The sequence below is a fragment of the Vitis riparia genome, chromosome 2, assembly GCF_004353265.1.
Source record: "Vitis riparia cultivar Riparia Gloire de Montpellier isolate 1030 chromosome 2, EGFV_Vit.rip_1.0, whole genome shotgun sequence".
Lineage (NCBI taxonomy): Eukaryota > Viridiplantae > Streptophyta > Magnoliopsida > Vitales > Vitaceae > Vitis > Vitis riparia.
The window spans coordinates 16,515,707-16,649,383 of NC_048432.1; the positions used below are offsets into that span (position 1 = coordinate 16,515,707).

The following is a 133,677-nucleotide window of genomic DNA, read 5'->3' on the forward strand; positions in this document are numbered from 1 at the left end:
TTAGAACTACAATCAAATTAACCATTCTAACTACAATCAAATTAACCATGATCATTGATTTTGATTTTCACATGAAAATTTAAAATATAAATAATAAAATAATATGATAATGATATTTTTATTTAATTTATATGATAAGATTTATTTTATTTAGCATGAATATATAAAATCTTACGTCCTAAACATTTAAATTTGTTCATTATATATTTATTTTTATATTAATTATATTATTATTGCTTTGTATTTAAAGTATCCATAAATAATTAAAATCAATAAATATGAAAAAATAAAAGAGTGAAAAAAATGAAATTAAAAAAAAAAATCTTGAGAGGATGTATAACTAGCATATTTTAAAAAAAAAATCCAAACGTGGCATGACATTAATTTATTGATATATTATTTTTAAAATAAGTATGTACAAATAATATCATTAAAATTTAAAATAAGTATGTAAATACCATATATTAAAATTTATTATTTAGTAATTAATACTTTAATTTACGTAAAATTAAAGCTTATTATAAAAATATTTAAATTTAAAGATTTGGTATTACTTCAATAAAAATAAATTACTATTTTATTTATCAACATCACACTTTTACATGTTTCATTATTATCTTTCTTTTTTTCTATTTTGAGGATGTCAAATAAAAATCCTTTAAAATTATTATATTATTATTAATGTGGTTTTTAAATTAATTACATTTGATTCAATTTCCGGTTATAGCTTTAGGGAGAGATTTTATTAGCAAGAGACATTATTCTTTTCACTCATGCCCCTTTGTTTTTTGCCCCCGACAATTTTACAAATCAATTGACAAATATGTGGGGCCGAATTCAATTTCCTTTCTAAAATATATGCATACTTTCTCGAGCCGGAGTATAAAAGAAATTATATGTAAGAGATATTCAAGAGAAATGACAAACAAATCAATTATGTACATTGTACACATGAACTTTAAATTTGGAAATAATTGTTTGACGGATTTATTATTCTTATTTTTATTTTTTTTAAATTTAATAATATTTTTAGAATATGAGAGTAGAAAGATAATTGTTTTTTTTTTTTTAGATCTTTTGCATTTAAGGTAGAAAGTAAAACCATATAAAAAATCTTTTATAAAATGTAATTTTACTAGCTTCATCAAAATCACAAAAAATAATATCCAATGCACTCTCTCTCTCTTTGATCGCACCTCTCTAATTATAATAATTATCAAATTGACAAGTGCCATGTGATGAACACCCATCTTTGATGGAGCCTGAAGTAAATCTAAGTCGACATGATGTTTGGGGGTAAATCCGATCGAGTAGATGTGACAATCCGTATTATAACAAATATAAATGACTTTGGTGGAAGTAGAGTGGATGGTTTAGACATCTGTACTAAGGGTACTATTAATGTCCCAAACTCGATTCTTAATGGTGTAACTAAGGAAGCATCAACGTGTAGTGAAAATGAGTCGACATATGGGATGAGGGTATTAAAGGTGAGTTTGAAGATATTGTAGGTACTAACAATGGATCTAAAGAGATAGGGAACTGTATTAGTACTTATATTGGGTATCAATAAGTGGTGACTATACTAATAGTGGATTTATAGAGGTAGGCCAAGAATTATTTTCTTTTTTCTTAGAGAAAGATAGGCCCATAAATAATGTAAGATCCAATAATTGATAATCAACCCACTATAAAAAAATAAAAAATAAAAACACTAAAATGCCTCTTTGGCAAACTATTCCCATTGTCATGGAAGCTAAACTAAAAAGTATGCTCATGGAAGGTATTTTCTCTACGATTTGAAAATTTTCATTCAAAAACCAAAAGAATAATAACATAAAATTTGAATTAGAAATAAATTTAATGTATTTCTTTAAAGTACAAACCCTTACAATACAATAAAACTAGAATGAATCTGTTCATCCAAATGAAATTTCTCCTATTAAAGCTCCTAAACATAATTTATACTCATCTAAATATTGATTAGAATCTATCATCGTAATCGACTATTGAAACATATAAGTTAGGATTTGATTTCCTAATTTCTCATATTAAAAATATCAAAATTAATGAATAAATTTCAACAATTTAATACACGTAGCAACCTAACATAATTAAAAATCCTAATTACTATCTAATTATCAATTTCCTAATTGATTGCATAATATTCATTATAAACCTTTTTTTATAATCTTTTTAGTTTTTTTCCATATACAAAAGATATTATTTTATTATTATGATTTCCAAAAATATCTATCTTAATCATATATAGTATTTTTTTTTTAAAATATATTAAATAACTTTTTTTAAATTATTAGTTTCCAAATATATTTATCCCAATTATATAAAATAAAATAAAAAGAAATGATTTTTTTTTTAAAAGAATCTATTATTAAATAAAATTTCTCCTACTAAAGCTCCTAAACATAATTTATACTCATCTAAATATTGATCAGAATCTATTAATCGACTATTGAAATATACAAGTTAGGATTTGATTTCCTAATTTCCCATATTAAAAATATCAAAATTAATGAATAAATTTCAATAATTTAATACACATAGCAACCTAACATAATTAAAAATCCTAGTTACTATCTAATTATCAATTTCCTAATTATTGCATAATATTCATTATAAACCTTTTTTTTTATAATCTTTTTGGTTTTTTGCCATATACAAAAGATATTATTTTATTGTTATTATTTTCAAATATCTATCTTAATCATATATAGTATTTTTTAAAAAAATATATGAAATTACAATTTTTTTAATTATTAGTTTCCAAATATATTTATCTTAATTATATATAAAAAAATGATTTTGTTTTAAAGACAAAAAAAAAAGATTATATAACATAACAACAATAATATATTAATAAAAAAATACCTTTAATCACCGATAGCATTCAAACACTGATAAAAGCAAATACCACAAATCACTTGATATTTAATGAAATTAAGTTATACTTTGGATTAAAAAAAAAATTAAAAGGATAAAATGTAGAATAGTATTATGATTTAGTAAGAAATTATTTTTTCTAAATAATAATAATAATAATTTGGGAATTTAAGATTGGAAAAAAAAATCCGCAAACATCTATAAGTGGTATAGAAATAAATTACATACAAATTTGTAATCATTGAAAATCACATTCCTTCCAAAAATTTTATGAGCATGTATGAGAATTTCTGCCATAATAAACGATAAAGATTATGTGCATAATTAATTGTTAATTATATCATTATATTCTTAATTAGAACAGTTGAAAATCTAGGTTTATAACCATATATATAACATAAAAAATGCTTTTTTTTAATAAAATTTTATATCCATATATAAGATATTTTTTTTATAATAATTGAGATGTTTTTCAACTATATATACAAGTTTTATGGTGAATATCTTACAAATTTTAGTGGTTTCTTCATATCTGAAGATTTTTTTCTCTAAAGACTTTTGAACAAAGTAAGAATTTTTTTTCTTCTTTTATCTATTACTTGAATTCCTTTTTGCCATCTCTTGATTTTTTTTATTTTTTTATTTTTTATTTTTTATTGTTTTGACAAACATGAACTTACCCATGCTTTTTTGTAAGGTAAAAAGTTGTTGAGAATAAACTGAATTTATCTTTTTGATACAAAAATTAAGTTTGAAGTTCGATTTCATAAAGTATAAATAGTCAACTCATCCTTTTAAAGGATAGTCTAGTGTGAAAAAAAATTTCATTTTTTTTAAAAGATAACTTCAAATTTAAAAATTGAACATATATGAGAGAAGTATCTAATTTTGCAAAAATTGTTACAAATATTTTTATAAATAAGGAGTTACTATTTAAACATAAATAAAAATATTTACAATTTTTAAGTTTTTTTTCATAACTTTTTTCAAACATTAATTGTGTAAGTAACACATCTTCTAGCATCAAATTTTAGACTATCGTATTTGTTTACTTTGTTCAATACAATTTGTCTACATTTTGTTTAATTATTTTATGTACATGTGGATTTATATCATTTCATGGAAATATAAAAACAAAATCAAAATCTTAATTTTATTTACCAAATTATATTTCATACCAAATTCATGAGAATGAATAATACCAAATCTTTTGATTCACCTTCAAGTCATCCCACTATGGGACAATATTATTCCTTAAATCAAGATATTATTAAATTTGTAGATATATTAAAAATCATTTAAATAATATTGATTTTCATTTGGGAGTGATTTTGGGAGGTGTAGTAGTCCTCTTTCATTGGTTTAGTAGGTCATTGTTGCAAAAATAATTATTCTCATGCATTCCTAATCTACCTTTTTTTTTTTTTTTTTTTGCTACAGGTCAAATCCATGGGTTCCATGGGTTTGAGAGTTGTTCTACCTTGTTTGTTGGTTTCTTATCTCTTTCTATATTACAATGGGGTTGAAGGATATAAGAAATTATCGAAAGAAGAAGATTTGGAATTAGAGAAAGAACTTAAGCGCTTGAATAAGCCAGCAGTGAAGACTATTAAGGTAAAAACAAAACTACAACTAAATATTACTAAATTTTGAATAAAATAAGAAAATAAATTCATGAAATTATTTTACTACATGCAGACAAAATATGGAGATATATATGATTGTGTGGACTTCTACAAGCAACCTGCATTTGATCATCCTTTATTGAAGAATCATAATTTTCATCCCCAGGTATGTTTTAGAATTTGATTTCTATTATAAATACATCATTTTGTGTGTCCATTAGTGAAAATTATTTTCATTTTTTTTCCTATATCATATAATATTATTAACATGTTGAGAAATAAATATAGAAATTAGGCAAGTAAATACAACACCCATTTTGCAAAATTAGAAGAAAAATATGCTTAAGGAAACTATATTTATTATTGGGATATTGACTCCTCATCAGATTAATTTATCCTAAGAGCTACATTTTAATGTAGTATGTTTAAAACTTGTGAGTTTAATATAGTAGAAAAAAAAAGGAAAAAAAATGCAAAAGGAATTCCTTTATGATCCAAATTTTTTTAATTATAAATCAGAAATAAAATGTTATTGAGATAATTTTGATGCAGATGAGGCCAACATCACCTCCTAGAAGAGTGAGCCCAGAGAAAGAGGTGCCAAAACCTGATTATAAACCCGTGAAATTGGGGTTGGAGGGTGGAGGATGTCCGATGGGAACAGTTCCCATAAGGAGAACTACTAAAGATGATCTCATTAGAGCCAAATTGTATTTAGAAATGCATGCTTCGAAAATTAATCCTCTTACTGACAAGCAACCCGGCAAACATTAAGTTATAATTTCGTTATAACAACATAATTGATTAATGTTTAGTGTATTTGCAATTATTTTTAAAAAAAATTACGATTATTTTCTTTTGTTTGTGAGAAAGGTTGATTTATGTTGAAAATCTTAGGATTGATGGAAGTACGAAAAAAGAGAAGAAGAAAAACAATTCAATTGACATTTACTTTGTATTGCACAGTTTGTTGTGGCTCAAACTACCGCAAATATCGATTATGATGGTGTTGGAGTGATGCTTAGCGTATGGAATCTTCTGGCTCAAGCTCCTCAATACAATTCAAAGATTAAAAATGGTGCTGAAAGCTTAGAAGCTGGGTGGACGGTGAGTGGACAAAAGATTTATCTTGTGAAGAAAAATTAATTATTTTAGTTCACACATTCACACCTCATTGCTTTGGTATATATATCCTTAAGATCTTCGGTTCAGTTAGCAAATGTGTACTCATTTATTTGTTCATTTTGTGTTTCAGGTGAACCCGTTTATATGGTGGTGATAATAGAACCAGAATGTATATTTATACCATGTAATAAGTTTAATTTAATTTAAACGATTACAATTAAACCTTTGGAAGAATGCATGTTGACATTGTTTGTTCCACCATGAACAGGCTGGTCAAGCACATTGTTTCAACACACAATGTGGATATATACAAGCTTCAATAGATATACCTGTGTACATGGTTCTCGAACCGGTTTCAACATATGGTGAACTACCATACGTAATAACCTTATCAATTTACCAGGTTTGCACGACATTTTTCTTCTCTTTTACTTGTTGGAATTAGCGATAAAATTAAGTTATCACCTCTATTTTCCCCATTAATGTAGGACACGATTAATCTGGGCTGGTATCTTTATTACGATGACAATCGTACCGAGGTAGGGTGGTGGCCAAGTCAAATATTCACCAATTTAGGAAGCACGGCTACGGGAGCAGAATGGGGAGGAGAGGTATTCAGCCCACCGAATGTCCCAAGTCCAGGAATGGGTTCCGGTCATCGGATAAAGTTGGACACCAATTATGATGCATTTTGCGCACAAGCCAATATTGTAGTAAATAATACGATTATAAAACCTCCTAGGGACCTAGAGCAGTTTGCTGATAATTTTAATTTCGATATAACCAATAAAGGAGATGTTGGAGGTGAACCTGGTTATCTGATCCTTTATGGGGGTGTTTCTGGTGCAATTGGAAATTGATATTTAGTTTACTTTCTGGATCAAATGTACTTTCTCTACTCATTTTATGAATAAATCTATGCTCCTATAATCCTACTTGGGCTGATATCTTGATTCCATAATTATGTACATAATTACAAACATGTGTATTTGTAAAAAAAAAATACAATAATAAGAACAACATTAGTTTTTAGAAAAAAAAAAGTTTTTAAAAATAATAAAAAATAATATAAATTGTGTGAACGCAAGAATAAAAATATTAAAATTTTTCAACATATCGGATGAAAATATTGCTTCTGAACCACTTTTGCAATTTTGCATTATTAATAATGCACATGCTATGCACGTGTAGTAGTTTTACTAAATGGAACAAATTATTAGAATGTTTTATAGATAATGCACATGTTATGCACGTGTAGTAATTTTATTAAATTGAACAAATTATTGGAATGTTTTTCCTCTGCCACTCTCAATCCTCGCAAATACTTATCTAATCATGTTTTTTTTTTTTTTTTTTGCAACAACCCTCATTTGATTCCCGAGAAAATCCATCCCCCATTTGATTTCCGAGAAAATCCATGCAAAACCCCCAAGGAAAACAAAAAAAATTGCTTTTTTTTTTTCTCCCTGTGTTTTCTGGATCTGTTTTAGGGGTCTTTTTCCTTTTATGCCACTGGATTTAAATTTCACGAACCCTAAATCCGGGATTTTTGAGCTAGGCTGAAGAAAGCTACCTTTGCCCGCAAATCATGATCAGATTACCAAATACCATCTTATTTGTTTTTTTAAAAAAAAAAAAAAAAATTGGTCAGATTTTGTATCATGTGCTTGGGCTGGACTGGTAGGAAATATCGGGAAATTTCCCAAAATATCGGTGATATTTTAGAAAAATTACCAAAAATTTCCATCGACCGGTAATCGACGAATATCGTGTCGAAGCCGGCCGATATGCGAAATTCCCAAAAAAAATTTATATTTCAAACATTGTTTACAACATACCCAAGACCCAAGAAACAAAAACGACTAAACACCAGACTCTAAACAAAACTGCAAAGTCCGAGACTCAACAAGAGAAAGACACTTGACACCCACGAAGCAGAATAAGAGCAATAAGTTGCAGAGCTTACCGACCGACCCATGTGCAACAAAGCAGTAAAGAGAAGATAAACAGAAACCATACTTGGGTAATCTCCACTCAAGCAATGTGTGAAAATCTCTCATTTCCCTTAGCTTCCAAGATCAACGACCTCCTTTCTCCGATTCCTTTCTCTTTCTTCCCCTCTCTTCTCCTTCCTTCTCTAATAGGAGACCCCCACAAAAAATTAATGGACGGGCATTCAAAAATGGAATAAAAAGTCCTCATCATCTAACAGAAATCTCTATTACTAGAAACAGCCTCCATTTTCCTCTGATTCTTTTAGTTTTCTTCAGTTCTGCTTCTCCCTTCTTCTTTAACAAGAGAATATTCTTCTACTCTTGATTTAGATAAAACCTTATACATATAGTGAATATTAATTTATTCAAAATAGATGTTAATAGATGGTTTTTTTTTTTTTTATATATTATCTTGGATAGAAAGTGTTTGGCAGCTACTGTCAGCCCCTTAGCCCCTTAACTTAACCATGGAGGAATAGGCCTCATGAGTAGGCCTTGCACCCATGAGAGCCTAGGATGAAAGCAGGGAAATCCTGGAGGTTTGGTGGTTCAAACTCTAGGAGCCATGTAAGGAGGCCGTAGACAAGCCAGACACGCACCACGTGCGCACCGTGGGCGAGCCAGACGTGCACCGCGCGTGCACCACGGGCAAGCCAGATGCGCACCGCACGTGCACCACGGGCGAGCCAAATGCGCACCACGAGTGGGCCAGACGCGCACCGCGAGCGCACTATGGGTGAGCTAGACATGCACCGCGTGCGCACCAGATGGGCATCGAGCCCGCACCTGACTTAGGTGGTGTAGATGAAAGCTGAGGAACTTGAAATTTTAATTTATAATTAAAATTATTATTCCATTATGTCTCCTCAGACATATTGATGTCTCCTCAGACATATTGATGTCTCCTCAGACATATTGATGTCTTCTCAAGAAACAATGAAAACGACTCATATTGCTCTTTAAGGAGGGAGCCACCAAGGAAAGCCTTGACCCCACCAAGGGGGCTCCATGGCGTAGCCTTAGGCGTGCCTAGGACACACGACGCGACTCGAGCACACACACATGGGCTCCACGACATGTGTGGTGTGCACCCCGTGGCCGCAACGGCACGGGGCCTAGTGCGGCCTACCCCCTCCCCGTGCAGGCACAAGGACGCCTAAGCCTTGTGCGGTGAGCCAACTGATGAAACCATGGGCGCAATGCCATGGTCTGATGGCTCCAAGCAATAGCTGACTCGCACCAAGATGCCTACGCACAACACAGAGGCGCAATGCCCTGTGCACCAAGAGGAATCAGCCATGGGCGCAATGCCATGGCTCGTTGCTGGGAAGTTGGAAGCAAGCAACAAGCCCAAGCCATGGGCACCTAGACATGGCACGGGCTCACACATCAGTGTGGGGAAGACACACTGATGCACCAGATGCTTGGTCAGATGGTTGGTGCACGCTGCCTGGCTCAGAGGGCCTTGATCAAAGACATGCTGATGGGCACTCGGTCATAAGAGGCACCTTGCAAGAGAGGGGTTGACTTGTTAGGGGGACTCTCCAGCAGCTTGGTGAGCAAGACCTGAGGAGATGGCAGTGCAGCTAGCTGATGGCAGTGCAGCTAGCTAGTGGCAGCTAGCTCAGTGACCAAGTCAAGCCATCATTTGACCTGTAGTTGGCTGAGGGATGATGGCTGGTGCAAGTGGGTGGCATGTGCAGGCCACTATCTGGGTGGTGGGTGGTTATGCAAGGCAGTTGAGGGCGGTTCTGGCCAGTTGCACAACCACCTAGTTGGCTCCAAGATTTGAATTGAGAAATTCAAATTTGTAACTGCAGCTTAAGTCTTTTAAAAGGGCTCCTGCAGCCTTGAAACAGAGGGAGAGAGTTTGGGGAAAGGGTTCCTTCTCGTATGCTTGGGTGAGAGCATTGTACTTTGGTTCAGGAAACAATTTTGTCTTGTAAGAGTGATTTAATACAAGTTGGGAAAGAATTCTCGTAACCTCGTGTGTGTCCCTATTGCTTTGTTCTTTCTGTGTTTTACTCTGTTTTTCTAAACGCTGGGAAGAAAGGTTGGCTAAGGAAGGGTCCTTAGCACCGTGCACTCGTGAAAAATTCAGTGAGATATTCAGGGGTGTGACAACTACCATTATCCATACTACATGGGGTGTCATCGCGCCAATTTTGGTTTCGTTTTAAATACAGTTGTATGGGTTGAGGGTTGACTTGTATAGTAATAGTAATAATAATAATAAATTTTAATAGAATTTTAAAAAAATTAATAATAAATTATAATAGAAAATTAATTTTGTATTCAAAATGAAATAATAATGTGAAATTGCACGGAGTTGGCAGCCCACCTCTATGTATTAAAACTTGAAAGTGACCTTGAATAGTGAACAAAAGTTTGGAAGCGTTATAAGGGTCAAGTTACTTAACCCATATTATAAGTATGTTTACATATTTACTCTTGTTTATGATAAAATTTAAAATTTGAGAAGCAGTCGATGTGTCCAAAACTATGTTTTTGAAATGTTTTGAAGTAATTTAGGGTCTATTTGGTTGTTATTTTTGAAAATTGTTCTAGAAAATAGTTTTTAAGAACAGTTTTTTGTGTTTTCAGAAAATATATATATATATATATATGTTTGGAGCTTAATTTTGGAAAACAGTTTTTGTTCTAAAAAAAAAAAACATGTTTAGCTGAGTTAATAAAAAAGTTTTTTAGAACAAGTAAAACAAAAAACATGTTAAAAAGATGTTTTTTTTTTCCAATTAATAAAGTGTTATCTTCAAGTAACTTTATATTATAAATTTATAAATAATTTTTATATACACAATTCATTTAAATTGAAAAAGTTATTTCATTTTAAAATTTTAAAAATAGATTTGATATTAATTAGATTTTAAATACCTTTTTTTTTTAGTTTTTATAAAATTTGAACAAAAATTGGGGAAAAATGAAAGAAAAGTAAATAAAAATGATAATAGTTTGATTAATTTTGAAATAATTTTTTTTATATTTTTTTAAAATAAATCAAACATGATAAAATCATTTTTATTAACATTTTTTATTTAATCTTTAATTTTATTAAAAATTATAGTATATTCTATTAAGATGAGATAAAAAGTTTTAAAAATAATTAATTTAATTTTTACAGCTAATTTTCATCTAACAAGTTTGTAAATAAAATAAATTGGACATGAAAATAAATGTAAGTAAGGTGAAGTTTGAAGATGGTCACTTTCCAAGGGATTCCCACGGCTAAAAATGGTGTTATATTTGTGTTGACCAATATATTTTACCAACCAATATGCTTTGACTAATAGATTTTCACTTTATATATGAGATTTTTTTTACCAACCATTTTATCCATACAAATGACCCTCATATCCCTTAAAAATATCTCTGACCATTCCAATCTTGAGAAAAGTATTTACCCAATATTACTACCTTATTTACATATTACTACCCTCATTCTCTGTCGTCTCTCATCTTCTTCAAAACTAAGAAAAAAATCATCTGCAAAACCCTCTCAATAAGCAACTCATTTTCTTTCTATTCCATGTCTTTAAACAGGAATTTTTTTTTTTGTTTTTCTTGAACAAAACAACTCAAGAAAAATCAAAACTGAAAAACGGGAAAAATCATTTTTTTTTTCTTTCTCATTCCCCACTTTTCTCAGCATCCAAACGGGAAAAAAAAAAACTAACAATACATGATAAACAAAAAACTCAGATCTCATTCGAATAATAGAACTGAGAAACGGGAAGAAAAAAACACGGAGAACAATTGTTCTCTTATGGTTTTTTTTTGTTCTATAAACAGTAAAAAAAAAAGGAAAACAACATTTTTTTTATTCTCTAAAAAGTGTCATTTTGAGAACACAGAGAACGAGAAAAACAAAAACAACTTTCTCAACCAAACAAGTTTTTAGTGTTTTTTGTTTTCAAGAACATAAAACAGTTCTTAAAAACACCAACCAAACAGGCCTTAGGTTTCCAAAAATTATTTTATTCTAAAAGAGAACACCCTCCAAAGGCTGCCATGTGGCCATGTGGCCATGTGAGTTGTCCACATCATTCCTTTTACTATTTTACTTCTCGAAAATGTTTTCTAGTTTTGAAGGCTAATTTAAACTGTATTCATAAAACAACCCAAACGCGCCCTTGTTTACCTAGGTCAAATACCTTCGGAGCTAGAGAGACAGGCCTAGGCAAAATCATCAATTTTCAAGCTTTATTTATTATTATTTTTTAATTTTTGTTTTTAGAAATTAAAGTTTTGGGATCAGATTCAAACCCTAGTTTTTAATTATTTTTTTTTGATGAATTCACAAGGTCATTATTCAGAAAAGGTCGGGGTAGAAATCTTCACACAAACCCTAAATTTCAAAACCGAAATCCTAATTACCAACAACAACAGTATGTATTAAGATTCTCTTAACTGTGAAAAATAAAGTTCTGTTAGTTAATTAAACAATTGTTTTTGTATTTTTCTAAGAGAATGAGCTGGAATTAGTTACAGATTAGCTATAGATTAGTTACAGTACTCATTGTTTCTAACCTCCTATATCTAGAACCTTCCTACTCATATTTATAAGAATGATGAACGAGAACGAAACAGAGCACTATGTTTCTTATATTCGTCTCTGCTCTATTTTTTTTTTCATAATATGGTATCAGAGCAACTACTATTGCTCATCATACTTTGTTTTGTCTCATTTCATCACTGATGACTCGAGGAAGCATAGTCACTCTTGCTATCACCAGTGTTCCTAACTCATTGTCATCTATGGAAGATTCAACTAGTCCTTATTTCTTTCACAATTCAGATCATTCTAGTATTGTTCTCGTATCCCATCATCTCACTAATGCTAACTATAATACTTGGAATGGAAACATCAACATATTGTGAATGTTGCTCGGACTTAGCACTTTCAATCAAATTTATCTTTGCCTTATTGGAGTAATTGCATTCTCACAATTGTATATCTTATTAATTGCACTCTTTCACCGTTGTTGATCAACAAAACCCCATTTGAGTTGTTGTTTAAGAAGAAACCTTCATATTCTCATTTTAAAGCCTCTGGTTGTTTGTGCTATGCTTCCACTTTGAACCATTCTTGTATAAAATTTTCACCTTGTGTTATTAAAGTTGTATTCTTTGGTTACACATCTGGTTATAAAGCCTATAAACTACTTGACTTGTCCACCAACACCATTTTCATCTCCCGTGAGGTCATTTTTCATGAGTCAATGTTTCCTTTCCAAAATGATGACTCACAACCCTATCATTTTGATTTTTTCTCTAATCTTGTTATTCCACTTCATATTTCCATTTCTTCCAATAATTCAACAAATCCTTCTTCTAGTCCAATTTCATCATATTTTGATTGTCCCACCTAGTCTAGGAGAGCACCTTCTTACCTTCAAGATTATCATTGTTGCTTAGTTTCCCTTGCTTCGCAATCTACTTGCCACCCTTTATCTCAAGTACTTGATTACAATAAATTATCTACCCCTCACACATCTCTTATCAATGCCATTTCTTCCAATTTTGAGCCTACTACTTATTCTGAGGTGGCAGTTATTCCAGAATGGCAAGCAGCAATGTCTAGGAAATTGAGAGCTCTTAAGGAAAATGAGACTTGGTCATTGACCACAGTACCTATTGGTAAACACATTGTTGGATGCAAGTGGGTCTACTGAATCAAGTATCGAGCTGATAGAACCATTGAACGATATAAAGCCCGTTTGGTAGCCAAAGGCTACACTCATCAGGAAGGTGTTGATTACCTTGACACTTTTTCTCTCATTGCAAAATTGGTAACTATTAAGGTTCTTCTTTCTCTAACTATTGTTCATGGTTGGAGTCTCACTCAATTTGACGTCAATAATTCATTTTTGCATGGTGCATGAGGAAGTCTACATGTCTTTACCACTTGGTCTTCACCATGAGGGGGAGTCCTTATCTATAAACACTATTTGCAAACTTCACAAGTCCCTTTATGGGCTATAACAAGCATCTCGCCAATGGTTCTCTAAGTTCTCTAGTGTTCTTATCAGCACAGGTTTTAAACAATCAGCTTTTGACAATTCTTTATTCATTAAGATCAATGGTAATTCTTTCATTGCATTACTAGTTTATATTGATGACATTGTCATAGCAAGTAATAATCAAGAAAATGTGGATGAGTTGAAGAAGTTTCCCAATGGTTGTTTTAAACTTAAAGATTTAGGAAATCTGAAATATTTCCTTGGTCTTGAAGTTGATAGATCCTCTAAAGGAATTTTTGTTATTCAGCGGCACTATGCTTTGCAACTCTTGTCTGACACGAGATATCTTGGCTGCAAAACTAGAAAGACTCCTATAGATCCAAATGTTAAACTCTCACAAGATGAAGGAGATTTATTTGATGATCATTCTATGTATAGAAGAATGATTGGTAAATTGCTTTACCTTACAATAACAAGACTAGATTTATCATTTTCTATCAATCGGTTGAGTCAGTTTCTTGCCAAGCCTCGAACTCCTCATCTACAAGCAACATATCATGTTTTACAGTTTGTTAAATCTATAGTTGGTCAAGGTCTCTTCTATTCTTCTTCATCTGCCATTGAATTGAAAGCTTTTGTAGATTCTGATTGGGTTGCTTGTCCAGATACCAGGAGATCAATTAGTGGATTTTATTTTTTCATTGGTGATTCTTTAGTCTCTTGGAAGTCAAAGAAACAACACATTGTGTCTAGATCATCTGCTGAAGTTGAATACCGTTCCATGGCAAATGCCACTTGTGAATTAATGTGGTTGTGGTTGCTTTCCTTATTCAAAGATCTTTACATAAGTCATCTGCAACCAACATTGTTGTTTTGTGATAATCAAGCTGCCTTGCACATAGCAACAAATCCTGTTTTCCATGAGATAACAAAATATATTGAAATTGATTGTCACTTAGTAAGGGAAAAGATCCAAGATGACAGATTGAAAACACTTCATGTTTATTTTCAACATCAGGTAGCAGACCTATTAACAAAGGTTTTTCATCCAACATAGTTCACATTTCTACTTGGCAAGATGAGAACTCACAATATTCATTCTCCATATTGAGGGGGAGTATTAAGATTCTCTTAACTGTGAAGAATAAAGTTATGTTAGTTAGTTAAACAGTTGCTTTTTTATTTTTCTAAGAGAATGAGCTAGAATTAGTTACAAATTAGCTACATATTAGTTTCAGATTAGTTACAACATTTTTTGTTTCCAACCTCTTATATCTAGAACTTTCCTACTCATATATCTAAGGATGATGAATGAGAACAAAACAGAGCACTCTGTTTTTTTTTTTTTTGCTATGTTTCTTTTTCATAATAGTATGTTAGAGATCTCATAAAAATCTGAACAAAAAAAAATAATAATAAAAAATATGAACAAAAATTATCAATGGAATGAAGAGCTCATAAAAATATTCCAAAAAAATTCTAAAAAATTAATAAAAAGAAGTAATAATATACTTAATAACTAGTTTTGTCGAGGAAAATGATATTGTTACATATCAATTGTGATATTCAATAATAATATCATATAAGTTGATAAAAAATTAAAACATGATTTTTTAAAGGATAGACTCCATGCTAATCTAGACTGACATCTTATACAAATTATATTGTAATTAATTTTTTTAATACCAAAATAAAGACCCGTTTGGTCCATGACCATTTAGATATCATGATGTAAAATTTGCATAATATTGATTATAAATAAAATCATGTTAATTAAAAATAGTGATATTTGGTCAATAATAGAAATTATATTAATTTTTTTTTTATCTTTTATCTTCTATAATAATTTTTAAAAAATATTTATAAGTATATTTACAAAGTTTACATCTTACTTGGACATTATTATGATAATTTTATATTTATAATATCTAATTTGATAAAATTTAAATATGAAGGCTATGTTTGGTTCCCATCAAATTTGGAGAAAAATGTAAGGGAAAGAAAATATAAAGGAAAAGTAGAAAGAAATAAAAAGTAAATAAATAAAAAAAAGATTAAAAGTTGATGAATTATTTTTTTTGTTACTTCAAATTCATTTTATTTATTTTAACTTATTAATATAAAGATTAAATAATTTAAAAACACATAAATTTTTATTAGTTTTAATTATATTTGATTTTTTTTATATTTTTCATAGGACAATCAAATATGAAAAAATTATTTTTTTATATATTTTTTTCTTTTCTTAATATTTTTGGAAACCAAACATAACAGAAAAAATAATATATATATTAATTTTTTTTTCTTTGGATTTTAGTATTTAAATTTGAGATGCAGCCGACGTGTCCAAAATTAGGTTTTCGAAATGTTTTTAAGTAATTCAGGTTTCCAAAAATTATTTTGTTGTAAAAGAGAACACCTTCCGAAGGCTGCCACGTGGTTTATCCAATCATTGCTTTTAGAATTTTATGCTTTTCGAAAACATTTTCCAGTTTTGAAGGCTAATTTAAACCGCTTTCATAAAACAACCCAAACGCGCCCTTAGTCACCTAGGTCAAATACCCTCAAAGCTAGAGAAACAGGCCTGAGGCAAAATTTTCAAAACCCTAGTGAATTTGTTCGCACACGCTTGAAATCATCGATTTTCAAGTTTGATTTGTTTTTTATTTCTGTTTTTTGAAATTAGAGTTTTGGGATCAGATTCAAACCCTGGTTTTTTAAGCTGTTCTGATGAACCCACGGGGTCGGTATCCGCCGGGGATCGGCGACGGCCGGGGCGGAAATTTTCACTCAAACCCTAATTTTCAAAACCGAAACCCTAATTACCAACAACAACAGTATTTTCAGAGACCACCGATGCAGAATCAGCAGCAACAGCAGTGGCTGAGACGGATTCCAATTGCTACTGATTCGCCTGCGAATGAAGTTGAGAAGACAGTACAGTCCGAAGTCGTTGATTCGAGGTACATTTTTTACTCTTTTTAGGGGTTTCCCATGGTTTATAGGGTATTTTTGTGTACATTCACGGGAATGTGGGTTTTGGAATAAACGAGTCCGGAATTATTTTACAATGGAGCAGAAGTTCTGGCTTTTGGTGACTAATTAAGCGAAAGGAAGCAAAATCCTAAGATTAATCGGGTGGGTTTTAGTAGATTGGTTTGGGTCTTTAGCTTTCTTGGACTGGCGAATTGATTCGAGGGAAGCACTGCAGGGTTTTGTTCTTGTATCTGGGAAAGAGATAAGTGAATAATCTCCCACTACCAAGTTCATCAGTTGGTATTATCTGAAGTTCGTGTAGAAAGAAACTTTGAACAGAATGGCTGGTAGATCAAATTTGCTCCCTTAGAGATGAATTTGTAGGATTTCCAAGTCGCTGGTCCTCTTATGGGCTATCTCAAATCACAAGAGCTTTAATAGAGGATTCTGAGGTTGGGAAGCCATGTCATCTCTTTGGGACCCCAACACCTGGAATAAGTGCCCATTGGTGCGGATGGGGAGAGATGGTTACTAGAGATGAATGATGTGCTTATGTTTTGGTGATATTCCTCCATATTTTGCACAATCAATAATCTATTTTGATTGGTTTATATTTTAAATAATTCATTTTGATATTTACATGCAGAGAAACTTAATGTACTGAGACTTCTTGGACACCTTTTGAACTCTGAATTCTGGTTCAAAATTCCAACTTTTATTGTATATCATTTTTGTATTTTGGATCACGGTCTATCACATATTCTACATCATTTTAGTGTTTGCATTTTTATTCTTTATTTTCTGGTATTTTATGCTGTTAAGCGCACAGAAACATGTTGATGTAGTGTAAAAGATAATTATTTTGAAAGCATTTTTTTTACATATTTTATTAGACCTAAGATTGTTTGCTCTACTTGTGAACCAACCATTGATCATTTTTTGGTACTCAGTTCCCAAGATTGGAAGGCACAGCTAAGGGTTCCTCCACCTGATACTCGCTACAAGACAGAGGTGCCGTTTTTTTTTTATATAATATGCATTTTAAAGGATTTTTTTTTTTTTTTTGTTAAGAATCAAGCAATCATTCATCCAACTAAGATTTGATATTCAGAATGTGTCAGAATTCAAATGGTTTTACTGCATGCCCATGTTAATTATTGACTTTAACCTTTCTTATGAATCTTACATGGGTATTAGCATCTTATATCAAAGAGAGGTTGATTTTGTAAGATATTGTAGTTGCTTACTCTCATCGGTTGAAATATTTACCCTTTCACGTTTGAGGTAATCCCAGGTAACTGTGTGAAAAATAAAGTTTCTATTCAATGTGATTCACCAATCTTCTTCTGCAACAACTCCAAACCCTCCATGACAACTCAAGATGGAGCAATTATCTTATCAATAATCTTATTGACTTTATGGCTATCAATTTGATCCAGTGTATACAACTTCTGCAATCAATGGACTAAGTTCCCAATGGCTTCTTTCTCATCTTAGCAGCCACTCTTTTGTTCTCTCCTCTGGTTATCATTCCATACCTTTAAACACCCATCATTTTTCTATACAATTGGAGAGAAATGCATGGCAACCATTATGCCTGTGTTTGTTCATGCTAAAGATTGAATGCTTTCTTAAAAGACTTGACCCTATGAGGTTGGCTGGTTAAAAAGTGGGGTTAGGGCATTAGAAGCCTCTCTCTTCTGAATCGGGCCCTCCTTGGTTAGTGGAGCTGGAGAGAAGCTTCTAATGGAGATGTTTTTTGGAGGTAGATTATAGAGGGGAAAGGAAGGAGTGGGTTGACACCTTTGTGAAGTTAGAGGTGGTTATGGGGTTGGTGTTTGGAAAACTATTTGGAAGGGGTGAATTTTTTTTTTCGTTGACCTCCTTTGAAGTGGGTAATGCCGTAATGGCAGAAGGGTTAAGTTTTGGACAAATAGATGGCGTGCGGAGGAGCCCTTGTGTAATTTCTTTCCTTCTTTGTATGCATTGGCTTTGTCAAAGGAGGCATGGATTGCAGATTTGGGGGATGACACTAGAGGGTTGGGACATTAGATTTTGTGCTCACTAGGCACTTTAATGATTGGGAGTTGGACATTGTTGAGATTTTTTTTCTCCATGTTTGAGAAGGAAGTTAGTTAGAAGGGACGATAACGATAAGGTGGTGTGTAAAGATGTTGAAAAAGGATCGTTTTCAGTCAAATCTTTCTATGCGGCTTTAAAAGTGGGGAGGGAGGGTCCTTTTTCCATTGAACATTATCCAGAATTTGTGGGTCTCGTCTAAAGTGAGTTTTTTTGCATGGGAAGCTAGTTGGGGAAAAGTTTTGACTTCCAATAATCTCTAGAAGAGAGGGAGACCACCGATGAATAAATGTTATCTTTGCAAATTGGATGGGGAATCTATTGATCACTCACTTCTTCTATGCTCCAAAGCAAGGATTCTATGGTACTTATTGTTTTCCTTATTCAATGTAGATTAGGTGATATATTCTTCAGTGAAAGATACATTTTTAAGTTGACATAGTTCATTTGTGGGGAAGAAAAGGAAAAATGTGTGAAAAGTTATCCTCCTTTGCACCCATTAAGGTAACATAGTTGGTCAAGGTGAACACTGGGAAGTGTGGCCCTAGTAAGTGACATATAGTCCTGGGTTCGAATCTTGCCACTGATGATACCATGAATTTACTTGGTGCTGGTTGTTGCAGGGTGGTCAGCACCGCGAGGTTTGAGTCCCCATAGAGAGTCCTAAGGGCTTGACCATAAAAGATTCCTTGGTCATAAAAAAAAAACAAAGGTTATCCTCATTTTTTAGACAATTTGGCGAGAACACAATCAAAAAGATCTTTTGAAGATAAGGAACAAAATGACCAAATGATTTTTTTTTTTTTGATAAGTTCAAAATGACCAAATGATAAAACTCTCATGTAATCTTTTAGCTTGGGTTAGCATGTACTTAAAGTGAAGGCTCAATGCCTTTGTTTGATTTTGTAGAGTGCATGGGGTCTTGTTGAGTGTCAGAGTGTTTTTTGTGCTTTTTCTTTTGAGGCTTTGCTTTAGGTGCTCCTATACATCCTGAGTACTATGGTGTAGCTTTTCTTTTACTAGTTTATACATACCTTTATTTACCTTTCAAAATTTGAGCTGCCTACCTTACACCTTAATTTAGAAATATTGACTTTTTTCTTGTTCTTTTATCCCTCCATTTTATTTATTTCTAAGGACTATTAGTAAAACTGGTGGAGTATATTCCATCTTGATCATTGTATTTTTAGTACAGACATAATTCAATATAAAACCAATTTCACCTCTCTCATTGGTGCTATGCGACTCTAGACCACTCAAAAATTCAGGAAATAATTTGCCTATTTGCAGTGTTTACCATCATTATGCTAGGGAATTCAGTGGCTTGATCCTTATCAAAGCATCTCTATATAAGTTGTCCTGTTACCTGGGATTGTGGGGTGCTATTGTACTTGAATAGTATTTGGTTGGAAACTGAATTCCTTTTATATTAGTTTTAATTATTTTTTCCCCTCCTTTTGCATTACAGGATGTAACTGCTACAAAAGGAAATGAGTTTGAAGACTATTTTCTGAAACGGGAACTACTCATGGGGATATATGAAAAGGGATTTGAAAGACCTTCTCCCATCCAGGAAGAAAGTATTCCGATTGCTTTAACTGGAAGTGATATTCTTGCTAGAGCTAAAAATGGAACTGGGAAAACAGCTGCCTTTTGCATTCCTGCATTGGAAAAAATTGATCCAGATAATAATGTAATTCAAGGTATTGACCTCTGACATTTGATTGGTGTTATGCCAGTATATCTTATCTAATAGAAAGAAATATGATAGTTTCAATTCAGCAGTTGTATTAATCATGTGATGTTTGGAATGCTTTTTATACTTTTAAATGGAATGACAAGTATTATAGTCTCTGATATCTAAAATGTATGTATGGTATGTTTTGTGTGTGAGCAAGAGATCCATTATGCGGTACATAGATGTTAACATATTCTAATATATTGACACATATATATTTATAAAATTCTTTATATTTATATTCTCTTCATGCCTTTCAAGAATATATGCACTGTAATATGGAACGTTGGCGAAGCCATGATTTGGCATTAAAGGTAAATGATATTCTTCAGTTACTTTAATTGGTTTTTTGTTTTCAAAGTATACTAGGAAAGTTGCTTTCTTTCCCCCCACCCTGCTCTCTCTCTATCTCTCGACATCATGGGAAGATGAATTATAAGCTCAATCCTGTTCAAACTTCTAGTCTCCATCTGTACTAATAAGTAATATGTTGCATTTATTTTTGAGAGTTTGTGTACCTAAAAATTTTGAATGGATGAATGCAGAGGATGTTTGTACACAAGAATAAAGCGAAGTTAAAACATAAAAGAGACCTTGAGGTTTTTATGAGGCTTTTTTTTGGATGGTATGAAAGCTCAGCAGTTTTGATATTTGTATAACTGTGGCTATTTTAGGTCAGCATCATGAATCCTACTTCTATCTTTTTATGCAAGACATAAATGTTAACCAGTGTTAATATGATTATGGGTAAACTTGAATTCTTATTATCAAGGTTTTGCTTATGACTAATTTTTTTTTTTTTTTTTTTTGAGACATAGGGAAAGTCAACTTACTTTGATTTATGAATGTTTGTTCGTAATCTTACCTTTTTTTTTTTTTTATGTTTCATTGTAATTATTTTAAACATTCAAATATATATTTTTATTTAACATCAATATCATGTGTCCATTGGCATATCAATTTTGGGTATCTTTAAGTTGACATAAAAAATGTTGCTTGTTGCTGGTCTGATATATCAGTGCATTCTTTCCTAGCAACTCTATGCTGTGTAGCATAACCTTTCTTACAGCCTCATACGTACTTTTGTTTGAGTTTTGATTATTGGTTTAAAGCCAGGATGCATATCTCTGCTTCCTTTATGTATTTGTATTCATATCCAAGATGTGGATGATTACTTGTGAATTTCACATCATTGTTGAACATGTGTGGTTTTATTCTGTATCAAATATTTATTACACCTCTGTTATTTGATGGTTCATGGGCCTATGATTTATGCTTTTAACGCAGTTGTTATACTTGTTCCAACAAGAGAGCTTGCTCTTCAGACATCACAAGTGTGCAAGGAACTTGGGAAGCATTTGAAGATTGAAGTCATGGTCACCACAGGAGGAACTAGTTTGAAGGATGACATCATGCGTTTGTATCAGCCTGTACATTTGTTGGTTGGAACTCCTGGAAGAATTCTGGATCTCTCTAAAAAAGGAATATGCATTTTGAAGGATTGTTCCGTGCTTGTTATGGATGAGGTAGAGTATTTCTGATACATTCTAAACTCCATAACTTGGTAAGCATATTAAAAAAAAGAAAAAAAAGCCTCCATAACTAGGTAAACTTATCCAATGGTGTTTCGTGTAACTTTTTCTCCTTTTTTTTTTTTTTTTTCCCTTTTACCCATTTTTGTTGCCTCCATAAGTCTACAAGACCACCTCACATCAGTGCAAATAACCCTTAGTTAACAGTAGTTGAATAATTTATGATTTGATATCCGTGATTTAACAGTAATAACCCTTGGACCACCCCAGTACAATTGCTTTTACTAATCAGAAAAATATATCTGTGATTTAATATTTGTTGTAATCTGCTTGGCTTTGACAAGAAAAATTTGTGTATCTTATACTGTACATGCCTCTGTCGTCATCCAGGCTGATAAGCTGTTGTCTCCAGAGTTTCAACCTTCAGTGGAGCAACTGATTCGTTTTCTTCCTCAGAATCGGCAAATTTTAATGTTTTCAGCGACATTTCCTGTGACTGTCAAGGATTTTAAAGATAGATATCTGAAAAAGCCTTACGTTATTAATCTCATGGATGAGCTTACTCTCAAGGGTATCACTCAATATTATGCTTTTGTGGAAGAAAGACAGAAGGTTCACTGCCTAAACACTCTTTTCTCTAAGGTTTGACCTGAACTAAAGAATATAACATTCATGACAACTCCTTTCCCCTCCTCTTTATGAAATTGATACATTTAGTAGTTTATTTTCAGCTTCAAATCAATCAGTCGATAATTTTCTGCAACTCTGTCAATCGGGTTGAACTGTTGGCTAAAAAAATTACAGAGCTTGGTTATTCGTGCTTCTATATTCATGCTAAGATGCTGCAAGATCATCGAAACAGAGTATTTCATGACTTCCGTAATGGTGCATGCAGGAATCTGGTCTGCACTGGTATGTTTTTGATGCCTTAAGATTTCTATTTGCTTAAAAACTTTGCTTGTTAATGTTCATTAATATTGATCTGATGTTGGATGTCAGATAGTTGGTTTCTCTTTGTTCAAACATTTAAATGGTGAAATACTTGACATTAATCATCAATGTTTGGGCAACCTAAATTGTAGGAACATGTCACACAATCTGCATATAAGGGGTGCTACAGTGGCCCTCAAATCCCTTCTTTGGGTTCTGAAAGTGGATGTCCATACCATCAACAAACTGAAATTTTACAATCTGTCTTCTGAAATTATCAAATAAACATTCTTCTTATTCATCTTCCCAATCCTCTGTTGGTTTTTTATTTTGGAATTTCTAAGCTGTTATTGGTTCCAATGTTCCAAGTCCCAGGTTTTTTAAAATTTTCATTGAATAAAGTTCAATGAATTATAGTTGAACTAGTGGTTCTTAACAGCTTGAGAAACTGATCCATATCTTGGCTTATTTGAGGTTCTAAACATGTCAAAGCTTTTTGGCTGTTTTCATTTGAGTTAGGTTCTGACCCAGACAATTTTGGTATGTACCTGAAAGCATGGTTTTGAACTTAATAGAAATCAATGATTTTTTTTTTTACTTGCATAGTGAGAAAAGTTCAACCAAATACAGAATCAAATTGATTCTTGGTTTCAAATTCAAATGAAGTTCCACTAACTTCTGGTTCTTGCCTCTTATTTTACTGTTGCATTGAAATATTGATTTATTCCCCTTTCTTATGTCTCTTTGTATATAAAAATAGAAATCCTAATTTTAATACAAATAGAAATGCTTCTTATCCTCTATTTCTACACCTAGAATAAACTTGAAATGAATAGTCCTGATCCTCATTATTTTTCTTCCTCGTTCCTATTCCTCTTGTGTGGAGCTATATTGCATGGGTTCAGATGTGGGTGCTAGGCATGGATGTGTCTAGGAGTTTGAACCTTCACATCTCCTAAGTTTTAGGTGTGAGACTCAACTAGAAAGGATCTCAATAATGTATATAGATACTTGTATATGACAAAATGAAAGGGGGGAAAAAGGAAAATGGGTTAGAAGTTAATCATATGCAAAGATATCCTTAATAAAAGCTCCTTCGTTTTCTCTCTTATTGCTAAATATTCTCATAATTCCAACAAACTCTTTTCTTTCTTAGATGTGACTATTAGTAAGGACATTGAAAGGAAAACAATCAATTAAGAATCAAACAGAAGGGGATGAGCCCTCAATCCAAAGTGTAAAAGTTCTTTTGTTTGTCTTCTTTGGCCGGAATCGAAGTTGTTTATAAATGATGCTCATTCAACTCTTTTCAGTTTTTTCGATTGGTTGTGATCTTGTTGAGGGTGGTGTTGCTTAAGCCTTCCTTCTTTTGTAGCTTTGGCTTTTGGTGGTGGGTGTAAATGTTCTGTATACCGTGGGTTGCTCTTTTGGCGACCCTTTTTAATATATTTTTCTTCTAATCTATCAAAAAAAAAAGGATCAAATAGATTAGTGGTAGCTAAACAGGTGTATCCTGCAAGGATCTCATATCCACATCCGTATCATGCCATGTTGTCACGGATCACTAAGTTGAAGAGTCAAAGTTCCACGAATGTGGGGATGCCCTTCTTTTCCCTTTTGTATCTCCCTTTTCTTTTAATAAAATTGTTTCTTTGAGAAAATTAGTGACATGCTACTTGCTTGTCATAGTTTTTACCAGTTGAAAAAATTCATATAGTTGGCAACAATGTGATGCATTGGTAAAAGCTAATTCTTTTGAAATTCCGAGTTGTGCAGATTGGCTAATTCTTTTGAAATTCTGAGTGTCCACAGATTTGTTTACAAGGGGGATAGACATTCAGGCAGTCAACGTTGTCATCAATTTTGATTTTCCTAAGAACTCTGAAACATATCTGCACAGGGTATGTTGACTTCATTCTTAAAATTTGGATGGTGTCTTTTGTTTTGTCCTAATGGTTGTCGGGTTTCTCATATTCAGGTGGTCGTTCTGGAAGGTTTGGACACCTTGGCCTGGCAGTTAATTTAATAACTTATGAAGACCGTTTCAACTTGTATGTATCTGGTTGCTCTACCTGTCAAAAAGTAGTGCCTCCTAGCTGATTATTGGAATGTCATGTTTGCTTTGTCCATATATCAGAAATATTCTTGTTTGTTCTTCCAGGTATAGGATCGAGCAGGAACTTGGGGCTGAAATAAAACAAATTCCTCCACACATAGATCAGGCTATTTACTGCAGGTGACTTGAGATGAAGTCCTGCCAGCTGCCAATGTGAGTAAAACAAACATTTGACTATATTTACTTGCCATCATCTGATTTATGCGCTGAATATCTAAGATCTTTACATATTCTGATGGAGAGGTTTCAGATTTGATCCCATATACCAAAAACAAGTTGTCAAAGATATGTTTATTTATAAATGTGTAATTATGTGCTTTCATCGGTAAGTTTTGTTTTACTATATATTTATGGTGATTTTCATTTAAGTTCCTTGTTTTAAGTAGTCTTTTACCTGGTTCAGATTTTGTGACAATTGCATTTGTCTTGTGCACATGGATGCACAAATTGAGATGGGATTGTCAAATAAGTGGAAATGGCACATCTGTTATATCACTTGACTAACCAAGAAAAATTGAATAATAAAAGTGAAGAAACAATTTCTGAAACCTGTATGACTCATATGTTGATGAGACCAGATTCGTATTGAAACTATTGGGAGGCTTCATGGGGAAAAGATCCTAACTATTGATGTTATTATGAGAAGATGGTTGGTGGCCAATACATCAAGTCTTTATAAAGCCAGGGAGGAATTAGCAAACCACATTCTTATCTATTGTGATAGAATCAGAAAGATGCGGGACATGTTATTAGCAATCTTTGGGCTATAGTGGGTATTTCCAGATTCTTTGAAACAGCTCCTTTTCATTTGGAAGGTGAAGGGCTTGGACAAAAGACACAGGTGTGGATTACGGCTTCTCTTTGTTTGTTTTGGTGTGTGTGGTGGGAAAGAAACAAAAGGATCTTTGATGGGGAAGAGCTCAACATCTACAAACTGGCAAAAAACCCTTATGAGGTCTCTTTTGAAATCGTCTGAAGCCTGTTGGAGAGGGAATGTGTTTCTCTGTTGGATTTTTATTGATAATTTGAACTACAGATAGTGGTTTTTTCTGTTCTTGTCTTTGGTGCTGATTTTATTTTTATTTTTGGGTTGTTGTTGTCATCATCTAGGTGGCTTAGCTTGTATACTCCTTGCCTACATAGATGATTGATGCTTTTTAATATATCTTTTTGTTTACCAACAAAAAAAAAGTATAAAAATTTATTTTTATTTTTGGGTTGTTGTTGTCATCATCTAGGTGGCTTAGCTTGTATACTCCTTGCCTACATAGATGATTGATGCTTTTTAATATATCTTTTTGTTTGCCAACAAAAAAAAAGTATAAAAATTAATTGAATGCTGATTTTGGTGAGATTTCATTTTACTTATTTTAAAAATTAGAAGTTGTAAGAAGAGGGGTTTTCCCCTTGGCTAGAGCATGATGTGTTTGCTGATCTGATACCTTAAAATATATAGATGGTATGGAGAAAAAATAATGATGGGTGTGAAAGTTGTAGATGGGCTGTGGAATCCGCATCTTTTCATTGACTTGTAGTGAGTGATGATACAACTATAAGGGAGAGAGTCAAGAAGTAGGTACAGGAGATAATTACACAGGTTGTTATGATTGAAATAATTCAATTTCAAAGAGTAGACTTAAGCTTGATTCCTTTACATGCCCTTGCAAGAGATTTCTGTTGTGAATGCTGATCTTGGAATGTAAAACTTTGAAAAAGCTGGTGAGATAATCCTTTTGTGAGCAAATCAACCAGTTGATTAAAGGTTGAAATATGATGAAGTATAAGATTCTTCTGTGCTACCTTGTTGCAGGAAAAATGTAAATTAATTTCAATGCAGTGTGATACTAAAATAAAAAAACGAGATCTGATGTTATGTAAGTGTCATCCACTTCATTATACAAATCAAAGAAAGTTTGAGAAAAAATAGACAGTATATAACTTCTATTGATGTTGAAGCTACAACTGACTTTTAGCTTCAGCAGAAACCAGACCATGTTCCTTGTAGTACAGACTATATCCACATAATTTCAGTGAATGTGAAGCTACAGCTTGATATGTAGTTTCAGCAGAAAAAGTGGCAACTGAAGCATTTGTGGACTCATGATCATCCGGACATCTAGCCTGTTGGCATTAGAAAAGGTGACAAATGGCAGTGAGAATGAGCTTTGAAAGCCTAGGCCAAAACTCAAAAGTTTCTTGCAATTGATGCTCAATAAGCTTTGTATCCTATCAAAGGAGATTGGACAAGGCATAACGGGCAACTTTGTTTATAACGAAGGCAATCTTTGGCCTTGTTGGAGTAAGGATATTCCCTGGCATCATGCCACCAACAGTACTCCAATATTCAGTGCCATCCATAATGAGATATTGAGATCAACCAATAGTGAAACATTGTGCTGTTGTTTTTCATGGGTGACTATCAAAAGAAGTCTTTCATGGTCGCATAGGAGTGTTGGGTGGTTGTGCCAAATTTTTTATATTTTAGGTGTGCTACTTTTATTGGGTTCCTTGCTTAGCCAATCAAGTGGTAGACCTTTTAGCCAAAAAAGAGCCAAATATTTGGTGTCTTCCGTTGGCCTCTTTGAGTTGTAATTAGTATTGTTTTGGTTCACTCTTAGATTTTTGTACTTTCTTAGTTGTCCAACTTGTATCACTTCTGTTCTGGGAGTTTCTCCTTTTGTTTGATTTGCTTTGTATATTGTGGAAGGATGTCTTGTCCTTAAGGTGGAAAATTGATAAGTGAAAAATGGTCTTGGTATCAATCTTTGTGATAAATAAATAATAACACCACAACCTTGATATATAAGAAGTGTCAAGAGTTTTGAGCTTTTGACACCATAGTTGATCAGAAGGCAAGCAGCTGAAGTAGTGATATGTAGCTTCTGATCCTTTTTTGGGGTTATGAAAGTCTCTTTGATTCTCGGTATTTGGTTTGCTAATATCCTTTTAGGGAAGGGATAACATCTGTCCTTGATTTTATGGAATAGTTGGGGTGGGCTGTTGAATCCTCCTTCCCCCCCCCCCCCCCTTTATGGTCTTTCCATTTCTCTTCTTCCTAAACCTTTTTGAGGTTGTCACTGCATACTTTCATGATACTGTTTTTGGCCTCTTTTGAGCACTTTAATATACTCAATTTTTTCCTTGCATGGCTTCTTGAGATGCAAGTTGTTGTATAGCTGAAGATAAACATGTGGGTCCTATCATACTTAACTAAAGGGACAACTTTGGGTAGTAGTGGTGCTAAGGGATCAGAAAGGTAGGCTGGTATAGATATGTGCCGAAGATGAGAGGTTTCTTGTTAAATCTTTCAATTGCGAGCCGGATATGAATGTTCTTCCTCTGCAGATGGTGAAATTTTTTTCTGACAATGGAGCAGATCAGGAGAAAAGTTAGTCTCTAGCTAGTTGTTGGTGTTTATGTAGGAAAGATGAGGAGTGGACTAACTATTTGTTAATATGTTGTGGTAGTTATTCTTTTCCTCCCCCGCCCTCTTTTTGTGTGGGCATTTCCTGGGTGCTTTTAGGTTGGTGAGTGAGGTTTTACAAAGGTAGAATGGGAGCTTTGTAGGTAGAAGTGTAAGAAGGTTTTTTTTTTTTTTCCTTTTTGTGTGGCCATTTCCTGGCTGTTTTTAGGTTGGTGAATGAGGTTTTACAAAGGTAGAATGGGACCTTTGTAGGTAGAAGTGTAAGAAGGTTCAGTTAACAACCCTATTGTGATGTGGTTGGAGTGAAATTGCAAAAATTCAAAGGCTTGAAGCATTTGGTTCACTAGCTAAAGAAGTCTTTATTTGGTCTCTCTTGCTTTGGTTTAGAAAGGTTGTGCAGGGAACTTTCATTTCTGCTTGATTTTATTGGTTGGATGGGATCCTCTTAAGGGGGATGTTGGTCTAGTCTTTCCTCGTGTAGAATATTAGAAGTTGTGATGCGGATGCTTTTATCATAACCCCTTGTTGGGTGCTTGCCTGTAGCCAGGTGGAGCTATGCTTTTGCATCTTTAATCTTTTTTTTCTTCTTTTTTTAACCCAAGCCAAAATGATGTTGTTTGACCCTCAAATTTTGTTTTTTGTGTTTTTTGTTATCTTAAAAGAAGAGTAAAAATGACGTCATTTTGCTTTGCTTAAAAGCTAAGTTAAAGGTTAGAACAGTGCCTCTTGGTTAACCCACCTCAATTTCTATTTTTGTGTTTTATTTTTTAAAAAAGAAGAGCAAAACGACATTGTATTGCTTAACATTAAGGTAGAACAATGTCATTTGGTTAACCCTTATTAAAGAAGAAATCCTTGGTCTTGGACTTACGCCTAGGTGAAGAAGAAGAAGACGCATGAAGAAGAAAAAGAATAAGTCTTGTAAATTGGGTTAGGGTGTTTATAGAGGATCATACTTTGTCTATGATTGATTTTTATAGAATGGCTATATGTCTAGTTAGGGGAAAGGCTTTTTGTCTTCTTTGCCTAGTTTCTTGGGCGTTCTAATTGTATACTTCATGTGTACTGTTTTCGCCGCTTCTAGGCGCCTCTAATACAAACTCTATTTACCTATCACAAAAAGACAAAAGAAGGAAAAAGAATAAGAAGATACATGGAGAAGAACATGACGAAGAAGAAACACATGAAAAAGAAGAAGAGTAAACACATTGAGTATATTGAAAGCTTGGTCTATGACTTGTGACTTGTGCCTAAGGCCCAAGAAGGTCTTTGTGCTACAAGTGTGTTGCTTCTTGTGTATTTCTTTGTACTTGGGTTGCACCCTTTTTTGTAGTTGCTATTTTAATAAATTTTTTGTTACTCAATGAAAAAGTTAATAAAAGAGAAAGGTGCAGTGGTATCTCAAAGCATAAATGGTAGGAGCAACATAATGTATCCAATGCTCAATATGACAAGTAATAAAGCCTTGACCTATGACTTGTGACTTGTGCCTTTGCCCTCAAAAGGCCTTTGTGCTTTAAGTGTGTTGCTTCTTGTACACTATAATTGTACTTAGGTTGTACCTATTTTTCTAGCTGTTATTTTAATAAAATTTTCTTTACCCAATAAAAAGAAGTTATAAAAGGGGAAAGGTGTAATGGTCTCTTGATGCATAAATGGAAGGCACAATCTATCACATCCAATACTCTCTATGACAAGTAATACTGCAGCTTTGCAATGATGCAATGGTCAATCTTATAGAACTAGATATGTCGTTGGCACAAGTGATGTGTTCAGGAAAAATATTTAAATTCATGTTGAATAATGTATGATATATTAAAATTCCAAGAGCCAAAAAATTTGGAAGTGAAAAGAAACAAAATAAAGTGAGTATTGGTTATAAGCCTATAAACATGGAATAATTCTTCAAAAGCAATTATAAAATAGTTCCATAGGTAGTGATTGTACTGTTGAGCAATGACCCATACCATGTGGGAAACTTTGGTTTGAATTTTCAAGATAAAAAATAACTGGAGAGAACTTCATCTTGCTAATTAGAATAAAAGAAGCTACCTCATGTAGCACAGAGGGGAGAGGAGCTTTGTCTCCCAAAGAATCTTAGTTTTTAAGGGATTGTAACCTTGGATGGAGAGAATTGAATAAAACAAGGGTACCTGGAGTTTTTATAGCACTCGTAAGAAATTGATATCAAGATGGAGAGGTGTTGTAACCTTTCAATAATTTGAGATTAAGATTGAGAGTACCTATAAGCCTCTTAACTATGGAATAATCCTTGAAATGAAATTGTGCAATAGCAATTGTACATGTGTGCATGGGTTGGGGAAGTATGAGTTTGAATTTTGGGCATAAAAAATGAAAGGAGAAAGAGCTTTGTCTTGCAAAATAGAGCATAGGAAAGCTTCTTCCTGAAGATAGTCAAGAATCTTGGTCTCACAAAAATCTTTAGAGAAAAGTAGGCTTTGTTAGGGTGGTCTTCGATGAAAAGAGAAAAAAATTAGTGCTCCTTGAATTGTCATCACCCTTTAAGGAATTGGGATCAAGAGTTGTCATGTTACAAGTTAAGAGAGATCTCAAGAGAAAAATCACCGTGACTTTGTAACCATCAAGATTGAGATTGATCGAGATCCATCCAAACAGATTAAGAGAGATCCATATAAATTTTGTGTCTATGTCCATATGTAGGGAAGGGGATGGGGGAATCACCTTGAGTCAAGATCAAGATTGATTATGAGCCATTTAGAGAGTGGTTGAGAGAGATTTTATTGGGAAATCAAGATCTAGATTAATGCAAAGGTTGTGAGATAGAAAGGGGAAGATTGATAGGGAGGGGAGAGAGTGAACTGCCTTGAATTTTCATATTGCATCAAGATCAAGTGCCATCTAGGGAGAATCGAGAGCCATCTGATGGAGCCCTGAGGAGAGATATGAACATCATTTCTAGTTGTAGCAAAGATTTTACATGTTAGAGGTGCAGTAGAAGACATCAAGGGATGGAGGGAACTGCCTTGGATTTTCATATGCATAAAGATCAAGATTGACCAAGAAAGGTTGAGAGATATGTAGTTGGGAAACCAATATCTAGATAAACGGAGAGCCATCAAGATAGTGGAAAAATGGATAGGGATAGGGAGTTTAGTGGTGATGAGATTTAACTTGTTAGAGGTTAGGAGAAATTGAGAGGAGGATGCCAAAAGAGGTCAAGACAGATTTCTCATTGAGAAATCAGGATATAGATTCATTGTGAGCCATCAAAAGAGAGGGATGAACAAGGTGTGTGGTGGTAGTGAGATTGAACTTGTTAGAGTTTGAGAGTAATCTTAAGAGGAAATCACATTGGATTTTCATAAGGTTTGGGTGATCCAGATTGGGATTTGATTGAGAGTACTTGAGAGAGAGCCCATCAAGAATTGAGATCGAGAGCCATCCTTCAACCATTAGGAGGGAGAGCTTATTGAGAAATTGAGATTGAGATCGATCAAGAGTCATCTTTCAAGAAATTCAGATCAGTCTTTGCAACTCTTCAAGAAATCGAGATCAAGATCGATTGGGAGCTATCAAAAAGAGAAATTGAAAAAACCCTGATTGAGAGCCACCCTTTAACAAAATCAATATCAATATTTTTAATCTTCCAAGAAATCAAGATTCAAGAAGAGCCATTGAGATAGGCAGCTAATTGAGAAATTGAGGTCAAGATTGATTGAGAGCCATCCTTTCTAGAAATCAAGATTGAAATTGATTGAGAGCCATCTAAAGAGATGTGTAGGGAGGGAGGGAGGGGAAGAGAGAGAGAGCTTAATGGTCTGTTTGATTACCTTTGAGTAATTTTATGTCTTAGATAATCAAGTGTTCTTTTCATTTTTTTTTTAATTTCTATTTTATTTTCATTTTTGTGAGCATGTGTTTCAGGGTTGGTATCTTTGATGAATCTTCCATTTACTGTCTTGACTCCTGATACATTTGGCATATTTTTTTATCCCATTTGCATTCTTTTCAAGCTTGAAATGTATTTTACTCAAGAATCTGAAATACACATCTTCCAAATCAGTGCAATTCATCTCACCAGTTCACCATTAACATATATTTACATTTTTGTTATGGCAAAATGTTAAGTAAGTTTCTTGTGTTCTCAGGGTAATGGAAGCTGCTTGATGATGACAGGGCGCTTTTACGAATGTGTTGCGCTGCATGTAACATTACAGGCTTCTGGCTCCCTTTGGTCCGAATACTTTCTGCCACAATTGGCTTTAAGAATGCTAAGGAGAAAAAAGGGAGAAGGAAAAACAATATTTATGGATCAAGGAATGAGCCACTGGTTTGGTTTGTGGATTCAGACTTGGTGAAATCATCTCCTCAGTGTTATTTGCACTTAGGGCCGATGTTATTTACTTTTAGTTTTGATTATTTGGAAAAAGAAAAAAAAAAGGAAAAAAAAAAGAAAAAAAAAAAAAGAAAAGGAAAAAAAAAGGCCTTTGAACAAGACATTTTGAGCATTTATTTAGTGTAGTGGGATTTTAGAATTACCTTCCACCTAGTTTCACTCATACCTGTGATTCGTCCAATTATTGAAGTATTTACCACTAAGGTTTTCAGTTCTTTTTCCACCCCACCCCCCTTTTTTAGCAGGGCAATATTCCAGTTTCTAGTTTCTGTTATCTTGTGATTCTTCAATTATTGAAGCTTTTTTTATGTTAATTTTGTGGTCATGGTAGGTTTTTGTGTTGAGGAGATGAAGTTTTGGCCTTTAACAGGAACTAAATTATCGATAAGAAGACCATCTGCGCCATCTGGTTCTCGGTAGAAGATCTGAGGGCATGTTTGGTAATGCTTTTGACAATGATTTTCAAAAACTAGTTTTCTGAATCCTGACCAAACTACCTCTTCTCCTATGGATGCCTTGATATCTAGACGATAAATGGATAACCATAAAGCCTCGGATCCGAAACTGAAACAGTGGAAGAGAAAGGCCCAACCCTAATTCCGAAGAACCTAATAAGCATTGTTTAAAGGAAAGGAGAAGAAAAGCTACAACTAGGCTTATCAGTTATCAACTTATCACAATCCAGCAATGCAAACACGGTTATATGCACAACATAGAAACGAATTCATACATATAAGGAAATCAACAAGCCAAATATACAAAGTAGGCAAACTCATTGCCCCATTCTCATTCTCTGGGTCCTTCAAATTTTAGCCTAAAAATCGAAGCTGCCGAGACATCCATGAAGCTTCTTTGGTGCAGTTCCTGACGCACGGTATTTGGCAGCTGCCTCCTCTATCTTGAGAAGATTTTCCCTGCGCTTGGCTTCAATCATTGCCCTCTTTTCTTCGGTTGCCTTGTGGATTTCAGCGATCTTGTTCTTCATTCTCTCTCCATATTCTGCCTTCTTCTTCTCCAATTTTTCCTGTTCTTGTCAGAGTTTTATCATGACAATGTTCATCCCAATGACAATAATTAACAGGGAAGAAGAAGGAACCCAACAAAGTTGTTTTACCTCCATCTTCTTCAGTTGAGCCTCTGCAGATGCTTTCATGCTATTCTCCCATGTTCCAGTCGCCGACTGCATTTTATGTGCCCTGCTCATCAAGCTGTTATTAAAACACACATAGACTCAATTCTATAGCTACCAACTTGGAAGTTCTCTTACCTGTTCTCTGCTTTGGACTTTTCGCTTTCTTCCCATGCTTTGATCAAGGCCAACCTCTTCTCGGTTTCGATTGCAGCAAGCACAGCATCTCAAGAACCAAAATTTAAGTTAGTCGTTTTTTTGTGAATCCAATCTATGAATAATGAAAGTAAGTTCAGTGATGACTTATATTTACCTCTTTCAGCCGTTGCTCCTGAGTTTTTCTCATTGGGGTTGTCTGTTGCCTCTGTGCAAATGAAGAAGTATTTTGACATGTTAAGAGTGTGAAAGAATGGAACTCGTATAAGGATATCTCAAATGTTGTTTTGAAAAGCATATTTAGCATGCATTCAAAAATTCCTTATTGTATGTTTGGCCACTGAGAAAATTATAAGCCTAAAAGAATATAAACTAGGAAAGGAGAGGAAGAGAGTACTTTCAACATTGGCAGATGTTTTTGAACGAGAGACCTTGTCCACAGGTCAGGCAGTGGAATCACACTCTTCTCTTGAGCTTGGTCCTCTGCAGCTACCTCACTTGTATCTTTCTTTGCTTCCTCTGCTCCCATGATTCCCACGAAAGCCCGAAAACAGAACTCACCAGAGAAAAGGAAAAACACTTTCGATGTTTTGGAAACAACCAAAGCAGATGCGATCTCCAAAATATGATGGTGGATACAAATAGGAGATGGAAAATGGGGCCAACCAAAACTGTATGTACAAGAGCTTGCCTGGATGGTGTAATCTAGTACCCTAGCAATCTGTAGTAGAAAATGACGATTGGTAATCACCTGGTCCCTAGCACAACTACTTTGATGCCCACTTAATCCTTTGGCAGTACCTTTTTGGCTTCAAAGTAAAATCATGTCATCTTTCTTGGCCTTTTTTTTTTTTTTTTTTTTTTTTTTTAATGAATCATAAATAGGAGGAGGACAATCCAATTTACCCAAAAATTGAAGCTCCAGTTGGGAAGTGTTTTGAAAAATAGTGTTTAAAAAAGTGTTTTCTATTATGTTTTGTAAAACAAAAATGTTTTAACATGTTTTTTATGTTTTAAAAATAAAATTTACATATAATGATTTATTATATTTATGTTTCATATTTGTATTATTATCTTTTAAAATAATTCTCACAAGACAACTAAAACCAATTAAAAGATATTATCTTATAACAATATATTTTTTGTTTTCAAAAAACATAAAATTTATTTTCTATTTTCTTATTCTCAAATGTAATTACCTTTTTTATTTTGAAGAACAAAAAACTATTTTAAAAAACAGTTTAATTATCAAATAGCTTTAGTAACCTCTTATGATTTCTCAATTCTCAATTGGGTACATTCATCAATGGATCAGGGTTTTCATGGCAATGGTTAGTTCTAGTTTGGTGAGAATTTTAGTTCAATGGTGATGGGTATGGGTCATGCTTAAGAAGGAAGGCAATTTAACTACCAGAAGCAGGTTGTGGGATTATTCAATCACCATCCTAGCCATCCCTTTGAAATTGAACAATACCTAAACACACACACACACACTATGGCCTTACAAAAAATTTAAACATCACCTAAAACTAAGCTACTAATTTGAGCCTAAATCAGCTATTTTTTGGCTTAATAACTATCTGTTGGGTTTAACTATTAGACCCACCTCACCCACCATTGGATCATATTTCACATTCCTTCTCTCTTCTAGATGGTATATAGGCAACCTTAGGATTTAACTATTAGACCCACCTCACCAACCATTAGGATCATATTTACTTCACATTCTTACCAAATTCAAGACCATATATATACAACATAAGCTTCACCCGATATGGTTATGTTTTAGTTAAAGTCGGTTTGATGCACATTATTAGTCAATTATCTAATAACTTAATCTTTTGGATCAATTTTGTAGATTAACATGATATCTGAGTCTCGATTTTTAAAAATAACGATTAAAAATCAACGGGACATTAAGACTTTAACCCAAGTCGACTCTATATATTAACCCATGTTTTTCGAAAATATTAATTTTAATATATGTTTTTGTGAGATATGGTAAATAAGGATTGAATGAGAAAAAATAAATTGTATTTAAATTAATTGTTCCTACGTTAAGGGGTGATAGAAGAAGTGGTGTGAAGGCTGGTGGAAATGGTTAAATATTGCCATGATGAAGTGGATGGGATTAGAATTGGAAGTTGGAGGGTATCATTGAAACAACTAAAAAGTCAAGGCCCACCCATTTCAGTGAGCTGAAAGTTGGTACATGTAATAATCAGCTGGCATGCAAAACCCACCTAATTAATCATGATTCTAAAGCTTCATGGATTGCTGTAGCTAACGGTTAAAAATCATTCATTGTAATATCCTCTGTATACCAAAATTGACATCGCATATCACTTGACGCAGATCTTAGGGGCAATTCAGAGGTTTTATTTTTGCATAATAAAAGGGTTTAAGCATATGAACAAGGCCATGGGCCATTGATTGGACTATTGGGCTAGGCCCATATGGGTTTCAGCCCATGAGATTTTTTTAAGCCCACATTTTGGGTTGTTCTTTTAGGTGTCTTAAAGCCCAAATATAGATAGCATCTAGAGATTCTTTGATACATGGAAGAACCGAATTAAATATGTCCGGAAGAGAGAAAAGAAGAGGCAATATTCTACAACTGATGGCACAAGTTAAGGTGTGAAGATGAAGTTTTTGTAAGTGATTGTTTCAACTTTGTGTATGAAAATCTTTTCTTAGTATCTCTTAACTTTTTTTTTTTTTTTTGACTTTGTATTTCTATGACGATGGGTTTTCATCCTACATACTAATGTATTTTTATTACTCTATAGTTAAGGTTTTTTTTTTTTTTTTTTTTTTTTTTTTTTTTTTTTTAATGTTATTAAAAATAATTTGTTTTCAAATTTAAGATGATTTGTTTTTAAAATTTTTGTTAATTTATTATTTATTTAAAATTTTTTTTTCTAAACATAAGAAAATCAAAATATTTGATTTTTAAAATATTAAAATAACCTACTAATTTTTCTTTACTCTTAATACTTAATAGAGATAAAATATTTAAAAAACAAATACTTAATGTAATTAAATACTATTTAAGTTTAAATTCTATTTAAAATTAAGTAAAAAATATAAACACCATTATTTTTAATTTTTATAGGACTAAAAGAAATTATGCTTTTTTATTTTTTAACAAAGTTTATAAAATTTTATATGAATTTTCACTCATTACAGATATATCAGTATTTTGATTTTACGAAATACTTCGATTTTACGTCACTGATATTTTGTAAAAATTAATTAAAATTTTGAAAATAATAAAAAAAAAACCATAAAAAATTATATAAGAAATAAAAATAGACATTTTAAAGTGTTTTTTTTAAAGATGATATATATATATATATATATATATATAATATATATATATATATATATATATATATATATATATATAAAATTTATACTAATATCCTTCATAAAAAATATAAATTTTATAAATATACATTTTTTATTAAAATTATCCAAATATTTAAAAATGAATAAAATATCAATAAAATATTTGAAAAAAATCAAAATTTTATATCAACATCCATATTCAGAGATATCGAGGATAAATCGGCTATGTATAGAGATATTTGAAATCTTATTCCAACAACCATGATCCTAGCCCCCACCTTCCCAACGACCAAAGATTATGGACTTGAAATGATACTGAAACATGTGACATTTCATGTCTGGTGGTACGCACCGGCACCGATGACTAAGAGTAACAGAGCCCATTGTAAGTCAAGCGTGACCCACCGTTTGGACCGACGCTATAATAATAGTAATACTAATAATACAAAATATAATTATTTAGCACCTAAGGTTCAACCATTTTGAGTGGCTATATATTTTCTCGAATGTGGTGAAGTTAGCGTTAAGCCCATCGAGTGTTGCCAAACTTCAAAGCAACTCTCACGTGGCTGCACGTGACGTGCTTGCTCCTCTGGTTCCCAATCCCATGTCCTCCCACCGAAACACCAAAAACCAAAGCTTGGAAATTGATATGGACTTTCTTCTCCCTCCACTCCTCCAAACGATGATTATGGTTCTCTTTAATTACCATTATAACCTATTTCGAATTGATTTTCAGAGAATTAAAAGTTTTCAGGTATTTTGATGCCCTTTTTAAAAAATAAATAAATAAAAATAGATATTAAATAAAATTTTACAATAAAATATAAAGTTTGAATTAATGATGGAGTTAGAAATGAACTGAGAAAATGGTAAAATACAATAACATATTTCAAAAGGGTATAAATGAATCGATTTATCGCGTGCTATAATGATAATGAATGAGTTTTTTCCCTTTCCTAAGGGGTATTTCCCCTTGTGAACACCATGTGGTTTTGTTTCGGGTTTGAGCTAGCATCTACAAAATTTATTTTTACATTTTTGATAAATGATTTATTAATAAAATATTTGATGAGACAAATTATGATTTGACTAGTTATTTTAGTGGGCAAAGGTAGTGACTTGATTATGATTAATTGAAAAGTTAGTAGGGACTTAGTGGACTCAACTTAATAAAGAAAAATCAACTTATAATATATTAAAAAATTAACTTCCATCATTAATTAGTTTAATTAATATTATATAAGTCGGTGAACACGATTTTATCCCAAATTAGTCAAAAAGGGTTTTGGAAAATACCATGCATCTCATGTATTTTCTCTTCAATTTTGGTCATGCTTGTCTTTGTTTGGAAGACTTTTGGTACACTAATAGCTTCTATGTGTCAAGAATTTTGCACCCCAAGATCTAAAATGGATCTTGATCATTGTAATTTAATGATTAAGACATTTACCTTTGATTAATGGTAAAAAAAAGGTGTCATAATTACCAAATCTCGTATAATTACTTTTAAATTATTCTTTTATAAATACGAATTCACAAGTTTCATTCACTTTTTGTACAAATATAGGAATTTTAAAAATATTAAAAATAATTTTAGAAAAACCACCATTGTTCTATTAAATTAGATTCACAAAATTTATCAGTTTAAAAGACAGGTTTAATATAAAAATAGAACAAATAAGAGTAACATGCAACATAATTAAAAGTCTTGTATTTTAAAATTTAGGTTTTAAATGATATTTTTTTAAATAAAATCCCTAGTTTCATATTTTCATTTTAATTATAATTTACTTCTATATAATATCTAGAAGATATTCCATCCAAGTTTATGAATCAACCTTGAATGATTAAATTGTAGGAATAAGAGCTTGTTTAATTTCATTGTATGGTCAACAAATGTCCGAAATGTCTGCTAGTGTTGCTCCCACCACCTAGGGGTGTTATAGGAATCATATATATATATATATATATATATATATATATATATATCACACTTTTTCATCCTTTTATTTTTGACTTATAACTTGAACCACCTTTTGTAATTGTGTTATTTAATTCATTGTTTTTTTAAAACATGTTTTAATTAATAGTTTTTAATTGTTTTGATTTATTTTCAAAAAATTATTTTAAAAAATAATTATAAACAATGATTAAAAATAAAATATTATAATTAATTTTTTTAAGAAATATTTTAAAACACAAAAAAATATCAAAATTATTCTAAATTCTTAAATAAACTTTTATTTTAAAAAGTATCATACAACTAATCATAAAAACATTTTTTAAAATTATTTTTTGAAAACAATTTTCAAAAATATTCCCAAATCAACATTTATTTTCTTATGCTTTTTTATTTTATTTTTGTTATTATTAAAAATATATATATATAAAAAATATAATAATAATATATATATATATATATAATATATATGTATAACTATTTGTACTTAGATTTATAAATTGAAAATTTCATGTACCATGCTGTAATAGCAATGGGAGGAACTATGGTATCATCATCGCTAACAGTTCAAGTACAGTTATGGATGTACTTGATTCATTACAACCGAAAGACTTTGAAGACTTTTGGGCTAAAATGGCTCATTTTTGAAACTTAACGTTGAAAACGGGCTCATTTCCAAACTATTGTTCAAAATGGCCCTTTGAAGCCACATCAGCCCGTAAATCAATATTTTATACCCTTTTTACTTTACCATTTCCATCCCTGTGCTCTGTTCTCTCCCGTGCTGCTGTTATCTCTTTTGTGTGATTTTTTTTCTAAACCCTACCCCACCAGTGGGCCACTAAAAAAGACGGTGGAACTACAAAGCATAAAGTTTAAGGTGAGTCATAATCTTCTTTTTGACTTATATAAAGTTTTTGACACTTTCCAAATTTTTTTCCCATCTCAAAATCTCAGTTTTTAGAATTTTTTTTTTCCATTGTTGTGAATGATTGGTTAGGGAGTGTGGTTATGGTGAATTAATGATTGTTAATATCAGATTTTGGGGCAGTTGTTGGGGAGGATTAGGCTTGCGGTGTTGGCATTGAGGAGCTACACAGTCTACGGAAAAACAGGTGAGATGGGTTGTGTTGATTGTGTTTTGTTGTTCTGTTTGGTTGGTGAGAATTGGCTACAAGGAGAGTAAATTATTGTCACAAAAAACCGAGGCCCTCCCATTGCAGCTGTTGGGCTTAATTAAAATGAGTTTTTAATGTTCTGAAAAACAGAACAAGAACAGGAAATGAGCATGAAAAAGATGGTTGTTGCTTAAAAAAATGGAGGTTTTGGGGTTTTTTTTTTTTTTTTGTATTTAAGTCCATATTTGCAATAACCTTTTGTTTCAATAAGCAGCTGGCCACCAAAAAATTATCCAATTTCTATTTCAATAATTTAAAATTTGTATTATATTTTAAATATTTTTTTAGGTATCCCAGGATTAATATTTGGAAATAAAAAAAATATTTGTTAGAAGTTGTTTCCACTACTTTTTCCAGGCAATTGTTACTGTTTGAAGCCATTTTTGTTTTACATCTTTTCCCTACACCTGACTTTTAAAGGTGATTCAAAACTTGCAATGTGAAATACTAACAAACATATGTGTGTATTAGAGAGAGGGTATGTCTTTATGTATTTATCTTTAGAAACATGTTCAGTTGTATACACAAACACATGTATGTTAAAATCTGTCATATTCATTTTTAAGTATTGGACAGACATTTTTGGGAATTTTGACAATATAGAATGCGTGGTTAGTTTGCATTTTTAATTTAAATTTGGAAATAAAAAAATATAATATTCTATAATATTTAAATAATAAAAGGATTTATGAGGATATTATCATATATATGAAATTAACTTATAAGATTTTGTAGTTAAGGGGAAAAAAATTAGGATTAATCGAAAAGAATTTTTGAAATTATTATGGGGCATTAATTAATAATATTAATAGCCATAGATAACAGATTTAAAAAAAAAAGAAAGTTGTAAATAATGATAAATATATTTGAATGGAACGATTTTTATTTTTTTTTCTTTTTTTAGAATTTGAGTGGAATAGGGAATGTGTTTGCTAAGAATTTCGATCAACTCAATAGATAAAGTGATTTTAAATATATTTTTGGTTATCTAAATTTAATGTTTTTATCATAAACCGGATGTATCTTGCATGAATATATATATATATATAATATATATATATATATATATATATATATATATATATATATATATATATATATATAACATGTTTGCTAGGAAAAAAAATGATTTTGGATATAAACAATTTCAAAGTAAAAAATGAATAAATAATTTTTTCTGATCAAGAGATCTTGAATAATTTTGTCTCAAGAGCTCTTAAATATAAAATACTCATCTAGAATTTTTTTGCCTTGATATAAAAAAAACTTCTCAAATATGAGTAAACACTTTTTTTTTTTTTATTTAAAAAAGCCAGATTCTTAAAGTACAGACATTTTCTCTTTAAAAAGACTTTTGTATTTGGTTATATTCAAAAATTTAATTTTTATTTAATTATATTTTTTAAAGATATCAAAATTACCCATACTTTTAATAAAAATATTATTAAAATAAAATAGTAAAAGTATAAAATGAATGGTCCAACTCTAAAAAAACTTATTATAAAATAGACCATATACCTCATGTTTGATGACTCCACTTAGACTACTAAATTGTGGATGTGATGAGAGTGGAGGAGGATGAAGAGGAGGCCAAAAGTGAACCCATCTGGAAAAACTTTGATTATGGGTTGGAGAAATTGAATGTGGGTAGAGACCATATTGTTTATGTGATCCTTTGTCAATTGGGTTGTACTTCATTTTCGTGAGTGCACACTAGACAATATTACAATTGGTGTGGCCCTTGGACACGTCTAGATGTTCAAGTAGGGTGTGATGCTAGGGAATATAAAAAAAAATTGCCAAGAAAGCATTTTTATTATTATACTAGAATTTAGAATCACAATCTACACGCTATCTACATTCTGCAGTGCAAACATAATAGCAAGGAAGGTTATCAAATATGATTTTCAGGATCTAATTTTTAAAATAATTCCAAATAGAAGATCAAAGTTTTTAATTTTATGTTCCATATATAAAACAATATAATAACCTTAGGATATGGTTTTTATTTCTGAGATATTGAAAATTATTTTTTTTACAAGGTTCTTTAGAAAATCTCATTTTTTATTTAAAATAACATATTTAACATATATTTTAAAATTTAATTAACACATATTTATTTCAAAATTTAATTTTTAATATAAAAATATTAATTTCATTTTATCAAAAAAATATTAAAAGTTAATCTCATCCTAATTATGAAATTAGAAAAATAAATTAAACGTGTTTGTAACCCAAACACATGTAAAACATTTTATTGGACCACATGTAGAGCATGGAGGAGATAGGTCACCAACTCAGTTGACAATTGCTCAACCACCACTTGTTCGAGGTCGGTCGACATCTCGAGGGAGAGGTAGATATAGTAGTTGTCAGCCCCTCACATCGTCAGTATCAACATCATTACAGCCCCCTACCTTTTTATCCTCGCGATTAGTACAGTCACCCATCTCTTCAGACGTACCATCAGTGCAACACCCTACTTCTTCAGACCCACCATTAGCCCAATCCCTTACCTCTTCAGACCCACCATCAGTACAACCCCCTACCTCTTTAGACCTACCTCCATTACAACCTCCTACCTCTTCAAACCCACCATTAGTGCAGATTGACACATCTACTCAGCTAGATTTACCCCCAGCCATTCCAAGGGTAGGCGGGGCCTACGTTAACCTAGATTGCTACCTCCACCACCACCTCTATTTCCAGCTCTAGCCCCATCACAGACAGATGTTCTTCATGTGTCATATGCAGTACCTGCTACAGTTAGAGAAGGGCGTCCAAAAAGGAAGAGAGTACCAGTTACATATAGGTTCTCTCCTTGTGGAGGTATGTGAGATTATATATGGTTTTTATTTTCCACTATATTAATGTTTAGTGGATATTTTTTGTGACTTTAATTAAAATATTAAAAATTACATTTTGTAGTAAACTTTTTGTAATTAATTTCATTAACTAATTTTGTAAAAAAATCTATATATGACAACTACAGCTTAAGAGTATGTTATTATTTCGTTAAAGATAAATTTGTCATAATACAAATAAATTAATATCTTAAAAATTAACAAATTAAATATCTTAAATTAATAAATTATACAATTTTATATATTATTTATATGTTATATAAATCTATTATTTTAAGATTATTAATTTATTAATAAATAAAACATTCATTTATAAACTCTTTTATTTATTAATTTATGTTTGTTGAAGTAATACTAGATTTTTAAGTTTAAATATAAATAATTTATTATTTAAGTATATTTTTTAAATTTCAATTATAAATTGTGATTTAATAGTTTTTAATTAAATTTGAAAGTAAAAAAAAAATATTATAATTGAAATCTCAGTTATCAACTACTATACTATTATTTCGATAAAGATAAATTTATCATAATATAAATAAATTAATATCTTAAAAATTAACAAATTAAATATCTTAAATTAATAAATTATACAATTTTATATATTATTTATATGTTATATAAGTTCATTATTTTAAGATTATTAATTTATTAATAAATCAAATATTCATTTATAATATCTTCTATTTATCAATTTATGTTTGTTGAAATAATACTAGATTTTTAAGTTTAAATATAAATAATTTATTATTTAAGTATATTTTTTAAATTTCAATCATAAATTTTAATTTAATAGTTTTTAATTAAATTTGAAAGTAAAAAAAAAATATTATAATTGAAATTTCAGTTATCAACTGCTATACTATTATTTCAATAAAGATAAATTTATCATAATACAAATAAATTAATATTTTAAAATTTTAAAAATTAAATATCTTAAATTAATAAATTATACAATTTTATATATTATTTATATGTTATATAAGTTTATTATTTTAAGATTATTAATAAATAAAATATTCATTTATAATATCTTCTATTTATCAATTTATGTTTGTTGAAGTAATACTAGAATTTTAAATTTAAATATAAATAATTTATTATTTAAGTATATTTTAAATTTCATTCATAAATTGTAATTTAATAATTTTTTTAATTAAATTTTAAATTTAAATAAAAATTAACTAAAGCCGTAGTTGTCAACCAAGGCTTTAGTTAAAAAATGAAGTCGTGTTTGCCAACTGCGGCTTTATTACAAAAATGAAACCGCGTTTTCCAACCGCGACTTTCACTATAATGACGAAAAAAAATATTTTTTAATGACATGGTGCCTACGTGGCATCAAAGAGATAAATTTAAACATAAGTTTAAAAAAGTGGTTAGTTGTTACAATTTTTTCAAAAATGGGCCATTTTTACCCAAAACTCGACTTTGAAGCATTAGCAATACTGAAAATGATATAATATTGCAGCTTCTTCTTCCACCATGAATCCAAATTATGGTCTTCACTTCTTCTGACCATCCCTAGAATCTATCAGAAATACCATGATTTTTCATGATGCAAGGACACAGGCTGCCGTCCTGCTGAGAACTTAATTCTGTGATTTTGATCATGGTTGTGGTTAGTGCAGTTGGCAAAGTCCTAGTACTCCTGAAAGAAATCGACATGAATCACTTAGTTTACTACACAAAACCCAAACAATAAAGTATGTGAGACACCGAACTTGCCTCGGGTTCAACCCCTGTTTGTGAAGGAACACATGTCTGTAGCTCAAGCACCCTCTCTCTCTCTCTCTCTCTCTGTGCGATCGTACGTTATATAGTAAGGGGCAAAGAGTCAAAAAGTGGGCTTTATGAAAACCGACCGCATCTAGGTCTGCTGCATGCCCCTTCATAAGTAGAAACTGTTGCTTGTTTAAACCAAAACATGGGGGGCATAAGCCCATAGATTCCCATCTCCACCCCCCCTATAAATACCGCTTTTACTTCTTTCTCCCACTACCTCTTCTACACTCCTATTCTCATCAGCTTTCTTCTCTACTACCTAGATCTTTATAAATTGTTCTGTCAGATTTTGGAATTATCCCCATGGATGTATTTATTCCTGAGGAGTATGTCGTGAGGAGAAGGATGGAGAGAAAAGCAGCTGCTGGGACCGGAAACAGGTCGGAGATGGTGCAGGAATCCGACAGGAGAATGGAGAAGGAGAAGAAAGCACGGTCGCCCACGTTCCGGGTTGAGAAGAAAGAGCTTTTGGGTCAAAGTGAAAACATCGTCTTCAACTGCTTTTCAGCATAAAAGAGTTGGCCTAGGATCATGGATAATATATGAGCCTATGGTTTTTTTTTTTTTTTTTTGATAAAATTTTTGTTATAGATATAAATATGTACATTGTGATTTTGAATAGAAGGATGGGTGCTTGTCTTATGATTATTTTTCTCTGGTTACAAATTGGGATTTGTGGCTGATTGAATTTTGGCACTTTTGTTGAGAGAGTTTCCTATGTTGGGCTGGGCCATGGTGCTTTAGGGCCCAGTACTGGGCTTCTCCACCAATCCAAACCGTAGGCATGGATCATGAATAAAAAAACTTCCACTTTGGAAATGGGGACGTTTATTGTCGGCAATCCACCTTTTGTTTTGCCCTTTATTTGGCTTTAGTTTCACTTTCTCCTTAGTTCTACTTCTTTTTGTTCAATCACTTCCATGTTTGAAGGGGAAAGAGAACTTGGAAGCATTGAGATTTTTAATGTTATATATAAGATAATGACGTAAGCAGTTTCTTGGAAAGAGAGCAGTTCTGCCATGAAAATGACAAAAGAAGCTTGCATGGGCGTGGGTTGGGGGTTCACTTTTTGCCCAGAAGCTGCATGGTTTCTCTATTTAATTACCATGGGCTAGCTTTGTGGGTGAGTTTGTTCTCTTTTTTTGGAGTGTTGAAACCATGGTCTCTCAGAGAATCTTAAGGAGAACGGAAAAAACCATTGAACACTAAAATTGAAATAAGTAATGCTACTAGCAGTTTAAGAAGTGCTTTTACCTTAAAAATTATTATAAAAAAAAAAAAAACCTTTTGAAAAATTACTTTTAATATTGTTTTTTGGAAAAACACTTCATGGTTCCAACCAGAAAAACACTTTCAAAAAATTTACTATGATTTTAAAAATCATTTAGAGTCTAAAAAGTGTTTTACACTTAAAAAGAAAAAGTGTAATCAAATATTTAAAAAAAATTAGAAAATACTTTTAAAATCTGAAAACTCACTTATAGTTTTTGAAAATTACATTGTTTTTTGAAAACATATTTTATGAGTAATCGTCTTAAAAATACTTCTCAAAAAAATATCCCCATTAAAAACACTTCCGTCGTTGTCAAATGTATTATAAGTTAAACAACAATAAAAAAATTAGGGTTTTATCTCGGCTTTTAAGAGAAAACCTTCTCTAAGAAATTTGGTGAAAGAAAAAAAAAAGTTGTATATGAAGAATGAGGAATTCAAAGCTATATACTTTTCATTTTTAGATCATTTTTATTATATTGTTCGTTAAAAAAACTAGTTAAATGTTGAAGCCTCGCGTCACCGGGGCCATTGCAGTTGCCAGATGGACGCGCCTTCTCAACTGAAGATGGTACCCGCTTCAATCGACCTGCAAAAGATGTCCGGACAGGCGGTCCAAATACACCCTCCGATGGTTTTGTTAGCCTTTATCTTTAACGCTTTGTGTATTCTCTTTTGGATCCTCCTCTGTTGGGCAAGAACGCTTACCTTCTTTCACTGTGTGAGGGTCTTTTATAGTGTCAGGAGCTCTGTCTCCTTTAATGGTGGGAAGACTTTTTGGCTTGTCATGATGGTGCTGAGGTGGTGGTAAAGCCATCATTGTCCTATAGGCGGTTATCAGAAATTGTGGAAAGGATGACTTGTCGTCATCCCTATCTTTTCGCTCTGCAGGCGGCGGGGTGTAGGCTATGACAGGTTGTTTGAAGTGACTCGGGAGGGTCCCGTCGAGCATGCTTCTGACAGTGTAGACAATGATGGTCTGCGTTTCACGGCCAAGACTTTTGGTTAAGACGCTAGCATTGGGTCCGGACAAAATGTCCGTATAAGAGAGTGGAGGCATCCGGATGACAAGTTTAAGAATGTCGTATGCCCCCTTGAGGGAGTCCGGACAAAGAGTTGATGTGCCACGTGTCCCATGGAGGAATGCTTTGCGGGGTTACCACGTGGGCGTTTGGGGGTGGTCCCTACAATGCCCCCCTTTTAACCTGGCTATTTTGCCCGGGCAAAAAAGATGGGTTAAAAATGATGCCTTTAACCCCTTCGTTTCTTTTTGGTGTTTACGTGACACATGGTGCTGAGGGAGGGGAGGTATTTATGGCGAGCCGCCGTCCTTGAGATGATTTCCAGACGGCATGTCGTTTCAATAGCAGCGCGATTGGGCGACTGGTTGTTTGGAGTACCGAGGAGTCTCATCCCATAAATAGGGAATCTAGCCCCCGCGGCTACATTTTTCCTTCTGCTTCTTTGTGCATCTAGTCAGTGACTGAGCATCGCCTTCTAGGGTTTCTATTAGCGGTGTCCTTTTCGCGACTTCTTGATCGGTGCATTTGGGCGATTGTATCTCGGCTTTCGTTCCAATTGCAAGCTTGTTCCAGGTATGTTTTTTGTTTCTATCCTTTCATCTTCAGCTTCCTGTTTCTTCGATTTTCCTTGGCTTGTTGCGTATTTGTTTGCAATTGAGGGTTAGAGGTAATGTTTGGGGGTTTTCGGGGGGTTTGGGGGATTTGCTTTGTTTTGAGCCCACTGTAGCTTCCGTTGCCCCTCTGTCGCCTCTATGAATGGCTGAATCGTCTTTTGGGTAGAGTTAGGGGTTGGGCTTGGGGAGTTTGGTTATTTTAAGCCTTCTGGGGCATTGTTCTCAGGGTTGTGGGGCCGGGTAATTCTGTTTTGACTATTGGCATTTGGCCATACAGGTTTTATCTCGGCCCCACGCTCCATCATGCCTGTAAAAAAAGATGTTGTTTCGTCCAGCACGACTAGGCCCAGTGGGAAAAGTGCATCCGGGCAATCCTACTCGGGAAAGCCTACTGATAAGTTGAACGAGAGGGATTTCCATGAGCGTTTTTGCTTCCCAAACGACATCTCCGTTCAGCTAGTGGACATGGATGCTATGACCACAGATGTTGAAGCCTCGAGTCACCGGGGCCACTACAGCTGCCAGATGGATGCACCTCATCAAATGAAGATGGTACCCGCTTCAATCGACCTACAAAAGATGTTCAAACAGGGAGTCTGGACACACCCTCCGATGGTTTTGTTAGCCTTTATCTCTAACGCTTTGTGTATTCTCTTTTGGGTCCTCCTCTGTTGGGCAAGAACGCTTACCTTCTTTCACTGTGTGTGGGCCTTTTATAGTGTCAGGAGCTCTGTCTCTTTTAATGGTGGGAAGACTTTTTGGCTTGTCATGATGGTGCTGAGGTGGTGGCAGAGCCATCATTGTCCTACAGGCGACTGTCAGAATTGTGGAGGGATGACTTGTCGTCATCCCTATCTTTTCTCTCTACAGGCGGCAGGGTGTAGGCTGTGATAGGTTGCTTGAAGTGACTCAGGAGGGTCCCGTCAAACATGCTTCTAGTAGTGTAGACAATGATGGCTTGTGTTTCGCGACCAAGACTTTTGGTTAAGACGCTAGCACTGGGTCCAGACAAGATGTCCGAATAAGAGAGTGGGGTCATCCGGATGACGAGTTTAAGAATGTCGTATACCCCCCTGAGAGAGTCCGAACAGAGAGTTGATGTGCCACGTGTCCCATGGAAGAATGCTCTGCGGGGTTGCCACGTGGGCGTTTGGGGGTGGTCCCGACATTAGAGGAGAGAATTTTAAGTTCAGTCTTATTTATCTTTTTCTTTTGAACCAAACACAAGGAGTGTAGATAAATTACATAAAAAGAGAAATAGAAAAGGAAAAAAATTATAAATATTTTCGGTTTGCACTCCCTTTTATGTTGGCTTCGTTTTTTTCCTTTTTCTTTTTTCTTTTTATTTTTTAAGAAAAAATATATTGATAAAAAATATATAAAATACTTCTTATTTTTTTTATTTTATATGCTTTCTTAGCATATTGGAATCAGTGGCAGGTGCTAGCTTTTGATCGCAAAATCAAAGGTAGTGATGAAGGCTTTTGGGATGATTATCATAAAATCCCATGCTTGTACAACATTAGGAATACTCAGAATTAACAAACGCAAACTCAAGAAAATGAAGGAAAGTGAAAGAAAGTTTTTCCAAGACATGCATTCCCATCATCTCTCCATCACCACAGGAGTATCCTCAGAGTTAGCACCAGACTTAGACACCACGTTGACAAGAAAATCAAAGACATCAGTAGCAATAACCGCAGAGGCAACATCTTCCTTGTGAAGTGTCCTCCTCTTTCCCTGCAGTGTCACCTTCCACGACCTCTGAGTTAACTCCTCTATGAACAGCTCACAGGCCTTTGAGAAAATAATCGGAGCCTCCCCAGATATCATCTTCACATCCTCCCCAGACCTCTTCATGATCTTCTTGATCCTGGCCAAGGGCAACAAGTGTGGCCCAGTTCTCCCTGACATCCCACCATTCAATATTCCTGAATACGTCCCTGCTTGTCTCATACTTTCCTTCACTTTCTCTCAGTGAAAGAAAGAATTGAAGCTCATGGATTGGTGGGTTGGAGGGTTTTGTAAGCTGTTACAAGAGATTATGAGGCATGTGAACGCTAAGAGAAGATTGTGTGGCCGGCCAGGCCTGCTAAGGCCGGCCGAAAATGTGAATATATAATCATATTTTTGTTTTACTTTTGTAGAGCCATACCTTACAATAGGAAAATGGACTTTCGTACCATCCAACAAACAGAAATAAGGTTGCCTTGTCGCCCATTTATCATATAATATAAGGTTGCACTCAGTTGGGGAATCGAATCCCAGACCTAGTTATTGCCACCCTTATGTTTGACTTGACCCTTAGGCTAAAGCCGACATCTTTTATAATTGACAAACTTTACATATGTTTTAGAGATTGCCCCGAACTAAAATCCCAACTGTGCCACTAATTGTAATTGTGTCATTTGTAATATAAGATGGTCTTATGTATTAATAAACTTAATACGTACTCTTAATCATACGTAATTTGTTATAAAATACCCTTTATTATTACGACCAAATGATAAAAATGCTCGGGTCATAATGTTAATAGTGAATTGAGCAACAATATTTAGCTGATATTAACAAATCCCATTCATATGAAAACAATAATATTAATCAAAGATGTTAAGAAACCCTAGCTAGCTATTCCTTCTAATGTATTGAACCCAATATCGCTTTCACGTGTGATATGTATTTTACAAAAGGCACACCAGCACTTTTGAAATGTCGCATCCAAAATTATTAATTAATCAATAATGGACAAATTAACAAATATCTAAGCTTATAACGTACATAAGATTAGAGTAATGATCTGTTTGGCATCATCAAAAGTGGTTGTTTGAGATTTGGTCCAACTTCGATTATGAAAATAATGTGATTGATCAGTCAGTATTTTTGAAATATAGAAGTGGGGGTTGGTCGAGATACTGTCTATGATTAATACACAAAAAAGCATGGTCAGAACCTTATGGATTGGTTAGAAATATTCCAAATGAAGATGTTTAGCTTAATCTGCAAGTAATCTTCTCTCCGATTGCTGTCATTATTATTTTAATTTAGTCGTATTTTAGAATATGGTAAAGATCCCAAAGGGCCTTGTGATCATATTGGGCTGTTCGGGTTTTTCTGTGCTATTATAATTGGGCTGTAAATATTTATTGCAGGCCCGTTTACAAATTTGAGCCTGCTAGGTTTCTAAGATGCCCACAAGAAAATACAAATATAAATATAATAAAGGGCAATCATGAGTAAATAAAAAAGAGAAAGGGATGGAAAAATGTAAATAATTTTTATAGTGAATTGGTGCAATTCGACTTATAACCATTCTCCTCAAGTTTCAATCTCAGACCAAGATTCCAATATCAATGAAGACTTCTAATTAAACTTTTATGTTGGAATTCTTCAATTTTAGTGGACCTTCATGCTCTTTTCGAAAGATACCCTATTTTTGAAACAAAAACTTCAACCGAAACCTCACACTCAATGATTTCCTAAGTGATATCCTACACATCACAGTCTCTCGAGCCATATACAAAGAAAGAGATGAAAAGTAAAATCTTAGTTATCGGTTTTAATATAAAGGATTACAAAATGATACTCGGATTAATAGTACCTTAAGTAGATATGCAAGTTGAAGAATAAATGCACTTTTAAATATTTTAACATTCTCATAATGAATAATAATAAATGTAGGATAATTTAAAATTCATCAATTTGGGAGGCCTTAATGTAGAGTTTGGAAGCAAACTAGGCTCCAATCAGCCACCTAACTAACCCTTAGGTATTAAATGTAGTTCCCATTGACCGTTGCAGGCTTAATGGTTCCACTAGTCAACCTTCTAGTTAAGGTCAAGCCTCCATTTTGGGCCCTTATACAATTTTATAACATAAACGTTGAACTCTTCGAAGTATATTAATATAAGGTGACTGTAATTTAAAAAGATACTTGATCTGAAAAAAATTAAGATTAATTTCAATTCAATGTGATGTGTTTTGGTACTTTAAACAAATAGTCTTCAATGATAATAATTATAAAAGAGTATGGGTATTTTTTAAAGGTTGGAGGATTAGGTGGTCCAAATTTGGGCCCTAGTGTGTCCATATTACAGGCCCAATCACCTGCATCACCTGCATCATCACCACTAGTAGCATGGTGCCATAATGAGCTCAAGACACGCCTTCGCCTTTCCATCCATGTAAGGTCACTTTACGGTCAAATTAATCAATTTGGTTAAAAAACTAAAAACAAATCCCCACCCTTTCTCCATCATTTTCAGGGTAACCAAACAGAACCCGACATTTCCCAAAGGTTAATTTCGTTTGCAGATAAGATCCACGACTCCATCAATCACACACATACACACACTCCATCTGATACCCAAACCCCACTTTGAGAAAGAGAAGATGGTTGTTGCTTTCCTCACGTGACTCCTTTTCAATTTTCTTGGCTGTGTGGCACATGACTTAAAAGTCTTTAGCTAGCACACTAGCTAGAAACCTTTGCATCTATTCCCAACTTTTACTTTCTCCATCCAAGAGATATATTGGAAGCCTCTTTTGGGGAAGCAAAATGGGGCAACCAGATCATCATGAGTTGACATGGGTATTGAAAATTTTGAGCCACTTGGTCTTCTAGTGTGGGTGTGCGTGGGTCTGCCACTTTCAGATGACCACCTTCTCTTGTCTCCTATGAGTCCACATATGCTCATAATTCAGCTCTCTACTTCGAAAGTGGCCTAGGTTTTTCTCTTTTTAGTGTCTTTACCTATAAGCCAACTTAATGGCACTTCACTAGTTCACTTCATGTGATTATTGTGTCTCCAAAAGATAAAGCTGAAAATCTTAAATCTAGTTCACGTGGATGAAAGAAATGGGAGAAGCTGGCAAGGTTAGTGTCTTTATTGGGAATCAACATGTAGTTCTTGAGACAAATTGGTTTGGTTTGCATGCATGGTGGATTTGCTAAATGTGGGGTAATTTAGATTATGCTATGAAGATCTTTCTCTCCAATTTTTAGGACTTCAAAATAAAATTAAATCTAAATAAATATGAATCAAATCATTTGTTATAAAAATCTTAGATTATGAACCATTAAAGCATTGAAAGTAAAAACATCCGATAATTAATCAATACATCAAAACATTTTTTATAAAAAATAAATTGAAGTCATTACTTCAAAATTTTTAATTAGAAAAAAATGTTTTACTTATTTAAAAAATTACAAAACAAATTTGACATTTATTTATGTCTCATTTGTCGGGAGTTCAAATGCATGAAGAAAGTCATGTATTAATTTTGAGTCATGTATCTGACCACTATTGATTTGAAATATTATCGAACGCCTCTCCTATTATTCTTATTTATTGATTTTGCCTATCTCTTCTAATTTTAAATAAATAATGTATTTTATGAAATTTTAAATTAATAAAAATTAAATATATTTAATATAAATGTAAGAAAAGATAAGTCAAATTAAGATAGTTTAATGAGTTTTGTTGAAAGTCTTAAAGACATTTTTAGATAGCATTTGAGTTTACACCTTATTGGTCTTATATCAATTATTTAAATTTGACAACATGGAATTCATTCTAACCCATAAAGTCAACAAAATCAAGATTAATGATGACTTAAAATTTCAGCATTAAGGTGGGTGCATGCCCAAGGAGTCTTGTCTTATAATTGATTTGATTGATAATGTGTAATGTAATCTTCTCTTTCACATCTTTTTTGGGTAAGTTTTTATTAGTACATGTAGTGAAGCCCACAAGTAATAATGACCCATGCTTTCCTAGTAGATTCCCTTGATGATAGCTTAATAATAAGCCCAAAAAGGCTCTTCTCTATTAGGCCAATTGATCCAAATAAAGCTTTAGTTAGGTCATGGGATGTGGAGTATGAAATGGTAAGGGAAAGGGAAATATGGAAGGGAGTTGGGAGAGTGAAAGGGCATAAGCCAGAAAGGAATGAGGGTAGTCCTTGTAAGAAAGTGAGAAAGGTTGAAAGGGGACCATCATCTTGGGTGATGATGATGCCCATCTTCTTCCTTCACATCCACATCTTCTCTGCTACCAATCCTTCTCTTGGCACCCACCACTCTCTCCTAAGTGAAGATGGTGCCCTTTCTCCTAACCCTTGCCCTTTTTTTAATTTTTTTTTTTTTTAAAGGAGTTACCTTTTCACCATTTATTTGGAGTGATTAAACTCATTCTTATTAAAATTGTAATTTTTTTTTCTTTTAAATATGTTATTATGATATTTCTAATCCTATATACCAAAATAAATAAATGATTATGGATGAAAAGATAAATTATTGGGATATAATTTTTTTTTTTAATGACAAAACATGAGTGATAATTGGCTAAATTATCTCATTGGGGTTGTTTTTGGTACTTAATTATCGACATTGTAACAATTTAATATGATATTGGGAAAAAGTAGGTACTACTTCCCTTGTACCAAACAAAAAATCTTAATAATTTTTTTTTTTTGTGTGTCAAATCATTTAAAACATTCACTAATTTGATATCTATTATCCATTTATTACTTAATTATTTAGATATTTAATTGAATAATAATTAAAAATCTAAATAATTAAGTAATAAATGGAAATTATGGAAAATATATATCAAATTAGAGGGAGGGGCAAAGCATCATATGAATAGCAGAATACTCCATGAATTGGTGGAGGAGATTATGATTTATGATGGAAGTGACAGAGTGGGCCTAGAGCATTGAAAGCCTGGGCCCATGGTCTGACTCCCAATGGGCCTTGGGAGGGTGCACCCCATCAGAGAGAAGATATGTGGGCCCGATTTGTTGTAGGGAGCAGGGCAGTTAAGTTGGCAGTTGAAGACGGGAGTTTGGGAAGAAAGCGAGTCAGGACTCAGAACTCAGGACTTGGGGGACAGTTGAGTTGGCAGTGGCCTTTGGATCGTCAAATTGAGTAGTACTAAATTTTCAGATATACATGGGATGAGGGCCGAGGGGTAGTCACTGGTAAATAATAAATACTGGGTGACGGGAGATGCACGCTTAAACTCACGTGGGTGTATTGATTAACCGTGGTTAAGACCAGAAACCAGTTACCAGTGACCACCCCTCACACCCAACATATGAGCAGCTTTAAAGCCAAGTAAAGCTGGACATGAAAGTGAAAGCAACCCACATACCATACTCCCTCCGATTCTAATATCTCTACCTATTTCCCATTATTTTTCTTCAAATTTTAGCAACCTTTTATATTTCTATATTTCAGTTTCATTTTACAACAAACATATTTTGTATTTTATATTTTCTTTTGTAAGGCTACGATCCCTTCTGCCAACTCATGTGCTGCATTGTGTTTGTATTGTGTCAAAGTTCAGATATTTAACTACATACCTCAATCCAAATCTAACACAAATAATAATCGTGTAAAAAATATAAACTCAAATACTACCTAATTATTAAATAGGTAACATGTGATGTAACATATTTAAACGATTTAAATCAGATCCTTATTATAATATTTAAATTGAGTTTGTCAAATATAAATTAAACAATTTTAAAATATAATTAAGTTAATGACAAGATTATTAAATTAATTAATTTGGATCATATTATCACTTAAGTTGACCAAAAAATTACCTATTTATTAAATAAGTTATGTGAGATGACACGAATTTGACTTAAACTCATTTATATTCAACTTAAACTTGCGAAAAATACGTTAAATTCATATTGTATTGACGAATCACATCAAACTTTGTTACCACTACCTTTTATTTGCGTCTCTTACAACTTAACAAAAATCTTTATACAAAATATTTTCTCACCGACTTTCTTCATCTCCTTCTGATTTTAGAAATACTATTTTACCAAAAACCACTATTAAGCATAGTCTATAATATTTATATTTATTTCCTTCTCCTAAGTTGAATCATGATACCGTGCTTGAACTGAACAAACATGACAAAGAAAAGGCACCAATATTGTCTTATTTTAAGTATTGGGCATTTCCGTGAATCATTTTTGCCCCCCTGACATGTGACTTTACAGTTATGTAGCTGCGTCATCTCCCACCTAACATGGATTACCAAAACGCGAGGTGGTTACATTTTATACATATGCTCCAAAAGTATAAATACATTATAGTAAAATTTAATATTATCTCTCTTATTTAGTGGTTATAGTCAAAGGTACTATAATATTACATGTAAAATCTACCACGTGGTTTGCAGTAGGACCACAATTGTACATTTTTCATGCATGAATCTTGAAGGCCATATTCTTTTAGAAATATTAACATTTAATTTGTGTGTCCGTACTACTTCCTTATATGATCGCCTGGTTTTAAAATGCACATTCTCCTTGTATAGAAGTACATAAAATTAAATGTTCAAAGTGGGAGAATTTTTTTATGATTATTTAATTAAAATTATTGTTTTAATCACGTAATTACAGTTTAATAGAGCGGATAATACAAGTTGGTGTAAGAACCCTCCTTCTAAAAAATACTTTATAATAAAGTTTATATATAATATCCCACATCGAATAGAAAAAAAAGTTTATGATATTATATAAGTATTTTAAAATCGTAATACTGCTTGAATTTATAATAAATAATATTTATATAGTTTTTTTAAATATAATAAATTAAGAAAAATAAATTTCATTTAGTTAAAATGTCATTATCTTAATATTTGAAAAATAAGAAAAATAAATAAAGTACATAGGGGGGTTTCATGGTACTACTTTATTTTTTTGCTGTAATTACAACTCAATGAAGTCAATAATACAAGTTGGTGTAAGAACACTCTTTCTAGAGACTACTTTATAATAAAGTTTATATATGATATCCTACCTGAAATAGAGAAAAAAATTTATGATATTATATAAGTATAGATCTTTTTATCATTAAGTGTGTTTTAAAATTGTAATACTATTTGAACTTAAAATAGATAATATTTATATAAATTTTTTAAATATAATAAATTAAGGAAAAGAATTTCATTTAGTTAAAATGTCATTATCTTAAGATTTGAAAAATAAAAAAAATAAATGAAGTACGTAGGGGGTTTCATGGTGAGATGAGACCGTTGGCGTTACCTTATTCTCTCTTTGTCCGCGGTCCCCCTATGGACATCGTCGGCACATTAAAATTATATGAGATGTTAAATGACTGTAGTGCCCCTTTATTTTATGATATGCCGATACTATCCTTTTTACTTCATTTTCTAGAATTTATGGCAGAAGTACCCCTACAGATCTTTCCCTAGCTACCTCGTAAATGACTTGAATGCCAAGGTGGATCCCTCGAGGATTTCGTGAACGATTTTTGATGTTGAACTCTCGAGGGTGTTTCAGTCTTTTTCTAGCACTTATTAACAAATTTATTTTATATTTATTTTGTAAAAAAGAAAAAGAAAAAGTAATAATAGTGACAGTGGAATACAGCTTAATACAATAATAATTTGTTTTCAGTCAATTATGATCCTTCCTTCTAAAGCTTGGGTGGCGCGTGGTCTATTAACTTATCAAACATATCCTTCCAATTCTACCCTTGGACAGTAACAATTTTAATCAAATATCAAATGATTCAACCCTCAAATGATTCTAAAAATCAGAAGGTTAGTGCTTGGAAATTATGCCCAAACGAGTATAGAGACAAAAAAGTATTCTTTCCAAACAAGCCTTCACCTCACAAGCAAGGACAACAGAAGGGCATTTCTGTCCATTGCGAAAATCAATGTCCGTTTTCTCCTTGTTTACGAATAGCAGACATCTTTATATAACTTTCAAACGTCTTGTAAATATTTTTTAATTATAGATTATTACAGAAGCTTCTTCTTCAATTTATTTTCCTTTTTCTTTTTTCTTTTCATCTCTTTTTCTCTTTTGATGGGAAACTGGGAGAGTGATGCTGCAGAGATAGAGAGTCAGATGAGTGGGGAGAGGCTTCAGATCTAATGAGACCGGAGCTTCGAATGAGTGGAACTGGGATTGATCAACAGTGTTGACTCGGTGCGCTCTGCAACTTGAATTTGCTCATTTTTGGTTCCGATTTGGTGGACATTGGCGAATTGCGGCGGGGGGTTTAGCCGGAGTCCGATGAAATGAATGTGGAGGTTGCAGGTTGAGCTTGGCGGAGCTTGGATTCGGTTTGGGAAGATGATGAGGTGACTTGGCAAGCGAAGATGTTCAAGTCGGCGAGATGGAGGAGCGAGAAGAGCAAGATCAAGGCTGTGTTCAAATTGCAGTTTCGTGCAACGCAGGTATTGGTAATGTGGTTGAAAATGTTGAATTTTGTTGAGTAGTGAGTTGAATTGTGCCGCGTTTGGTTGCTGAGAAAAGGTAGGAAAAGAAAAGAGGAGATAATTTCTCGATTTTTCAGAATTGTGTTATTCGGTTTGGTTAAACTTGAGTTTTTCATTTTTTCCTGAAAGTGAACATCAGTAAACAAAAGAATCAGTTTTCTGTTTTTCTTCTCTTTTCTTCCCTTCTCTGAGCAATCAAACTGAAGGTTAGGGTAGAACGTGAATATAAAAGTCGTTATTATAGGAAATATGTGGAATGTGATTGGGAGATTTGAGAACTGAGGAAGTTTAATATGTTCTTTCAGGTGCCTCAGTTAGGTGTGGAGGCATTGTTTCTATCTGTGGTTCCTGCGGATGTGGGAAAGCCGACAGTGAAATTAGAGAAAGCTTGGCTTGAAGGCGGAAGCTATTATTGGGAAAATGCGGTGTATGAAACAGTGAAATTCGTTCAGGACCCCAAGTCGGGGAAGATTAATGATAGAATCTACCATTTTATAGTCTCAAAGGTACAAATATTTGCCATTTTCTCAACTTCTTATGTTATTTGGTATCAAATGTTTATTTTTGTAGCTTAATTTTGGGTGGTTGTAGGGATCTTCAAAAGCAGGTCTTGTTGGAGAGGTTTCCATTGATTTTGCAGATTATGCTGAGGCAACAAAGCCTTCCTCTGTTTCTCTTCCCCTGAAGAATTCAAACTCTGGTGCAGTTTTGCATGTTAGTGTTCCATTTCTCTCTCTTATTTATGTTTGTCACAGATTATTTAATGAAGTTCAAAAAATGTTCTTCCCTAGGCTTCTGATTTTTAGTGTCATTGAAAGTTAAGCCCATATCATGAAATGTCTTTTTAAGTTCTGCTGGCTGTAGAGATTTTACTGAAATGTGGTGTTGTCCTTCAAATAGGTTTCCATTCAGAGGATACAGGGAAATGTTGATGAAAGGTGAATATGAATCTTTTGATTCTTTTATTTACTTATTCAGGTTTTGAATGTTTGAATCTATCAAAATTGTTTGTGTAATTTCCCTTGAGTGAATTCTTGCAGAGAGGTTGAAGAAAGTGATGATGCCAAAATTAAGTCTCAGGATAAAATCTTGAGGAACCAATTAAGCAATGGTGATGCAGATGGAAGTGTCAAGAGTAATTCTGCTGAAGTAAGGTCTTATCCCATCCAAACAAAGAATACTTCTAGGTTTATTTTATTTTGGTTTTGTTTGAGCAGGGGAAGGGACTAAGAATGTATCTTTGATTCTAGACATTTGCATAATAGAAGGAATTAAAAACCTCAAAGATATGGATTTTTTCAAGGGAGTTAAACCGTTCTTTTCTTCTCTGTTTCACAGGATGGTCCATTTAATAAAACCACATCCAACATGGAATTGAGCAGCAACCGCAGAGCATCGAGTGGATCTGACATTACACTATCAAGTTCTGAGAGCAGCTCTGGACTTGATACCCCAAGAGAAATTGTATCGAACAATAATAACATCCATCAGAACCCTACCAGCTTTGTATCTTCTCTGAGCCACACCTCATTGCCTCATCAGCCAACTACAAATACACTGGCCACAACATATCAAGAAGATCAGAGGTCACTATGTGAGTGGTCAGTGGCTTCTGATCATGGAGTATGTATGGATGACTCAATAAACAGTTCTCAAGACATCCTTCCAGGAGAAAGGTCTCAACAGGCTCCAGATGTTGCAATTGAGAAACTCAAAACTGATTTTCTTGTTTTGGCCAGGCAGGCAGAAATGGCAGAGTTGGAATTACAGACTCTTCGAAAGCAAATTGTGAAGGAGAGGAAAAGGGGGCAGGATCTATCTAAAGAAGTTGGTGGCCTGAAAGAGGAGAGAGATGCACTGAAGGCAGAATGTGAAAACCTCAGATCCTTTCAGAAACGTACTGACCAGGCAAAAATAAAAAACAAGTTGCAGTTTGAGGGTGGGGATCCACGGGCTCTTCTTGAGGAACTGAGACAAGAACTAAGTTATGAAAAGGACCTGAACGCTAATCTTCGGTTGCAGCTTCAGAAGACTCAAGAATCAAACACTGAGCTGATCCTTGCTGTCCGTGACCTTGATGAAATGTTGGAGCAGAAAAATCTGGAAATATCCAATCTTTCAGACAAACTGGCAACCACTGAGAATGGGGAAGAACTGAGGGAAGCTACAACAAGATGCCAATCAGACGATGATGAAGAGCAAAAAGCACTTGAAGACCTCGTTAAGGAGCATAATGATGCCAAGGAAGTTTACTTGCTGGAGCAAAAGGTCATGGACCTCTACAGTGAAATAGAGATCTATAGGAGAGACAAAGATGAGTTGGAGGCACAGATGGAGCAGCTGGCTCTTGACTATGAGATATTGAAACAAGAAAACCATGATATTTCATATAGACTAGAGCAAAGCCAGCTGCAAGATCAACTGAAAATGCAGTATGAATGCTCAGCTTCTTTTGCTACCATGAACGAGCTTGAAAACCAGGTTGAGAAATTGGAAAATGAGCTCAAGAAGCAGTCAAGAGAATTCTCAGATTCTTTAGTCACCATAAGTGAACTTGAAACCCAAGTTCGGAACTTGGAAGAAGAACTGGAGAAACAAGCCCAGGAGTTTGAAGCTGATCTTGAAGTTATTACATTGGCCAAAGTTGAGCAGGAGCAGAGAGCCATCCGAGCAGAGGAAGCCTTGAGAAAGACAAGATGGCAAAATGCTAATACAGCTGAGAAGCTTCAGGAAGAATTTAAAAGGCTCTCCAAGCAAATGACATCTACTTTTGAGGCAAATGAGAAGGTGGCCATGAAAGCAATGGCAGAAGCCAGTGAATTGCGAATGCAGAACTGTCATTTGGAAGAAATGCTTCAGAAAGCTAATGAAGACCTCCAGTCAGTTAGAGATGATTATGAAGCAAAACTGCAAGATCTTTGCAACCAATTGAATTTGAAGACAAGCCAGTTGGAACAGCTTCTGTTGGAAACTGAGGATAAATCCAAGCAGCTTGAACATCAAGAAAAGCATGAGCAGGAATTTCATGGAGTTCTCTCACAGGAGATCATTACACTCATGGCTGAGATAGAAAGGCTCACAGAAGAGAATGGTTTACTTTCTGAACTGGCAGAACAGAATGAAAGTTTGAGAGCAGAGTTTCAACAGATAAAGATGTCAGCAAAGAAAACTGAGGTGCTGGTACAAAGAGGGATAATGGAAAGAAGTGAACTTGAAAAGACAATTGCTTTGCTGCGGAAGGAAGCAGAAAAGTTGCTGGAGGAACTAAATGGTATGAAATATCTAAAGGATGAAAAGGAGACCCTACTTGGAAATTTACAAGCTGAGTTGAAAAACCTTAGAGCTCGATATAATGAAATGAAACATTCTTTGTTTGAGGATGAGACTGAGAAAGAGAAACTCAGGAAGCAGGTTTTTCAACTAAAGAATGAACTCAAGAAGAAGGAAGATGCATTCAACACTGTTGAGAAGAAGCTCAAGGATAGCAATGGACGTGGCCCTATTTCTGATGGAACAAAAGTGACTCCAAAAAACAATAAAGCTGCTCCAGTTCCTCGTGGCTCTAAAGAGGTTGCAAATCTGAAGGAGAAAATAAAATGGCTCGAGGTAAATTTGCAACTCAAAGTAGCATAACAGAAAAGAGTTCTGAGTAGCAAATGCTTAGAGTAAATGGTAGACCAGGTGTAGAATGCTACTGTAGAGACCACAGAACAGACTATTTTGCAACATTACCCATCCCACACAATCTGAATATGTTGAAATTTTTATCGTAGTCTTAGTCATCACTTGTGAAAATTATGATACTAAATGACATAATGTACTGATGAAGTTTTACATCTGACAGGGACAAATAAAGCTTAAGGAAACTGCTCTAGAAAGCTCAACTAATTCATTTTTGGAGAAGGAAAAGGACCTTCAGAATAAAATTGAAGAACTGGAAAGCAGAATGGAAGATCTCAACCAAAGTAGCAAAAGCTTTTGTGAATACCAACTCCAAGAGGTTAGCAACTCTGTATTCAATATCACACACCAGGATTTATTAGTTTAGGGGTGTAGTTATCAGCATGTTCAACCATTGTGAGAGTAATTTATTAGTTGTTTTCAACAACTGTGAATCTACAATAGCATTGGTGGCATTATTATAACATAGAGCTCAAACAGTAATTTTTTGACAGATTGCCTTCATTATTGTTGGAGTGGTAATGTTGGGTTTATTATCACCTAAACCAATAGTACCTCCTCTTGAATTGCTGTCTGGATGAGTTTCAGCTGAATTTGCATATCCAGTTATGCAGTGAAAATAGTTGAGTTGGATAGTCGTCCCAAGTCAAACTTCAGTTAGCTTTTTAATATCATTCAATGTTAATAGTAAGCAAAAATTGAGGAAAACTCATTGATTTGGAATACAGGTAGCTTTGAATGGTGATATGCCTGGAGAAATAAGAAGTGCGGCTGGAAGTTTGACCACTACAGCATTAATGTCCAAAGAAAATGGGATGGAGATGCCACTAATTGAGAGGTATGAATGACTAAATGGAAGAAAACTTTATTCTCTTAGTCAATTTTGTTCACCTTTGCTCCATGAACCCAATCCAGCTGAGCATGATTGCAATAAAACTGTTTTAGACCTTTTCTTGCAGCAATTCACTGGTTGTTTATTTGTTTGTGTGACAGTAAGGAAGAAATTTTATTGGAGGAACAACCCAAAGGCTCTGCTATCACCATAAGAGAACAATTTGAACTTGACGATTTGTTAATGGAAATGACATCATTGAAGGAAAAGAACAAATCCATGGAAGGTGAACTGAAGGAAATGCAAGAGAGATATTCAGAGATAAGTCTCAAGTTTGCAGAGGTAGAAGGGGAAAGGCAACAGCTGGTAATGACAGTTCGCAACCTCAAGAATGCTAAGAAGGGCTAAATTTTTTTCCCTGAATTACAGGAAGCTGGACACCATGTATAGATTAATCAGCAGGCTGTCTCTATTGGAGTCTTGGCAAGAATAAAACATTATGTATATGGGTTATATATAGATCAATATCTTCCTCTCTTTCAAGTTCTATTTGTCATAATACAAAAAATACAAGTAGTTTCGAGTGTAGGTTTTGCTTCCCTGGGCCGATGCACGCTTCTGTAATGTCATTAAATCTTGTCTTGACAAATGTTATATTCCTATAATTAATATATTCTTTTCATTTTTTGTGGTGAAAATGATTCACATTAGCAGTTTTTTTCTCCTCTTTGCTAGTAATATTGGTATGAATGACTCAATTGAACTTCTGAAGGCTTAACATCAACCACCTTGAGGGCTTAGCACCAACCACTTTCAACCATGCCTGTTCGATCCATTTCACTCCACTATAATTCAAAAGCCACCAACTCTTTACTAGATTTCACAAATCAGAACATGCATACCCTTCTTATTTTATTTTGTTTAGCTGTACTATTTGTAGCAATTTGATATTCTCCAAGCACTTGAGAGATTTTTTGCCATTTTGCTTGATTTGTACAGAACCTCGTCTTGGGTGTTGTTTTCACCGTTTAGGTGACAATCCATTGATGTGAAAACCCTGATTTGAAATGATGGGTTGATGCTCTTTATTGACCATTTTTGCAGCAAATTTTCAATATCTCGTAATGCAAATTAGGTCTGTTTGTCAACTTGGGCTCTATGAGGTCTAAACAAGTCTCCAAGAAGTTATCATGCCAGGCATGAGAAATTTCTTTACACAGAATTTTACAAATGCTGTAAGAGCCCTCTAGGCCCTCTTTCAATATGGTACAAATGGACAAAATTCCGAATCAAATCTCAAAAATGTATAGCAGACTATTCCATCTAATTTCCCATTCCTTATGCTTGCTGCTAGGTGTTGTCAAAAACTCAACATCTCATTGACATCAACCCCTAAATCTCCTCAAAACTACTATTATTTCCATCGGCTCCAGGCCAGACTTCATGGGTGATTTCAAAGGGTTGTCGCTCTCCATCACTCAGTGTGAAGTTGATGAAACTCTGGATGACCCTAGCCCTCGTGAACTTCGTGTGCCCTCGACTCAGCTTTACAAATTTCATGGTCAGAAATTCGTTTCACATTCTATGGTGGATCAGTCCATATACTGCCACAAGAGCCATGACAAGGGAATGATCAACATGGGGCTCCACCACCAAGTTTAGTACATCTTCTCCCAACACTACCCCTGAAGATGTTTGTTTTTGCTCTACCTGCATGTTCACCCACAACAAAACTCATCTTTAGTCATTTGTATTAATGCGTTCATAACAAATCCCATTTCCATGGTAGAAAAATGAACTTTAGATTAAAGCCAAAAGGCTCACCTCTGCAACAAGTCCTCCTTGGCTGTCTACTATCTTGAATGATGATTTACCAGTCAGGCCTTGTATTCTGTAGCAATATGATTGAGCTTCATTAGGCCTCACAGTCACTTGACATGATGAACCTCCTCCCAGAATTCTGCAATTTTTTCTAACTTGAAACCATGGCTTCTGATTGTTCCCTTTTGAACCATTGCTTTTATACCCCTCCCATCTTCCAAAAACACGGAGTTTCTGCACAGATTAATTAAAACGAAGAAAACCCGAATGAGTTTAGTCTTGAAAATCCATAAGTCAATCTTAAGTACAGCAGCTCATGATCATTCAAACTACAATATCACTTACCCTTTGAAGTATGGTGAAGAGAACTTTGCCTTGAAGATCCATGAGATAAACTTCACTGCTGCACTTCTTATCATAATTATCAATTCTATAAACAATCTCCCCATCTGAATTGAAGACAGTGCATCCATTTCCTCGTATGACAAGTGACTTCATCCATATAGTGAATGCTTCTCTCTTTGAAGTGATACAAGAATCAGAAGGTGGAGAAGGAGGAGCAGCAGTAAATGTTTGAGGGTGGACCTTGGCCATCTGAAGGAAAAGGAAAAGGAAAAGGAAAAGGAACAGACTCCCTTGTGAATGAAGAGAGCTCTAGCCTCTAGAGCCTTTAAATGTACATAAAAAAACTGGCATATGACGAGTCGGGTGTTAAAATAATCATCTTCAAATGTGATTTCGCGTACCGGGAAAATACAAAGAAGCCCAGATACTGGAGTAGGACATAAGGGTATGCTTTTATTAATCTGGTGGACTTTGCCACGTTTATGGCCTGCGGATAGACAATGGGAGAATGCACTCCTTGTTTGTTTGAGTATAATCATAATGGAGATCCCTTTGGATCTATTGAACCTGTTGTCTACAGACATGAGCATTAAACAAACAGATTAGGAACATGGGGGGCCTTCTTTTGGCATTATTTCTAAGCTGTTGATGTCATATGGGGGCATAAAATACAATTAGTTTTCCATTTTTGTATTGGTTTATCATCTTAGAATAAGTCACCTCTTTTGATTCAACCCTTATCAGTTCGGCCTTGTACTAAATTAAATTGGGGAGTTTATCATGACTGAGAAGGACATGGGCCAATACCATACATGGGCGGTGGTTGTGCTGAGTAAACTAATGTATCCTGCCTGAAACTCAGGTCTATATGTTTAATAGTTTGCTATTGGAAGTGATTTAGGGTATGTTTGGTTATTGTTTTCTGTTCTTGAAAATAAAAAACTTGTTTGGGGAAAAAGGTGTGTTTTTATTTTTTGTGTTTTCTGTGTTCTCAAAAACCATTTTTTTTAAAACAAAAAAAAAAAGATATTTTCATTGTTAAAAGAATATATTGTTTTTCGTGTTTTCTCTTCCTTCTTTTTGTGTTTTCTTAACTGTTTTTTATGTTTCTATAAAGGTGAGTTCCACCCAATCACCACACCCTCACCCGTAAACCTTTCTTCTTCCTTAAATTATTGAAATTAATATATTTACACATGGTGATAAAGTCATTCTTTGTTTAAGAAAATTATAATTAGTGAAAAAATTTTTAAATGGAATAATTTTTTTTTAATTTAAATGAATTGGGCATATGAAAATTATTTAAATAATTATAATATCAAGTTAATGGAATAAAATACTTTATTTATTAATTTTTAAAAAATAACTTTTAAATATATATATTTTTTATTTTACTTATTCTAAAAAACTTTTTTATTAATTCAACCAAACTTTTTTTTTTTTTAAGAACAAAAAATGTTTTCCAGATTCAGTTCCAAACACATTTTTTTTCTTCTAAAAACATAAAAACTTTTTTTTTTTAAATTGTTATAAAAAACAGCAACCAAATAAGCCCTTAGAGTTCTTTTCACAGTGTTTTCAAAAGTTACTATAAAGAAAAAACGTTTCTATTAAAAGCTTTTCAAAGGGGATATGATTAAACGTATATTTTGAACCTATTTGATAATGATTTTAAAAAACGTTTTTAATATTTGAAATTTTTTATCAAATGTTAAAAAACTTAGAAACATTTTCTAAAATTAATGTTAGACCCGTTCTTATTATTGGAGGTACCTTTCTTTTTGTCAAAGTTTGGAACATCAATTCACACAATTAAACAAATCGTACTTAGATTCAAAGAAAAAACAGGAAAAAAGCTGAAATCAGGGGAAACACATTGATCTTGTAGGGTCAATGAAGCTGTGTCAAAATTTGTAACATTTCTTCTTATTCTTCACTTTTCAATAAAGTTCAATCTTTTCTAAGGCTATCATAATTGAATGCTATGTCTCTAAGCGGCTTCCAACTTTGAATTTAAGCATAGCAGAGACTGAGCCTTGTCTAGTTGTGAGATAAGCTTCACTTACCCTCATAATTCTCTACAAGAAAAAGAGAGAAAAAGAAGAGTTGAAGTCCAAAATAATCCATTTGTTGAAAAAAATGGTAAAAATAGTACGCATCTCAAAATATTTGTCAAACTAATCTTTTGTATTCACATAAACATCTACATATATATATTTTTTTTAAGTATAAAAAATCATCGTTGATGACTATGGTTTTAAAAGTTTCAGAAATATCCTTAAAACCACAGTCATAGACTGTGGTTTTACAATTTTCCTTAAAATCACAATTAATAACTATGGTTTCAAAATTATTTTTAATTCACGTCCGTTTTAATAGTATTGTGATTTTAATATTATTTTTAAAATATTATTTACCATAATAACCATAAAAAATGGTAGTTTTGCAATTTTCTTTAAAACCACAATCACAGACTATGGTTTTATAATTTTCTTTAAAACCACAGTTAGAGGTGGATTCATGTAACCATAACTCAAAAAAAAATGTGAGATTTTAGAACTTTGCTTTTTTATTATTAATTTTAGTATAAATTATGGAGGTACCAAAATTTCTTAACAATGTACCAAATTTCCTTAAAGTTCACTTCTTACAAATTTCCTTAAATAAATATTTTATTTAACATAAATATATAAATTTTTATGGGAATGCATGTAGGCCAAATTATTTTATCAAAATTTCAAGGAAAATATGAAAAAATAATGATATATATATAATAATTTTAAATCGACAATGGAAAATTGTAAGAAATTTTTCCCACTCCGAAACGAACTTTAAGGAAATTTGGTACATCGTTAAGAAATTTTGGTACATCCATAATTTATACTAAAATTAAAAATAAAAAAGTAAAGTTCTAAAATCTCATATATTTTTTAATTATGATTAGATGAGTACCCCTCTAACTGTGATTTTAAAGAAAATTGTAAAATTACAGTCACAAAAAAAATTGCAAAACCATTGTTTATGACGGTGGTTTTTATGATATTTTTAAACTACAATTACTATCTGTGGTTTTATGGTTATTATGACAAAAAATATTTTTTTATGGTTATTATGATAAAGAATATTTTTAAAATAATATTAAAATCACAATACTCTTGAAACGGACGTTGATTAAAAATAACCGTGGTTTCAAGAAAAATTGTAAAACCATAGTTTGTGACTGTGGTTTTAATGATGTTTTTGAAACTTTTAAAACCACAGTCACCAACGGTGATTTTTTACACTTAAAAAAATAAAATCTATGTGGATGTTTATGTGGATACAAAAGATTAGTTTGACAAATATTTTGAGATGGATACTATTCTAACCATTTTTTTTTCAACAAATGGATTATTTTGAACTTAAACTCGAAAAAGAAAGAAAAACCAAGAACAATGACATTGTGGGATTAATACGAGGATGGTTTGATTCCATCTATGTCGAAGTTGTAAATAGTGAAGGAACAAGTCTTGATACACGATGTTGAAAAGTGAATGTGACGTAAGAGCTTACACAACAAGTAGGAGCCTCCTCATGCTATTACGATTTCTAAAATTGACTAAAAAATAAAATTCATAAAATAGAAAATGGGATTTTCAATCACATGCAAGACATGTAGAGGGTATATTAAAGTACAATGGGCAGATAAGAGGCTAGAGATATATTATTAATTTGGAGGGTTGACAAGGTGTTCTATACAATGGAAATACGTGGCTTTGAAATAGTTTTTTCGACTTTCCCATTGTTTGTAAGTTTTTTAATCCTAATATGAAGGAAAAAGGGAAACGGTGGTAATTTAGTCTTATGATTTGATCATTGGACGTGATGGCTAATGCTATGAATTATGTTTTTATAGACCTTTTTGGAGTACTATTGTTTGATGATGGGTGCATGGGCATTTTGGATATGAATTTTAAGCCCACAAGGCTTTAAAGCTTTATTTCTTGTGATGAAATTAGGGTGGTTGGCAATAAAGATAAGATTCCAATCATGTCAAGGCTTAAGTCCATTTGTAAGGTGTTTTAATTGGAGTGGAGAGACAAAGTATACCTCTTAAAATAAAAAAGACAAAGACATGCAACCTATCCATAGTAACCTACGAGATCTCGAAGATGAGTATAACATGGTTAGAGTTATCCATAGTAACGTGTGAGTTATCCATAGTGCTTGTATATGTGACCTCCAACAATAATTGGGGAAAATATTTTTGACCATATATATATATATAGAGTAAGCTCAATTTGATCATGTAGATTTATTTTTAAGTTGTGAAATCCTATTAGGTTTAGGTGGATGATATTCATATGGGAGAGAATAAATTATTATAAATGGGCGAAACGTTTACATGAGAGAACCCATAAACCTTCTTATTTTTGTTTGATGAAACCGATTCAAATTTGCGATTTTCTCCCATTTTCTGTTGATAAAATTAGGGTAATATTTTCTTTAATATATCGTGTAAATTGACATGAATTGGTAAATTTAACTTCTGAGAATGTTAACATCATTTTATTTTTTATTTTTGTGCAAAAAAGAATACCATATTGAGTTCAAAATCCTAATTAATGATCATTTGACATACATTATCTTATTTGGAAATACATTTTAAAGATGTAAGAATTTATTAGACTAAAATGAATAATATCTATGGGGGAATAGACCATTACGAATACTCTCCGGGGGGTTTAACATCCAGATAAATTCATTAGTCACTATACTACAATTCGAAAGCCACCAACTCCATAATAACTTTCAGAAATCAGAAGGTACATAGCCAATTTTTGTCCCTTTCTTTTCTAGCAATTTGTCACTCTCATGCCATGTGAGAATTCCATTTTGCTTGATTTATTCTGTGAACCTTCTCTTGGGTGTTGTTTTAATCTGAATTTATGGCTTGATGCAAGTTAGGAATCTGTCTGTCAACCTGGGCTTTATGAGCTGTAAAACAACTTCCTTTGCCACCCTGGTCAACAGAAGATCCCATGGTGTAATTCAGGGTAGGTGTTGGGTCTGTAAGATTTGGATTAATTCTTCTTTGATATTAGTACTGATTCAACATAGTTGGGCTTCTACGTATCAGAATTATAGGATGAGAAACTGACAACAGTTCCTGGTTTCAGATCCTTTGTCAGTTGGTCTAATGGACAACTAAGCAGAGGAATTGTTCTCTCTCAGAATATCAGACCTGGATTTTTCATAGCAGCATGAGAGCTTAGGGGCCGAAAACCACAACAGATCATAAGTTTATGATAACAAATGAATGAGATTTATTTACAGAAACGACTGTTGATGAAAATAACATGAAACTTAGGATAAGGGTGTGATTGTAAAGCAGCTCTCTGTACAGATGCTATAAAAACCCACTCTAGGCATCCCATTTGGTACTCATGGCCAAAATTCCAAATGAATGCTGTAAAAACTCTTCTTCTCATTGACATGAACCCCAGAGTCCGCTTGAATCTCTTCAAATTGATAGGGTCATTTCGAATGGTGTTGTTCTTTCATCACTAGTATGAAGTTGATGAAATTTGGAAAGACCCAAGTCCTGGTTTGTCTTCAAGTCAGCTTTGCAATTTTCATGGCCAGAAGTTCATTTCACATTCTATGGTGGATCAATCCACATACTGCCACAAGAGCCATGACTAGGGAATGATCAACATGGGGCTCCACCACCAAGTTCAGCACATCATCTCCCAACACTACTCCTGAAGATGTTTGCTTTTGCTTTACCTCTGCCATGACTCCTCCTTCACTGTTTACAATCTTGAATGTTGATTTACCAGCCAAGCCCTGTATTCTGTAATAACATGATTGAGCTTCATTAGGCCTCACTGTAACTTCACATGATGAACCTCCTCCCAGAATTCTGCAATGTTTTCTGACTTGAAAACATGGCTTCTGACTGTCCGCCTTTGAACCATTGCATTTATACCCCTCCCATCTTCCAAAAACATGTAGTTTCTGCACAGATTAATTAAAATGAAGAAAACCCAAATGAGTTTAAGTCTTGAAAATCCATAAACCAATCTTAAGAACATCAGCTCATGACCATTCAAACTACAATATCACTCACCCTTTGAAGTATGGTGAAGAGAACTTTGCCTTGAAGATCCATGAGATAAACTTCACTGCTGCACTTCTTGTCATAATTATCAATACGGTAAACAATCTCACCATCAGAATTGAAGACAGTGTATCCATTTCCCTGTATGAGAAGTGATTTCATCCATAGAGTAAAAGTCTCCCTCCTTGAAGTGATACAAGAATCAGAAGGTGGAGGAGGACGAGGAGGAACAGCAGCAGGCATTTGAGGGTGGACCTTGGCCATCTGACCTTTAATATATTAAAGTAGTGAGAATAAAATGTGATTTTTGTGGAGCAGAAAAATAGAAAGAAACCCTAAATTGATATTGGGGCAAGACTTGAGGGTATTCTTTTACTATTGCTGGTTGACTTTGACACGTTTATGACGTGCCTGTACAGAAGGGGAGAATGCATTCGTCCACATGGATGGGCCTTTCAATTTCCTTTTCCTTCTTTCCTTTTTTAAACTTCATGTGTAAAGGTATAAGCATTAAAGAAATAGATTAGGTGTCTTCTTTAGTATTGTTTTGGAGGGTGTTGATGTAATGTGGGGGCATAAAATATGATTAGCTTTCTAATTCGGGTTTGTCCTCTTATTAACAAATTACATCTCTAAATTCAACCCGAGTCTAACCCTTATTGAACCGTCTACATATTCAATTCAATTAGAGGGTTGGAAGATAACAAAAAAGGACTACTATTACTAATTAATCACGATGTTGATTCAAGGTTAATCGGCTCGAGGGTGGAACGATGTTTAATAATTATTACTAGAAATCTAATTTCATACGAATTAATAAGTGAATTGTTGGTTTAAATAATTGTTTAAGCTTAAAAATATCATTAGTCCCAACAATTAAAATCAACACCCATTGAGACAATGGAGTAGTTCTAGAATATGAGACAACTAAGTTCTAAGCAAGAAAACTCGCTTTAATGTTCGGTTGTTCATGCACCTTTTTCCAACCTTGAATTCTCCACGTTTAGAACTTTGCCTAGTCATGGATAAGCTTCACTAGCTAGCTGTCATAATTCTTTTGCGGGAAAAATGAGGGCAAAAAAGAAAGCCCAATTGATTTGAGAGAAGATTTTTTTTTTTTTTTTTTGGAAACAATTCTTTAAAAAAATTATTTTTGAAATTTTTTTTAGAAGATTGTTGTCCATGGAACTTCAAAATATTCTCAATCAAATTTTTATATTTTAAAATATTTTTTTAAAAGTAACTTTTATTTATAATGTTTTATTTTAAAAACAATTAAAACATGTTTTCAAAAAACACCATATTTTTGTATCAAATTGTGAAATAATTGCTTTTTATTATCAAAAATTATAAAACATGTTTTCAAATTTGGAAAGGAACTTTGTTTTTATAAACTGTTACCAAACATGCTCCAAAAAACTATTTTTTTTGTTTTCATTTTCAAATTTGGACAGCATTTTTTTTCCCAAAAAATGAAAAAAAAATTAAAATAAATATATTATTTTTATACCCTACTTAAAACCCATTTCAAATATTTCAATTCTTTTATATTAAACAATTTGAACATAAATAAATTTCTAATAATTATGTTTGATACTCTTGTATATAAAAAATTTCTTCTTTTTAAAATTATTTTTTTCTCCCTAGTATAACATAACATTAATCTTTTAATATATAGCCTAAGAGCATTGAAAAAGTTAGTTAACATGGAGAAAAAGCATCACTAATTCGGAGGTTTGACAAGAATTTGATGTGAAGGAATGTGGAACTTTGAGTTGTTTTTCTAACTTTTCTAATGTCTATGATTTTTTAATTTCAATTGGAAGGAAAAAGTGAAAAAGGTATGGTTTTAGTCAAATTATTCCATTATTTCATGTGATGATTAGGATGGGGTATTGCCTTGATGAGTTTTCTAGGAATTATTGGTGCATACAAATTACATTTCAATCATATCAAGAATTAGTCCACCCGGTATTATTGTAAATATTTTAATTCATAAGTTCAAACAAAATAATATTTTTTATTATTTAGATATTACTTTTTAATAATATAAATACTACATTTAATTATAAGTATTATCTTTGACCCGTAAGTATATAAAACTTAAATTATTTTTAAAAAGTTTATATTTTATTATTATTATTATATACATGCATGTAAATACATTTTTTCTTTTTTCTTTTTTTCAAATAAAAATTCATTAAGATGATTTTGAAAAATATTATTACATTTGTATTAATTTTTTAAAAAAAATCAAGTTTCCTCAACCTAATCATTTAAAAGTACTAAAATCATTATTTGGTTGTATCAAAAAATATCATTAAATTTTTTAAATGTAATATTGTTGGGCACTCATTTGTTAGCAATTTTTTTTTATATGAGGATTTACTATGATGATTTTAACAAATATAATTATTTTCTTATTAAATTTCTTTGCAATTAAAATCAATTCAAAAAATTAGAATTTATTGTTACACTAAAATTGATTACTCAAAGAAATTTAATGTAGGATACAGGGCAATCCGGTGGGCCAGTCCACACATGGCCACAAGAGCCATAATGAGGGAATGATCTACATGGTGCTTCACCACCAAGCTTAGTACATCATCCCCACGATCCACCCTTGGAGATGTCTGCTTTTGCTTTACCTGTACATTAACCCACAACAAAACTCTGCTTTTCTTCATTATTCTTGATGAATCAACGTTTATATATAGATGTATGAGGATCTATTCGGTAAATAAGAAGCCCGTTTACATCTCTTCATCTATAAAGATTCTCAATGTGAAAACATAAAGACAAATGATTGATTTTTAAATAGGAAACATAGTGGATAGCGGGGTTCCAAATGAATTGGCTTATCCAAAAAAAGTCTTAGGTGGTGTTTGTTCTTTTAGCTTTTTACTTAAAACAATTTATTTTCAAAATTTAGGTTGTTTGTTTTTCTACTTTTTTATAACTTATTATAAATTTTTTACTATATAGAAAAAAACCAAAATATGTAGTCAAAATATGTAACTTTTTTTAAATAAAAAAAAATAACATATTGGTTTTTCTTTAATTTTTAATACTTAATAAAAATAAAATACTACAAAAACAAACTTAAGCTTTAAGGTTCTATTTAGAATTAAGTAAAAAAACGAATATCACCTTACTCTTTTGGGTTGTTCATATCAAATCTTATTTCTAGAAGAGCAAGTGTTTGAGGGTGGACTTTGGCCATATGAAGGAAATAATTGACTTGTGAGTGAAGAGAGCTCCAATGCCATTAATTAAGATTATGTTTAGTTTCTGAAAAATGACTAAGGAAAAAAAATATCGAAAAAATATATTTTCTTATGTTTTATTGTCTTATAAAAAAATATCAAAAAAAGTCAAATATAATTAAAACTAATAATAAACTTATGTATTTTTAAATTATTTAATTGTTACATTAATGAATTAAAATAAATGAAATAAATTTGAAATATCATATAAAATAATTTATTAACTTTAAATATACTTTTTATTTTGCTTCGTTGTTTTTTTCTTTTACTTTTCCTCTTTATTTTCTTTCCCTTAAATTTTTCAAAAACCAAATGTACTCTAAATGTTTTGAGACCCCAAATTCAAAGACAAGGGCACTACAATCATTTCATATGTCAAATTCTAGAGTTTAACTCAAAAACGAACTTAATCAACCAAATTTATATTGTGCCTCATTACCTCTAACTAAATCCATATGGTAGCAATTCGTTATTGATTCAATGATCAAATCATAAAAATAATTTAATAGTTACAAATTTCCAATCCAAAATTAATTGAAGTTACCCCAAAGATTTCAAATTCTAAAGATTATAAATAAATTCGTTCTAAGTCATCAACCCTAAGCCTAGTTCTAACAAAAATCCCAACATCTCAAGTTATTGATCATCATTTCCCTTGGTGGGCAAATGACATGGCAATGCACCAGGTTTAGGATTGATGATGGGGTAAGACTTGAGGGTATTCTTCTACCATTTCTGGTAGAGTTTGTCACGTTTAATGGCGTGCGTATACGGAAGAGGAGAATGCATTTGTTGTTTAAGCAAGCATGCTTACGTTGATGGTACTTCAAATTTTTTAGACTCGATGTGTGCAGGCATAATATGTAATATTAATGAAATAGATTAGGAAAATGTCGGTCCCTTTTTTAATATCATTGTTTTGGAGGTTGTTGATGTCATGTGGGATATAAATATTGGGTTGGCCCTCTTAGCAACCAACCACATCTCTTAGATTCAACCCTCATCAGTTCATTCATATAAGTAATTAAGTTAGGTAGTTGAGAGAGGGACCACAGGCCATGGGGTTTGACATCATATTCTATAGCTCTGTTCCATGTGAAAACTATATATCATTTGAGTAATTCTCTAAACTTGAGAAGTAAGATTATTACACCCAATAAAATAAAATAAAAACCCTAAAATGAATGCAAACACATTCATGTGATGGTCAATGGAGTTGTTTTAAAATTTGAGACTATTAAGTTTTTCTCATTCTTCATCTTTTAATCATTCGATCGGTAGTTGCCTCATGTCACAACTTAAAAATATTTTGATGTAGTAGGAAGGGAGGAAAACTTACTTTAATTTAATCTATCTTTAAGATTATTATTAATTTGAGACTATTAATTTTTTCTCATTCTTCATCTTTTAATCATTTGATGGATAGTTGCCTCATGTCACAATTTAAAAATATCTTAATGTAGTAGGAAGGGAGGAAAACTTACTTTAATTTAATCTATCTTTAAGATTATTGTTAATTTGAGTATATTAATTTTTTCTCATTCTTCATCTTTTAATCATTTGATCGGTAGTTGCCTCGTGTCACAACTTAAAAATACCTTGATGTGGTAGAAAGGGAGAAAAATTTACTTTAATTTAATCTACCTTTAAGATTATTGTTAATTTGAGACTATTAATTTTTTCTCATTCTTCATCTTTTAATCATTCCATCAGTAGTTGCCTCATGTCAAAATTTAAAAATATCTTAATGTAGTAGGAAGGGAGGAAAACTTACTTTAATTTAATCTATCTTTAAAATTATTGTTAATTAATTAACAATTAAACTTTTCATACTTCAAACTTTCTCTCGTTGTTTACAAGGAAAAAGAAAAAAAGAAGTAACAATAAGATCGTTAAATTCATTCATTCTTAGTATTAGAGCAATTTGATCTTGTTAAAGTTCAAATGGAGTACGGAGCATCAACTTTGAAATATGTTCTTGACATGAAAGCTTACCTAACTAAAAGTGATGAGTCATGGATGTAATCATCGTGATTATAATTTCTAAAATAAAGTGTAGATCGAAGAAAACTCGTAAATAAAAATATGGGACATTGGATCACGTTGAAGCCATGCACACGATAGATTATGGTTTCCAATAAATAAGATCGAATCTTCATGAGAGAGGTTGAAACCGAGGAGTATTAAAAAAGTATAGTTAATGGGGAGAAAGGTTAAGAAATATTATTAATTTGGAGGGTTGACAAGGAGTCTAATGTGATGGGAAGATGGAACTTTGAGTTAGCCTTTTGGGCTTTTTCTATTTTAAATTTCAAGTGGAAGGAAAAAGTGAAAAAGGTCATTTGATTATTTGAATGTGATGAGTGATGACACTGATGGCCCTTTTACATCATGAAAGAATTGGGATTTTATCTGAAACATGTATAGCAGACTATTCCATCAAATTTCCCATTTCCTTGAGTGTTCTCAAAATCTTTTTCATCACATTCATGATATGAACCCTGAGCCTCTTCAAAGCCCTCAGACTCCATCGTCCCTGTATATGCCAGATTTTCATTGGGTCATTTCAAAATGGTGTTGGTCTTTCTTTCATCACTGGTATGATGAAGTTGATGAAACTTTGGAAAACCCTGGCCTCTTGTATCTTCAAGTCAGCTTTACTATCTTCATGGGGAGAAGTTTATTTCACATTCTATGGTGGATCAGTCCGCATACTGCCACAAGAGCCATGACAAGGGAATGATCAACATGGGGCTCCACCACCAAGTCCAATACATCATCTCCCAGCACTACTCCTGAAGATGTTTGCTTTTGCTTTACCTCTGCCATGACTCCTCCTTCACTGTTTACAATCTTGAATGTTGATTTACCGGCCAAGCCCTGTATTCTGCAATGATATGATTGAGCTTCATTAGGCCTCACTGTAACTTCACATGATGAACCTCCTCCCAGAATTCTGCAATGTTTTCTGACTTGAAAACATGGCTTCTGACTGCCCACCTTTGACCCATTGCATTTATACCCCTCCCATCTTCCAAAAACGCGTAGCTTCTGCACAGATTAATTAAAATGAAGAAAACCCAAATGAGTTGAAGTCCTGAAAATTCATAAATCAATCTTAAGACATGATCATTCAAACTACAATATCACTCACCCTTCGAAGTATGGAGAAGAGAACTTTGCCCTGAAGATCCATGAGATAAACTTCACTGCTGCACTTCTTGTCATAATTATCCATCCGATAAACAATCTCGCCATCAGAATTGAAGACAGTGTATCCATTTCCTTGTATGACAAGTGATTTCATCCACAGAGTAAAAGTCTCCCTCCTTGAAGTGATATAAGAATCAGAAGGTGGAGAAGGAGGAGCAGGTCTTTGAGGGTGGACCTTGGCCATCTGAAAGAAAAGGTTGATTTGTGAATGAACAATACTTCAGTACTGCATGCCCTTTAAGTATCTTCAACAAGAAGTGGTGTAAAACCTTCAAGATGTTAGAACAATTAGCGACAAATGTGAAATTCGTGAGCCCGGAAAGTGCCAAGAAACCTGCAATAATGGAGTGTTTATGTTCTCACGTTTATGGCGTGCCTATACAAAATGGTAGAATGAATGCATTTATTGTTTGTATAAGGAAATGCTTACATGGAAGATCCCTTCAGATTTTTTTCAACTTCTTTGTCTAGATCTAGAAGTACTAAAGAAAAAGATCAGGAAAAAGGATTTCCTCCTTTTTTTAGCATTATTTGGAGGGTGTTGATGTAATGAGGGGGCATAAAATGCAACTAGATTTCTATTCTTGTGTTAGTTGATCCTCTGATGGATCAATACATTGCCTCTCTTCATCTACCCTTATTTTATCAAACATATTTAATATATTTAATGATTTAAATTAAATTATTAAGTCATATTAAGTGATTAAATTGATTTATTAAACGTCCTCTAAATATTATACCCTTTTTCTTCTTTTCAAAAAATTGGTCGATTTTTGAAAACCTACTCGTATGTAGTAATTGAAGATGGGCACCATATGATAGTAAAATGATTTAAAAAATATTAATAACAATATAACCCTTTAGTATTTTAAAAGAAATACTAAAAATATCAAGAGTAATTATATTCCTCCTAACTTGTCTAGACCTAGCACTCTAGATTCCTGCAAGACAACAAATTATTAAGTAGGAGATTGTTTACTAGCATATACAACATTGAATTGACTCAAAGAATTACTTCCTTGCTTACCTCTCATGGATCGCTGAGTAGCGCTTCGAGAAATTGGATTGCCCACAGGAAAGTTTGGTTCTGAGAACTTGATCAGGGTGCCAAAGTGCCTTCATTCAATGCACTACAAGGTTTCTTTATCAGGATTTGGCTTACAGCTAGGCTAATAATGACAGCACAGCGGTTTGATTGGCTTTCAAAATTCCACATGTTGGTGTCGGATGAGAAAGTCTTTGCACTTTACTCCCTTTTCCATTTTGCCCAAAGGACTTTAGGCGAGGGAAACCTCCTCGTTTTTTATGTGGCATCATCATTTTAGAGAAGAGCTTTCAAATCTGAAAAGTCACGGCTTGCATGTTAGGCATGTTAGGCATGTTTCTTCTCCTTCCAAGCTTCATCGAGATTCTCTCATTCGTTGTTGCACAATTTAAGGTTTTTCTCAGTTCAGGAAGTATTATTTTCCAGTACTCTTTTTCTTTTTCTCTTTCTTTTCCTTTTTTGCTCTACTAGGGTTTGTTCTTTGTGTTTCATATCATATTCAAAGATAGGGGCTTTCTCGAGGCATGTAGAGTTCCCAAGAAAAGAAACTCTCAAGATAGAGGTATCTATGTATATGATATAAGATCAGTCTAGCCCTCTTTATCAAGAAAGTACTGAGGTTGGTGATATAGGGACTAAAGAATCAGAAGCTACATATTGATGAAGCCTTAGCACAATGTCAATGAGATGTGGAGAGGAATGGAAAATCAAATGAAGCTAGAGAAACTCCAAAATGTAGTCAGCAACACCACCCATAGCAACACAGGAGGCCCTCCAAGAAGAGAAGACTCAACTGAAGGAGATTGAGGGTGTCAATGCAGAGGAGATGTTTAGAGTCTATGGCGAATCCATTCATGAGACATGGGGGACCATTCAAGGCACTTAGTCTTTCAAATTCCATTAAGACATTCTTACATTTGCTTCAATTGGTTATACTTAGCTCGATCTTTCACATCATTTCTCTTTGTACCAGTCTCATTTTGATTCCTTGACTTTCTTAGTTGGTGCCTTGTACAAATGAAGAAGCTCGGTCTTTGGCATTCCTTCGAGCTATAGAACTGATGGGAGGATGACCACCACTAATGCGCTAGCAGGAGAGATGCGAGTTGTGATTACTTCTTTTGATGATAGCTTTGCTTATCTTCAAGCTCAACATGAGGAGTTGATAATATTCCTCTGCCCAACACTTGCCTCCCACCCCACTCCCCCTCTTCAGGAATTTACGCATTATAAGAAATTAACACCTCAAACTGCATGATTCTGCTACTAGCTATCAAAATACAAGTTCTCTCCTAAGCGTCCAATTTCTTCCCTTCCTTCTTGAGTATAAACAGGTTGGGCCAGGCCGATTTGGGCCGTCTTGGTTAGGGTTTGGGTTGGGCCAGGTTGCCCCTAGCTAGTCTTCAAGCCGGGACTGGAATTGAATTCTTAGCCCAGACCAGGCTTTAAGCTTATAAGAGATGTATAAATATAATTATGTTTATTAATGAAAATAATACAAGGCTTGAGTCACGGGTTTTGTATCACAGTAACATGTACAAGCCTGGTCATGCGCGGAATTCCAACTTACAAGGCAATGAAAACCTTGTTGGTATTTGAAATTTCAATGGACTAAGCCCCTACGTTCACAGTAAGTCAACCCATGTGGTTTTAAATTCGGAAAATAAGTAGATTTTATTTGGTTTAATAAATTGAAGAAATAAATATGCATATATGACCTCCTACTAAACAAGATTCTAATGTCATGTCGAACAATCAATTTTCCTAAGAAGTTAAATTTATAAGATTGGGATTCACAATGTATATTACACACTCTAAGCATAAAAGTTTAAGCTTATTCAAATGATAAGTCACTTAAATATTGGTAGTCAAATACCATTAAAGACTCCTTTTATCCTGATAAATCATATTTTTCATCAAAGTAAAAAAAAAAAAAAAAAAAAAAAAAAACACAACTTTAATATCTAAGTTTCTCATCAATGTTCTAGTTTGATTTCAGTTAAGTCAAACACTATAAATTTTCTATTATGACAAAACCAAATCACTCCCTTAGTTCGAGACATCAATGTTCTCCATCACCTCTCTCGCAAATAAAAACTTGCTATTAAAGGAAAGAAACAAAAATCTTATGATACTATTTATGGATCAATAATGATGGACTTTTTACTTCATAGCTTTTTAAAATCATAAAAGAAGACATTTTAAGTATGATATTTGGCGTTGAGAAATAGTACATGGTGTATGGATTTTTCATAAAGAACAATTGCTCCCCATTACCAACGAGAGAGAATATATGAGAAATATGTTGACGATTCTCCAAAGAAAAAAACCAATTTCAAACAATCCATCCAATTCACTCATAACTTAATAAAGGTATGAAAATTTTCATCTTGTATGTTTACTCTGCCATTTTATTTTTCTTTTAATCAATTCATACTAACTCTTCACGGATACGAGCAATCGCTCATTGTACAAAAAGAGGAGAAGAAAATGTTTTTCACCATTGTTGATACCAAGTCAATTGAGGATAAAATTCTCCCTCGATTGTGGCAACGAAAGTTTCAATCCAACAACTAGAGACTAGGCTAGCTTCTCCCCTGCACAAAAGATGTTCGAATAAGTCGTTCGGACACACCCTCCGAAGCTCAAGTTAGACACCAAATGGGTAGGAACCTTTAGACAAGAGAGGAGATGTAGGAGCCCTTTTTGTGTTGTATACCTGAGTTCTATTTCAAGGGGGTTTTTATAGTGCTCAAAGGGGAAAACATTGTAGTGTTGAGCTGACGCCTTGACCTAAACTGCAATGATGGTTGTCCAGTGGGTGGCAGAGCAATCATTGCAGTTTAGGGTGGCTGGTGGCTGCATCAGACGGCGTGTCATGATGCAACTTGCCGTCGTTTTAGCCCGTTAAAGGTATGTGACAGGATGTGATGGTCCATTGTTGCAAACATAAGAATGGGGGAAGGTTTCATCAATCACTCCTATGTCAAATGGTCATTGTTTCACATAACAGGGAGGATTTTGCGCTCGCAGAAAGGTGTTGTTCGCTCAGTGAACTTATGCGGTCTAGATAGAACGTTCCTGGGTACTTCAATGGTTGTCCGGGTAAATATGGAGGGAGTGACAAGTGGTCCAATAAGGGTACTGCCACATGGACAGACGCGTGGAGGTGCACATGGACAGACACGTGGGGAAGATCCCCACAACCATGATTTTTCATCAGTAAATATTGTATGTTTTTTACAATAACCCATCAGTGGTCGGAGAGTCAAGCACACCACCTAATGTAGAGTTCGGGCCTGCCAATAAAATAGCCCCTCTCAGATTGCTTGAATTGAACAACCATGATTTTTCATCCGTAAATATCGTATTTTTTTTAGGATAACCCAGCAGAGGTCGGAGAGTTAAGCACACCACCTAATCTAGAGTTCAGGCCTGCCAATAAAATAGCCCCTTTCAGATTGCTTGAATTGATTTAAGTTGACTTAGCGTCTGAACTCTTCCGTGTATTTCTTCCTGGAACTATTCAACAATTTGTCGGTGTGAAGAACACTTTGAATTAGAATCGCATCTGTGGTGGAGAAGAAGCAGAATTGCCCTTTGTACTGTGTCTGATAAAATTAACAAGAAAAACTTATTGACTGATCATCTTCATGACTGTGATTCAAAATGTGCAGCGCTTCTCTACTGCAATCTTGCAGAGGTCTCAACTGGGCAGAGATTTTTCTGGGTTGAGAATTTTTCGTCTGCCATTAATGAAGAAAGCACCTGCAGCTTGCAGTATTACTATCTATACGTTTTTCGTCTTCTTCATTCTCTTTGTCGCAGCTGACTTCATCTCTTTTTTCTGCTTCAGCAGCCGTGTAACTACCAAAACTTCTCTACCATGATCTTCCATATGTTTTGGCCAAGAGCTTTCAGTTACTTCTTTAGTTCATGACCATATGAGTTCTATTGATTATTTCTATCTTCTGCAGTTTATCTTTCTGGTTAATAATTCTGAGCGCAAAGCAGTACCAATCTCTGAAAATCACCGGAAAACGCCGAGGCCAATTGTAGTCCCACTCAACTGCTCCGCCAGGAATCTCACTCAAACCTGCCCAGGAAATTACCCAACAACATTTGATACAGACTTGGCATGGAAACCTGTTTGCCCAGATTACTTTAGATGGATCCATGAAGATTTGAAGCCATGGAAGACCACAGGGATTAGTAGTGATATGGTGGAGAGAGCTAAGAGGAGTGCCCATTTCAGACTGGTTATTGTGAAGGGCAAAGTGTACATAGAGAAGTACAAGAAGTCGATACAGACTAGAGATGTGTTCACAATATGGGGTATTCTGCAACTTCTCAGAAGGTACCCCGGAAAGTTACTGGACTTGGAGCTGACGTTTGACTGCAATGACAGGCCGGTGATCAGATCAGGCGACCACCGTGGACCCAACTCGACGAGCCCACCACCTTTGTTTCGCTACTGTGGGGATCGGTGGACTTTGGATGTGGTGTTTCCTGACTGGTCCTTCTGGGGTTGGTAATTGCTTCTTCTGACTGATCTGTTCAATATTTTTTTCAGTAGTAGGTAGGTTCCACGTATGGCAGACAAACACAAGGCTGAAAGGGAGACTTGTATTTTGACGGGACATTTGAGAAATATATGGTTTTTAGAATCTAACTTTATGAAATCTGAAAACCAACTTTTAACGAGGAAAGTTATATATTTTCCATGCACTCTGAGCCGACTGCATATTTTGTGTCGAGATTGCCCCGGGTCTAGTGATTTTCCAAAATTATCTTTTTTGTTTTTTTTTTTTTTTCCTCCCTTACCCATCATCTGCCTCTCCCTTCCTCCCCAGTGAAACCGGCCAGCACTTTGCCAACGTCATCACCGGCCGCCACTACTCTCTTCTCTCTTCTCTCTGCTTTTTCACACTCTACACAAATCTCCACCACTCTCCACTTACTCTTTGTATGTCTCCAATATTCAAAGCCCACATGGAATCCAGGTGTTTTTGGGTACTTAGACAATGTTGAATGCCACCCAAAACCATCCAAGGGTTTGCGTTTCTTTTAGGATTTCTTGATTTTGTTTTTTCAAGTTTTTTCAGCTATGGCCTTTTCTGGGTTTTGGGTTTGGTTGTAGCTGTGTTTTTGTGGGTGGAGGGGGGGAGGTAGGAATGTGACTTGTACTGATGATGATGGCTGTCATTTCTGAAGTAGCTTTGACCAACCCACCAAACCCCAAGGCCTCCTCTCACACCCACCATACCCATCTTCGGAATCCAGCTAGACCTCCACTTTTGCCTTTTGAGAAGGACAATGGCCTCGTTCCTAAACGACCCAAATCGAGACAGGTCTATTCCAGATACATGTCCTCATCTCCCTCCACCTCCGCTTCTGTGCCCAGGCGCTGCTCTTCGCCACTCCACGAATTCCACCGCCTCATTAATGCCATTGCCGGTGGCGATGGCGATGTCGACCACTACCAGCGACCCACTGCTCTTACTGCCTCTCATTGGCGGTAAAACCGGGCGGCACTTTGTTGGCTTCATCACTGGTCATCGCTCACAGCTCTCTCTGGTCGGTAACCTCCCCCTCTCTCCCTTTCCCTTTCCTCTTTCTCTCTCTTGGTGATGTCAAAAGGGAAGGAAAGAGAGAGAAAGAGGAAAGGGAAAGGGAAAGAGAAGGAGATTGCCGACCGGAGAGAGGTGTGAGTGGCAACCAATGATGACGCCGGCAAAGTGCCAACCAGTTTCATTGGGGAGGAAGGGAGAGGCGGATGGTGGGTACGGGAGGAAAAACAAAAAAAAACAAAACAAAACAAAAAGAATAATTTTGGAAAATCACTAGACCCGGGGATAATCTCGGCACAAAATATGCAATCGGCTCAGAGTGCATGAAAAATATATAATTTTCCACATTAAAAGCTGATTTTCAGATTTCATAAAATTGGGTTCCAAAAACCATATATTTCCCAAATGGTCCCATCAAAACACAAGTTTCCCAGGCTGAAAAGCCCTCCATGGGAAGGCCGATTAAGAGTAAGGTCCCACAATACTTCAACTGGGGAGTTTGGATTAATTGCATTGGCATATGGTAGAGGTGTCAATCAATATTCTAATGGTCCCCATGATAGTCACACCATACCAATCTTTCTGAGTCATCTTGGTATCAGTCTCCATTGAATTTACAAGGGCATTCATGTTGATAAAATAGCATTGAAGAAGTTATAACCTAACTGTCAAATTTAATTGTTGTCTATAGTGTTTTAAAAAATAATTATAAAAATACGAAGAATGATTAAAAATAAAGCATAATATTTTTAAAACATACTTAAAAACATAGAAAACAAGTTAAAGAACGTTTCAAATTCTCTAACAAAATTTTGTTATATAAAATATTATCGAACTATTTTCAAGAATTGTTTTTCAGGAACAGTTTTCGAAAGCACTTCTCAAACAGAGCCTATGGTATCGGCTTATTTTGTTTCCTGCTTTCATTGACAAAGAGCACAACAATTCAAAATTAGTCTTTACCATAAATGTTCAATAATTTGAATTGAAACGCCCCTCCAAAAGCATGGTATTGAGTTTATTTGCTAATAGAAGGGCTACATTAATTAGGCCTGAGATTAATATGAAGCCATGGGGGAATTTATTGAAGGACCTAAAAGAAGGCAACAACAGGACCAAATGGATGGAAAGGGAACCATATGCCTACTGGAAGGGAAACCCTTTAGTAGCTGAAACCCGGAGAGACCTCCTTACTTGCAATGTCTCTGATGTACAGGACTGGAATGCTCGACTATTTGTCCAGGTAGTTATATATTCTGCCATACTTTTGATGATACGTTTGAGAACGAGTACTTTAGCAGCATAGTAATAGGTATAAATTGCAGGACTGGATGCTTGAATCTCAACAAGGATATAAGCAATCAGATGTATCAAACCAGTGCACTCATAGGTGAATACACAAGTCCAGATTTAATGTTTTATCGATTTTCTGATGGTCTTAAATTAGCTGATCCTATCTTGAATATTTGTTTTCTGCTTTCCACAATTCACATAGATACAAGATCTACATTGAAGGGTGGGCATGGTCTGTCAGTGAGAAATACATTCTTGCTTGTGATTCTGTTACATTGATGGTGAAGCCTCGTTACTATGATTTCTTCATGAGAAGTCTGCAACCCGTGCACCACTACTGGCCTATTAAGGACAACGACAAGTGCAGATCCATTAAGTTTGCTGTGGACTGGGGCAACAGCCATAAGCAGAAGGCAAAGTTCACTTGGTTGATGCCTTTGATTTATTTCTGATGATGAGTTCTTGAACAGCTTGGTCTCTAATGTTTAATGGGGTTTGCAGGCACAAGCCATTGGGAAAGCGGCAAGCGACTTTATTCAAGAAGAGCTCAAGATGGACTATGTCTATGACTACATGTTTCATCTATTGAATGAGTATGCAAAGCTTTTGCGATTCAAGCCGACCATACCTGAGGGAGCTGTGGAAGTCTGCTCTGAGACAGTGGCATGCTCTGCAGAAGGGGTAGAGAAGAAATTCATGATGGAATCCTTGGTGAATAGTCCTTCTGTTACAAGCCCATGCGCCCTGCCCCCTCCCTATGATCCCCCAGTCCTTGGAGCATTGCTTAGGAAGAAAGCCAACTCCATAAAGCAAGTGGAGAGATGGGAGAATAGGTATTGGGAGACTTTAAATCAGCAGCATTAGAGGTATTAACCAGGACATGGCACTTCCACAATCTACTATATTTTTACTTTATGGTTCCTTGTGAAAATTTTCTTATGCACTTCTTATATCATTTTAACTCCAAATTGTTAACTCTCTGTTTCTAGCTGATATTGAATGTGTTTCTGACCCTAGAACAAAATTTATGTGAACAGTTCCAATTAACCAAACCTTGTACTCAATTTTGCAGGATGTCAAGGATCCTTTTAAAACAAAACATACGAGAAGAGAGTGACAGTAAAGGTGGATGCTACATGATACTTATGTCTGGTTTCCTATGTATCATATTTAAAATGAAATACACAATATTGACTGAAATGGGCCTCCTTCGAACCTCCCAAATTGAATCTGGACTTGGCTTATGAGTTATGACATAGTTTCTACAGTCCCGGACTCTCATAATATGACATTCTAGATGCGTCATTTCTTAAGATGAGAATGAAAGGAGAGCCAAAGCTCGCTCTGTTCTAAAAATATGCAATATTTGTTCAGTATGCAAGATTTTTGTGTGAGGAAGTGGGCCGAGTTGGTACCCTTTGTCAAGCATCAACCAGACGGTGTCAGGATAAAATTTTCATCTGGATTCTCTGTCTTGTATCATTTATTCAATAAAGATTTGTTCCCAAAAAAAGAAAAAATGGTTTCAAGCAAATTCTTACAAGGCCTTCTCTACAATTATGTCTGCAATTATGCAGCTAAAAATCTCGGCCTCTCCTTACAATGTGGGATGGTAGGTGCCAAACCATTAAATGCATGAGGGAACCCATCAAGCAGTTGGGACCACTTCAGAGAATGGCTTCTATTAATTTTTTTCCCCTTTTTTTCCTGCTAGAGAATTCAAATTGTCTAGTCCTAAAATTAGCCCCTCCATTGCAGGATAATTTTTATGCTAAGGAGTTGTGTATTTATTGTTTTGTTATCTATAGTGCATGTACCAGCTTTCATGGACTCACCAGAAGGAGCTACAACTAGCCATTGCCTTAATGAAGGTCACATGCAGAGTTTGTGAATCAGTAACTAACAAGGAGCCAAGAATCCCACATTTAAATGACAAAAATAGATCTCTTCTTCATTTATTTTTTTCTCAACTCAAGTCAATCTAAGAGAATAGCCTGGGTTTGAAAGAGGAGCAGTACTAGTCTTGACCATATCAAACTTTTGAGAGAGTATGCTGAGGCCCCCATCAATGTCGACATCCAACTGCCGTGTCCGCTTAATGATCCTTTCAAGAAGTAATCATACCAAGAACTAGATATGAGAATGTTTGGGTGTCCACAAAGTTACTTCAATGGAATAAGTCATTGGCTCCTCTAATGGTGATCTTAAGCACGCTTCCAAGGCAATGAACCGACACTCATTGATTCATGTGCATACTGATGGAAACCGCAGACCACTTAATCAGTATTTGAGTACAAGCTCTCTACCAAATCATGGACCTCTTGCTTTTTGAGAGCTCCATTGAACATTCACTTAATTCCTTGCTCTTAAATCCACTTTGCTGGTGAATGAGACAGCTTATCTACCTTCCTTGCTCTGCTTGGAAACTAAATCATATAAGACAAAATAAACTTTGTCCCCGGTGGATTTCCACAGAGCATTTCTTGATTTTGTAGTATTCATCTAAAGTTTTTGTTTTTTATCCAAATAGTAATTTTCAATGGTCATATTATGCTGCAGATATTAAATATCTTCCAGAAATGGTACAAATTGAAGAACTGCAACTTCTCAAACGGTTGTACTGATTTTTAAATGATGATGAATGATGAATGGCCTAAACATGTTGCCTGCCACACTCGATTTTCCTAAATAGTTCGCGTGTTTGGGTGAGTGGAATATGGAAAAGAAAGGAAAGGAAAAGAAAAGAAAAGAAAGGAAAAGAAAAGAAAAAAAGAGGCCATAATGGTGGTGTGGAGGATGGAGGGTGACTAATTTATTATACAAATCAAACAAAAAGGTGTGGAAACATGAGGGGCCCTTCTCAAGCAAAGCACATGGAAGAGTGGTGAAGGCCAGTGAGGGGGAAAAAAACCAAAAAAAAACAGAAGGGACCCTCTTCTTCCAACATCAATAAGAATGCCAAAAAAGCACGTAAGTAGGAAGTTTATTAATCAAAGCCATACATAACCTTGAAAAACCGACACACGGCAGAATTCTATTGGCTATTGATGATGCCTCGTCTTCAATAGCTCAGTAGGGTTGAGCACATTGAAGTAGAGCAGTTTCATATAAGGAAGAAGCAGAAGCAAGTGTTGAAAAAGAATAGTGCTATTCTTGTAATGTCTTGCTTGGAAGCATCCTTATAGTTGCCATGTCTTCTGTCACTCCTAATGTATATATATATACATATAGAAATGAATATATTCTAAAGAGAGAGATGAAAAATAGTTGATGTAAAAAAAGGGCATATATTGCCTCTTTAATCGGGTGGGGTTTCTTTGAAGACAATTCTATTGGGTGAAGAAGGCAATTTGTATATATGCATGCAATCCTTTTTCTGGGCGGCAGTCTGGTACCTTAATGTAAAGAGAGATTCGGTGCATGCTTTCCTAATTCTTCGAAGGGAGGTGCTTGTCGCTGTCCTAGATCTACCACGGAGGCTTACTAAATGGATGGTGGACCCTACGCTAATTTTTTTTTTTTATTTTTTGTAAATATCTGTAGACTATTATTGAAATATTTAATAAATTTTGTGCCCTTTTTGTTTTATTTAGTAGAAATAAAAGTTAAAATCATAATTTTTAAAGGGTAATATCAGTATAAATTTTAAGTTTGTACCAATTTTTTTTAATTTTTATATTAATTTTTTTGGGATCATTCATATGCGTAATGACTAGGGTGTCACCTGTATTATTTGCATTATACAGACAATAAAGTTATAACAAGTCTCACGATTATTCTAAACCATAGTCAAATCTCCATTTCATGAATCGTGATTGAATTTTATATCATTTTTGTCGAGATTTCTTACTAGTGTGTCATAGACTCATAATATAACATTACGATATTATTCTAATCGATTCTTCAATTATAACAATGACACATCTGTTTTGAAAACTTACTCGTCTTCTTATCGATATTTGATTGTTTGATCTTTTTCATCTTTTTTGAAAAAAGTTAGAAATTTAGTGAAAATCATAATTTTTTTTTTAAATTACAGTATTCATTTATAAAAGTTATATTGAAAATAAAATATCTTTATATATATCCCATGTTAAATTCTTCAATACAATTAATTAAATTAGAATATAAGTTTTTATTAAAATCAAAATAGAGTTAGTAAATTCATATAGTTTTATTTTATATTTTATTTATTTATTTATTTGCCATGTACAAAAAGGCAGAAATTGATGAGGGTGGTATGGTCAGAAAGAAAATTAAGTAGAAATTATATTTTTTTTAAATGGAAAAAATAAACTTACTTTCTGATGCAGGATAAGATGAAATTGACAACTGGCAGCAGGGGAGTGTGGTAAAGTGAATAAATCAAACATTTCTTGATATTTTGAGGAGATATCGAGAAGAAGGGAGGAGTTTTAATTAATCCAGAGCTGCGAATGTGGCACGTGATTACTGGCGCAAATTTCGGGTGCGCTTCCAACTTGTCTGAGTTTTATATACCCTGGAGCCCACTTTTCCTACTATTGAAACGACGACGTTTCATCCATGGAAATTTACCCTAAGAATTTTGGGTCAAAATGTTAGCAACGTGCCCTCTTTCCCACCACATGAGTGTCATATTATCATCCCACAATTAAAATTTTATTTTAAAAATGAAACATTAATTATCAATTGAAACTTCACTTCAAAAATAAAATCTTGATTAATAATTGAGACTTCGATGGTGTTTGTTTTTTGACTAAATAAAAAATATTAAAATATTTGATTTTTTCTATTTAACTAAAAGTAACCTATCAACATCGTTCAATATAACTAAACTGAACTTATTTAGTTTGGTTATATTGGACACATGTTAGTTTTAGTTGAATAGTAAAAATCAAATATTTTAACTTTTTTTATTCAACTAAAAAACAAATATCATCTTCAATTTTTAACTAAAATCTCAATTAATAACTTAAGTTTTAAGTTGTAAAATAAAATCATAATTAAAAATTAAAATTTTATTTTTTAATTAATAATTAAGACTTTAACTTAAATTAAAAAAATATTTAATGATATGACTCTTACACAATAAATGAGTCATGACAAATGGTTAAATTTCCTTTCTATTCCTATAAAATTGCTTGGCACGCGTGTCTTGACTTTCCAATCAATTTTCTTGCTTTTAAGTTTTAACTTTTACCTCTTGAAATTAGAGTATTTTTCTTTTTGTTTTTGGTACTTTCAAGATCCAAGTTGAAAGAATTTCAAGGATAGGGGCTGTGAACAGAGAAAGGTCGGAGGGCCTTCCTCCTCGCCCCTCGGGTCCTCCTCGTATGCCCTAAGCTCAAATGATATGGTCGGCAAACCTACTTACCTTTAGTAATGTAATTATTATTATTATTATTATTGTTATTATTATGTGTACAATCTAAGTTTTGTCAACAATTATTTAGTGTGACAAAATTATATGCACATCCTATAATGTTTATTCTATTTTTTTTATTTTAAATTCAACTCAAATTCATTTATTTAAAATTTAAATCAGTCTCATTATGGATGAGACGAGTACCTAAAAAAATTCGTCTCTTGTCATCTTTAGAAAAATAAATCATTTTACATAAAAACTTCAAAACATACCTAAAAGTGCGTTTAACAGTGATTTTTAAATATGTTTTTAGTATTTTTAATACTTTAAAAACAAAAAATTTCAAGTATTAAAAAAACTAAAAATACTTTTTAAAATCATTATTAAATACACACTAAGTCAAAATTAAAAGATGTATTTTTGAATTTGAACTATTGAAATATCAAATTAATATTAATTGAAAGTCTGTTTTATAATGATTTTAGGAAATATTTTTAATTTTTATAATGCTTAAAAATTTATTCTTTCAAAAATTAGAAATATTTTTTAAAATTATTATCAAACGCATTATAAAAGCGCATTTGGTAATATTTTTATAAAATAATTTTAATTTTAAAAATATTTTTGAAAAAAAAAAAAGCAATGAAAAATCAGTTGTAATGTTTTCCAAAAAAAAAACACTTGATATATGAAGGTAAGTCTAAATTTGACTTAAATGCCAAACAACCCATAAATAAATTTTGCCTTGCTCGGCACTTCAAGTCACCTTCATGTGGTACTTTTTGTAGGTAAAAGAATAATAAATATATAATAATTACAATAATAAAAATAAAGTAGATTTGGATCATTTGATTTTTACTCTCATCTCTCCATCTCTCCCTTGTGTGGTTGAAATTCCACATCAACATTAGTCTAGTCAAAAAGTACAACGACTCTCAACTACCTTTTTTAAATTTCCAACTTGCACCCACCCACATCCCTGGGTCCCACTTTAATTCGACCCCGCTTCATCGCCGTCCGATCATCTCTTCATTATCTTAGGCCTGCGGTATTAAGATGCTCCAAATGCATGGAGTCAAACCTCCAAGGTTTTTGGGTTTCTCGCATGGCGAGATTTTGAGCTTCAACGAATCACCACCCTGTAAGCACAATGATTAGGAGTAAATATTATAATATTCACAAACCCAAATGCTATAATCAGAAGGGGAAAATGGCCGGGCGGACAAAGCTCACTTTCTCTCTCTAAAGACCACTCAACCTGTGATTTCCGCTTTATCCGTTTCTTTTTTTTTTTTTTTGTCTTTTTCTTTTTTTTTTTTTGAAAATTTTCTTTCTCACACTCCTAACAAACCTCTCTTTGAATTTAAGTTTTCTCATTAAGGTTTATCTCCGAACTTCATTTTCTCAGCCCATTCAAGTGATTTTCTTTAATGGGTGGTTGAAAAAACAGAGATTTAATCTCCGGCTTGTCTCAGATATATTTTCTTGTTCTTTTTGGGGTTAGTCTTTCCTTTTATCTTCTCCGTCCACAAACCATGTATCCGAGTAGATTTCAGTAGAAGAGGCTAGAGGTTTGTGCTGGTTTATCTTTCTTGATAAACCCATCTCTGCAAACCAGTGGATTCTTCCTTTTCTTTCATGTTTTTGGTGGGGTTCTTTTGATGAGTTCTCTAGGTCTTGTGTTCTTGAGCAAAGCTGAGAGGTAGAGTGTGGAAAGCATTTCCGAGGAGATGAGAAGTTCTAGTTCACTTCAGCTTCTGTGGGTTGTTTTTGGAGTTCTTTTTGCGAGTTGTGATGCCTTTGCATCAAATGAGGGTATGTGTTTTTCTGTTTGTTTTTCTTTGTTGTTGGGATCTTGACTTGTTTACTGCTTATGTTGCCTCTTTTGCTCTGCTTGTTCGCTGGGAAAATGTAGGAAAAAGTTCAGAGATTGAAATTTTATGCTTTTTTTTTTTTTTTTGGATTTTATGGAAAGAAAAGCTCAACTGAGTTTATGCGGCCAGTAATATTGGGAACCTTGAGTGGATGTGTTTGTTCTCTTGGGCTCTAAACAGTGAATACTTTAAGATTTAGATTGTTTTCATTTTCTTTCCCACATTTTCTCAGCAAACGAACAGAGTTTTGGGGTCACTTAAAATTTTCTGCTCCTATTCTTGTACTAGATCAATGTAGAATTTGACTTAGCATATGTTGGGAAAATCTTGGGGTTTTTTTTTTTTTTTTAATATTTATACTAGATTATTGTGATTATTAATATCTTGTAATCTGTTTTTACTGGGAATTCTGGATTTTGCAGTCTCAGCTCTTAATACCTTAAAGGAAGGCATATATGAAGACCCACTTACGGTTCTGTCCACTTGGAACACCGTTGATTCAGATCCTTGTGATTGGTCTGGCATTACGTGCTCTGAAGCTCGAGATCATGTTATAAAAATGTAAGAAACAAGCTGACTATCTATTATTAGACATTCAGATTGTAGAAATGTACTGTCAAATGCACATTTCATCAGTAATCTGAGTTGTCGTTTGTCGATGAAACCGTGTACTGCAGAAATATTTCTGGGTCATCATTGAAGGGATTTCTCACACCAGAATTGGGTCAACTCTCTTCCTTGCAAGAACTGTATGTTTTCCTTCTACGCATCACCTTGAAATTTGGTTTTTCTTTATTTTACAATTTATTTCTTAGAATATGATAATTAAAGCTTAATCTAACTTACTGACGTTTTGTAGAATTTTGCATGGGAACAACCTGATTGGGGTAATACCTAAAGAAATTGGCTCTTTGAAAAACCTCAAGGTCTTGGATCTGGGGATGAATCAATTGACGGGTCCAATCCCTCCAGAGATTGGCAATTTGACTAGCATCGTTAAAATGTAAAAGGAATTTGACATTGGGTTTGATGGATTTGACTTTAAGGTTTGATATTCTCTTATCTGATCAGTTCACTTATGTTTTTTGCAGAAACCTCGAGTCCAATGGCTTGAGTGGACGCCTGCCTCCTGAGCTTGGCAACTTGAGACACCTGGAGGAGCTTCGGCTGGATAGGAACAGGCTTGAAGGAACTGTTCCTGGCAGTAACACTTCGAATTTTGTATCTGACGTTAATGGGATGTAAGTTGAAGATTCTTTTATGGGAAGCAACTTATATGATCTTAGATGTGCATTTTATGAGTAGCTGTTTCTAGGAATTAATTTCCTCTCACCATTAAATAAAGCTGGATATGCTATATGTTTGTTTTCAAATATAACATTGCAGGATCTAAAATCACTGCATACGAACTTTGTACAACTTGAGACCCATATGGACTTTTAAACAGCCTATAGTTAAGTGGGGCTGCCTGGGATGGACCATCACGTCACAAATTCATTCTGTTACATTGGACGTAGGTCTAAAGAATGGATGAACGATTACCAGGAATAAGGGAATAAATCCCCAGCAGTTTTTCATAAGAAGAATAAAAAGTTTCCCAGAAAATTTTATCTTCGTCATGTTTTTTGTCATCGTGTGTCTTTGTGATTTGTCATCTTATGATGATTTCTACTACTGTGGATCTTTGGATACAAACCACTGAGGTTTCATCTTTTGGAATTTTCTTACATTATTTCAAGATGTCATTGTGAAATACAGTTAAGCTATGCCAGCCTGCCAATGTCTCTTGGATGGCATTAGTTTACTTAAAATATTCTCTTGTAAATTATTTCTGCTTCAGGTATGCCTCAAGCAGGAACATCACTGGCCTCTGTCGCTCATCTCAGTTTAAAGTTGCAGATTTCTCGTACAACTTTTTTGTTGGAAGCATACCTAAGTGCTTGTCATATCTGCCAAGGTACCACCCTTTCTCTTCCCTTCTCATATTTGTTGTATCTTTTAATACTTTGTTGTAATGACAACTGCATGCAGAACAAGTTTTCAAGGGAACTGCCTTCAAGACACTGCTCCCAGACAACGGTCTACAGTGCAATGTGGTATGTATTTTACAGGTTTTTGTTATGAGCATAAAGCTGCTGAAGTGCCTCATCAACTTTCTAGCGTTGAGTGAAGCTGATGGCAATTTTAATACTGACTATTGCCATTGACGGTGACAATCTTCTTCTTATAGCTGTTCCTCCACCTGCCAAAAGCCATCCAGGAGTCGGCCCAAAGCACCAGCCTACCTTAGATGGACCGAAGCATCAGGACACATCAAAACCTGCCTGGCTTTTAGCTCTGGAAATAGTGACAGGAACCATGGTTGGTTCTCTCTGTATCATTGCTCTTCTCACTGCTCTTCAGAGATGCAAAAGCAAATCTTCTATTATAATCCCTTGGAAAAAATCAGCAAGTGAGAAGGAACATATGCAAGTATACATAGGTAAAATTGTTACTCAACAGTCTGCCCCATTTGCACTTTATATCTCAGAAACCTTTTCTTTAGTATTGATGGAAGTGTTCTTTCATTGATTACAGACTCTGAGATGTTGAAGGATGTATTTAGATTCAGCAGGCAAGAGCTTGAAGTAGCATGTGAAGATTTCAGCAACATAATAGGCTCCTCACCAGATAGTTTAGTCTACAAAGGCACCATGAAAGGTGGGCCCGAGATTGCTGTGATATCCCTATGCATCAAAGAGGAGCATTGGATGGGCTATCTTGAGCTCTATTTTCAGAAGGAGGTAATTACTCATCATTAATACACTTCTGTATCAAATTTGTCCTAGAACTTATTTTGAGAACTGACCGAGAACCTAAAAATGTTCAATTTGGGAGACTCTAGTTGCTATACTTCAAAAATTGAGTTATTTCACCCCTCAGGTGGCAGATTTGGCAAGATTAAATCATGAGAACACAGGAAAATTACTGGGCTATTGTCGAGAGAGCTCTCCGTTTACAAGAATGCTGGTTTTTGAATATGCATCAAATGGAACACTCTATGAGCACCTTCATTGTAAGTTGAGCTTCTTTTCTGTAACAGTTGTTTGCATCAACGTGTTTCAGTAGATGAAATTTGAGCCTTTTCATTGAAATGCAGATGGAGAAGGATGCCAATTATCATGGACACGGCGCATGAAGATTATTATAGGGATTGGCCGTGGCCTAAAATATCTGCACACAGAACTTGATCCACCATTTACAATATCCGAGTTAAATTCGAGTGCTGTGTATATCACAGAGGATTTTTCTCCCAAGGTAATTCTTTGTACTAACTACGAGTGTTTCAAAGCTTATGAATGTTCCAATCTTATTTGTTCTATCAGAAAAAGAATCAAGTTAAGCTTACTATGGATTACTTAAATCAAAAGAACCTTGCTCCAAAAAGTCAACATGAGATAAAAGGCTGAGCTTAGATGCAGATCACAATGTGAGAAACTTGGTTGGGTACTTGGAATTGTTCAAAAGAAAACCATTTACAGCTTTTTTTTAAAAAAAAATCATGGTTGCTTTTCCCTTATTTTTCCTCAAGCTACTAAACCTTTCTACCTTATCATAAATCCATGATATCCTTTACCCATTATATTTCTTTTACAGGCCATTTAGCACTTATCTGGTTCTAGAGTTAAAAATGATTTGTTGTTGAATAATGTAGCCAAGTCCAGAAATGAAGTCCATAATTTTTCTTTTGCAAATATGATGGTTTTAGGTTCTTTTCAATTAAAAGATTTTTTTAAGTCTGAAAACGCAAAAACATTTTCTCCACATGGCAATGTTTCGAGAAAATCTATGGTGAACAAGTCTAAAAGAAGCCGGAAATGGTTCTCATTTCTGCTACCAGAAAGGTTCCTGGTTTTTGAATTCTCGATGAAATAAGATGATACAACTCTACAGTCTAAAACAAATTTCTGAATTTTGATGATGTTCTCTTGAGTTTGTACTGCAGCTAGTTGACTTTGAAAGTTGGAAGTCAATTCTTTCAAGATCAGAAAAGAACTCAGGCTCCATTGGCAGCCAAGGTGCCATCTGTGTTCTTCCAAATTCTCTGGAGGGACGCCATCTAGATGTTCAAGGCAACGTTTATGCATTTGGTGTACTTTTGCTGGAGATTATGAGTGGGAGACCTCCATACTGCAAGGACAAGGGTTGCTTGGTTGAATGGGTAAGAAACCTTCTGAAAATTGAATATTTGTTAAGCTTCCCACCAAAGTAATCTTGAAGGGATTAATTGTCGGGAGCGAAAAACTAGAGTTCCGACCAAATATGCCTAAAAAATGAATCCGTTTCTGTTGCAGGCTAGGGACTATCTTGACCTACCAGAAGCAATGTCATATGTGGTGGATCCTGAGTTGAAACATTTCAGATATGATGACCTTAAAGTCATATGTGAGGTGGTGAATCTTTGCATTCATCCCGAACCCACCAAGCGGCCATCCATGCAAGAACTGTGCACCATGTTGGAGACCAAAATTGACACATCCATATCTTCCGAGCTTAAGGCATCTTCTCTGGCGTGGGCTGAGCTTGCACTTTCATCGTGATTGAGCTATGAAACCTAACACACTGTAAATCTGAAATATACAATTGTAATTCTCCTTTCCTTCCTCAATTTTTTTGTTTTATCGGGTTCCTTGTAAATGCTTGCATGCTAAAAGAAACATAGAGCTTCATGCATGGCAAATCCTCTTTGTATACCATTGGTTGATCAGTAAAGTTCTGAAATTTCTGAACATGATTAAGGTCTTGTTAGTAAAGGATGACTATTTTCTCCTCTTCAAGCTATGTTTCCCCCCTTAATGTTGTAGTTGATAAACTCTGGGTGCAAATTTTGTTATAATTTCAAGGCATTTCCACAGCAGCAGCCACTGATATCACCTGGGTTTATGCTCTTGTATTTAATACTACCTACTTATTTTGGATTTGAACCAATACCAAAGGTTAGAAGACTTCTGTCCTATCCATTAGGCGATGAACATTTTTCATTCTGATTTCTGTTTTCTATTCACAATTTTGCTTTCCTATCTCTTGTTTAAGAAAAAAAAACCGGTGTAGGTTGATTCATTATTTTTAACATCTCTAATTCAAGACCAAACATGAAACTTTTGTTTGATTAAGCTTCTTTACGGAGGATGGATAAATTTCCAGATTTAAGACATGCTATGTCAGCTTTTCTGCCTGAAGCATTCAAAACGATTGGCTTCCTAGATCATCCCTCTGGAACAGGGTGATTTCCTTGGTATTTCATTACTGGATATGATATTCAAATTGCTGATAATTGGGTCAGAGTTGATGTTTTGTAAAAGCTTTTTGGTAGTGCAACAGTTGCAGCACTGGAAAATCAGGAACACCCTTTGGAGAGACCCAACACAAAACGTTTGGGTAAGTGTCAATCATAAGCAAATGATCCAGTTTCTCCCCACATTGACATGAGAAACAGTGCATATGAGCCCCCCTTTTTCAGTTGAACCAAGAGGACAAACATCAGCCTTTTCTCAGTTAAAGAGTGGGGGAGTAGTGACATATCAGATAATTCAAGATTCTCAGAATGATAACTAAACTGACCACTGAATCACTCCACTTTACTCCATATTCATAGTAAGAGAAAGAATTAAATCAATAGGTTTGGCTATGAACCAATTGCACCTAAAATACATCATCAAACCATGGAGCTTGAGGATTCTGTTAAATTGCTAATCACTTAATCTTCTGACTCGATGCTCAAAATTAAAGCAAGAGTTAAGACAGACAGTGTGATGATGAACAGAATAAAAATGGGTAATGAGTAATGAGAGTCTCACTCTCTCACCTTTTGTCACAGCTGTGGCAAACCACCATCTCCTTTGTATTTCCTCATCCAAGCTTACTCATTTGCTTTAGATGCATTTTTCCCGTTTCCTCCAACAATGGAAAACAAAAATCATATTTGGCTACTAGAAAATAGGTATTTTGTCACTATTTTCTTAGAACATATTTTAATGGTTTTAAGTTATTTTCACTTAATGCTGCTTTAAAAAATATATACATAAAAAACAAGTTAAAGCTATAAACATTTCAAATTATCAACAAACTTTTACTCTACAAAACATCAAACAACAATGGTTCTCAAAAACTGTTCCTTAGAATCGCTTTTTGAAAACAATTTTCCAGAAAAATAAGAAAACACCAAAATTGTGCTCGATAGGAGCAAACTATCTATAACATAATAAGCATCATGACAAATTATGGGTCTAGCTCACTCAAAAGAAGGCGATAAACCCAAAAAAAAAAAAAAAAAAATCATTAACACCTTGAATTGGCCATGCAAAACCCCTCCTTTTTCTTTTCAATACAGCTACCAAGTCGAAACGAATGAACAAAACTCAAAACTCCAGCTCAAACTGCCATCTACCGCTTCGAACGTGAGAAATGATTATCATTAGGATTCCTCTTTCCGCTGAAGACCGCCAATGCTTCTCTTACAGGAGGCCTTAAAGAAGTTTTCTTATCAGTATGGTGGCTGAAGAAGTCGTCTGAAGCAAAGAATTCATCTCCCTAGAAAAAACAATAGGAAATGTATGAATTAAACTTCAATTAAATACAAGATATTTGAACAAAAATAGAAATGAGAAACCCATGCATAACAATACTTTGAAAAAAATGGGGAGGAAAAGGGAATAAAACTAACTGGTTTATTAGCTTTCTTCTTTGTCTTGGGGTGCAGGAGCTTGTGAGGGAGTTGATCTTCACGTAAAATCGGGTTCTTAGTAATGGCATCTCTTCCACCTCGCGGCAAAGGCAGTGAAAACTGCATGCAGCCAAGTGTCAGCCACACACATATACATATATATATATGCAATATTCGTGCTTTATGTACGACCATACTAGAGTTGCTTGAAAAAATAATGGGCACAACCAAGGAACAGTATGAACCAGAAAACTTCACAGTAATTGCTAAGAAATAGAAAAGCTTGAGAATCATTTACTTACCTTTGTGCCACGCAAGCTAATACGTGGCTTACGAGCTGCTAGAATAATTCCATTCTCACCAACTGTAACAGCTACCTTGCGTAAAGTGCCACCATTGCCACACCTTGGGCAGAAAATTCTCCCAATTTCAGCAGTCACCTCATTGCAGGCATGGCATTTAAGAATCCATCTGGAAATATGATGTTCCAAAAATTAATCACATATCCATAGTACAATAGGTCAGTTATGTGAGACTAGATGTCCCTAGCACAAACATAGAGAAAACTCATATACAATTATTTAAGTCCTATTAATATGGATGAACCCTAGAAGATACATGTTTCAGAGTTTCAAACTCTGAACTTAAAGAAAAGTACAAAGAACTGTGGCATTTGTGTCTCAAAGGTTGAATAACAAGCAGAAGAAAATCATAAGTAGACATCAGTAATAACCCGGTCAACATAAATTGCATTCAGTTTGTACCTGTGCAGCTGGCGTATCTGCATCCCTCCTGGTGCCAGCAGGCGCAAACCCATCTGCAGAAGAACATTTTGCATTGCGAAATCGCTGGTTACACAAGCTACACTCGAATCAGACAAGGATTTCAACATCCAGCTTTGCTCACTACTTTCATCATCTATATATGACACATCAACACTTTCACTCATCTGGCTTGAGATCTCCAAGTGGTCCAACCTTTCATCGATAGTTTCAACCTCATCCTCTTCAACAGCTATATGTGCATTATTATCAGAGGTAGATTCTGCCACTGTGCAATTGTTGGACTCAGATCCCTCACACAAGAAGTCCCCCTCTTTCCCTTCTTGAAGATCCTTCAGTGAACCTTCTTCGAGCCTCATTTGTTGTAGGATTGAGGAAAGATTTCCATCACCCTCCTTGCCTCCAGTGGCCCCACTTTCCTCTGTTATCCCATTTCCAACAAGCTTTCCTTCAGGACTTTCATGCATCAGCTCATCAGCGCATTCAGTGTCCTCAATAATGTTATTTTCCATGTTTTCCTCTGCATCATGCTGATGACCATTTCCCAATGATGCTTCATGCAATTCGTGTCTAGCTTTTCTTCTAAGGTATCTTCGATGAGTACTTCGACTTACAGCAGGCAACCAATCACCAGCATTATCACCATATTGCCCCTGAGAGGCATCAACTCCATCTGCCACCATCTTCTTCCCCTCAATTTTTATTTCTTTCTTCTTAGGCAAATATCTCATAGGTCTTCTCGATGTGGGATCAGTATCCTCTTGATCCTCAGATCGAGCTTCACCTCCATTTCCTGTTAAACCATTTTCAGAGTGATCATCTGCAGGGATAACATTTAAATTTAAATCAGTCAATGGTAGGATTCTCGAATTTGGGTTTGATCCATCCTCGACTTCATGTTCTAATGCCTCCCACTCCTCCAAATTAGGAACATTAGAGCCCCACCCAGGCATATCCTTCTCAGGCAGCCTTTTCACATTAACCGCATGGATAGGCGGAGGGCTGTCCCTAAGATGCTTAGTCCCATGGATCTGAGCTTCCAGCATATAAGTCAATGCAATGAGTTTGAGATCAACATCTGAAAGCGTCTGCAAGTCACCAGTGGCTCTCGCGAAGTTGATAACTGTCACCCCACACAGAACACAAAAGTTCAATTCCTAATCAACCTCATACAGCCTTTTTGAAATTTAAGAAAAAAAAAATGGCAAACAAATAAAAATTCGGATCCTAGGTGCTTTAACAAGAAGAATGACCACAACGAGCTACACATGAAAGTTCAACAAATTTCCTTTCTTCTCTTTCATCATATGCCTAAAATCCATCTCAAAGTTGAAGTCAGGCCAAGGCAGATAACCAAGCACATATCCCATCAACAATAATTTACAAATTACACCGTACCATTATCCCCAGTCAAACATAAAAGAAATGGAAACCCAAACAGCATTTAGCCATCGGAATTCCACAGGCTGACTGGCTCCTCCAGAATTTGCAAGTAATTCGATTACCTAAAATCGCAATGACCAGTACCTAAATCTGTTCTAGGTTGATCTAAATTCACATGAGCCACATCTAATAGCACTGTTTGGTTCCCAGAAGAATGAGAGAACAAGAGAAAAAAATAAAACAAAATTTTCTCATTCATTCAGAACCAGAACAAAGCGCACAACTAAATTAAGCACACATTCTTCTCTCATTTTCTCAGAATCAAAACAGTGTATAAACATGAATTATGTGAGATGGATTAAAAAAAAAAAAAGAGGAGAAAGAGAGACCTTTTTTGAGGGATTCGGGAGATGGTTCCATGGTGTCGATAGTGAAGGGAACAAAGGCGAGCTTGTGGCGGGAGACGGGGTCACGGACTTCGTCGATGACTTCGGAGACAGATACGAACTTGTCGGCGCATCGAGTGAGCTGCTCTCCGCCTTGTATAATGGCGGTGGCATCGACGACGGCTATGCTGATGCCTTTGCTGGATTTGCAGCTGCCGACAGGGAGATTCGGGGGAATCAAGGCTTGCTGCTGCTGGTGGGGTTTTGGGGGTGGTTGCGCCTTGACTATGTTGCTCCAACATGGAGCCTGCGATGGAGGTTCCTCCATGGCTTGGAAGTAGGGACTGTGAGACAGAGGGCTGGGGTTTTGTTTTTTAAGCAAAACCCTAGTTGAAGGAGGTGATACAGGAAACATCAAGAACGAACGACGTCGTTTGAAAGTGGGCTTGGGCGCGGGCTTCGGAACCGGAGACTTTCCTAAGCCCTTGAGAATGGGCCTGGATCAGGTTTTGGGCTAAGATAACAATTAAATGGACCTATTTCGTACCTTCTGCGCTCCGCCAACCAGCAACCTAAAAGTTCTTTTACATATATATTTTTTTTCAGTGAATTCATCCTTCAATATGCGAGTGTGTGGTGAAGCTTTGATAAAATCGTAGAGGGTATGGATGTGTTTGATTTTATATATTGTTAGTGTATATATTCCTTCATTCCTTTGGTACAAAAGTGAAGAGGGTTTGTAAAGAAAGTAGATAGATGTGGACTATGTAATAGGATTTAAAATTGAAGTAAAATGACAATTTTATAATGTAATGGGTGGGTGTGATTTTAGTAGGATTAATTTTGCGTAATTCAATAAGAGTAGGTGGTGATGTGTTTAATTTTTCATTAATAGGTTTAATGCGATCTAATTTGTTCAACAAAAGAAATAGGTTTAATGGTTTTGACAAATAAGACGTTACAACTAGAAAGTAGTTACGCTTGAGGTTAGATACACCTAAAATATGACTTCTAAAACTATATATATATATATATTTTCTACTTGGAGTTGAAGCAAGTGGAATTGATCGATAAAAATGATAAGAGATTTTTTTACGAAATGTTAAACTAATAAGGAGTTTGTATGTTTAGTCCAAATCTAAGTGGAATTAGTGAAATTTCAAATTTTTACTCTTATCATCCTTGAATGATAAGTAGGCATATTTCAAACGATGTTAAAAACCCTAGCTAAAATCCCTAATTTTATGATAATTTTTTTTGTTCTAATTTGGGTCATATGTTCCTCACATGTATTCACTTAAACAAATTACAAAATAATAATAATAAATAAATAAATAAAAATCATGATAACAATACCTTAAATATCTGAATTGCTTATAATATATTGTCATTTATGCTATGTTTAGTTCCTTAAAAGTATTAAGGAAAGAAAAAAAAATTAAGAAAAATAGCTTTTTCATGTTTGGTTTCATGGTAAAAAATATAAAATATAATTAAAATTATAAAAAAAATTATATGTATTTAAATTATTTAAATTTTTATGTAATAAAAAGAAATAAGTAAAATGGATTTGAATAAACATATAAAAATAATTTATTGAGATTAAATATATGTAACTTTCTGTAGCGTTGAGTGAAGCTGATGGCAATTTTAATACTGACTATTGCCGTTGATGGTGACAATCTTCTTCTTACAGCTGTTCCTCCACCTGCCAAAAGCCATCCAGGAGTCGGCCCAAAGCACCAGCCAACCTTAGATGGATCGAAGCATCAGGACACATCAAAACCTGCCTGGCTTTTAGCTCTGGAAATAGTGACAGGAACCATGGTTGGTTCTCTCTGTATCATTGCTCTTCTCACTGCTCTTCAGAGATGCAAAAGCAAATCTTCTATCATAATCCCTTGGAAAAAATCAGCAAGTGAGAAGGAACATATGCAAGTATACATAGGTAAAATTGTTACTCAACAGTCCGCCCCATTTGCACTTTATACCTCAGAAACCTTTTCTTTAGTATTGATGGAAGTGTTCTTTCATTGATTACAGATTCTGAGATGTTGAAGGATGTATTTAGATTCAGCAGGCAAGAGCTTGAAGTAGCATGTGAAGATTTCAGCAACATAATAGGCTCCTCACCAGATAGTTTAGTCTACAAAGGCACTATGAAAGGTGGGCCCGAGATTGCTGTGATATCCCTATGCATCAAAGAGGAGCATTGGATGGGCTATCTCGAGCTCTATTTTCAGAAGGAGGTAATTACTCATCATTAATACTCTTCTGTATCAAATTTGGCCTAGAACTTATTTTGAGAACTGACCGAGAACCTAAAAATGTTCAATTTGGGAGACTAGTTGCTATACTTCAAAATTTGAGTTATTTCACCCCTCAGGTGGCAGATTTGGCAAGATTAAATCATGAGAATACAGGAAAATTACTGGGCTATTGTCGAGAGAGCTCTCCATTTACAAGAATGCTGGTTTTTGAATATGCATCAAATGGAACACTCTATGAGCACCTTCATTGTAAGTTGAGCTTCTTTTCTGTAACAGTTGTTTGCATCAATGTGCTTCAGTAGATGAAATTTGAGCCTTTTCATTTAAATGCAGATGGAGAAGGATGCCAATTATCATGGACGCGGCGCATGAAGATTATTATAGGGATTGGCCGTGGCCTAAAATATCTGCACACAGAACTTGATCCACCATTTACCATATCCGAGTTAAATTCGAGTGCTGTGTATATCACAGAAGATTTTTCTCCCAAGGTAATTCTTTGTATCAAGTTAAGCTTACTATGGATTACTTAAATCAAAAGAACCTTGCTCCAAAAAGTCAACATGAGAGAAAAGGCTGAGGTTAGGATGCAGATCACAATGTGAGAAACTTGGTTGGGTACTTGGAATTGTTGAAAAGAAAACCATTTACAGCTTTTTTTTAAAAAAAATCATGGTTGCTTTTCCCTTATTTTTCCTCAAGCTACTAAACCTTTCTACCTTATATCATAAATCCATGATATCCTTTACCCATTATATTTCTTTTACAGGCCATTTAGCACTTATCTGGTTCTAGAGTTAAAAATGATTTGTTGTTGAATAATGTAGCCAAGTCCAGAAATGAAGTCCATAATTTTTCTTTTTGCAAATATGATGGTTTTAGGTTCTTTTCAATTAAAAGATTTTTTTAAGTCTGAAAACGCAAAAACATTTTCTCCACATGGCAATGTTTCGAGAAAATCTATGGTGAACAAGTCTAAAAGAAGCCGGAAATGGTTCTCATTTCTGCTACCAGAAAGGTTCCTGGTTTTTGAATTCTCGTTGAAATGAGATGATACAACTCTACAGTCTAAAACAAATTTCTGAATTTTGATGATGTTCTCTTGAATTTGTACTGCAGCTAGTTGACTTTGAAAGTTGGAAGTCAATTCTTTCAAGATCAGAAAAGAACTCAGGCTCCATTGGCAGCCAAGGTGCCATCTGTGTTCTTCCAAATTCTCTGGAGGGACGCCATCTAGATGTTCAAGGCAACGTTTATGCATTTGGTGTACTTTTGCTGGAGATTATGAGTGGGAGACCTCCATACTGCAAGGACAAGGGTTGCTTGGTTGAATGGGTAAGAAACCTTCTGAAAATTGAATATTTGTTAAGCTTCCCACCAAAGTAATCTTGAAGGGATTAATTGTCGGGAGCGAAAAACTAGAGTTCCGACCAAATATGCCTAAAAACTGAATCCGTTTCTGCTGCAGGCTAGGGACTATCTTGACCTACCAGAAGCAATGTCATATGTGGTGGATCCTGAGTTGAAACATTTCAGATATGATGACCTTAAAGTCATATGTGAGGTGGTGAATCTTTGCATTCATCCCGAACCCACCAAGCGGCCATCCATGCAAGAACTGTGCACCATGTTGGAGACCAAAATTGACACATCCATATCTTCCGAGCTTAAGGCATCTTCTCTGGCGTGGGCTGAGCTTGCACTTTCATCGTGATTGAGTTATGAAACCTAACACACTGCAAATCTGAAATATACAACTGTAATTCTCCTTTCCTTCCTCAATTTTTTTGTTTTATCGGGTTCTTTGTAAATGCTTGCATGCTAAAAGAAACATAGAGCTTCATGCATGGCAAATCCTCTTTGTATACCATTGGTTGATCAGTAAAGTTCTGAAATTTCTGAACACGATTAAGGTCTTGTTAGTAAAGGATGACTATTTTCTCCTCTTGAAGCTATGTTTCCCCCCAATTTGCTACTCTAGTGCTGTACTGAGAGCGAGTTAATGTTGTAGTTGATAAACTCTGGGTGTAAATTTTGTTATAATTTCAAGGCATTTCCACAGCAGCAGCCACTGGTATCACCTGGGTTTATGCTCTTGTATTTAATACTACCTACTTATTTTGGATTTGAACCTATACCAAAGGTTAGAAGACCTCTGTCCTATCCATTAGGCAATGGACATTTTTCATTCCGATTTCTGTTTTCTATTCACAATTTTGCTTTCCTATCTCTTGTTTTGGGGTTGGTTGGGCCTTGACTATGTTGCTCCAACATGGAGCCTGAGATGGAGGTTCCTCCATGGCTTGGAATTAGGGACTGTGAGATAGAGGGCTGGGGTTTTGTTTTTGAAGCAAAACCCTAGTTGAAGGAGGTGATACAGGAAACATCAAGAGCGAACGACGTCGTTTGAAAGTGGGCTTGGGCTTGGGCTTCGGAACCAGAGACTTTCCTCAGCCCTGGAGAATGGGCCTGGATCAGGTTTTGGGCTAAGATAACAATTAAATGGACCTATTTCGTACCTTCTGTGCTCCGCCAACTAGCAACCTAAAAGTTCTTTTACATATATATTTTTTTTCAGTGAATTCATCCTTCAATACGTGAGTGTGTGGTGAAGCTTTGATAAAATCGTAGAGGGTATGGATGTGTTTGATTTTATATATTGTTAGTGTAGGTATTCCTTCATTCCTTTGGTACAAAAGTGAAGAGGGTTTGTGTAGACCCTTTTTTTGGACTACCCGGGGAGCCACCTGAAGATTTCATTTTTTTTGGAGTAGGGGCCGGTTCCCTAAATAGCAAGCCACATGGGACGCATGGCTGAGGAGACCACTGCCTAGCCATGGTGGTGGTTGGGACGACGACTTATTTGCTGAGCCAAGAATAGTGAAGCTAGTAACAGATAAGAGAGAGTTGGGGACTAAAAAAGGAGAGGGGGAGAACTTATGAAGAAAAAGAAGAAACCGGAGAGCTTGAGGGAGTGTTCATTTAGCTGGGGAAAGGGGGATTCGTTGGCCAGGCAAGAACTATGAAAGAACTCTTAGGTAAGTTTACTATGTACCTCTTATTCATCTTCATTATCATTGATCTTTCATTTTCTTCTCTTGCTACTTGGGGTCTCGCTTGTCTGTCTGGTTATGGATAACATGAGTCATGTATAAGTTTTGTTAATTTTTGGCTTGTTCACATGCTCATTGATTGTTTCATTTGCTGTTTGGATATGTTTGCCCTGCTAATATCTCATTCTCTTGGATTTCATTTGAGGTTATCACGTACATGGATTGGTATGAATTGATTTAATTTTCTCCCTCATCCCACCTGTTTTGAGCCCATGAACATCACTTGATATGAGATCCTATACATTCATGTGCTGGATGCTCACTTGTTTGTTCTACCCTCAGTTTTCACTCTAGTTCATGCCTTAGAGTTTATTCTTTTGATTTCACCGGGGGGGTGCTTTCGCTGCGATTTTTCTGGTGGTCGGCCAACTGGGAGAGGAGCCTTAGAGAGTTGAGGACAGAGGAGAGATTTTTCTGGGGAAGGGGACAGAGGAAAGGAGCGAGAGGGCGTCCTTTGAAGTTGACCTTCAGTATATGTAGCATGGGAGGTTGTGTCGTTTTCGTTTTTGGTTGGAATCTCTATATTGGATAGCATGGTGAAGGAGTTTTGGGTCAAAATGGCCCATTTTTGAAACTTAATGTTGAAAATGGGCACATTTTGAAACTATTGTTCAAAATGGCCTCTTTGATGCCACGTAGGCGCCACATCATTAAATTTTTTTTTTTTTCGTCATTATAGTGAAAGCCGCAGTTGGGAAACGCGACTTCATTTTTGTACTAAAACCGCAGTTGGGAAATGCGGCTTCATTTTTGCACTAAAGCCGCAGTTGGGAAATGCGGCTTCATTTTTGTACTAAAGCCGCATTTGCCAAACGCGGCTTCATTTTTTAACTAAAGTCGCGGTTGCCAACCGCGGCTTTAGTTCATTTTTATTTAAATTTAAAATTTAATTAAAAAATTATTAAATTACAATTTATGAATGAAATTTAAAAATATACTTAAATAATAAATTATTTATATTTAAATTTAAAATTCTAGTATTATTTCAACAAACATAAATTGATAAATAGAAGATATTATAAATGAATGTTTTATTTATTAATAAATTAATAATCTTAAAATAATAAATTTATATAACATATAAATAATATATAAAATTGTATAATTTATTAATTTAAGATATTTAATTTGTTAATTTTTAAGATATTAATTTATTTATATTATGATAAATTTATCTTTATCGAAATAATAGTATAATAGTTAATAACTGAGATTTCAATTATAATATTTTTTTTACTTTCCAATTTAATTAAAAACTATTAAATCACAATTTATGATTAAAATTTAAAAAATATACTTAATTAAAAATTATTTATTTATACTGTTATTTCGATAAAGATAAATTTATCATAATATAAATAAATTAATATCTTAAAAATTAACAAATTAAATATCTTAAATTAATAAATTATACAATTTTATATATTATTTATATGTTATATAAATTTATTATTTTAAGATTATTAATTTATTAATAAATCAAATATTCATTTATAATATATTTTATTTATCAATTTATGTTTGTTGAAATAATACTAGATTTTTAAGTTTAAATATAAATAAATTTTTATTTAAGTATATTTTTAAATTTCATTCATAAATTGTAATTTAATAAATTTTTAATTAAATTTTAAATTTAAATAAAAATAAACTAAAGCCGCGGTTGCCAACCGCGGCTTTAGTTAAAAAATGAAGCCGCGTTTGGCAAATGCGGCTTTAGTACAAAAATGAAGCCGCGTTTGCCAACTGCGGCTTTAGTGCAAAAATGAAGCCGCATTTCCCAACTGCGGCTTTAGTACAAAAATGAAGCCGCGTTTCCCAACTGCAACTTTAGTGCAAAAATGAAGCCGCGTTTCCCAACTGCGACTTTCACTATAATGACGAAAAAAAATATTTTTTAATGATGTGGCGTCTACGTGGCATCAAATAGGCCATTTTGAACAATAGTTTCAAAATGTGCCCATTTTCAACATTAAGTTTAAAAAATGGGCCATTTTGACCCAAAACTCATGGTGAAGCCTGCAACATTAGCATTTTGTGGTGCATTCTTTTATTTATTTATTCATTAAAGGGTATGCATGTACACCTTTTTTTATTTGTTTATTCATTAAAGGATATGCCTATACACCTTTTTCTATTTGTTTGATTCATTAAAGGTGTGCTTGTACACGTTGGGCCATTCTAAGGCCATATGGCTTTTGTTTTATTGTTTTCTTATTTTCTTTTTTTAACTTTTGATGTCCAAAAATTTCATTTTCAAAATCTTAATGTTAAGATAATTTTTCAAAACTCCAGTTTTGATTTAATCTTTTCAAAGCTCCAAACTAAATTTAATTTTTAAAACTCTAATCTTTTTCAAATTTAATTTCCGGTTCCGATTTCCTTCAAATTTAATTTCCAAAATTTCATTTCTTTCAAATTTAATTTCCAAAATTTTGATTTCTTTCAAATTTAATTTCCAAAATCAATTTCTTTTAAATTTAATTTCCAAAATTCCATTTCCTAAATTTAATTTTTAAAACTCCAATCTCTTTCAAATTTAATTTTTGGAATTCCGATTTCCTTCAAATTTAATTTCCAAAATTCAAATTCTTCTATTTAATTTCCAAAATTTCATTTCTTTCAAATTTAATTTCCAAAATCTAATTTCTTTTGAATTTAATTTCCAAAACTCCATTTCCTAAATTTAATTTTTAAAACTCCAATTTCTTTCAAATTTAATTTTCAAAATTTAATTTTTCTAAAATTGAATGTCCAAAATCAAATTTCTTGTAAATTTAATATCCAAAATTCTAATTCTTAAATTTGATTTTCAAGACTCCAATTTTCAAGTAATCTTAGGGACTCCAATTTTCAAATAAATTTCAAAGATCCAATTTTCTTTCAAATAGTTTTAATTCCACTCTGGTTTTCAAACAATCTTCTACTCCTCTTGATTTTAATAAGCATGAATGAATTTTTCATAATTCTAGAATAATAGAATCTGGTGGGAGCCCCACATAAGTGATTTTATAATTGATTGATTGGTTGATTAATTTAATTGTCATGCATGTTTGATTTTATTATGCTCTATAACATGCTCGAAATTATTCCTTAATTGTGCACTGACCCTATTTCATGATAGCACATGGTGGCTTGTTGCCCAAGTACGCATCCACTCCATTTCTGGTATTTCTATATGCATGTTTAGATTCTCACATGTGCATGATCACTCTGAGTATTCATTGATTTATTCACCAATTGCCACGTTAGCTTCATTTTATTAGTAGAGACCCGACTTTAGAAACCTAGAGGGGTGCTACGGTCTTTACCGTACCTTCCCAATAAGTAATCTGACCTCCAAACCCGATCCGATTTTTCACAGACCACCTTTTCTAAATAAGAAGTCACACTTAGGGTTTTCTTTTTTATTTTGTTTACCCTTCAAAAATAAAACAAAAATAAGTGGCGACTCCAAGTCATTTTCTTAACCAATAAAATCATTTTTCAAAATAAAAATTGAGCTCGCCATCCAGTGGGAAACGCATGAGCTGAAATGCGGGGTCCACAATTTGTAAAGAAAATAAATAGATGTGGACTATGTGATAGGATTTAAAATTGAAGTAAAATGACAATTTTATAATGTAATGGGTGGGTGTGGTTTTAGTAGGATTAATTTTGCGTAATTTAATGGGTTTGACAAACAAGACATTACAACTAAAAAGTGGTTACGCTTGGGGCTAGATACACCTAAAATATGACTTTTAAAACTATACTCCTATTAGTTTGAAATTTATATATATATATATATATTTTCTACTTTGAGTCGAAGCAAGTGGAATTGATCGATAAAAATGATAAGAGATTTTTTTACGAAATGTTAAACTAATAAGGGGTTTGTATGTTTAGTCCAAATCTAAGTGGAATTTCAAATTTTTACTCTTATAATCGTTGAATGATAAATAGGCATATTTCACACAATGTTAAAAACCCTAACTAAAATCCCTAATTTTGTGATAAATTTTTTGTTCTAATTTGGGTCATATGTTCCTCACATGTATTCAGTTAAATAAGTTACAATAATAATAATAATAATAATAATAATAATAATAATAAATAAAAATCATGATAAAAATTCCTTAAATATCTTAATTGCTTATACTATGTTGTTATTTATGCTTAGTTTCTAAAAAGTACTAAGGAAATAAAAAAAAGTATTAAGAAAAATAACTTTTTCATGTTTGGTTTTACGGTAAAAAATGCAAAAGAAAATAAAATATAATTAAATTTATTAAAAAAATTATATGTATTTAAATTATTTAATTTTTATATAATATAGGGAAATAAGAAAAATGAGTTTGAAGAAACATATAAAAATAATTTATTAAGGTTAAACATATATTTTTTTTTTTTATTTTCCTTCACTTTTTATTTCCTTTTATTTTTCCTCTTTATTTTATTTCCTTCATATTTTCCCTCAAAATTTTCAAGAACCAAACATAGTCCGAAGGATTATCATTAAGTTTATATTTAGTTAACAAAATTTATTTTAAAAAACAAATAATAAGAAAAATTATTTTAGCATGTTTAGTTATATTATAAAAAAATACAAAAAAAATCAATATATGATTAAAATAAATTAAAACCTTATGAAATTTTAAATTATTTAATCTTTATATGAAGGAATTAAAATAAGTAAAATGAATTTAAAAGTAGTTTATAAATATAATTTATTAATTTTAAATTTAGTTTTTGTTTTTATTTTTATTTGTTTTCTCTATTTTAAACTAAATATAGCCTAAAAGATTATATGAAGTGGGTTTAGGTGACTTTTAGAATATGTTTTGTAATATTTAAAAAAACCATTATAAATAATTATCAAGAAAATGTTATTAGAGAAAGGACTTCAACTGAAAGCACTTCAAATGGAAACGCTTCTATCTAAGTATCTATACCTTGCCGAATAGTTAATGAAACTTAACAATATTATAATTAGAGAGAGGAATCTCCATACCTCTCAATCAAAATCCAAAAGAGTGGGTTGGTTTGCTTTGATGCCAAGTCTGGTGTTGATGGCTACATCTGCTCTCACATGATTATTCCACTCCATCTCCAGCTCTCATTCATTACGTCATCATGCTCCACGTGTCAGTTCATTATCTCGGAGTACGATCCACGCTTTACTCTACTTCCACGTCTATTTCAGTTCCCTTCATCCACACACAATCCTCGAATGCCCCCCTCAGCCCCTCCCCTGTTTTCGCTCGGACCGATACTCTGGATTTCCAACCGTCCGATGGAATCAAACGGCTGGAAAGCCCCCATTTCTTAAATATGCATTAAATGCAAACTTTTTTCAGTAGTGATAAAGATTGATGGTGTAAAACATAAATGATATTTCTTTTTATTAAATGTACGCTAAATGAAATTTAATTTCAATTTTTAAATTAATTTAAAATTTAAAAATTAAGTCTAACGAAACATCCCACTTATTTTCCTTTAATTGTATTATATTTTAAGTTTCTTTATGTAAAAAATCAAGTAAAATAAATTTGAATTTTTTTAAAAAACTTTTTCTAATATTTGTATGGCATGTATCTATTTGACTAATTGACATCTTTGGTCTACTCAAAATATCATTATTTGTTGACCATTGTGAGGATAGAGTGGTAATTACGTATGACAATGGTGGTGTGACCAGGAGAGCTCGCCAAAAATAGGAACCTCTGGTCACCCATTTGTTCGACTGCTCCTAGCGAAAACCAATATGATCCTTACACGTGTCAATCTCTTTAACTCCAGTCAGCACCCAACTAAATCTCCGTTCAAATTTCAGATTCCCCCTAAAACCCAACGTCCGTCATAACCGCCGTGAAGTTTTACTACTTCATTTCCTAAAGTCGTAAGGGAAGCCGTCAACTTCCACCTATAAATTCGTCCGCTTCCCTATTTCCCCCCATTTCCCTCTGTAACCCTGTTTTCTCTCTACTTTCGCACTCAATTTTCCCGAGAAAATGCGTGAGATTCTCCACATCCAAGGCGGCCAATGCGGCAACCAGATCGGAGCCAAGTTCTGGGAGGTGGTGTGCGCCGAGCACGGCATCGACTCCACCGGAAGGTACCAGGGGGATTCCGATCTGCAGCTGGAGAGAGTTAATGTCTACTACAACGAAGCCAGTTGTGGCCGGTTTGTTCCTAGGGCGGTTCTCATGGATCTTGAACCAGGGACGATGGACAGCGTCAGATCTGGGCTGTATGGACAGATTTTCCGGCCGGATAACTTTGTGTTTGGGCAGTCCGGCGCCGGGAACAACTGGGCCAAGGGTCATTATACGGAGGGAGCGGAGCTTATCGACTCTGTTCTCGATGTTGTGAGGAAGGAGGCTGAGAACTGTGACTGTCTACAAGGTCCAGGTTTCTCTTTCTCTTAAACTTTGTTCCACTCTGTTCTGGGCGTTTTTTTTTTTTTTTCTCATGTCGTTTTTGTCTGGGCGCTGAGAGAGGGGATGGAAAGATACGTCGGATTTGGGCTTATGAGAGTGAATATGTTTGTTCCAAGTCCACTGCATTCGATCCAACTGTTTGATTGAGTTAATAATTCTTCTTTTTTCCTTTGTTTTCTGTTCAACCAAACAGTGGGAAATATAGTTCTTCAAGTTTCTTGGCAGCCAAACAAGGCCTAGAAGCCCTTTTGTTTTTTGGTTTTGTTTTCTCACTCTAATCCTACGTTGTGTTATCGGGAAACAAGAGTAAAACACAAGACAACAAAGTTTTAAATGTTCCATCTTCTGCCGTTTATTGTTTCCTGAAGGAAATTCAAGCATAGCTGAACTAAGCCTGAAATTGCAATTAGCCAAACTTGAGAATTTTGTCTGGCCTGATTCCGGTGTACCCTTTGTCCATTCCTGTCTTCTCTCAGCAACCGAACAGAGCGTTCAAGAAAATAAACTCTTGAATCTTTGATTTATTTTCAGGTTTCCAGGTTTGTCACTCATTGGGAGGCGGGACCGGCTCTGGAATGGGAACGCTGCTGATCTCAAAGATAAGGGAAGAGTACCCTGATAGGATGATGCTAACATTCTCCGTGTTTCCATCTCCGAAGGTGTCCGATACGGTGGTTGAGCCTTACAACGCCACACTATCTGTTCACCAGCTTGTTGAAAATGCAGATGAGTGTATGGTTCTGGACAACGAAGCTCTCTACGATATTTGCTTCCGTACACTCAAGCTCACCACGCCCAGTTGTAAGTTTGTTTCCCCTTTCTTACTCATCTATTTCCTTTTAATTGGTAGGTTTCTTAAATTTTGTTTAGTATGAATTATAGAAAAAAAAGGAAAAAAATGCAACGCAATCTTTAGGGTTTGGTTAAATGAGATTCAAGTTTCCTATCATAACAGTAGGCTGTGCGTTTGTCCGTCGTTTATTTTTGGAATCATCTCAATTGTTAGGTTGTGTACCGTCATATAATTTGTTTACCATGTATATATATTTTTTCGAGACAAACGCTTTGTTTTGTTATGGAGCCGTTCTACCTATTTTATAGAAAAAAGGGGTTAGGTTAACAGAGGGCAGTTGAGGTTGCAGTGGGAAATCATGTCAGACGGTGGTGGTGTGGACGGGCCAGATGCCCACTGGAGGACAAATAAAATAATCCATTCTTATTCTTATTCTGATTCGACTGCAAAGTTCACGTGATTGCCAGACTTCTTTAGTCTTTGCATGGCACATGTGTCTTGCCTCCTCGATTCCCATCGGGGAATAGAGGAAGTTTTGGTTTAGGGGCATGGAATCCATTTTCAGTCTGTCCAGCTGATAGTTTTGTCTTTATCTACGAATCAAGCTGGAGGACGTCTGAACATGTCTTTTTATGTTCAGTACAGAGGGGTATGGTTTAGCCCTCCTCAGTTTCTGATATTTTATTGTGTGAACAGCTTGTATATTCTGTCTGTGGTGGTGGTTTGACAAACAATATGCTAGTCCACAAGGTCCTCAACTAGAAAATTGGGGTTTCCTTCCATGACAGGATTGAAGCATTTTGGATGGGAAAATGACCAAGTTTTTCAATATATGTAATAGTAGAGTTCGCCTCTATATTCTAGCTGCTGCACACTTGAATCACGTGATTTCCTGATTTTATTTATTCCTTGTGGACAAAAACAGTTGTGAGTTCACATGGATCTTCCTTGGATGACCTTTTTGTCTTCCAAGGAAGTCTGCATAGGCTTCCGCTTTATTATTTATAATGTCTTTGGTTAACGTTTACGTTAATAATTAAGTGACTTACTGCATCTCTCTCTTTGACAGCTTTGGCTTTGAGTTTTTGTAAGTGAAGTACTGGTCCTTCTGTAGCATGTTTAACTACAAGCAAGAGTGATAACAAATTTTCATTTTTCTAAAGTAAAAAGTAATGAACCGTTCAATATTAGAAAATTTGATTGTTTCTGCATTATTTTTTCTGAGTTTTTCCTGAGTAGACAAACGGGCTAAAATTGGTTTCCTAATGTTGGAACTAACCGAGTGTTTGTATTTGTTCAGTTGGTGACTTGAACCATCTAATTTCTGCCACAATGAGTGGAGTCACATGCTGCCTCCGCTTCCCTGGCCAACTGAATTCAGATCTTCGCAAGCTGGCAGTCAACCTCATCCCATTCCCAAGGCTACACTTTTTTATGGTTGGGTTTGCACCTCTCACATCTCGTGGTTCCCAGCAGTACCGTGCTCTTACAGTCCCAGAACTTACCCAGCAGATGTGGGATGCAAAGAACATGATGTGTGCAGCTGATCCTCGCCATGGTAGATACCTCACAGCATCGGCCATGTTTCGAGGAAAGATGAGCACGAAGGAGGTTGACGAGCAGATGATTAATGTACAAAACAAGAACTCATCCTACTTTGTTGAGTGGATTCCAAATAATGTGAAGTCTACTGTTTGTGACATTCCTCCAACGGGGTTGAAGATGGCTTCAACATTTATTGGGAATTCGACATCAATCCAAGAGATGTTCAGGAGGGTGAGTGAGCAGTTCACTGCCATGTTCCGGAGGAAGGCTTTCTTGCACTGGTACACTGGTGAGGGAATGGACGAGATGGAATTCACAGAAGCTGAGAGCAACATGAATGATTTGGTGTCAGAGTACCAGCAATACCAGGATGCAACTGCAGATGAAGAAGGTGATTATGAAGACGAGGAAGAGTATCAGGAGGACGAGGCATAAGCTTGCTTGATCATAGCATGCTTATTGAATTTGAATGTAGGGAGGTTCTTTATTGATGCTGATAATACCCTTTTGGATGTTTGTGGTTGTGGAGTGGCTTTGGTGCAATTTTGCATTGATTGTTTGGGAGGTGTGCGTAGTATTTTTCTTCTTGGGTTTGCTGTTTTCACAATAGAGTACTGGGTTACTTTCATTGTTGCTTTTCCATATTAGATAATTACTACTTTAGTACTACTCTTTCTGCACAGGTAGCGTGGATTCTGTCATTCCAATCTTCCCTCAACATCAGGGACTTCTTGTCATTGTCTCTATTCTATAAGCAACCGCTACCCGAAAAGAGAAACCAGTTTTAACAGGTGATCTATGAGTATTTTTCTCTCTGGGCATATTGCTAATTCTATTTGCAATGGCCGTTGGTTGTCTGGCCAGCATTTTGGTTGTGGTAATCATGTGGAAAAAAAATATTCTTTGACATGATAATCAATTTCTAAAAAACTAATAATTTTTGGTAAGTTAAAATATTGGAAAGATGACGTTTGAGTGAATGAAAATAATTTTCAAATCAGAGAATGTTTGATGAATCTTAGCTCTATCAAAGCAGGCACTGGTCAGTAAGAGCCTAAGAGGATTCTGAGGAATTTTAAAGATTATTTGTTGCATTTTCAGTATAAAAATGATGACCCAAGAACAAGCTCCATGAGAGCCAGGACTGGTTTGATTTTTATTTACCCAATGAATCCCAAAGCACTCCCAGATCAACATTGCCCCCCGAAAGTACAATTCCAACGTTCCTGCAGTTCTTCCAAGCAGGATTTTTCTTGAAACTGTCAGACAGAACCGCGGCAAGACCTATAGCTCCACTAGGCTCTACTGCAACCTTCAGAATCTCATAACAGAGTTTCATGGCTTCGATTATCTCCTTATCCTCCACGACTATGATATCATCAACGAGATCTCGTACTACAGGCCTGCTCCATTCAAAGGTAGAATGTGAGATGTTGAAGACAATTACCCGCACTAAACTCATTGACTAATGAAGACAAATGAAATCGATCTGGCAAGACAAACTAACAGTTAGAAGCTGATAATATCACTCCCAACTATACAAGAATGTCATGTTTTAAGGCTCCCATCTTTTGTAAACTGTATTAATTCATTCTACGAAAGATGCTGAAGCCCTATCATGGGTTCAGGAATATGATGGGGCACTGGCCTCGTCCAGATCTATGTTATTGAAGTAGGGTAGGAAAGTTTTTTTTTTTTTTAATTACTATTAATTGGCAAACAGGACACAGGTGATGTAAGATCCTCTGTACCAGGTAAGATCTCCAAGAGAAGCTCGAAGCCCATCAGCAATGGTGTTGGTCTCAGGCAATGTTATAATCCTGCCAGCATTTTTTGATTGAGCTGCATCATTAGCTCCCTTCGGCTCAGCAGCAAATACTCGAATGGCAGGGTTGATGGACTTGGCAGCCAATGCCACCCCTGATATCAAACCACCTCCTACAAATTTTTTTAGTGGGGGGTTAAAAAAAGCATAAGCCAATCCAAGGTAATCGCATTTCAATCTAATCAAACAAACCGCTTATTGGAACCATTATAGTGTCTATTTGTGGGGCTTGCTCCAGAAGTTCCAGTGATATGGTACCCTGCCCACTACAAAAAAACAACTAAAACAGTGTCAATCAGCCATACTACAAGTTCCTTCTATTTTAAACGTACTTCTCAGTTCACAACATGTTGGAGTTTCAGTGAAGGAGAAGAAATAAATGTTTGGGATTCATGTAATGGGGAAATTCGATCTTCATAAACATACAGCACATGACTGAGACACAATGGAGTAAAGCCTTTTACTCTTTTTCTCTATGTAGTTTAGAAATAATGACAACACAACACAACAAGGCAACAGCATCAGTAGCTATGCGAATCTTAAAAAAATTTCAGATTTATTTCATGTGGCTACTCTCGACTAAAGTAAAGATGTCCTAAGTTTTCTCATGCAAAACAATCCTACAGCAACTTGCAAGCATTACTCTTCCTCTTCCTATATTACTGCTAACAGTTACCAGATAAATCAAGCTTATGGGAACTTAGGAAGAGAAGTGCATTAGCCAACATAGATCTAGACTTCACCACATAAAGGAAAATCAAATGGATACCAACCCTATATGATGCATGAGCCTTTACCAAAATAAAATGATATCTCTTTCTTTGAAGCAACTCTGTGGGAATTGTATAGTGGATCTCAAATTTAAATTTTAAGATCTTTCTGGTGTCAGCCAATTAGGTAAACCAATTTCTACTCTTTTCTATACAAAATTTTCCAACGTTTGAATAATTTTTGAATGATTTGAAAATTCAATTTGAATGCAGTTCAAAGTGAATCCAAAACTTATATCTAAAATTTTGGGGATTACTGGCAACATTAATCTCCCTTTATGCAACTTCAAGGCATCAATAACATCCTGTCAGTATAAGAACTTTGTGCACTAATGATGTATCACAACCTACATTTGATCTTCCATATAGCTGTCAAAATGTGAAGCAGAAACAGGGAATCAGATGTGAAATCAAACTGCTAAACATTGTTCAGAAATATATGGGAAATGTGTGCCAAAAAATAAACATTGGAAAGGCTTGGGAAGCATGGATAGCAAAAACTCGTTAGTCATGGCTTAAACACATTTTGCCAGTTTCACAGACATTTCCACAATGTTTCCCCTATTAATTCCTAGATGTTTTCCCTGCTTCTGAAATATGCCACATATCAAAGACCACGTTTTCTAGAAGCTACGTTAGCATATGAACATGCCATTCTCTCCACTCTCATTTCACCTGTACAATCATTAGGTTTGACATGCATATAGATTATGGATAGAAACTACGGTGTATCCTTATGGACTTCAAATCAAAATCAAGCGCATACATGGAATCATGAACAATAAAGAAATACATTCAACTACCCAAAAAAATTTAAGACATACATTCTAGGCAATGATAGTGAATTTTAACTAGATAGCCAGATCCATTCATGATGCTCTTATGCAGTTATGCCAAAGAAATGTAAAGATGGAAAGAAAACCCTTTTTTCTTTTCAAGTCAGCATTGTACCTTATAATGCGCCCATCATTATATGGATGAAGAAGAACAGCACCAGTTTCTTGCAACACCCTGGTAGCAATATCTTCCCTTGACTGCATTGTGGCCCTGCTCCAGATAACCTGGCCACCGTAACGTATGACATTCTCAACTTTGCATCTTGGAGCATTTTCTGGTATAACTATATATGCCGGAATCCCCCGAAGTTTTGCAGCCAGAGACAATGCTGCAGCATGATTCCCACTAATTTTGGAGACATGATCAGTGGATATTCTGGTGAATAGGTAAGTAATAATTAGTTCTGAGCAAACCTGCTGTGAGTTACAACCCCTTTGGCTGCCTGCTCATCATCGAGTGAAAAAATAGCATTGCAGGCACCTCTAAATTTGAAGGCTCCACTGATAAACAATCAGAAAAAAATTGTTTAACCTTGGGTAAAAAAGCTATATAACTTTTAAAAAATTGATAGGATGTAGAGCTCAAACATCACTTGTAAGAAAATAAGAATTAATGTCTTTTCCATTACCATTAATCAGCTTCTTACCCCTTCTGAAAACATTCACATTTAAAAAATAGCCCCCTCCCAGCAAGAGAATTGAGGGTTTCTGAAGTCAAAACTGGAGTTTTGTGTATGAATGAGTTGATCCGCACTTGTGCTTCTCGTATGGAGGAAATGTCAGCAGCATACCTCTTACTCCTTATTTCATTCTCTGCTTCCATCTTCACATCACCAACAAGAATACACGGTTTTAGTCTCTGAAAGAAAATTGAAAAAGATACCAAACACGAGCTTTACTTATGCAGAAAGATAAAAGGTTGGATTTCATAGTTCAGTTTCTTGTTTTGAAAATTAACAAAAATCATTTTTCATAAGAAACAATGACAAGTGAATCACTACTGAATATATTACGATTTATATTTCAGAAATAAATTCACAGTGCTTCATAAATTTGGTTTTTGTACTTTTATTGCAAAAACAAGACTTGTCAATTTCATAATCTGCTCAACTTTCTCTCTGCATTCTCTGCAACACGATCTCTCCGGGGTCACTCTTCAAAGACCCACTGAACAAACTGAATTGGTTTCTTCATAAAATAGAAAATATGACCTAATGAATGTTCATATTCATGGTTTCATTGTGTGATTGAATGCATATGCATAATTTGCAGTGTAAGGAGGTGGAGAATGGTGTGTAGAAACTGCATTTTCACATACCCACGATTCCATTTGCCAATTCATTCGTGGGTATTCCTTCATAATACTTGGGCTATATAATCCCTATCTAAACCTATATCAAACCAATCCAAAACATAAACCCTAGCCCATTTGAACTTAAATCAATTCAAATGAATCCATCCAATAATCACAGATTCACAATTATGAAGCAATATATTTATATACACACAAACTCAACACGCCAAGAAGAGTGTAAATTTGGTTAAGGCTGATTGAAACTGGCACCTGTGAGCAAAACACCAAATGGATTTCACTTTGTTCTCCTAATTGTCAAATATATTAGAGCTTCCCAACTTCGAATTGATACTAAAAATATGAAACAAAGGAAAATAAAAAGAGATCAAAATCATCATAAAGGAGAAAATAAAGGTTAGAGAGAGCTGCCGAGAACAACTTACAGTGAATGAAGAGGAAATCCAAAGACAGCGTCCGGCCAAAATACAGTTGATTAGTCCGCCATGTTGATTCCCACTTCACAGGAATATATTCTATTGTTCAAGGCATTCCTTCCAAACCTGTAATTTTGAGTTGATGGCAGGGACATTGTTGTCATTTTAAAGGGAGGCAGGCCTAGCCCGCACATCCTCAAAAATATTTACCCGGCCCAGCTGAGGTGACAAGTTGTGGCCCAATTCATTATCCCCTTATGGGCCACTTCCGATATCCAGAGCATGCCATTGATTTTGCCTTCTTCCTTGGAGCCAGATAAACTAAGGTCTTGTTTGTTTACTGTTTTCGAAAATAGTTTTTTTTATTCTCCAAAACAAAAAAAAATAAAAGAACACGTTTGATAATAAGAAATTATTTTCTATTTTTCGTTTTTAGGAATAGAAAATAAAATATTTTTAGAAAACATCTTTTTAATTATTTTCTATTGTTTTTACTTGTTTTTTTAGGGTTGTTTTAATAAATAATTATACAAACCATGTAGAATAATTAAAAATAAAACACTATATATAAAAATTATTATTAAAATATATTTAAATTTTTTTAAAAAAAATTAAGTTTTCAAACAGACTTTTTATTTTATAAAACATCATAAAACAATTTTAAAAAAACAATTTAAAAAAATTATTTTTAAAAATAGTTATACAACGGACACTAATTCCAAACTCATTATCATTATATTCTTGTTATTATTAATATTGCTAAACGTAAAAGACATATAGAAAACATGACCAGAAATATTATGTTCAAGATATATACAATCCAATTGCTATACATGTAAAATATTAATACATTTTCATCATAATTTTTAATAATAAAATAATTAGTTAATAATTTCAACAATAATAAGTAGAACATGTAACAATAATAACAACCACAACAATAATAATAATGATAAATGAATTGAACATAGAGAAAAGGCAATATTAGTTAATAATTTCAACAATAATAAGTAGAACACTAACAATAATAACAACCATAACAATAATAATAATGATAAATGAATTGAACACAGAGAAAAGGCAATATAAGGAGAAAAACAAATAATAATAATAATAATAATAATAATAATAATAATTATTATTATTATTATTATTATTATTATTCAATTTGAATAAGAAAACTTAATTGTCTAATCCATGATCTTAGTAATTTTTTTTCCATGGATAATCTCAATAATAATTATTATTGTTACTATTACTACTCAATTTGAACAAGAATCTTAGTAATTTCTTTTCCACCAATAATCTCAATTATTATTAGTATTATTACTACTACTCAATTGGAACAAGAAAATGTAACTGTCTAATCTATGATCTTAGTAATTTTTTTTCATTAATAATCTCAATAATAATAATTACTACTACTCAATTAGAACAAGAATCTTAGTAATTTATTTTTCAACAATAATCTCAATAATAATAATTATTATTACTACTATTACTACTTAATTTGAACAAGAAAATGTAACCGTCTAATCTATGATCTTAGTAATTTCTTTTCCACCAATAATTACAAAAGTCATCATTTTCACCTCCTCATTCGATCATTAGTTGTTTGAACTTAATTTTCCTCCATTAATAATTTGAGAGTATATGTAGCTCCAATAACACAACTCACCATAATCATAAGGATGACAACAAATAACACAAGGATGTAGAGGGTTTTTGAATTTAGTGAGGATAACAAAAATGAGTTTTGGTATGAGATCTACTATATCTTCCCATGTACGACGAGGAAAATGGTCAAAGCTTCAAGAATCATCCATCAATCTCCTATATGTTGCTTGAATTAGAATGAGGTAAGAGGAAGCAATAATGATAGTAGCAACGAAAGAATCCAATACATTAGAATTAGTGTCTTTTATGCTATGAACTAGTCTTAAGGGTTGTAAATGATAAAATTTTCATGAAAATTTGTGAACCAAAAGTTGTTATTGTATAATAAGTAGTCTTTATTGACATATAGTCTTTATTATATTGTAAATCAAGTTAACATTAATAAGTGTCAAGTGATGAGGTTCATCTTGATTTTCATAAACTTATCTAAATTCCCATATGAAGCGACATTATTTCTACTTTGATATAATTGTATCTATTAGGTGTGTTGTGCAATTACATACACGATTCATAGGACATATTATACTAATTAAGAATAAGATCTGATCATCAATCTTGACAACATATGTTTTATCAATATCATAAGGATGGACTCTTGTTCATTAAGTAATTAACAATTCATTTTACAATTTAAAAGTAACTTGTTATCACACATAAACTTACTTATTGAGATTTCCAATTATATAGATGAGCTATTATCAATCTTCATGTTTATTTCGGTACTTCTTTATTTAATATATTTAACGATCTATCAAATTCAACTCTAATCTCATAAAATTTCGGGATATAATCCCTATTTCAAGCACTTGCCATATTGCTATGCCTTTTTTTCCCCATTAGATATTGTGTTTTTAGCCTTAGTTATAATGCTCTAGCTATCGTAGTGCATTAGCACATAAGAAAATTGTTGGTGCTAAGCCAATTGGACTCAGGTGAACTTGTTCCTTACTTCGTGCCTTATAAAGAATCCATCTAGTTGTACTGGAGCTAGATGGGCTTCTTTCCTACACAAAAGGATGTTTGGATGAGTGGTTCGGGCACGCCCCTCCGAAGCTTAAGTCAGATAAGAGTAGTTATAACTATTTGTGGGAGAGAGTGAGCATATGTGTGTGCGTACTTTGTTCATGCTTTTTGGAGGGTTTATATAGAGCTGATGACACCGTCACTGTAGTGTTGACTATGCACTCTGACCCTTTTTGTAATGATGATTGTCTTTAGGGCGGTTGGGCAATCATCTCAATTAAGGGCGATTGGCAGGTGTCATTTGCTAATGTGTCAAATCTCGGACCGTGCAATTATTTGTCCATTTAGACTATCAACATCTGAGATTTATGTGCCACAATTAATTGACATGGACTTGTGGGCTAAATGGAGTCTCATCGACCGCTCAGATGTCAGACATGATTGATCACGCATGCCAGAGGTTTTAAAAACTTGAATGGACAGTCCTTTCTATCTAGGAATCCAAGTTGCCAATTCCGTCGGACCCTGTGTGAGAAGGGAACCCTTTCACTTCTGGTGCCAGACGGAACTTATCTTGGCTTGGATGGAATGATCCCGAATGACTTACATACTTGTCTTAGACAGCTAAGGGGTCTTGAGCTTGAAAGGGACATGTGAAAAGGAACTCCCTACAAGTCTATATGGTGATATTTTTCAAAATGTTTCTAAGCTACCCATAATTTACCCATTTGACCTCCATGGTAGATCATGTAATGCAAGTTTACTTATACAAATCTCAACCTCTATGAAACTATACCACTTCTAAAGATAAAAGATATACCTAAATCAAAGATTCAATTGGCCCTTTTTTAAGTGCATTGGTAAATCCATAATAATATGAATCATGGCCACATAATGTGAAAACTAGTAGAGTTTGTCACCTAGGCTACATCAAGCTTTCTATGAGTTGTGCATACTTAGGACAAAACTATGTTGTTTGCTTTTCTTCGACCTTGAGCTGACATCACTATAACATTTGTGCATACTTGTTTCAAGTTAAACTCCAAAATTTTCATTGGAGTTTTCTTCTAAAACATTTGAGGTTGTCTTTCTCTACTGTTCGATTTCACAGGAAAGGTGTTTTCCAAGAAATCCATGCATTTTTTGTTTTAACTAAGATGTTTACTTCCATAAACTTGCTCCCAAACTTTTTTACCAGAACTTTATTTGCTACACTGTTATAGCATTGCCTCCATTATATTTGACTGTTTTATCTTTTGTTCAATGGTTTAGGTGTGTATTTTGGATATTATACTAATTTCTACCCTTTTTTTTTCTAATGTAAGAGTCTAAGAGATACCACATAAGACAGGAATCAATTACATAAATGGTTTTAGGCCAGTGGGCGGCCTAGAGCTCCCATGTGCGTTCATAATTTCTTTCCAATCAATCATATCAAAAGACATCAGTTTTTTCCTCCGACAACCCCATTTCGACACAAGTCTCCTCAAATAAATTGATGGCAAATGTAGCTCCAACGTCCAATCCTCATAATCACAACAATGGGAAGAGAGAAAGCAAAACAAATTTTACCACATCTTCGGTGACTCTCGTTTACTGAATTTGAATAACAGAGCCTTCCCATGCTACATAATATAACATTGGGAATATCTTACTAAGAGAATGTATGAAGCACCTAATAGGAATAAGAATGTTTGAAATAATTGCTTGACTAAGCACCGAATTTGGGGATTTTGGCTGTGGAGATTTGAGCAAGAAAATGCTCTGCCACGAGTCGACGCTGGATCTTCCCAGTAGCTGTTTTCGGGAGAGTGTCGGTCATGAATACCTTCTTTGGAACCTTGAAAGTTGCCAAATTCTTCTTGCAAAACCGCAGCACCTCTGATTCGTCCAAGTCAGACCCTTCTCTAGGAATTATGGCGCAATTTATCTGAATATGAATAAACGAACCAAGATTAGCACACTGTAACATTTCAAACACAGAAGCCCATTCTTTCATCCCTGTTTTTAGGTAATGATAAAATTGATAATCAATAGAGTGGGTTCCGTACCTCTTCCCCATACTTGTCATCAGGGACTCCAAATGCAACACCTTGGGCAACGTCCGGATGAGACAGAAGCACCGCATCTACTTCAATTGGCGATATCTTCTCCCCTGAAAATTTTGAAACAACCCAGTTGATGGTCCACAAACACAAACATAAACAAATGTGAGATGCCAATAATGATGCTCTGTTAAAATCAATACCTCCTCTGTTAATAAGCTCCTTGATTCGCCCAACAAGATGTAAATATCCATCGGAGTCCAGAAACCCGACATCTCCAGTGTGAAACCACCCGAAACTGAAAGCAGCCTTGTTGGCCTCAGGATTATTTTTGTAGCCCTTGGTAACATTTGGGCCCCTTATGCACACCTCACCACTGACGTTAGGTTGTTGCAGCACACCATTCTCGTCCAATATTGCCATTTCTTGCCCAACCGGTTTGCCCACCGAACCGGGTTTGTGCTCACCGTTTTCGGGTAACGGGTTCGATGCCATGAGGTGAGTCGCTTCCGTCATAGCGTAAGCCTCGAGAACCGGGGCGCCAAATGACTCCTCAAGCCGAGCGAGTATTGACGGTGCGAGGGATGCGCTGCAGCTGCGAATGAAGCGCAGTTTGGGGAGAGACGGCTCGGGCTTGCTTAGATGGCGATCGAGGATGATTTGGTGAATCGTAGGGACAGCGGTGTACCACGTGGCCTTGTACGCGATCATGTCTGACCAGAACGTAGAAGCAGAGAATCGCCCAGCCGAGGGGAGAGTCACGGCGGCTCCGGCGACGAGGGAGCTCAATAAACCGGCGAGCAAGCCGTGAACATGGAACAGCGGGAGGACGATGACGGTCGAGTCCGACTCAGTGAGTTTGTAAACAGATTTGATGTTCCGGACGGAGGATGCGAGGTTGAGCTGAGTCAGAGGCACGCCCTTGGGTCGACTCGTCGTCCCAGAGGTGTGAAGAAAGAGTGCCACGTCGGCAGGGTCATTGACGATGCTATTAATCGAATTGGACTTCAAATCAGAGTTGTAATCACTCAGAATGACGTCATCTCCGGTGTCGGAGACAGTGGCTGTGATGCAAGGGATTTTCAGCTTTGAAGCGGCGGCTTGAGCCGGTTGGTTTCCTTCTTGTGATGTCACCAGAAGCTTCGATTCTGAGTCGGATAGGTAAAACTCGAACTCTTCGGTGGTGTACGCGGAGTTTAGCGGCGCAGCGGTGGCTCGACATCGAATTACAGCCAAGAACACCACCACAGACTGCAACCAAACAAGAAATAAAAATCAAATCTCTCAGTTTCTCGGTTTCAACATTCCCTGCTCGGTTGCGGAGAAACCGAGGAAAAACGAAAAGCGGAATGGGAAGGTATATGCTCTGTTAGAACCATATCCACTGTTCTAATGAAAACAGAACAGCCAAAACTTGAAACTAACTTCAAATTCATCCTCATTTCTAGGAGGAAAACTCACCTCGACGGTGTTTGGGAAGGTGAGAGCGACGACATCGCCGGGGTTGATGCCGGACGCGAGGAGAAGAGAGGCGGCCTTATCAATAAGCTCATCCAATCGAGCGTGGGTGAGATCGAATTTTCCCGAGACCGAAAGCGCACGGCGGGAGGGGAACTCCTCCGCCTTCTGCTTCAACAAACCAGTTAGGGTTAGGGTTTCCATATCGGCTTCAACTTTAAAAGAATGTGTGCACAACAATAAGAGAAATGGCAGATATATATATATATATATATATATATATATATATATAGGAGGAGAGCAGCGAACGATTTCCACGTAGGATGGCGGCGAGCGGTCAATATTTAAGAGTGGCGTCCTGCGGGATTGCGCCTTCCATGAATCTCCGGCCATCTCGTGGGGTCGACACGTGGTCTATCCAGTGCCGTCAATATCTGACGCCATCGGTGGGGCCCAATGTAGCCAGGGGGAATCCCGTCACGTTTCCGCTTCTTCCAAGAAACTCTCCACCTCAGAGTCCTTGGATTTTAAAATTTGGAGAGACATTAACGGGACTCCCTTTTTTGCATTTTTTTTCCCCTTTTAGAGGCTGGTCAACCGTTGGATCCCAATACCATGATCCATAAATCATCTTAATTCCAAAATGGTAAAATCACACGCATGCCATTTTTACTACTTCCATATTTTACTTTTTCCAAAATTAATCAACATTTAAAACTTTTACCTTCTAATTAGATTCTGATTCACACTAAATCCATCCCAATTTCTCCGATACCATTTTTTCATGTGGCATTAATCAGTCCCACTTGGCACACTTTTCACGTGTGATACCTAATCTTAGAACTCATAATATGCAATAAATGCATTGATGTAGTTCAACCTTCATTGGACCAACTCTTGCTATAAACTTTCAAATATTGTAACGTTTAAAATGAGATTGATAGTGATGTGAGTTTATAGCTTATTAATTAGTTCATATTGATAATGTTATAATTTTTTTTTAAAATAATTTATTTTTTAAGCCCCACAAAATAAATATTGTTTTTTTAAATTATTAAATTAATGATTTTGATGAAATAATATTTAGAGAAATGGAGATAATTTCTTAATTTATGGAAAAAAAATGATAAATGTTTAAGAAAACAGAATATGATGTGATGATTGAAATTCTCGTTTAGGATTAAAAAGATTATATATTTGAATTTTTTATTTTTATTTTAAAAATAAAGGGGTAAAGTATTATAAAAATATCATTAAAGCCCATAAATTTTTTGTATAACTCAAAAAATGTTTTTAGGAAGAAGATAATTAAAAGTGTGTTTGATAACGTTTTTATTTAAAGTGTTTTTGGTAAAAATATTTTTAAGAGAATCATTAAAAGCCTATTTGATAATGATTTTAAAAAATGTTTTTAATATTTTTAATACTTGAAAGTTTTTTTATCATTTAAGTATTAGAAATACTAAAAATACTTTTTTAAATTACTTTAAAACATACTCTAAAAGCCTATTCGTTAGTGATTTTATGAAACACTTATGATATTTTTAATATTTAAAATTTTTTATCATTTAAGTGTTATAATGGTTAAAAAAAGTTTTTAAAAATAGCTATTAAACATATTTTAAGAATCTATTTGATAGTAATTGTTGAAAATATTTTTAATACTTAAATTTTTTTGTCATTTAAGTATTAAAAATATTAAAAATATTTATAAAATCACTTTTAAATGTATTCTAATAATGTATTTGAGAATTATTTTTAATATTTTAATTGTTCGAAGGATTAGAAAACATGGCTAAAATTTGGTTAAATCTTTCTTACAGAAGTGCTACTTGACGTGAAAAAGGGCTTTTTAATGCTTCCTTGACAAATCTAAAAAAGTTTATGGCAAGTCAGCAAAAACGTTTGTAATGAAATTACTATCCACCGATTCAATCATAATAGCGTAACAAAAAACAGTGAAGGTTGAAAAACAGAAAAAGTAGGAAGGAAGCAGAGGAAGCAAAAAGGAAACAGCTTAGCTTTTTGGGAGTTGGGACGGACAAGCTGTGTGCGTAGGGGTCCAATCTGCAACAGTGCTTGGCGGACGCGGAAGCTTTAGCCTCTTGTTGTGGGAGTGGAACGTAAGCGCTTACGCGTAAGTTCATGTATTTAGTCCCGGCCGGTTGATCCTTCGCTGCATAAAGCAGCCATAGTCAATCATTGCATAACAACTCAGTCCAGCTATCCACCATGTATTATTATTTTTATTATTACTATTCATTATGCTATAAATAACAAACTGAGGTTGGAGTGTATTGAAGGCCAGATCCTTGTTGCATTAATCGGAACATTTTGGCTCCTTAGGTTGTGTAAGGTGTTGGGATTGAGTCGTATGGGTCCAACATGGTTGGTGCTTAGCACATCCGAAGGGAAGGCCAGAGGCCCAAAACCGTGATCCTTCAATTAATCAATTGTTTATTTATCCATTTATAAAAGGGTGTCTTCAAGATAATTCGATACTAGGATTAAATTTTATGTCCAATCAACTCCTGATACCATCTGAATATAAAGGGATAAATAAAAAATTTGTGGATTGAAGAGCCACGACTCTGGGCCTCTGGCATTTCCTTCGAATGTGCTAAGCGCAAGCTATATTGGGCCCATGTGACTCAATTCTAATAAAAAATTGACGATCAAGTGAAGTAGAATAAGTCTATAAAAATCAAATAATAATATGTTCAGTCCTATTATGGATCATAATAAACAAATTAAATTAATATTGATTTATTTCATTATCAAATTGATTATGTAAATTCACACATAAAAATTTTAACATAAGTACCTACATCCATTACGTAGATATTGTCCGTGGGTTAAAGGTCACTCTTCGAATTAGGATATTATGCCTTGTGAGGGTCAATTCAATGCAATCTCACAAGTGCAGTGAGATAAATGCAACCTCTAGGAGGACAGATGATTGACAGAAACTCTTAGAAGTCACCTTCATGAATCATGGGCAGGTAACGAGGTGAGTCTGTCCCCTCCTCCATGCGTTGAAAAGGAGTGGTACCACAGTCGATAAACATCCTCCTCTTCAGAAAGTGACGGGCAATTACTTGACATTATCCACATGCGGGCGTACATAATGAGGGTAGGCACACCATGCCAAGTGCGACTTCCAATCTAGCACAAGGCATGCATGCATCAACGCAAAGCACACATCTCGAGACACCTAGAATAGTACAATTGAAAATGAACTGGGGCTCAACAAGATACCCGGAATTTTCATTTTCAAATTAATTTTTAGGTTCAGAAAGTCATGTTTAATTGGGCTGAGGCAAATTGAGCCGCCCATGTGAAGAATAGACGATTTTAAGGCCCAAAATCAATGCCATGCTTAGAAGATGGGCTTTATTGCACCAACAACATTTTTGTGGGCTAAAAATGTCACTTGGATACTGACTGGCCCTGATGGGCCAATAAAGCCTTTTATGTTCAAATCCATAAGAATAACCTTGGGAAAAGTGCGTTTCTATACTCATGAAAAAAAAAAAATCATAAAATAGAAACTCAAGTTTATAAAATATAAATTTTAAGCAGTTATTTAAAATTAATTAGCATTTCATTTTTTTTTATCAAAAATATTATATTTGACCGTTTAGGTACTATTTTTTAATAATACATATATTATTTTTTATTATCTTAAGGATTACATTTGATTGGTGAGTGAATAAAACTTAAATTGTTTTTAAAATATTTATTTTATAATTATTTTTATATGAGTGTGTGAAAACACATTTTTTTCAATAACATTTCAAATTTGCTAGATGAGTTCGAAATTTTATTTTAAAAAAAAACATCAATATTTTTTACATTCTTTAATATTTCCATATCCATATATTTCCCTTTTATAATAAATTATAATAACCTATATATACCTTAAATAAATAAAAGGTTAATTATGTCTAATTTTAGATTACATTTTATATATTTATTTTTAAAAATAATTTTTTGTTAATCTAATAAATTATTTATTTTTAATTATTAATTATTCAAATCTTAAAACATCGATATCTCCTTACTAATGTTTTTATTATTTGTTTTAAATTTTTAGAAAGATAATATATTCAAAATAACTAAATATAAAAGAAATTGCTAATCTTTTGTTTCCAAACTATTTCTATGAATTATAATTTAACATTTCTAATTTTATTTTTTTATTTATTTATTTTAACATAACTGTCATACAAATTTATAATCTAATACATTAGGCCAATTTATTTCAATCAGTATTTAAATTATTGAAAATAATATAATACTTCTTATTATTAGATAAAATAGAAACCATTCTGGTTTTCCCCTTAACAAAATCTTATTACAGGAGACACTATTTCAAATTGATTCTTAAGGTTATGTTTAGTTCCAAAAAGTTGGTGGGGGAAATGCGAGGAAAAAAAAGAGAGAAAAAAAGTAAAAAGTAAAAAGAAAAAAAATTTAAAGTTAATAAATTATTTTTATATGCACCGCTTCAAACTTTTTTGGCATGTTTAAATCTTTTATATCAAGACTAAATAATTTTAAAATATACAAAAGTTTTAATAATTTTGATTATATTCAATTTTATTTTTTTTACATTTGTTTATTATAATAAAACCAAATATGAAAAAATTATTATTTTTAGAATTTTTTTTCTTTCCCTACCACTTTTCAAGAACCAAATATAGTCTAAAACATTACTTCAAATTGATTTCATTTTTTGGGTTCCAACTTCAAGGCTACGTTTGGTTCCAGAAAATTTAAGGAAAAAAAATATAAAGATGAATTCTATGTTTGATTCCAAAAAATTTGAGAGAAAAAAAAAATGATTTTCTCATATTTAGTTTTATTATAAAAAATATAGAGAAAAATTAAATATGATTTAAAATAATTTAAAATTTACATATTTTAAAATCATTTAATCTTATTATAATTGAGATAAATAAGTAAAATGAGTTTTAAAAAAATATATAAAAATATTTTATTAAATTTAAAGGCTACATTTTACTTTTCTTCTAATTTTTCTTTTTATTATTTTTTTTTTTGCATTTTTCCTTAAATTTTTCCACAACCATACATAGCCGAAAAGTTAAAAAAGAAAAAAAAAAGTGAATAAAAAAATATTTAAACTTAATAAATTATTTTTATATATTCCTTTAAACTCGTTTTACTTCTTTTATTCTATTATATAAATATTAAATAATTTAAAGTATATAAAATTTTGATAAATTTTAATTATATTTTTTTTATATTTTTCATAATAAAACTAAAGGCAAGAAAAACCATTTTTCTCGGGACTATATTATAATAATAGGAAAATGGTATGTGGTTTACAAATCCTCATGGAAAATGGGATTCCTAGTCAAGTGGTGATTAAATTAATGAAGATCCTCCACTAAATCAGATCATCAATTTTAAATTTCCATTTTTTTTTGTCTGCATTAGGGATGGCACCACCACTGAGATCAAATCGGTATTACAAAATTGAGAATACAAATCCTAATAAAATGATGATAATAATAATAATAATAATAATAATTCCAAACTTAGGATTCTCAAATCTCCGAGTACGGTCACCTCTGAAAAATATTTTTTTTTTTATGTCTGTGGAGTGTTATATATCATTTAGGATTCTTAAAATAAGTGAAATGACTTTTTAGTAACATATATATATTTAATTTATTGATTTAATTTTTTTAAAATTTTTTCTTTCCTACCGCCTTTTATTTTATTTCGTTATATTTGGTTCTTAAAAAATTTGAAGGAAAATATAATATAAGAAAAAAATGTAAGAAAAGAAAAAAATGAAAAAAAATAAAAAAAATTGATTAAATGGTGATAAATTATTTTTATTTGTTATTTCAAATTTATTTTATTTATTTTTACTCATAGTTATAAAAGTTAGATAATTTAAAAATGCATAGATTTTTAACTAATTTTAATTATATTTAACTTTCTTTGATATTTTTTATAGGACAACCAAATATAAAAAAAATCATTTTTTTCTTTACATTTTTTTTTCTTCCATTAATATTTTTCGTAAACTAAACATAACCTTAAAGTTTAATAAACGTAACCTAAGGATAATAATTTTCTTATGTTTGGTTTTACTTTAAAAAATTAAAAGATAAATTATTTATTTATTTTTTTTTCAGTT

General features: G+C 34.0%; 15 protein-coding genes across 18 annotated transcripts; 7 read left to right on the top strand and 8 right to left on the bottom strand.

Moving 5' to 3' along the window:
* The first annotated feature begins 1,283 nt into the window (after positions 1 to 1,283).
* On the top strand, positions 1,284 to 6,511 carry LOC117930751. Its single transcript, XM_034851446.1, has 7 exons — positions 1,284 to 1,490; positions 4,342 to 4,515; positions 4,600 to 4,692; positions 5,079 to 5,189; positions 5,493 to 5,633; positions 5,920 to 6,054; positions 6,140 to 6,511. Exons 1-7 carry the CDS (start codon positions 1,284 to 1,286, stop codon positions 6,509 to 6,511), a joined length of 1,233 nt encoding a protein of 410 aa, XP_034707337.1.
* A 9,644-nt stretch (positions 6,512 to 16,155) lies between these two features.
* On the top strand, positions 16,156 to 33,129 carry LOC117932754 (DEAD-box ATP-dependent RNA helicase 8-like). The gene is made up of 10 exons (XM_034854083.1): positions 16,156 to 16,589; positions 17,553 to 17,613; positions 20,150 to 20,384; positions 21,707 to 21,945; positions 22,342 to 22,593; positions 22,683 to 22,863; positions 24,694 to 24,786; positions 24,860 to 24,932; positions 25,043 to 25,150; positions 32,552 to 33,129. Exons 1-9 carry the CDS (start codon positions 16,357 to 16,359, stop codon positions 25,119 to 25,121), a joined length of 1,446 nt encoding a protein of 481 aa, XP_034709974.1. The 5' UTR covers positions 16,156 to 16,356; the 3' UTR covers positions 25,122 to 25,150; positions 32,552 to 33,129.
* A 267-nt stretch (positions 33,130 to 33,396) lies between these two features.
* On the bottom strand, positions 33,397 to 34,613 carry LOC117930756 (remorin-like). Its single transcript, XM_034851459.1, has 6 exons — positions 34,578 to 34,613; positions 34,482 to 34,524; positions 34,242 to 34,292; positions 34,067 to 34,154; positions 33,914 to 33,995; positions 33,397 to 33,823 (listed from the first exon to the last, which is right to left on the bottom strand). Exons 1-6 carry the CDS (start codon positions 34,611 to 34,613, stop codon positions 33,614 to 33,616), a joined length of 510 nt encoding a protein of 169 aa, XP_034707350.1. The 3' UTR covers positions 33,397 to 33,613.
* A 14,989-nt stretch (positions 34,614 to 49,602) lies between these two features.
* On the bottom strand, positions 49,603 to 50,219 carry LOC117905738 (nuclear transcription factor Y subunit C-3-like). Its single transcript, XM_034818619.1, has one exon. It carries the CDS (start codon positions 50,087 to 50,089, stop codon positions 49,739 to 49,741), a length of 351 nt encoding a protein of 116 aa, XP_034674510.1. The 5' UTR covers positions 50,090 to 50,219; the 3' UTR covers positions 49,603 to 49,738.
* Positions 50,220 to 57,939: 7,720 nt separating this feature from the next.
* On the top strand, positions 57,940 to 63,624 carry LOC117932960 (interaptin-like). 2 transcript variants are annotated; one of them, XM_034854292.1, is made up of 9 exons: positions 57,940 to 58,371; positions 58,719 to 58,919; positions 59,005 to 59,127; positions 59,314 to 59,351; positions 59,454 to 59,562; positions 59,752 to 62,019; positions 62,258 to 62,413; positions 62,823 to 62,932; positions 63,088 to 63,624. In XM_034854292.1, exons 1-9 carry the CDS (start codon positions 58,294 to 58,296, stop codon positions 63,332 to 63,334), a joined length of 3,330 nt encoding a protein of 1,109 aa, XP_034710183.1. In that variant the 5' UTR covers positions 57,940 to 58,293; the 3' UTR covers positions 63,335 to 63,624. The 2 variants fall into 2 exon arrangements, with proteins under 2 accessions (XP_034710183.1, XP_034710191.1); XM_034854300.1 differs by lacking the exons at positions 57,940 to 58,371; positions 58,719 to 58,919; positions 59,005 to 59,127; positions 59,314 to 59,351 and having other exon boundaries at positions 59,476 to 59,567.
* A 345-nt stretch (positions 63,625 to 63,969) lies between these two features.
* Positions 63,970 to 65,373, bottom strand: LOC117932974 (protein LURP-one-related 11-like). The gene is made up of 3 exons (XM_034854314.1): positions 65,093 to 65,373; positions 64,751 to 64,981; positions 63,970 to 64,636 (listed from the first exon to the last, which is right to left on the bottom strand). Exons 1-3 carry the CDS (start codon positions 65,339 to 65,341, stop codon positions 64,502 to 64,504), a joined length of 615 nt encoding a protein of 204 aa, XP_034710205.1. The 5' UTR covers positions 65,342 to 65,373; the 3' UTR covers positions 63,970 to 64,501.
* Positions 65,374 to 70,355: 4,982 nt separating this feature from the next.
* Positions 70,356 to 71,459, bottom strand: LOC117930765 (protein LURP-one-related 4-like). Its single transcript, XM_034851471.1, has 2 exons — positions 71,205 to 71,459; positions 70,356 to 71,092 (listed from the first exon to the last, which is right to left on the bottom strand). Exons 1-2 carry the CDS (start codon positions 71,457 to 71,459, stop codon positions 70,727 to 70,729), a joined length of 621 nt encoding a protein of 206 aa, XP_034707362.1. The 3' UTR covers positions 70,356 to 70,726.
* Positions 71,460 to 76,790: 5,331 nt separating this feature from the next.
* On the bottom strand, positions 76,791 to 78,027 carry LOC117905106 (protein LURP-one-related 4-like). The gene is made up of 2 exons (XM_034818014.1): positions 77,616 to 78,027; positions 76,791 to 77,512 (listed from the first exon to the last, which is right to left on the bottom strand). Exons 1-2 carry the CDS (start codon positions 77,856 to 77,858, stop codon positions 77,147 to 77,149), a joined length of 609 nt encoding a protein of 202 aa, XP_034673905.1. The 5' UTR covers positions 77,859 to 78,027; the 3' UTR covers positions 76,791 to 77,146.
* A 4,047-nt stretch (positions 78,028 to 82,074) lies between these two features.
* On the top strand, positions 82,075 to 86,868 carry LOC117927511 (O-glucosyltransferase rumi homolog). Its single transcript, XM_034847044.1, has 7 exons — positions 82,075 to 82,582; positions 82,697 to 83,250; positions 85,340 to 85,532; positions 85,615 to 85,679; positions 85,785 to 85,995; positions 86,084 to 86,448; positions 86,655 to 86,868. Exons 1-6 carry the CDS (start codon positions 82,373 to 82,375, stop codon positions 86,444 to 86,446), a joined length of 1,596 nt encoding a protein of 531 aa, XP_034702935.1. The 5' UTR covers positions 82,075 to 82,372; the 3' UTR covers positions 86,447 to 86,448; positions 86,655 to 86,868.
* Positions 86,869 to 92,212: 5,344 nt separating this feature from the next.
* Positions 92,213 to 97,620, top strand: LOC117926794 (probable LRR receptor-like serine/threonine-protein kinase At1g63430). Its single transcript, XM_034846088.1, has 13 exons — positions 92,213 to 92,744; positions 93,226 to 93,364; positions 93,481 to 93,552; positions 93,663 to 93,806; positions 93,895 to 94,044; positions 94,644 to 94,760; positions 94,835 to 94,899; positions 95,034 to 95,285; positions 95,381 to 95,586; positions 95,726 to 95,858; positions 95,943 to 96,100; positions 96,789 to 97,004; positions 97,138 to 97,620. Exons 1-13 carry the CDS (start codon positions 92,660 to 92,662, stop codon positions 97,381 to 97,383), a joined length of 1,983 nt encoding a protein of 660 aa, XP_034701979.1. The 5' UTR covers positions 92,213 to 92,659; the 3' UTR covers positions 97,384 to 97,620.
* Positions 97,621 to 98,903: 1,283 nt separating this feature from the next.
* LOC117926805 (RNA-binding protein NOB1) lies at positions 98,904 to 102,422 on the bottom strand. Its single transcript, XM_034846097.1, has 5 exons — positions 102,061 to 102,422; positions 100,271 to 101,411; positions 99,809 to 99,977; positions 99,507 to 99,626; positions 98,904 to 99,373 (listed from the first exon to the last, which is right to left on the bottom strand). Exons 1-5 carry the CDS (start codon positions 102,383 to 102,385, stop codon positions 99,227 to 99,229), a joined length of 1,902 nt encoding a protein of 633 aa, XP_034701988.1. The 5' UTR covers positions 102,386 to 102,422; the 3' UTR covers positions 98,904 to 99,226.
* A 1,276-nt stretch (positions 102,423 to 103,698) lies between these two features.
* Positions 103,699 to 106,275, top strand: LOC117930771 (probable LRR receptor-like serine/threonine-protein kinase At1g63430). The gene is made up of 6 exons (XM_034851484.1): positions 103,699 to 104,005; positions 104,101 to 104,306; positions 104,444 to 104,576; positions 104,661 to 104,818; positions 105,447 to 105,662; positions 105,796 to 106,275. Exons 1-6 carry the CDS (start codon positions 103,699 to 103,701, stop codon positions 106,039 to 106,041), a joined length of 1,266 nt encoding a protein of 421 aa, XP_034707375.1. The 3' UTR covers positions 106,042 to 106,275.
* A 7,093-nt stretch (positions 106,276 to 113,368) lies between these two features.
* LOC117931604 (tubulin beta-2 chain) lies at positions 113,369 to 116,901 on the top strand. Its single transcript, XM_034852592.1, has 3 exons — positions 113,369 to 113,827; positions 114,394 to 114,663; positions 115,956 to 116,901. Exons 1-3 carry the CDS (start codon positions 113,434 to 113,436, stop codon positions 116,633 to 116,635), a joined length of 1,344 nt encoding a protein of 447 aa, XP_034708483.1. The 5' UTR covers positions 113,369 to 113,433; the 3' UTR covers positions 116,636 to 116,901.
* A 326-nt stretch (positions 116,902 to 117,227) lies between these two features.
* On the bottom strand, positions 117,228 to 121,471 carry LOC117931615 (serine racemase). 3 transcript variants are annotated; one of them, XM_034852612.1, is made up of 8 exons: positions 121,369 to 121,442; positions 121,196 to 121,276; positions 120,279 to 120,454; positions 120,046 to 120,132; positions 119,747 to 119,977; positions 118,218 to 118,291; positions 117,952 to 118,138; positions 117,228 to 117,603 (listed from the first exon to the last, which is right to left on the bottom strand). In XM_034852612.1, the coding sequence occupies exons 3-8, from the start codon at positions 120,452 to 120,454 to the stop codon at positions 117,357 to 117,359; spliced, it is 1,002 nt and encodes a 333-aa protein (XP_034708503.1). In that variant the 5' UTR covers positions 121,196 to 121,276; positions 121,369 to 121,442; the 3' UTR covers positions 117,228 to 117,356. The 3 variants fall into 3 exon arrangements, with proteins under 3 accessions (XP_034708503.1, XP_034708494.1, XP_034708510.1); XM_034852603.1 differs by lacking the exon at positions 121,196 to 121,276 and having other exon boundaries at positions 121,369 to 121,471; XM_034852619.1 differs by lacking the exon at positions 121,196 to 121,276 and having other exon boundaries at positions 120,279 to 120,490; positions 121,369 to 121,410.
* A 3,886-nt stretch (positions 121,472 to 125,357) lies between these two features.
* On the bottom strand, positions 125,358 to 127,740 carry LOC117904253 (oxalate--CoA ligase-like). The gene is made up of 4 exons (XM_034816775.1): positions 127,506 to 127,740; positions 126,248 to 127,295; positions 126,051 to 126,154; positions 125,358 to 125,929 (listed from the first exon to the last, which is right to left on the bottom strand). The coding sequence occupies exons 1-4, from the start codon at positions 127,704 to 127,706 to the stop codon at positions 125,711 to 125,713; spliced, it is 1,572 nt and encodes a 523-aa protein (XP_034672666.1). The 5' UTR covers positions 127,707 to 127,740; the 3' UTR covers positions 125,358 to 125,710.
* Between the last annotated feature and the right edge of the window lie 5,937 nt (positions 127,741 to 133,677).

Excerpts from the sequence above, each read along its gene's own strand:
- LOC117930751 (XM_034851446.1), top strand. The coding sequence starts at position 1,284 with ATGATGTTTGGGGGTAAATCCGATCGAGTAGATGTGACAATCCGTATT. Across the intron at positions 4,693-5,078 it reads ATCATAATTTTCATCCCCAG|ATGAGGCCAACATCACCTCC; the intron begins GTATGTTTTAGA and ends ATTTTGATGCAG. Across the intron at positions 6,055-6,139 it reads TAACCTTATCAATTTACCAG|GACACGATTAATCTGGGCTG; the intron begins GTTTGCACGACA and ends CCATTAATGTAG.
- LOC117932754 (XM_034854083.1), top strand. The coding sequence starts at position 16,357 with ATGAACCCACGGGGTCGGTATCCGCCGGGGATCGGCGACGGCCGGGGC. Across the intron at positions 21,946-22,341 it reads CCGTGCTTGTTATGGATGAG|GCTGATAAGCTGTTGTCTCC; the intron begins GTAGAGTATTTC and ends GTCGTCATCCAG. Across the intron at positions 24,933-25,042 it reads TATGAAGACCGTTTCAACTT|GTATAGGATCGAGCAGGAAC; the intron begins GTATGTATCTGG and ends TTGTTCTTCCAG.
- LOC117930756 (XM_034851459.1), bottom strand. The coding sequence starts at position 34,613 with ATGGGAGCAGAGGAAGCAAAGAAAGATACAAGTGAG. Across the intron at positions 34,525-34,577 it reads CAAAGAAAGATACAAGTGAG|GTGGACAAGGTCTCTCGTTC; the intron begins GTAGCTGCAGAG and ends ACTGCCTGACCT. Across the intron at positions 33,824-33,913 it reads CTCAACTGAAGAAGATGGAG|GAAAAATTGGAGAAGAAGAA; the intron begins GTAAAACAACTT and ends TGACAAGAACAG.
- LOC117905738 (XM_034818619.1), bottom strand. The coding sequence starts at position 50,089 with ATGAGACAAGCAGGGACGTATTCAGGAATATTGAATGGTGGGATGTCA.
- LOC117932960 (XM_034854292.1), top strand. The coding sequence starts at position 58,294 with ATGTTCAAGTCGGCGAGATGGAGGAGCGAGAAGAGCAAGATCAAGGCT. Across the intron at positions 58,920-59,004 it reads ACCATTTTATAGTCTCAAAG|GGATCTTCAAAAGCAGGTCT; the intron begins GTACAAATATTT and ends GGGTGGTTGTAG. Across the intron at positions 59,128-59,313 it reads ACTCTGGTGCAGTTTTGCAT|GTTTCCATTCAGAGGATACA; the intron begins GTTAGTGTTCCA and ends TCCTTCAAATAG.
- LOC117932974 (XM_034854314.1), bottom strand. The coding sequence starts at position 65,341 with ATGGCCAAGGTCCACCCTCAAACATTTACTGCTGCTCCTCCTTCTCCA. Across the intron at positions 64,982-65,092 it reads TCTTCACCATACTTCAAAGG|AAACTCCGTGTTTTTGGAAG; the intron begins GTAAGTGATATT and ends TAATCTGTGCAG. Across the intron at positions 64,637-64,750 it reads AAGGAGGACTTGTTGCAGAG|GTAGAGCAAAAACAAACATC; the intron begins GTGAGCCTTTTG and ends GTGAACATGCAG.
- LOC117930765 (XM_034851471.1), bottom strand. The coding sequence starts at position 71,459 with ATGGCCAAGGTCCACCCTCAAATGCCTGCTGCTGTTCCTCCTCGTCCT. Across the intron at positions 71,093-71,204 it reads TCTTCACCATACTTCAAAGG|AAACTACATGTTTTTGGAAG; the intron begins GTGAGTGATATT and ends TAATCTGTGCAG.
- LOC117905106 (XM_034818014.1), bottom strand. The coding sequence starts at position 77,858 with ATGGCCAAGGTCCACCCTCAAAGACCTGCTCCTCCTTCTCCACCTTCT. Across the intron at positions 77,513-77,615 it reads TCTTCTCCATACTTCGAAGG|AAGCTACGCGTTTTTGGAAG; the intron begins GTGAGTGATATT and ends TAATCTGTGCAG.
- LOC117927511 (XM_034847044.1), top strand. The coding sequence starts at position 82,373 with ATGACTGTGATTCAAAATGTGCAGCGCTTCTCTACTGCAATCTTGCAG. Across the intron at positions 83,251-85,339 it reads GACTGGTCCTTCTGGGGTTG|GCCTGAGATTAATATGAAGC; the intron begins GTAATTGCTTCT and ends TACATTAATTAG. Across the intron at positions 85,533-85,614 it reads ATGCTCGACTATTTGTCCAG|GACTGGATGCTTGAATCTCA; the intron begins GTAGTTATATAT and ends TATAAATTGCAG.
- LOC117926794 (XM_034846088.1), top strand. The coding sequence starts at position 92,660 with ATGAGAAGTTCTAGTTCACTTCAGCTTCTGTGGGTTGTTTTTGGAGTT. Across the intron at positions 94,761-94,834 it reads TGCTTGTCATATCTGCCAAG|AACAAGTTTTCAAGGGAACT; the intron begins GTACCACCCTTT and ends AACTGCATGCAG. Across the intron at positions 95,286-95,380 it reads ACATATGCAAGTATACATAG|ACTCTGAGATGTTGAAGGAT; the intron begins GTAAAATTGTTA and ends CATTGATTACAG.
- LOC117926805 (XM_034846097.1), bottom strand. The coding sequence starts at position 102,385 with ATGGAGGAACCTCCATCGCAGGCTCCATGTTGGAGCAACATAGTCAAG. Across the intron at positions 101,412-102,060 it reads TCCCGAATCCCTCAAAAAAG|TTATCAACTTCGCGAGAGCC; the intron begins GTCTCTCTTTCT and ends GTGGGGTGACAG. Across the intron at positions 99,374-99,506 it reads AGAAGAAAGCTAATAAACCA|GGAGATGAATTCTTTGCTTC; the intron begins GTTAGTTTTATT and ends TGTTTTTTCTAG.
- LOC117930771 (XM_034851484.1), top strand. The coding sequence starts at position 103,699 with ATGGCAATTTTAATACTGACTATTGCCGTTGATGGTGACAATCTTCTT. Across the intron at positions 104,307-104,443 it reads AGCTCTATTTTCAGAAGGAG|GTGGCAGATTTGGCAAGATT; the intron begins GTAATTACTCAT and ends TTCACCCCTCAG. Across the intron at positions 105,663-105,795 it reads AGGGTTGCTTGGTTGAATGG|GCTAGGGACTATCTTGACCT; the intron begins GTAAGAAACCTT and ends TTTCTGCTGCAG.
- LOC117931604 (XM_034852592.1), top strand. The coding sequence starts at position 113,434 with ATGCGTGAGATTCTCCACATCCAAGGCGGCCAATGCGGCAACCAGATC. Across the intron at positions 113,828-114,393 it reads GAACTGTGACTGTCTACAAG|GTTTCCAGGTTTGTCACTCA; the intron begins GTCCAGGTTTCT and ends ATTTATTTTCAG. Across the intron at positions 114,664-115,955 it reads CAAGCTCACCACGCCCAGTT|TTGGTGACTTGAACCATCTA; the intron begins GTAAGTTTGTTT and ends GTATTTGTTCAG.
- LOC117931615 (XM_034852603.1), bottom strand. The coding sequence starts at position 120,454 with ATGGAAGCAGAGAATGAAATAAGGAGTAAGAGGTATGCTGCTGACATT. Across the intron at positions 120,133-120,278 it reads TGTGAATGTTTTCAGAAGGG|TGGAGCCTTCAAATTTAGAG; the intron begins GTAAGAAGCTGA and ends ATTGTTTATCAG. Across the intron at positions 118,139-118,217 it reads TATAATGGTTCCAATAAGCG|GAGGTGGTTTGATATCAGGG; the intron begins GTTTGTTTGATT and ends AAAAATTTGTAG.
- LOC117904253 (XM_034816775.1), bottom strand. The coding sequence starts at position 127,706 with ATGGAAACCCTAACCCTAACTGGTTTGTTGAAGCAGAAGGCGGAGGAG. Across the intron at positions 127,296-127,505 it reads CCTTCCCAAACACCGTCGAG|TCTGTGGTGGTGTTCTTGGC; the intron begins GTGAGTTTTCCT and ends GTTTGGTTGCAG. Across the intron at positions 125,930-126,050 it reads ATGACAAGTATGGGGAAGAG|ATAAATTGCGCCATAATTCC; the intron begins GTACGGAACCCA and ends ATTCATATTCAG.